This window comes from Sebastes fasciatus, chromosome 11, assembly GCF_043250625.1.
Source record: "Sebastes fasciatus isolate fSebFas1 chromosome 11, fSebFas1.pri, whole genome shotgun sequence".
NCBI classification, from domain to species: Eukaryota; Metazoa; Chordata; class Actinopteri; order Perciformes; family Sebastidae; genus Sebastes; species Sebastes fasciatus.
Window position 1 is genome coordinate 4,837,697 of NC_133805.1, and position 122,374 is coordinate 4,960,070.

The 122,374-nt window shown below is 41.7% G+C and overlaps 7 protein-coding genes across 8 annotated transcripts in view; 6 read left to right on the top strand and 1 right to left on the bottom strand.

Annotated features, from left to right (window-relative positions):
• Positions 1-23,293: 23,293 nt before the first annotated feature.
• On the top strand, positions 23,294-64,304 carry fam110b (family with sequence similarity 110 member B). 2 transcript variants are annotated; one of them, XM_074650105.1, is made up of 5 exons: positions 23,294-23,476; positions 44,964-45,079; positions 52,833-53,467; positions 54,103-54,512; positions 55,772-64,304. In XM_074650105.1, the coding sequence occupies exons 3-5, from the start codon at positions 53,345-53,347 to the stop codon at positions 56,652-56,654; spliced, it is 1,416 nt and encodes a 471-aa protein (XP_074506206.1). In that variant the 5' UTR covers positions 23,294-23,476; positions 44,964-45,079; positions 52,833-53,344; the 3' UTR covers positions 56,655-64,304. The 2 variants fall into 2 exon arrangements, with proteins under 2 accessions (XP_074506206.1, XP_074506207.1); XM_074650106.1 differs by lacking the exon at positions 23,294-23,476 and adding an exon at positions 41,904-42,739.
• A 1,561-nt stretch (positions 64,305-65,865) lies between these two features.
• On the top strand, positions 65,866-71,076 carry atg10 (ATG10 autophagy related 10 homolog (S. cerevisiae)). Its single transcript, XM_074650114.1, has 7 exons — positions 65,866-65,884; positions 67,835-67,957; positions 68,057-68,170; positions 69,042-69,225; positions 69,869-69,966; positions 70,058-70,155; positions 70,384-71,076. Exons 2-7 carry the CDS (start codon positions 67,850-67,852, stop codon positions 70,505-70,507), a joined length of 726 nt encoding a protein of 241 aa, XP_074506215.1. The 5' UTR covers positions 65,866-65,884; positions 67,835-67,849; the 3' UTR covers positions 70,508-71,076.
• Positions 71,077-72,076: 1,000 nt separating this feature from the next.
• fam151a (family with sequence similarity 151 member A) lies at positions 72,077-85,059 on the top strand. The gene is made up of 13 exons (XM_074650094.1): positions 72,077-72,240; positions 72,437-72,588; positions 75,388-75,537; positions 75,634-75,783; positions 76,115-76,277; positions 76,564-76,621; positions 77,352-77,441; positions 78,388-78,464; positions 78,713-78,849; positions 82,057-82,227; positions 82,845-82,951; positions 83,566-83,745; positions 84,585-85,059. The coding sequence occupies exons 1-13, from the start codon at positions 72,191-72,193 to the stop codon at positions 84,879-84,881; spliced, it is 1,782 nt and encodes a 593-aa protein (XP_074506195.1). The 5' UTR covers positions 72,077-72,190; the 3' UTR covers positions 84,882-85,059.
• Positions 85,060-86,455: 1,396 nt separating this feature from the next.
• On the top strand, positions 86,456-89,281 carry LOC141776446 (tripartite motif-containing protein 16-like). The gene is made up of 2 exons (XM_074650059.1): positions 86,456-88,351; positions 88,454-89,281. The coding sequence occupies exon 1, from the start codon at positions 86,561-86,563 to the stop codon at positions 88,232-88,234; it is 1,674 nt and encodes a 557-aa protein (XP_074506160.1). The 5' UTR covers positions 86,456-86,560; the 3' UTR covers positions 88,235-88,351; positions 88,454-89,281.
• Positions 89,282-98,556: 9,275 nt separating this feature from the next.
• LOC141776480 (tripartite motif-containing protein 16-like) lies at positions 98,557-101,466 on the top strand. The gene has a single exon (XM_074650095.1). It carries the CDS (start codon positions 98,718-98,720, stop codon positions 100,422-100,424), a length of 1,707 nt encoding a protein of 568 aa, XP_074506196.1. The 5' UTR covers positions 98,557-98,717; the 3' UTR covers positions 100,425-101,466.
• A 2,133-nt stretch (positions 101,467-103,599) lies between these two features.
• Positions 103,600-115,433, top strand: LOC141776447 (acyl-coenzyme A thioesterase 11-like). The gene is made up of 17 exons (XM_074650060.1): positions 103,600-103,691; positions 106,740-106,937; positions 107,079-107,148; positions 108,134-108,194; positions 109,413-109,517; positions 109,653-109,788; positions 109,884-109,975; positions 110,230-110,291; positions 110,408-110,527; positions 110,697-110,835; positions 111,594-111,649; positions 111,920-111,986; positions 113,637-113,720; positions 113,816-113,949; positions 114,113-114,280; positions 114,931-115,057; positions 115,153-115,433. Exons 2-17 carry the CDS (start codon positions 106,748-106,750, stop codon positions 115,390-115,392), a joined length of 1,851 nt encoding a protein of 616 aa, XP_074506161.1. The 5' UTR covers positions 103,600-103,691; positions 106,740-106,747; the 3' UTR covers positions 115,393-115,433.
• A 983-nt stretch (positions 115,434-116,416) lies between these two features.
• The window catches only part of mrpl37 (mitochondrial ribosomal protein L37), an 8,701-nt gene continuing 2,743 nt past the window's right edge, over positions 116,417-122,374 (bottom strand). The window contains exons 4-8 of the mRNA XM_074650061.1: positions 121,230-121,418; positions 119,383-119,537; positions 118,915-119,046; positions 117,552-117,626; positions 116,417-116,737 (exon numbers count right to left, since the gene is read on the bottom strand). Coding sequence (XP_074506162.1) covers positions 116,660-116,737; positions 117,552-117,626; positions 118,915-119,046; positions 119,383-119,537; positions 121,230-121,418 — 629 coding nt within the window. The 3' untranslated portion in view covers positions 116,417-116,659. The remainder of the gene's footprint in view (positions 116,738-117,551; positions 117,627-118,914; positions 119,047-119,382; positions 119,538-121,229; positions 121,419-122,374) is intronic.

The following is a 122,374-nucleotide window of genomic DNA, read 5'->3' on the forward strand; positions in this document are numbered from 1 at the left end:
CAACTGGAAATGTTTCTTATATACAAATCTGTGTTTTTTTTTTAACTTTTTGTTGACTCACTCTCAGTGAATGCTGTTGTGTATTGCACGGAGCTTTTTAGATTCCCATTTCAACAGTAGGTCAAAGTTTACAGTAAAAGTCAAAACTGTAGCTACACAGAAACATGATATGCACGTTTATATATAGTCAATTTATTTGTGTGGCAATGTGTCACATGTACTGGAAACACAAAATTCACTTTCGATGCCAAAATATCACCATTAACCCTGCTGCAAACATGAAAAAAAAAAACAAGTTGTACCTCCTCGTCACAGATATTCATGGAATATACACGTATGTCTGACAGATTTTGATAACTGAATGGATCATTTTATTTGCATGAGACGGCTCAGACCATGAAATAAAATTTAGAAGTTGTGAAGAGGACGACAACTTCACTGAGAATCATCTCATCAGTTTTGATCAGCAAGATGTGTGCAGGTGGTTTTTGTACTGACTCTTTAGCACATGTGCCAAAACGTGAATGAGAAATTCAAATTTGTTGTGAACAACAACAACAAAAAATAATTCTCATTCAAGAATTGAGCCAAAACGAATGAGAAAAACTGTAATTTTAATCTTTATCACAACTTGATATATGTGATCATATACATTGTTGTATTTCTCATTTGTTTAAAAATGTTTTTTAATTGTGTAAAATGCAAAGAGAGACCAAAAGCACTACACTGTTCTATTGTTTTTCTCATTTGCATTGGCTCAATTCTCGAATGAGAATTATTTTTTTTCAAAGCTATAAGTTCAAATCTCTGAACAATTAGTTTGTTGTTCACAGCAGATTTGAATTTCTCATTCATTCAAGCAAATTGCACGTGTTTTTAGCGCACATGTGTAAGTACAAACAAGTCTACAAATAACCACTTGGACATATCATTCTCAGTGAAATTTTCATCCTCTTCACAACTTCTAAACATTCCTTCATCGTTTGAGCCGTCAGTGATGTTACTGTACTGTAGTTGCGTTTCTGATGGATGTGTAAATAGGTGACTCTGTGCTAACAAATTCCCCATAACAACTTTTTTATGTGATAATATGTCAATGTTGTCTTTAAAGCTTGTTCTGCCGCCACCAAATGACCCCAAAAAAAATTAAATAATAATCAGGTAATGCAGCTTTTTAGGGGTTTTCCTGCTACAATGAGATTGGGGTGTTTAGGTTGTAAAAGTTGCCTAAGTGTTGCACCACAATAGTGAAGTTTCTTATCCAATCTATAAGAATATGAAACCACTGGTCCACACTCAAAAATAATAAAAAAAAACAAACATATAATTTAAAGGAAAGTGCAGTTTTTAAGTTGAGACAAAAACATTTTGTGGCAGTTGGGATAAAAATAATTTAGTTATGTCCTCTTAAAATAGTATATTATTGTTTTTGATGTTATTCATTTTTGATTCATCCCATTATAACATTAACAGATTAAAGACAACCCATTACATTGATTTTTGTATTTACCATACAAATTTTTAAAAACTACAAACTTTGCTGCTATAAATTGACAAATTCTGCTGCATATTTTTGAAGCGTCCCTCCGCTCTCGTTCTATGAGTCCTCTGGGACAGGAGAGCAGCCAAGGAATGTGGGACTGAAGAAAAGTGGAAACATACTAACCGGCTGTTTGCAGAGATCGCAGCTAAAGCAACGGGCATTCTGTGACTTTGTCTATTTAAGGTAATGGCATTCAGGTCAATCAGAGATCTGCAGTAAAACTCTGCGACCTGTTCGGACGGACACAGTGGTATTGAGCAACTGTGTGGGAACATTGCAGCAGTGTCAGTGTGTGCGTATGTCACCTCCTGGTACCAATTAGAAACCATGTGACTGTTCTAGTTGGACCTCTCCTCCACAGACGTACGCAGGAACTCTGAGAAACAAACTCACAGAGGCTGATTCATGTTTACTCAACCCTGTCTCCTAACAATTACACTAAAGCTGGGCGACGATTTTAGCCTGTTTCTGGCCCGAATGTTGAGCCGCACGACTCATTTTAGAGTTGGACCGAATTTTAGCTTTGTCGGGCGTCGTTTGCCGTGCGGTGTACGAAGGGGGGGGACCAAGGACCGATTAACTCCTCCCGACCGGCCGTCGGACGGTGTTTTCATCTTACCACTTTAACCTTTAATTATAACCTTTTTGGTTGCCTATAAATGTCTTATTCAGCGTTCGGTTGTACTTAGCTCCACCCCCTCGTGTCCCTTCCGGTTGCAAAAAAACAAGATGGCGACAGCCAAAATGCTGAACTCAATGCTTCAAGACAGCAGTCCACAAACCAATGGGTGGCGTCACGGTGACTACATCCACTTGTTATATACAGTCTATGGTCCAACCCAAAGTTCTGGACACATTTCATTTTTGACCTGATGATGGTGCTAGAAGACAAGTGAAGAGATCACCGAAAGTTATCCCAATCCATCCAGAGGTTGAGCTAAGTTTCATGGCAATAGTTTCACTCTGAATCAAAAAATGTCACTTCAGTGGCGCTAGGGGAAAAAGTCAGGAGATCATTAAAGTCACTAGTCCGGATCAAAGAGGAGAACTGACCGATCGGTCGATAAGCTGACTGACATTACTGCCTTTGCTGCTAGCACGGCAAAAAAAACAGAGAATAACAGTTCTCTGATACTGGCGCAGAAGCACGATCATTCAGCGATGGGTTGACCCAACCTTTGTGCATTTATTGTCCCCTTAAGTCAAAAACATACTTCATACACACCTCATGTTAATATGGAGTCAAATGAGCTATAGCTGAACTCTCACAAACATCCACTCTTTGTAAACAACTCTTCCCCAAAGCTGCACTTATTACTGAGTTTTGTTGTAAATAAGCTGAAACCACAGACAGCTGTTTTTAATCACTGAGACAAAGAACACAATGAAAGTGAACAAAGCGTCGTGGTACTGTCGGTCCAACGGCTATTGTTCTAAAACATTTTGCAGAAACAATAACAACAGCCAGCCCACTGACTCATCCACAGAGATACGGATCAGTGTACCACAGGCATTTACTTTCTTATATAAGATTAACCCTATACAGCGAGATAAGGTGCATACACTTGTACAGTAAAATGCAGTCCGATAGACCTGAGAAATGTGTTCTACCACCAGCGTACCAAGATCCAAATATATCTGCATATTTGTTGGGAAGTCAGATGACTTAGTTCACATCAGACCGGCCCATCCGGGTACTTCACAAAACGTCAGGGCCACGCCTCCTTTTGGGGGATAGAAAACCAAAGAGACTTCAATATAATTTGACGTATGTTTGGATTTTAATTTTGACAAGTTCGTATGCATTCATCTCTTCTTATACAAATGTTTGTTTTATACACATGTCTAATAATTATTTTGTGCCTGAGCCTGAACCTGAGTGTTCGCAATACCTTAATAAATTAAGGTTGATCGCCACCATGAAATTAATGAGCGACTACTGGTACTGGTTTCTGTATGAAGGGTGTGCAAATGCTCCCGCTCGTCTAGTCGGAGGGGCATAGGACAGAGGGGAGGGAAGAGCGGAGAGCTGCAGGAGGAGGGCTGTATTTCCAAATTCAGGCTTTATTTTTTCTTTTCTTGTGCTCGCTCTACATAGACATGAACAAGGCGACACACGTCAGCTAAAACCACAATATCACTCTATATTTCACCTGCTTGGCAGTAATGTTAGCTGACCAGACGAAGGACTGTGTTTTCCTGCTTCAGCCTCCCGACCGTGTTCAGAAGGAACATGGGAGACACCAGAGTTTTGGTCGGAGACAATAAAGTTTACTCGCTCCGGAGCTCCCATGTTGTTTCTTGCTGCTGAGTGAATAGATATTCACTCAGCAGCAAGAAACAACATGGGGAACCTCTGTTGGTCTGGAGGAGCTGCAGCAGTTATTTCTGCACAAATGTCCACTGTACATTCACTAGATATTCTCAGAGCTAAACTAACTCTTCTGCAGTGTGTAGTGTGTGTGCGCATGCACGTGAGAGGTGGAGCGAGAGAGCGAGTGAGAACGAGCGCGGTGTGTGAGTGAAGGCAAGCAGAGGAGCAGAGCAGCAGAGTACAGCATCAACTCCGGCCCTGGAGACCAAAGCTACGGTCTCCTCTGTGTCTTCTGACTGCGGTCGGGAGGCCGAAGCAGGAAGAGTTGACACTGTTTTGCAAGACGGGCTTCACTAGATGTAACTTTGCGGTTTGGTGCTTCCGTGTAGTTTGTGTTGGAGTCTGAGTCTGAACAGCGTAGCCACACGCGAGTACGCATGGGACACCGACCCGCAATGATTTATACGTGTAAGTTACAAACAGTACCTTTAAGAATGCTTTTACTAAACCTAACCAAGTAGTTTTGTTTGAATTTCTTAACCGAGTGTTTAAAACTGCTACGGTAGTTGAGCGTCATAGTTTGTCGCTTAGTGCTACCCAGTGGGTTTAAAAGTGACGCCACAGGGTCCTGACCAAGCGTCCGTATGTGACGAGTTGACATGAAAACGGGCTGCAGGGCTCGATCTGACCCTGAAGCAGTACACAACAAAATGTCCAGGAATCTACTCTGTGCCGTACTCAACCCAGAGTACTCCTGTGGGATCTTAGAAGTCTATCAGTCTGGCATGATACATCAGGGATGGCAGATTCCAAGAAACGAGACAGCAAGTCTGGACAAACTCAGACTCTTTATGGATAGCCAGAGCGTAATATTTCAACAGAATGTCCTCCCTATCTCGGGGTGTGGAAAACTCCACCAGTGATACGTGTAAGGAACGCCAGTTTCCTGGAAGTGTGTGGGAGAGCTCGGCATGCTGTCTCATATGCCCACTAGGATGTAATCAATGAATGAATCTGATAGCTGACCCACCCAATAGTCATGCTTCTGACTCACACATTGAATAACTGCATATGTGTCAGCTTTAGTTGGATTGCAGCAGATGTTTTTCAGTAACCGCATGCCGTTACATGAACACATTGACTTCCCATCTGTGGGATTTGGATACTGTAACCTCGTAGTCGTAAATGTCGTCAGCTGCAGCTGGAACATCTGCATCCTATCTGACTAGTTTCTATCATTAGAACAGAAGTATTGAGTAAATCTACTCATGGGATTTAAAGGAGTGTTTTGAGCAAATGTTTTACAGTTTGACATTTATAGTACTAAACCCAGATTATCGTCTGCATAGGAACCGATGTGTTTTGAATGGAGCGGCCAGAGCGAAGCGCTGACGTCATGGAAAACTGAGACCCTCCTTCCCCTGTGTCGTCTCTTTGCTCGGCTCCTGTCACTAGAGCACCAGCTGGGAGAGTTTCAACGGCCGGTTCTCATGTCCTGACAGTCAGGCCACTAAAATGAAGCACATCAGTAGTAGTGTGACGTATACACATTGTGTGTGTGAGGTAACAATCAGTGTCTCTAAAAGATAATTTACTGTTGGTTATTTAAAGCATCAGGAGGTGAGATTGGAGCAAATATGATTAAAAAAAGTTATTGTTATAAAACGGTCGCTATATCCTGACAGTAGAACATGAAACAGGTAACCTGACAAAAATCATGTCCCTCTGTGTCCTCCGGTGCTCCTAACGGCATCTGCCAGATTTCACTTACCGGAGGAAAACAAGCAGTAAGAGCTGATCTGAGTTCTGCTGTCCAGCTGCTGTCTATGAGAGCCGGCTGTCAATCACTCTGAACTCCGAACGGTCAAACTAGGCAGCGCTGATCAAATATGAATCAATATTCTGTTAATGTAATGCCTATTTCTCTCCTCAAATGTTTTCAGAATCATCTTGTAGTGTACTGTTTAGCTGTAAAATTAGAAAGTTTGTGACGCCGTCGCCATTGTGAAATCTGGTGAAGAAACGGTCACATGACCGGAGCACAGCCAATAGGAACGCTCTCTCAATGAAATGACCTGTGATTGGTCAAAGTCTACCGTCACGGGCTAGATTTTCTAAAGCCTGAAAACAGAGCCATGAGGAGGAGCAGAAGTCTAGTTTTCTCTCACAACACTTGAATTACAATATGCTGAAAGGTTATTATGGAATTTTTGCCCAATGATGCCAAAAATATACTGCCTACTGCTGCTTTAAGTAATTTAAGCCAAACCAGCAAATGTTTTTTGTTTGCATTCACAATGTTAACCACGTGTTTACTGCGACCGTAGCGGAGCGTCATAGTTTGACAAGCTGGGCTAACCAGTGCATTAGAAAACGGTAAAAGTTGTAAAACACACTAATAGCTGAATCCAGAGTTATTTCCCTTCTTCCGTTCCGCGAATGAGACCCAGACCGAGGCTGGAGCGAGGGCTGGGAGGCGGAGTTAGCAAGCCGTGACGACAGCGTGACGGCTGTGACGCCGTGACCGAGCCATGTGAACTCAGAAGTCAAGACATTTTGGCTTCATGCTCCACTGAGCAACTTTCATAGGAGTGAACGGGGCCCCGCATCCAACGCTGTATCCAGTTCTCTTAATACATCCATAGTACCTGCCTACCTTTTCCTGGCTACTTCTGTTTGGACTTTCTGCTCTGGAAGCTTCTGTATCATCACGTTACCATTATCAACATCACTGAACCGTTCCTGTGGATCCTCTTCCTTGCTGCCTCGAACACATCCCATGACCAACTGACGGATAGTAGAGGCTTTCTTTACCGGCAGTGAGCCATGGCCACAGGTTTGATCATGTTTTTCTGAACATGAATGAAAAAACCTTTTGAATCAGAAATAGTATGTTCTACTCTTTTGTACCTTTTAGCATGTTAGACTGCAACCTTTGCTTTTAATCCAAAATGGCTCTGGCTCACACACACAGAGAGAGAGAGAGAGGGAGTAATAAGAAACCATCTCATGACTGCATCAGATAAACATGACCTCAGTCAAACCTGAACTGCCCAAACACAGGGCATGTTGCTATGTTGTTGCGAAACACAGCACTTTGTGGAACTTTGCTTCTACCAAAGTGTGCACAAAGAACAAAAGAGAGATTCATAGGTTGAGTAACACCCTTTTCCCACCAAAATGAACACTTATATGCAGGTTTTTTAAACACGGAGAACCCTCTAAAAAATATAGGCGATAGACTCCTTTCCCATTGCCAGTATGCTGTGTCGTTACACTGGCCTTTCTGTTGGTTTTTTGTTTTCAAAGCTCCTGGAATTGAGATTTTTACCTGACAACATTTATCACATGTTGACTGTAAGATCTGAATCTGCAGCCTTCAGATCCACGAGGGCTTAACCCCTCGTTGTATTCAGGGTTTAAAGCCAAAAGAACCATCTCACTTCTTCAGCTGGTACAAAACGCAGCTGCTCGCCTTTTTAACAAAGATCACATCAGCCCTCTCCGCTGGTTACCGGTCAGCTTTAGAAGTGATTTTAAGATTTTACAGGTAGCACTTCATGGTTTTCCTCCCAGTTAAAGTGCTGAATTGCTGCTCCCCTATCAGCCAGAATCAGAACTAAAGGTGATTGGGCACTCTGTTATATTTAACAGGTCTTATCTGTTTTATTATTTTGATTATTTGGTGTTTTATTGTATTTTATTTTTGCATCATTTAACTTATTTTTTAAGTAATAATGTTGTGGCGCCTCAGATTTATCGTAACCCCTCAGGTTGGGAAACCACTGAATTAAAACCACCCGGCCATCTTTTAATTAAATTCATCATGAAATGCAAACTGTAAATGGAATAATGGATTTTTGACAAATTATAGATATGATGATAAATGTATAGTTTGTTCCACATCATTTTCTGCAAGTGCTCCAAATCAGTCTCACTTTACTATGTTTATAATGGCTTCACTGTTTCAGACTGTGTACATTTTGATTACTCTTGAATGAAGACATTCAGCGGGGCATACATTAGATGTTGGCTGTGATCTTCCTCTCCGTATCCAGAGGATATTCTGTCCTTTTGGAGGATGTAATAGTAACCCACTCCCAAGGCAGTCAGGATGTTATGAAAGCTCCTCTTGTCTAAACAGTGATCCAGTCCAACTTCAACATCAGACATCTGCTCCACAATATAAGAATAACACGATGTGTTGGTGAAAGATGTGTGGGAAGGCCTCTTCACATACCTTCAGATTACATTAAAGCATTCCTCACGGTCTGACTGCGCTGACTATCATGGTGTGCAGATTGCACTGGGACGTGATATGGTGGTATGCACATTATACCATTACAGTACTGTTTGGTGGAGGAGCCCATTCTGAGTCACTATCTCTGTTATCTCAACCTGATTGAGCCATCTCTACCAATGGGTTAAGGTATGCTATATGCTAAAAGAATCCACTAGATGTCACTGTGTCTTTAAATAGCATGCCTTTTCAGTCTGCCTCCTTACAGGAAGATAGCAACAAAATAAGTGACCAGACATCAGGGCTCTGTCTGGTGGAATCTAAGCATATTTTACATACACACACGTCCCTTTGACTGTATAACAACACTGTGAGGGATTTGCAGCTGTGTCATGAATCTCAAATAGATAAGTACCTCCGCCAAGGCTGAAGGAAGGAGGTTATGTTTTCACCGGCGTTGGTTTGTTGGTTTGTTGGTTTGTTGGTTTGTTGGTTTGTTGGTTGGTTTGCCCGTTTGGAGGATTACTCCAAAAGTTTGCGATGGATTTGAATGACATTTTTTGGGGGGGGGGGTTCAGTTCAGCTTGCGCCATCATCTACATGTGTTTTTGTTTATGTTGAGATCAGCTGTACGTTGCGGAGCAGCATAGCGGAGCAGCATAGCGGAGCATCGTAAAATGACCTCAGTGGAAGTGGTCAGAAACAAAATAAAACTCACCTAAAGCGTCGTCGTCACTCTTTGCAACAGTCACCAAGTGTGCCTTGGTCGAAGTTAACTGTAATGTCACCGTGTTTGATGAGGAAAGCAGGCAGAAGGAGAAAGGCTGGGTGACGTGTCATGAACGCGTCATCAGTTACACTGCGCATATCTTAAAGGCTGTGTTGTGAATGCACAGTTATTAAAAAAAACATGATCATCCGGATCGCCACCAAAATCAAATGGATCGTTCATTGTGCCACACTCCCCCCCTCCAAAAAAAATCATTCAAATCCATCACAGATTTTTGGAGTGATTCTGCTAACAGACAAACCAACAAACCAACACCGGTGAAAACATAACCTCCTTCCTAGGCCTTTGGCCTTGGCAAAGGTAAAAATACACGCAATCGTACTCGGGCAGCTTACTCTGTGTTTATAAGTGTACTCTGCGCTCTCCGAGTGCCATTCTAGTTGTTAATGTGAACACATATCTATTCAGTCATGTTGTGAAATATATACACTGTGTAGAGTCGGTTTAAAAAAACATTGATTGTTATTGTTGCCCCAAGGAAATGTTTCCCTTGCGTTTTTCTTAGTGAGGACATTAAAACAACAAAGTTGTTCAGTTAGAGCTACTTTCTCATTACATACAAATCATTTAACACAGATTAAAGAAAGACTGAAAAAGTCGACTCTTCATACTAATATTTAGAAAAACTGAATCATGAGGGTCATCTCAGAGAAACACCTTCATGACCAAAACAGGGGTTCATCTATTCTATAACACTGTACAGTATAAATATAATGTATCTTATACAAGAGGAATTCATCACATGCAGCATACAGTAGAGAGGATCTGCCATCTCTTATTAGTTGATCACATGGTCCACTGTGCCTGATGACAGCATGTCTCTGTGTTTGCTACACTCTTGTGGCTGCTCACTGAACTAGTATGTGAATCACACACTTACATTATCAGATCAATGCCCAGCGTCCCAAACCACTTAGTCATATTTTGGTTGGCTCCAATGAACACGTTGTGATCCTTTATTTTTCTGTAATCTTGTTTCATTGATCTGTATGACTGTGTGTTGTATTAAGTCACTTTCACTTGCCATTTTTAAGGGTGTGTGTTTGTGGGTCGGTGCTATAGGACAGAGCCATTGACCATGTGTCCTTGCATCCAGCAGGTTGCATGTGTTGCATCTCTGCAGGTCTGTTTGACAAGAGTTGCACCTTAGGGGTGTTTGCAGCAGTGATCAAAGCTGGCTACAGCAGCTTCAACCGCTTCACTGCTAGATGTCCACTTGTGATGCGATGTTAGGGAACTTCACTGGCTCCCCAACGGCATCTGTAGATTTCTTTGGGGGGGAAATCTTTATCTGTTTATCTGGTTGTGCTAAACCAAACTCTACAAAGGCCTCGTTGGAAGACATTGCCTGGCTTCTTTATGGACTCCCATCTCTACCTTTGTGCTGTCATACCTCAAGGAGATGACGTCACGGTTGTATGTCTCCCTCGCTGCTTGGTGCAACGTCAGTCGGGGCATCATCCGGTTCAGATATCACATCCGGCTCCAAGCTCGGAGGCATGTGGTTAGCCTGTTTGTAGACATATCTTCAAATCAAACTTGATGAAATAAGAGTTTATTTCAACCAAACCAGAGTTGGTGATTGTTGGAAAGAGTAATGACGACAGTTTTGGTGAGTTTTATTTTGTTTCTGTCAAGTTTGAATGAAGTATTTCACGATGCTCCGCCGCTAGAACAGCTGATCTCAACATAAATAAAAATACACGTGGATGATGACGAAAGTGTACTCAAGTACGGAACAACTTTACTGATGTGAAAGCTGGGTGGCGTGGGACTGGGGAGGCAATCGTACTCGGGCACAGCACGGATCAATCGTACCTTATATGAAAACGCCCTGTGAGTAACTGACTGAGTGATGAAGTTATACGATTGACACCGTTTCTCTTTAAAAAAAAAAAGGTGGGGAACAGCCCTTTATCCAGCGTGACGCATCCGGCTCAGGAAACTCGGACCAAGCTGTCAAACTAGGCGACTAGTTCTGAAATGAAACGAGTATCATCAGTGGCATCGCCTATTTCTCGCTGAAAATGTTTTCAGGTCGCCATGTCGTTTCCTGTTTGAAACAGCGAGCAGAAAACCAGGGACCAATCAGGTGCATTCATTGAGAGGGTACGTCACCGCTTGAAGGGCCGGTTGAGCGGAGCAGCGCGTCCCCTATAGTATCCTCGCCCGACCTGGTGGACATGTACCGCTGGATTTAACTGCTACATTTAGCCACAAATTCACAGACTGACCACACACAGTCCAGACATATATACTCGGTTCGGACCGAGTCTTGTTATGTTCTTAAATGCTCTGATTTAACTTTAAATATCTGTGGAATGCGGATTCTAATCTACATACCAAAATAACAAGAATTTACTAGAAATGCTTCTAAGCTTTTATAACACTCACAGGTCGGAGCTACTTAATGAGTCAAGTTACATCTCAGCTTCAATCAGGCTTACAACCTCTCTCTCAAACACACACACACACACACACACACACACACACACAGTAACCCTGTGAGCCTTCTTCATCGGGTAAGTGTGCCAGTGCCCCTCGGTTTCCATGGCTACCATTTAACCCAGTCACCACATTAATCTGGAGCTATATCCCCCGGCAACAAGAAACATTTATGGAGGAGCAGTTGAGATGTATGAGCCATGTCTGTCTCTCGGTCTCATTCACAAGCACACAGGTCCGTACTGTGAAACGGCCTCGCCCTATTTTGATTAATCTTGTCCACGCAAACCAATTTCCTGTTATATTCAAAACTCTACTGTCACAGACTACTGGGTAATATAATAATAATAACAATAATGTGATTTTATTTCAAGTTAAAGACATCACTGGCCCACCGGTGGTTGTACTGTACAGTCAAACACTGATCAAACCTACAAAACTTTATTTTGAAATTCATTCATCGGGACCACGGATGTCTGAAACGAGTTATGGCAACCCATCCGATATTTTTCAAGATATTTCAGTCTGGACCTCAGACCCTGATCAGGTAAAACTCATACATACAGACAACACATGTACCTTCTCTAACTATAAAGTGCGGTATCCCTGTCTGTCTTTCTGTGTGTCTGTCTGTGTGTCCTTCGCATATCTCAACAACCGTTCATCCGATCAACTTCACACTTGGCGGGTTTATTGCTGGGGACCCAAGGGAGCTCTTTGTCAAATTTGGTGCAATTTGGACATGCAACATATTTGTTATTGATAAACTTTGTATAAACAAGCATACACAGCGCTGAGTGGCGGGGCTTCAGGGCTCCGTGGATCAGTCCAGCATGTCGTCTGCAGCGGGCCCATACCTGCCACACATCACAACGCGCAGCACCCAAAGTCGGGCTTTGCTCGATGCAGCAAAAAGCCGTCGTGGTGTGGCGCAAACTGTTGGAAATAACGGGTTTCAGAGCGCGATGGTGTCGTTGTCGCGTTGTGTCTGAAAGGGCCATCAATGAGTGAGAGACGGAGAGAGAAATGGAGAGTAATAAGAGAAAGAAATACTCAAGCAGGGGCAAGAAATAAATGAATGAATAAAAACTGATGAATATAAAGTGCAATACTTTTTATAGTATGCAACCTCTACTGCTCCCTGTAACGACGGCTCGCCGTTACGGGAGTAATATAGTATGTGTAAACTATAAATACTATAAATATGGATTATTGAATATACTTAATGAACACACGGAGGTATTAATTAATTAAAACAGTCAATAACATGCCAAACTTACTACTTCCGGTTTCCGTCTCCCAAGGTGCGCGGGTGAAAGAGATCCCCGGGGACTTGCGCCCTATTAATAGTTCCGGGAGGGCGAAACCAGTGGGAAGTGGGTGGAGGGGAGTTCGGCGGGACTGTTTTGTGTGTATTTGTGAAGGGGTAGTGTTTATGGATGTTTATTGAGGATAGTTGGGTGTGTATGTATTTGTTAAGAGGATTTATATGTGGGGGATGGATTTATGTACATAAATGTGGATGTTTTTGTATGTTGGTGTGGTGTTGTGTTTGGGAAAATGGTATGGGCCAATTGAGGGGAGTATAAAACCCGTGAGTTTGGGTCCATTTGGGGGGAATACTACGGTGGAGGCAACATGTGTGACGGGTGTGAAAGGAAAAATAAATGCTGAAATGCTGAAATGCCATCCAGTTGTGGACTGATCCTCATTTCCTCCATGACCGCTCGGGGATTCTAACAAGTGGTGTCAGAAGAAAAGGCCGGACAACATAAAGAGGAGAGCATGATGACTAGAGGCACAAAGAAAGATCCTCATGAGGAGCCAGGCAGTGGGGAAGCAGGTACTTCAGCTGACCAGCAGGGGGCAGCGGCTGGTGGAAATCCTGATAAGCTGGAGGAGCTGACTGGCATGATGAAGTCTCTGGTCCGCTCCCAAACATCCAGAGATCAGCAGTTGGAAAAAGAGTCCATGCGCCAAGAGCAGAGATGGAGGAGCATGCAACACCAGTTCCAACGGATTCAAACACAGGTGACAGAGATGAGAGATGAATATGACAGCAGAGGGGAGCGCTATGAAAGTGTTGATGGTGCAGACGGAGAAGAACCGGAGGTGATGGCCGGCCAGTCCAGTCAGCGGGAGTGGTCGCCACCACCACAGAGGGTGCGACACATGCATAGAGACCCGAAGTTGATACCACTCACTCCGGAGGATGACATCGAACACTTTCTGACAACGTTTGAAAGAATGGCCACTGTCTGCCGTTGGCCAAAAGAGGAGTGGGCCATTCATCTTGTTCCTCTGCTCACAGGTAAGGCACGTAGTGCCTATGTTCTCATGGACATCACAGACTCTGAAGAGTATGAAAAGGTTAAAGAGGCTATTCTAGCTAAATATGAGATCACAGCCGACACCTATAGAAGGCGGTTTCGTGCACTGAACATTGATCAAGGAGAGACCCCACGTGAACTGTATGTTCGACTGAAGGACATGTTTAACAAATGGATCAAACCACAGAGCTCTACGGTGAAAGACATGGCCGAGCTGATGATTCTGGAGCAGTTTTTGAGGATGGTGGACCCGGAGTTGGAGGTCTGGATCCGTGAACGGGACCCAAAGTCTGCAGAAGATGCCGCCCGGTTTGCAGAGGTTTTCCTGTCAGCCAGAACTGGGAGCAGAAGAACCACCTTCGGCCGGGACAGCTACTTCACCGGGCGCAGTAAGTCCAATGGGGGTGAAAGGGGTGGTCAAACTCAGTTTAGGCCTCAGAACAATGCTAGGCAGTTCCCTCCCAGTAAACCTAACAGTAACAAGCCCTTTTCCAGCTCTAAGCAGGACATCCGCTGCTATCAGTGTAATGCCTTAGGTCACACTCAGTATACATGCCCCGCAACCAGACAGAGTAAGCCTTCCCTTTTGTGTACAGTACCCAGACCCGCTAACCCAGTCTCTGTGCAGGCAGAAGCGCTCACAACACCGGTGTTAGTGAATGGTCAGTGTGAGAAGGCCCTCTTAGACTCTGGCAGTTTTCAGTCTGTGGTGCTGTCCAGCATAGTTCCTAGAGAACTGTGGAGTGAGACCACTGCCAATATTAGTTGTGTACACGGTGATGAGAAAAAGTACCCCACAGCTGAGGTTTATCTTACGGTTGGTGGCCAGACTTACCTGCTGCCAGTAGCGTTAGTGCCCAGACTACCATATCCTGTTATCCTTGGCCAGGATGTCCCCACACTGTTAGATTTGATTCAGCAGGCAAAAGGTAAGAAGCAAGTTACCAGTGAGGGACATGTAGAGGGCACTGTTGAGGCACCAGTTCAGGAGGTTGAGCAGCAGTTACAGCTCCAACCGGCAGTTAAAGCATGTAACGTGGTCACAACTAGAGCACAGAAGGCAAGAAATACACTTGAGGAGTTACCATTTTACCAGGTTGAGTTGGAGGCAGGTCCAGTCAAGCAGCTGAAGTCCAGAGCTCAGAGAAGGAGGGAAAAGGTTTTGGCTACGGCCAGGGAAGAGTTTGAGGGAGTACCTAAGCCCAGCCATCCTTTAGATTTTCACATTCCCCCCGACATAGCAGCAATACAGCGAGCTGATCCAACGCTAAAATCCTGGTTTGACAAGGTGACAGAGGTCGAAGGTGAGAAACAGGGAAAGGTAGACTGTTTAGCTGATGCTAGCTATGTGGTTAAGAGGGGCATTCTCTACCAGCGTCAGGGAAAGGATGAAGCCTTAGCTTTGCCACAGAGCCTTACACAGAAAGTCATGGAACTAGGGCATTCTATCCCCTGGGCGGGTCACCTAGCATTTCAAAAAACCCTCAGCAGGATTGGCAGGAGATTCGTTTGGCCGGGCATGTACACCCGGGTTAAGAATTTTTGCGCTTCATGTGAGACGTGTCAGCTAACTTCATCTAAGGGTGTAGCCCGAGCCCAGCTTCAGTCACTGCCCATTATTGATACACCATTTGACCGAATAGGCATGGATGTAGTGGGGCCCCTTGAGAAAAGTTCTTCAGGAAATCGGTACATCTTGGTAATTTGTGATTATGCCACCCGTTACCCAGAAGTCTTTCCCCTCAGGTCTGTTAAAGCCAGGCAGGTTGCCAACTGTCTTATACAGCTATTTTCAAGGGTAGGCATACCTAGAGAGGTCCTGACAGACTGTGGGACAAACTTCCTGTCCAAACTACTGCAGCAAGTTTATCAGTTGTTAGGGGTGAAGGGTATTAAGACCACCCCATACCACCCCCAGACGGACGGCCTGGTGGAAAGATTCAATCAAACACTTAAGAACATGCTGCGAAAGTTTGTCTCCCACACAGGCTCTGATTGGGACCAATGGCTGCCATACCTGCTGTTTGCCTACCGGGAGGTGCCACAGGCTTCAACGGGATTTTCGCCCTTCGAGCTTCTCTATGGTCGCCAGGTGAGGGGGCCACTGGACCTCCTGAGAGAGCACTGGGAGAATCCAATTGCAGATCAGGAGAATGTTGTTGCCTATGTCGTGAAGATGAGAGAGAGGCTGGAACAGATGACGGCTCTAGCACAGGAGCACATGAGGACGGCGCAAGCCAACCAGAAGACCTGGTATGACAGAAAGGCCAGAGACAGGATATTTCATCCAGGGCAGCAGGTGATGCTGTTGCTCCCAACCAGTGACTGTAAGCTGTTAGCCAAATGGCAGGGGCCTTACCAAGTCACCAAGCGCCAGGGTAAGGTAACCTATGAACTACACATGCCTGACAGATTGAAGAAACATCAGTGTTTTCACGTGAACCTGTTGAAGGAGTTTCAGGTGCCTTCACTGCCGATCCAGCAACCTGCCCAGCAGCAACTCTTCATCCGTGCTCTCGATGAGGAGGAAAACAGAGAGCAGTCGTTCCCCACCAACTCTGAGCCGACTTCAGCGGATGTGTCCCATCTCCAGCCAGCCCAGCAGAGGGAGATAAAAGCCTTGCTGGATCCAGAGCTTTTCCAAGAAAAACCTGGCTTCACAACTCTGGTCCAGCACAAGGTCCATCTGAAGGGAGAGGCTGCTCCCCGCCGGAAGAGCTATAGGATCCCTGAACGTTTGGTACCAGAGTTCAAGAAGGAGATTGAACTGATGTTGCAGCTGGGAATAATTGAGACATCAACCAGTGAGTGGTGCAGTCCTGTTGTGTTGGTACCTAAAAAAGATGGCTCACTGAGGTTCTGTATTGACTTCAGGTACCTCAATGCAGTCTCAAAGTTTGAAACCTACCCAATGCCCCGCATCGATGAGTTGCTGGAAAGAGTTGGGAGGTCCACGTTCATCACCACGCTTGACCTGAGTAAGGGGTACTGGCAGCTGGCCCTGGCACCTGAGTCCAGGGAGCTGACAGCATTCAAGACGCCCTATGGCATGTTTCAGTTCAGGGTGATGCCGTTTGGTCTCCATGGGGCGCCAGCAACCTTCCAACGACTCATGGACCAAGTGTTGAGGGAGGTGCCACAGTTTGCAGCCGCCTACTTGGATGATGTTGTCATCTTCAGCCAGACATGGGAGGAACATATGGCTCACCTGCAACGGGTCCTCCACCTGATCAAGACAGCCGGGCTAACCATCAATCCAAACAAGTGTGCTTTTGCACGGGAACAGGTGGAGTACCTGGGCCATGTCGTTGGACAAGGGGTGGTCAAGCCTCGAGTGGGGAAGGTGGATGCCATTCACTCGTATCCGGTGCCCACCACCAAGAAGAAGGTGCGTGCCTTTATGGGGCTGGTGGGTTGGTACAGCAAGTTCATCCCCCACCTTTCTGAGAGGGCAGCTGTCCTTACTGACCTCACCAAGGCCTCAGCCCCAAACAGAGTGAGATGGAATGAAGAGTGTGACAGGGCCTTCAAGGATCTCAAGAGTGCCATCACAAGTGAGTCTGTTCTACACACTCCTGACTTCTCTCAGCCATTCACACTGCAGACGGATGCTTCTGGTGTCGGCCTTGGAGCAGTGCTGCTACAGGAGGCTGAGGGGGAGAGGCGTCCTGTATTGTTCCTGAGCCGCAAACTCCTGGACCGGGAGACAAGGTACTCCACAGTGGAGAAGGAGTGTTTATTTTTTATTATTATTATTATTTTTTATTTTTTTTTTGCTACTTAACTTACTGTTTTCTTAATGGAGCTTCCCAGTAAAAAGTATTTCACACGATTGTACTTGCAGTGTAGTTATTATTTTGCCATTTTTATTCTTTAAAAGTCACCAGAATGCAGAAAGCAAAGTCTCTGAAACTCAAATTGTCCTGGGGACGACCCCCAGACCTCCCTGCTTTTATTTTGAAAGAGTGTATTTCACCGGTGTCTCTGACTGTTAGTAAGCCACGACTTAGGGTGTGTTTTTTACTGAGTAACACTGTATTCCCCGGTGTCAGACTTGATTTTAACTTATAACATTAATAGCGTTATTAATTACATTAAATTACATTAAATCCATGCTCTGCTTTATAACGATGTTCACCGATGTTTCTGACCACAATTAACTGCGACTTGGGTGTGTTTTTTCAGGGTGATAAACCCACTGTAGACTACCTGCTTAGATCAGAGCATGTCTGTATGATGGAGGAAGATCCTGATCCTGAAAGTCTATAAAAGATAAACTCCGACCCCGTTGTTGTGACGTGGCCTCTAGTAGTAGCAGCAGCCGTGTGTGTATCTGGAGTGACATCCACCTGGGCCTCGCATGGCTTTCACACTCTGTTTCCAAAACAACCAACCACACGGCTTGATCTTGTGTGAGAGTCTATGATGACAAGGATGCTGTCTCTGTAGCCTGGTTTTCCACCGTTGCTAGGTAACAGTGTGGGGGTTTGCCCACATGACAACACAGAGCCTCAGAAGCTGTGTAAGGGTGTGTGTGTATGTGTGTGTGTGTGTGTGTGTGTGTGTCATGGCAGAGAAACAGCGCTGTCTTTCAGCGAAGCAGGCACACGCTTACTGACTCCCGACACGTTTCCTCCTCTCTTTCCTCCTCTCCATCTGTGGAAACCAGCCTGGCCAGTTTAGGTGTTTTAAGACTTTTACGGGAGAGTTTCTGAGCTGCTTTTTCCTGGAAGAAAAGAACGTGGAACTAAACGGCCCCAAAAATATATACTGAAGTCAAATCCTTTCTCGCTTAAAGCCCCGCTCCAGTCTATTTTGGCTTTTCTATATTTCATATTTATTTGGGTCATTTCCTGACTAGGTTGATTAGCCACACTGTTTGCCAATTTTGTGCTCAAAAAAAGAAGGTTGTTGGTAAAATGTGAATATGACGTATGACTATAGTAGAAGCTGCAGGTCAAAGGTCATCCTCCAAGCTGCAGGCGAACTCATGCTCGTTTGAGTCTGAGCAGTAAACTGATAAATCAGTTTATCTTTCAGTTTGTCTTCTAGTTAGTTAGCTAGTTAGGTGTAGTTAGCTAGCCCAACTTGTTGCATTAGCTAACTGAGGGTTTTCTTTTTCTTTTTTAGTTTCCTCCACCTTACTTTAGTGTGTTTATTTTCACAATTTCATTTGTGTGCACGGTGAACGGGTGAAATCAACGCAGTGAATCGCTCTCTTCTTTACCGTCTCCTCCTCCTGCTGGAGATAAATTAACGGAAAGTAGTCGATGCCGTTTTGGAGGTGTACACACACCTGGTATCCTCAGAGCTAAACTAACTCTCTTCTGCTCCGCTGCTAACTCGTTTCGCCGTGCACACACACTCCCACAACACTAGTTTTCGCCCAGACATCACATTCCTGCTTTTTTTGTGCTTCTGTGGAGTTTGTGTTAGAATCTGAGTTGTCAGCTGATTAGACTGTTGTCAGGCTATTAAATAGGCGTTATCAGTCGCTATAAGCCTAAACCTAAAGAAGTTGTAGTTTTGTTGCCTAAAGCCTTCAAAACGTGACGTTTCAATTAGTTTTATAACATGTTAGAATGTGTTGCTTTTAAGCTTCACTTTCACTTTTACAACGTAGTAGGCCCCTACTGACCCACATCGATGGTGCTTAGAACGACTAATAACGCCTATTTAATGGCCTGATAACAGTTGAATCAGGTGAGGTGGGAGCTGGTCGTTTGTTGGCATTAGCGGACTCCATTTCTAACCGAACGTAGCTATGGTTGCACACTGTTAGCCCTGTTAGTGGAGCTGAAAATAAAGGCACTCGCGAGCGCACGTGGCGTCACATCCGTTGGATTTTCACAGAAAAACAGGCCTGGCTTCTTCACGTTAAAAGCAGTCTACAGGCTGACAGAGGAAACCCAGAAAGTCATGAAAGGTCTCATTATTTTTAGGTTAGGTTACAACCTGTTGATTAAAACACGTGTTTAAAAACGTGCATACAGTCCCTTTAATATTTCACCTTTTCTGTACAAGGCAAAGGCAACAACATCTGAATCTTTCTTAGTGAGCTGGTCACCCGAGTCTCTTTAAATGTGCGTTATTATCAGTCGTTATAAATAGATGTAGCTTATTTGTGACATTTTTTTTCAAGACAGACATGAGGCAGACGTCACTGGAGAATCTACCAAATCTAATCTAGCAACCATTAGTCGTAACTATCACAACCACAGACATCACAAAAAGCCAGAGTGCCCACTGTTCGTTAACCTTTCCATCCCTTTATACCAGGGACTTCCTCCCCCCCTCCCACCCCTGTGTGTGTGTCTCATACAGTAATTGATTTTCACAGCCGAGTGTGAAGTCGGTTACATTTTCACTTTGCAGCGTCTAACCTCTTTGATTAGATAGAGTTCAGAAAACACACAAACCAATCCCCAAGGAGCCACATGGGATCACATTTGCTTCGGGTCCAGGCAGCTCCAGAAGCGTGCAGACAGCCGTACACACACCCACACGTGGTGATGAACTGGGACTACAGACAGAAGAGGGCAATATGATGAATGAAATCACTCGTATCAGGAGAGTTAAATAAGAAGACCTGCGTGGATAAATAATGATCTATGAAAAAAGCTTTAACTGTCAGTCAAGGCTACAGCAAGGTGTTGGTAGGTGTTGGTAGGTGTTGGTAGGTGTTGGTAGGTGTTTTTAAAAGTTAGAGCCAGGCTACCTGTTTCCCCTCTGCTTCCTGTCTTTATGCTAAACTAAACTAAGCATGAGTCCAGCTCAGTACTTTATAATGCACGTTTAATACTCATGGTTTTGAGATGTTGAGCAGTCACATCGATTTCATTTTCAGGTGTACTTTTCAGATACTTTGTTTGGGTGTTATGGAGCAAAGAAGGCTGCAGGGATGACGTATTTTTGTAGACCAACCAGGAAGTTAGCATCGCCCTGGGTTCCCTCAACAAATATCCAATGGGATTTTTCCATTGGGTTTTGGATTATTGCAGAAAATAAACTCTGTGGCAAACGTACGTTTATGATACTTACACATTTTGTTCTGCATAAGATGATCTCTGCAAATGAACACCACTTTTATGATTTTTGGAGTGTGAATGCAATCGGCAGAAGTAAAAAAACTAACGTTAGGCTATAAACAAACTACACCACGGTCGCATGAGTGCGAGTATACACGACGAGGGCGTGATGACGTTTAATAATCTCATTTAGCCACTTGTTAATAATTTCATAATTGTATTCCACTATTTCCCCAATAGCTGGTAATTTAATACATTGGTAACTATTTCATTCATTTTAATAATTTTTCAGGTTTGCAAATTTCATTGTAATTACTGCCATATTACCCCAATATTTACCTCAAGATTTTTTGAAAATTACTTTATTATAAACATTATTTAATAATTATATTCCGCTATTTCCCCAATAGCTGGTAATTTACTTAATAAAATTCCCAGGAAAAGAATACAAAGTTAATTGATATGCTTTATTTCCATGTCTGCTGATAAATAGATAATAATTAGCAAATAACTTCTTTGAAATTTCTTTCAAATAAAGACTCCCTGAATCATGACATCAGGTTATATTTGTGTAGACAATAAGTCACATAAATGGTGAGATTTGTGTCTTCTATTAGTTTTCCACCTCCAATGAAGAGACGCTTCTCAAGCCTAAGGGCCCTATTTTAACCATTATACTCTATTTTATTATTTAATTATTAAATAATGTTTATAATAAAGTAGTTTTTTGATACATTTTGGGGTAAACATTGGGGTTAATTTGGCAGTAATTCCAAAGAAATTTCAAATAAGTTACTTGCTAATTATCACTTAATTACCATGAAATTTGCAGACCTGTAAAATGAAGTGTTACCACCATGCGTTTGTGTATTAAGTGTCTTCTCAGCCAGTAATTAGAAAGGAAGGATTTTCCCTGGTTTGCTGTGATAAAGGGGAAGCTGTCAATGTGGTTCAGACGAGCTGTCAGTACTGGCCCTTTAATGACTGGACTGCTCCATTCATAGTCAAAGGGGAGAACTGGCTGTCTAACAATGAGATGTACTCAAATATAATAAAATGACAAAGAGTCAGGGGCATGTACAGAACTAAATCACATTGATAATGCAGTTGTTCAGAGTGTAAACGCTTACAGTGGATGTGAAATGCAGTAGAGAGCACAGTCAGAGCCTCTCTGCTCTCCTGCTCAGCTGCATCTAACTGTCTCATTGCAGAGACTGAGCTGCTGGCTGCTGCATCAAGCTGCACAGCACTAGTGGAGCTAAAACCGGAAATACGGGATTTTATCTTTCAAAACAAAAGCATGAGAAGGGTTACATTTATAGTACTTGGAAGGAAACTGCTACTGTGTAAAAAAAATATCAAATTTCTCTATATTTTTTATTCACTACAAACCCTAAATTCTTTCACTCTAAGACGAAGATATATTTTTATAAATATTAGATTTTTCTTTTACTTTGCATGCATTTTGGAACTTGTTTGAAGGTTAAAATTTTAAATTGTAGCGGGTAGTTTTAAAGCTAGAAGATATTGGTATCATATGAAACTATAAAAACCTAAGGAATCCAAATAAGAGAAATAAGAAAAAAAAAGTTTCCAAACAAGCTGCCATGCTGGTTCCGGTTTGAAAGCTGGGAGCAGCAGCCCAGGGAGGGAAAGCGTTCGTCCAATCAGGTGCCTTGTGTCTCATGGCAGCCAATCAAACGTCCAATACTGGGAAGCGAAGCGATCCCTCTCGATAAAGAAAACGCCCCCGTGGACCCGTACCATCACGTTGGCCGCTCCATATTTGCATAAAGTTGAGGTCTAGGCTACTTTGTGCAAATCAAGTGCGTCTGACGCGACTCGCCGTCTCTGGAAACGACTGAGAAACTTTTAAACTAATCTCGATCTGCAATAAAGACATATTCAGCAACTGCATGGCTTATTTCTCGCATAAAATATTTTCAGAAACACATTTCGGTGAACTATCTTCGTGAAATAAGAGAAAAACGAGCCACCATGCTGGTTCCGGTTTGAACGCTGGGAGCAGCAGCCCACAGAGGGAAAGCATTCGTCCAATCAGGGCCCTTGTGTCTCATGGCAGCCAATCAAACGTCCAATACTGGGAAGCAAGGTGGTCCCTTGCGATAAAAAACGCCCCATCACGTTGGCCGCTCCTCATTTGCATAAAGTTGAGGTCTAGGCTACCTTATGCAAAACATTGGTGTCCGACGCGCCTCGCCGTCGCTGGATACCACTGAGAGACTTTTAAACTAATCTCGATCTAAAATAAAGACAGATTCAGCAACCGCATGGCTTATTTCTCGCATAAAATGTTTTCAGAAACACATTTCGGTGAACTATTTTTGTGAAATAAGAGAAGAAAGTTTCCAAAACGAGCCGCCATGTTGGTACCATCACGTTGGCCGTTCCTCATTTGCATAAAGTTGAGGTCTAGGCTACTTTATGCAAAACATGGGCGTCTGACGCGACTCGCCGATCCAAAATAAAAGTTGATTCACCTAAAAAAAAAAAATAATCCGCTGAGTTACAGACGTTACAGACTGAGTTACAGAAGTCTCTTTCCCGATGTGAGTCTATGGAGGAAAAAAATCTTTTTGGGACCAATGACATCACAAATCTGCCTTTTATTGTGAAAGTTGTAACCGGAAGCGTCCGTTGTGTTGCCTGGCAGCCTGACAGAGAGCTGCTGGCTGCGAACAGGATGCTGTCAGGCCGACAGACGCATCAACCTAACGGAGAGAGACCGCAGCAGCATCCTTTGTTTTCTGGAGCTGGACATCCAGGTAAGGACGGCTACCTATCAGCAGAAGGGCTGCTGTAACTCAGCTGCCTGTCACACCTATAAAACACTCAAACTGTTACTGAAGCTGTAGACGATACGCAGGACCTGTTTTTCCCCTCCTCCTTCATTCCCAGACATGTTAGTTGTAAATATGTCTTATTGTTCGGCACTCTGCTGCAGCCAAAACACACATTTCATCCAACGTGTGTGTTTAGCTGAAGAAGCTAATGGCAGCAGTGGTCAGCTTGTTTGAGTTGTGCTGTGGTTGCAGCGCTACAGAGCTAGCAGGGACACACTCTCTCTCTCTCTGTGTGATGTGTGATGCATCCCCATGGTATGCTGGCTGGTTGGTCGGTTGGTTGGTTGGTTTGTCGGTTGGTTGGTTGGTCGGTTGCTCGGTTGGTTGTGCTGCTGCTGTGTGATGCATCCCCATGGTCGGCTGGCTGGTTGGTCGGTTGGTTGGTTGGTTTGTCGGTTGGTTGGTTGGTCGGTTGCTCGGTTGGTTGTGCTGCTGCTGTGTGATGCATCCCCATGGTCGTTTGGCCGGCTGGTCGGTTGGTTGGTAGGTTGGTTGGTTGGTCGGTCGGTTGGTCGGTTGGTTGGTTGTGCTGCTGCAGTGTGATGCATCCCCATGGCTGGTTGGTTGGTTGGTCGGTTGGTTGGTTGTGCTGCTGCTGTGTGATACATCCCCCCATGATCGGTTGGTCAGTTGGTTGGTTGGTTGGTTGGCTGGTTGGTTGGTTGTGCTGCTGCTGTGTGATACATCCCCATGGTCGGTTGGTGGTTAGTTGGTTGGTTGGGTTGGTTGGTTGGTTGTTGGTTGGTTGGTTGGTTGGTTGGTTGGCTGTGCTGCTGTTGTGTGATACATCCCCATGGTCGGTTGGTGGTTAGTTGGTTGGTTGGGTTGGTTGGTTGGTTGTTGGTTGGTTGGTTGGTTGGTTGGTTGGTTGGTTGGCTGTGCTGCTGCTGTGTGATACCTCCCCATGGTCGGTTGGTTGGTTGGTTGGTTGGTTGGTTGTGCTGCTGCTGTGTGATACATCCCCATGGTCGGTTGGTGGTTAGTTGGTTGGTTGGGTTGGTTGGTTGGTTGGTTGGTTGGCTGTGCTGCTGTTGTGTCGGTGGAGGTTCGGCATTGCATTACTCCATCATTAGCGCACGCACGCACGCACGCACGCACGCACGCAGGTATAGTGTTTGGTGTCAACTGCTAACGTGCAGCTCCTGCCACGTGCAATCTGCATTTCGCAGCTGGACACAGTCAGTGTGTGTGTGGTAACAACAGCTGCTCCTCTTGTGTAATGAAGGGATTATTACATGTGCAGAGGACATATGATCAATTATTATCATGAGGCCTCTCTCGTGCCCTTCTTTTGAGACATTCATTATTTCTATACCGTGCTTATGTGTTGAATATAACCAAAAAGTATGTGTGTTCATTGCTACACAGCAAATCTGGTTGCAGGTAGTTTTCTAGACTAGAATCACTGTGGTAAGTGTGGAAGGAGCTGGTTAATAGGGCCCCAGCGGCTCATTTTTTCCCTGGGAACCGATCCAGCCATGCTCTGTCTGTCCCCGTACAAGGTTTGGATGCACACTGTCTTCTCCATCATTTTCCCTAAGCTGTCACTGACTGGAAGGGTACGCCCTATCACGCAAATAGTTGCCATTAGTTTAATTCACTGTGATGACAACTAGGAGCTATGGGACACATGTACAAGTACAAAACAAAAACTCCACCTTGAAAACTGGCAGTTGTGCACCATGCTGGTGGGGTCCGTCCCTGGAGGTACAGCTCATATTGTTAATGTCATCAGTATAACAAAACTGGAGCTGGGAGATGCTCCAATGTCATTTACATCTATTGTTTGGGAGCATTGTGTTTTTCTCAGGAAGTTGCGGTGACATTGAACGGAGTGCCAACATTGTTCAACCGAAGTTGGTTATGTGTCTGGAAAACACTCACAACATGCAACACCCATTTGTGATGGCATCACTTGAATGCGTCCATTATACACCAACATCATCTCGTGTGCTGTTAGTCAGTCTGTTGGGACTGCATCAAGCCAAGTCCTCCAGGGTTAGTCCACTCTTTTAAAGTCACCAGAATGCAGGAAACAAGGGCTGTGGTCGAAAAGTCAAAAAATGAAGTCCTAATCTCTTTTTCCTAACCACTTTTCCTTGACCTCGGTGGAGAACGTAAATTTATTCTCATAATATTACCAGTTTTTTCTCGTAAACTTCTGACTTTATTCTCACAATACTAAGACTTTTTTTCTCGTAAACTTCTGACTTTATTCTCATAATACTACGACTTTTTTCCCGAAGGAGGACCCCCAGACCTCCTATACTTTGGTTTTGAAATCCTCCCTATTTTTAAGGTCTCAAGGTTGGCAAGTATAACTGTCACATCAAGAATAAGTAGGATGTGCACAGGATTATCAAAAGACTGGAGACAAAAGTCAACAAAGCACATAACAGAGGCCTTACCGTCCTTATCATATCAGTTAATAGTGCTGTAGTTCTGCTGTATACTTCCAAACAAATGTTCAATGAAATCAGCTCAAACCAGTTGACAGTAGGGCTGGGACGATTCACCTACCTGCTGATTCTTGGGTGCTGGTTTGATTCGATATGTATTGTGATTAGATATTACAATTTATTGCAATTTTTGTCAACTTTTTTTAACACTAAACCATGGGAAAAAGTTGAATCATACACTTCTAGGGACTTTTACTTTGGAAAATATCATAATTAAACAGTAAAGAAGTCAAATAGATCAGTCATTGTCAGGCAATATTTATTACGTTTTTTCTAGCAAAGCAAAAATCAAAGAATAAAAACATTTCCCTCACAAATTACTGGTATTTTCTTTTTTATTTATAAGGGACATGTAATGTTTTATACTTCTGCTGAATATAATCCAATCAATCTTATTTTACAGTTCCCTTTGTTAACACCTTATTTTGAAAACCGGACGTAGTCACACACGGATTATATTCAGCAGAAGTATAAAACATTACATGTCCCTTATAAATTAAAAAGAAAATACCACTAATTTGTGAGGGAAATGTCGTAGCTGGACATTTCTTTATAAATAATTCCTGACAATGACTGATATATTTGACTTAAGGACATCTCTGACTACATACATGCTGAAAATCAAACATTCTTACTGTATTAATTTAGATATTTTCCCAAAGTAAAAGTCCCTAAAAGTGTAAGATTCAACTTTTTCCCATGGTCTAGTGTTAAAAAAGTTCACAAAAGTTGTAATAAATCATAATATTGAATCACAATACTTGTAAAACCGCAACACATATCGAATCGTGAGATATATGTATCGTCCCGGCCCTATAAAGCAGCTTTTATTTAACCAGATGTTTGTTTTAAAACATGCTTTTTACACGTGTTAAACCTTGTTAAGCTGGGCTTGGTTAAGTTATTGCACAGCCCAGACCTTAACCTCACGTTGCCTCTCTTCTCTTCGCTGTTTGGCAGTCTGTAAAAAACTTAACTTGAGTCCGTCCGTGCAGTCGATAGCACAGCAGCACCATTTTCTCTCTGTTTTCCAGGTTGTGTATTCACTCAGATGGGAGTGAGGTGACCTTACATGCTGTCTGATCTGTCGAGGGTTTTGGTTATTGAGGCCCCTTCGACCTAGTTATAGAGTCGAGGAAAAGTCATGGAATTTAGCGTCAGGGCTCCAGTGAGAACCTTGCTGACAGTGCACTGCTTCTGCCTGCAGTCTTGATGAGTAATGCTGGATAATTTAGTCTGTGCAAACACCACCAGTCAGGCTTTTTCCTGGCTCTGACTGGAGCCTCGGCGTTAGGCCCAGGGCTGCAGCGTCCAGGAACACGACAGGGATTTCATCACACTTTTTGCAATATTGAGGGGTGAAATATATCAAGAGTATTATAACACTTGACTGGGTAATAAAGCACACTGTTTCCTCATGTATACAGGGCCTTTATACGGCGTGTGGGCCTTTCAGACACAACGCAACAACAGCACGCTGAATCTTTAGAAAGTTTAGCTGTGAGGTTGTCAGCTGTGTGGCTGCCCGGCGTAACGTTAGCGAGTGTCCGACAGACCGCGTGTGTGTGGCGGCGGTGAGTGTAGGGTTGTCGGTGGCGTTGTAGCTGTGAACGTAGCTCAAGCAGTGTGTGTACAGTTAATATGTTGGTGAATAAATGCTACAACTCAAGCGATTAACTATTTGAATCGATTGACAGCCCTATTAGAAGTATTATCTGGGCCAGTCTTTCTCTGCTGTTAGAAATGTAATGCTATTCCTGAATCTTATTGTAGCATTGATCAACTCTACAATCAATCATGAAGTGATTATAATCGTATGTTTGATCAGGTTCCACAGTTTACATACTGTTGTTTTCCAGGATTAAGTTAGGTCGCCAGTGTGAGTTAGAGAGGCTGTGTGTGTGTGTGTGTGTGTGTGTGGTTGGTCATGTAATGCATCATTTGAAGTGTGTGTGTCAGTGTGTTTAAACTGAGCATGAATAATGAATAGTGTGTAGGCTGAACTAGGCCCCACTTACATTACTACACTTGGTCTGACCTCACAGAGATGGAAGCTTGGTTCAGCCTGCAGAAACCAGGCTAAGGTTCGGGGACTGGAGCGCCGTTTTACTTTCACTTTGCAGATCTATAGCGTTTATTTCTGCGGATCCCAGGATACGTGGGCGTCAGTAGAGCTGCACGATTATGGCCAAAATGCTAAATAAATGCTTAAATAAACACAGAGCGCTGCTTTCACTTCCACGTTGTGCTTCATTCCAACCGTCAAAAATTAAAAATGTTATTCTTTCACTTTGTTATTGTCATCTTTGTCATTAAATATTTGCTGTGATTAAAACAAAATCTTGGCATTAGTACTTCTAATTCTATATTAGAAGCTGTTTAGAGGTAGTGTTAGGAAGTTAAACAGGTCATATTCTTCTCTATTATCTATTTTATATTGCTGTGAAAACATCTCCTTCAAACAACTATATTAATCAAGTTTCTCACCAAAAACTACTTTTACAAGATTACATTTGAACGCATCACGATAGCGTTATAATTTACCATCAGCCATCATGTGGCAGCTGCACATGCGGGCTTTATGACCTAGACTGCAGCCAGCCACCACGGAGCGATCCAGATGTTTTGGCTTCACTTTTGGGGAGCTGTCATGTCGTCCATCTTTATACTGTATACAGTCTATGGTCTAGACTAGACTAGACACAAAGGTGACGGGGCTCCTAGACTTTGAAATGACGTACCTGATGAGAGCAGGGCTGCAAACTCTGTATCTTCTTTTAAATCATTTTTAAAAAACACCTTTTCATAGTAGCTTTTTATTTATTTTTATTCTGATTTAGTTTAACTGTTGTGTGAATATGTTGTTTCAATTTGTCTCATTGTGAAGCACTTAGTTTGAAAAGTGCTATATAAATAAAGTCTACTAGTAGTTGTAGTAAGGCTGCACAATTAATCAAACATTAATCACGATCATGATTTTGGCTTCTGACAATTAAATGAACATGATCGACTATAGACATTTAAAATGTGTGCTCCGCTCATAGAAATCTCTGCTGCATATCAAATCAAGCGCTTCCTAAACTAATAGCCAGCCACCAGCCGGCGATCCAGATGTTTTAGCTTCACTTTTGGGTATAGATATAATCTATACAACCAATGTGTTTATGATTAAACGTGAGTGTAAAATTGTTTATCTAACCTCTTATTGTTGCTCTCAAAGTGCAGCAGATTGGTGCATTTAACTTTAAAATGTAGCCAGCAAAAGGGTAGGTTAAATATTCCTGTATTTTTTCATATGCAGTCAGTTTTTTCCAACATCATGGAGCTCCAATTTGTACATTAGCAGGATCGTAGCACAGCATGGAAGTGAAAGCAGTGCTCTGTTTATTTTAATGTAAAGTGCAATAAAAAGATGTTGCTGCTAAAATCAATGAATAATTGTGCTAAACAATCGGGTTCTCAATATTGATCAACAATAATCGTGATTAGCATTTTGGCCATAATCGTGCAGCCCTAAGTAGCAGTAGTAGTAGTAGATAGATAGATAGATAGATAGATAGATAGATAGATAGAAACTTTATTGATCCCGAGGGAAATTCAAGTAGTAGTAGTACTAGTAGTAGTATTATATGTACAGTTATTTTTTCACATATCCATGAAAGTAAATCCTACATGAGCAGTTGCGGTCCCATCCTTCATGAGGTCTCTGAAACCATGTTGGAGAAAACAATCGTTCAGACTGATTTCAGAGTGTCTGCATGAGACGCCCTGCCTGTCACACGTGTCAGCTGACGCTCTCAGTGTCACACAAACACAAATACACACTGTATACACACTGTATACACACTGTAGGCTTCCAAGATGCTCTCTATCCTTTGTTTTGTTTTTGTAGGGCACCTTCAGATGATGTGAGGGGAGATGGTTAGATGATCGGTCACATTAGGGTGAACGGGTGAGGACGAGTACAGGGATAGGGTGTGGGTATGTATGTGTGGAGAGGGGAGGGGGAGGTCTTCCAGATGGCTGCCCCCAATCAGATTAGAGATTTTAAACCTTTCTACTCTGCCACCCCTCAAAACAAAGGCGAGTGTTCTCAACGTCCTGTTCTTCACAGCACTGAAGTGGGGCACCAAATGGTTCCAGTAATTCTCCTTCCTTGAGATTAATTGATGAACAAATGCTGCAAATCAGTCATTGTTGGAGGGTAAGAAAGAAAAGCAACCGCCCCCCATCTCAGTCTTCAAAGCCACTGGCCTACATTACATCAGGTCAACAGCAGCTCTGCATTAACCCTTCCATTTCTATCACTTTAAAGAGGTGCTGTGTAACTTTTGACAGAACTAGACATCACAGCTAAAAAGCTGCATGCTAACTCTGTAACAGACAGGAAACGTTATCGTATTGTGGTAACGTGGCGGTCGAGCCGGCCGTCGCTCTCATCTCCGTGGTCAAATGGGCCGACGCTACGACTGTAGAGCACCCAGATACTGACATTTATGTTCTCTGCATTCAAACGGCCCCGATGGAGCTGACCATGGATGTATAAAGAGAACGGAGCTGATGGGAGAGCTAGAGACCACCTTGGAGAAGTTAGAGGAAGTAGACACGTGTGACTACGCCTGGTTTTCAAAATAAGGTGTTACCAAAGGGAACTGTATCTACAAAATACATATATGGAAATAAGATTGATTGGATTATATTCACCAGAAGTATAAAACATTACATGTCCCTTATAAATTAAAAAAGAAAATACCACTAATTTGTGAGGGAAATGTCTTTATTCTTTGATTTCGGCGTTGCTGGAAATCGTTTTTACAATTATTGCCTGACAATGACTGATACATTTGACTTCAGGACATCTCTGACTACATACAGACACAAATTCAAGCATTTTTTCTGTATAAATTTAGAGACTTTCCAAAATAAAGGTCCCTAGAAGTGTATGATTCGACTTTTCCCCCATGGTTTAGTGTTAAAACAGTTAACAAAAATTGCAATAAATCGTAAAATTGAATACTTAAAAATCATAATACATAACAAATCGGCACCCAAGTATCTTGATGGTATCGACCAGGCCTATTAGATAAAGTTTTCTGTTTCATTCCAGTCATATCCAGCTATAAGCTAACATCAACACAGCTATCATTACTACTTTGCCACTTCCTGCATGTGCTTCACAATAAATGCATTTGAATGTGAAGGCATTAGTAGATGACAACAGCTTTAGAAGCCTGCTAATAAGCTCAGAGAAGCCCTTTTTCCGCGTGGACACATGGGACAGTGAATGCAGCTCTGTGTTTTGATCCACCTAAACACGGCTGGCAAAATCCTAACCTCGGTGGAGACGGATGCTGCTGGATCATCCACGAGCTGCGACTTCCAGACAGGGATCACTGAAATGTATGAGTTCATCAGAGCGCGTTAGTGCCATTCATGTGGTGAGTTAATAACGTTACATAAGAGTGTTGTTTTTTTTGATCAGTGACATCTGCTGTACAGTGAGGGTACTGAAGCTGCACAGAACATCAGCTTTTTAGACGTCAGACTCTTCACAATATCTGTTTAAGTCGTGTTTCCAGGAGATTGGATTTCAGGAGCAATGGACTGTTGTAAAAAAACCTTCTTCTAATCAACATTGAACTGGTGCTAGTACACACTTTTAAGCTCCATGTGATGCGGTCTGAGTTGCAGGGAACTCTAGATGTGAGGACTATGATATATATGTAGCTGATTTCTGGAGGAACACAGTTGGACCAGGCTGGGTCTTCCTGCTGATTGCACAGAGGTTCTGTATTATGGGCCCGGTAACCATTAAAAGCACAAATCTTAATTTACAAAGTTACAAATCAGACTAAATAAACTAACACAATGTGCGACAGACCATACTTTCTATTAGGGCTGTGACGATACACCTATCTCCCAATTCAATACTATCACCAAACTTGGGTGGCAATTCGATATAACGATTTATTGCGATTTTTGTTCACTTTTTTAACACTAGACCACGGGGAAAAGTTGAATCATACACTTCTAGAGACTTTTACTTTGGAGAATATCTAAATTAATACAGTAAAATGTTTGATTTTCAGCATGTATGTAGTCTGAGATGTCCTGAAGTCAAATATATCATCATCATTGTCAGGAATTAGCTATTACATTTTTGTCCAGCAACACAAAAATCAAAGAATAAAGACATTCCCCTCACAAATTACTGGTATTTTCTTTTTAATTTATAAGGGACATGTAATGTTTTATAAATCTGGTAAATATAATCCAATCAATCTTATTTCCATAGATGTATTTTGTAGATACAGTTCCCTTTGTTAACACCTTATTTTGAAAACCGGACGTAGTCACACGTGTCTACTTCCTCTAACTTCTCCAAGGTGGTCTCTAGCTCTCCCGTCAGCTCCGTTGTCTTTATACATCCATGGTCAGCTCCATCGGGGCCGTTTGAATGCATTTAACATAAATGTCAGTATCTGGGTGCTCTACAGTCGTAGCGTCGGCCCATTTGACCACGGAGACGAGAGCGACGGCCGGCTCGACCACAACGTTACTGCGATACGATAACGTTTCCTGTCCGTGACAGAGTTAGCATGCAGCTTTAGCCGTGATGTCTAGCTCTGCTTTTCCTGTCAATGTGTGAAACCCAAAGTGTTTCCATCCTTTACTGGATGTGTAGTGTTTACCACGCTGGATTTAACATGTGAGGGTGCAGGTCGGATCCACGCTGACCCTCCGCCGTTATGTACTTCCTCGTTTTGGCTCGCTATGGTTTGTTTTGGTTGACGGGTACGGAACGGATATGACGTCATGTTACTCAGACTACAACAATAAAAGCGCTAACTTCCTTCTACCTCCGTATATACTCAAATGAAGCAAATATATCGATTCACGCATTAAAAAAATCTATTTCAATGATGTGTAGAAACATTCTGTCTGTCGTGGTCGAAGTATGTGTTCAGTCAGATTAGTGTCCAGTCGCTGCTACTGTATTTCCACTGATTCTGGTTGCACCCCACCCCTCTCTGTGCCTGCCTCATTAGTATTATCCGCCTCTGATGGGAGACAGTTTAATTAATGACATATTTATTGGACACTTAATTACAACACTGATTTCTTAAAGATGAGAACGAGAAGCATTTTGAAATGAGCAACAGATGGGAAGAAACATGCCTAAACTATTCTAAAATTGATGGATGTTCAAATCACTAATGTGGGACAGTGCACATTAATCAACATTTGCCTGTAAATGTGCCAGATTTGAAATGTATCTGCGGCCCCTTACCATATTGCTAGCTTTACCTGCAATGATGCCATTCAGGCCTGATGAAGGATAAAGGTTTTCTGACAAATGCTGCTGCTTTTTGTGCCACTAAAGATTTAGGATATCCCGTCCCTCCCAAATCTGTTCTTCCCTTAGTTACAGTTGATTTCAGCCACAAAATATTGACTGAACAAGGAATTTGTCCAGTCAATAGAAAGTCCTTACAAGTGTGTGTGTGTGTGTGTGTGTGTCTGTGGTTACTGGATTGAGGCCATCAAATCCACAGAGTTCAGCAGGCTCACTGTCTATCTGTGGCACTGAAAACCCGGCCTGGATTAACCTTTGTGTCGCCTCTGATCTGGTTAGCAGTGCTTCTGTCACAGTGCAGCTAGTACTACCACTGACCCTAAAGCAGACCTCAGGAGTAAACAGCAAATATGACAGGATCACATATCACATGAAAAACCATCTTGCCAGGCTTCAAGTAATGCGTTTGTGTCCGGCAAGCCAGACCACGGACCAATCGGCGTCCTTGTGAGGAGCTACTGACAGCTATGGACATGGTTTAGGTATGTTTGACGACACACTGTATGGTCTGATCGTCAGCCACGACCTGAGTGCTCACACTACTTACTAACTTTACTTAGTACTTGTTGCGCCGGGCGACACATAGGACAAAGACTAAGGATCTCCACTCATCTCTGTTGTTTACTTTCTTCTCAATGCTGTTCCAGCTGTATCCTCTCGTCTTCTTTTCTCCTTCGATGGTTCACTTCCAGGTTGTTTTGGGCCTTGCGTTTTCCCCTCTGGTGTCCAACGCAATTCCACTTTTGTCATGTCATCAGATGGTTTCCTTAATACACGTCCTAGCCATCTCCATCTTCTTCTTATCAATATCGTTTCCATGTCCAAGCACCCTGTTGTTTTGTGTAGTTCATCATGGTTTGTAATCAGCCTAGGCCAGAATATCCTCATGATCTTTCTGAGGCGGGTATTGTAAAAGCTGGAAAGCTTGCCTGTGTCTCTTTCAGTCATTCTCCAGCACTCAGCACCATATAGAAGGACAGATAGTACACGGCTGTTGTATAACTTTATCTTGGTGTTTCTAGTTATATGTGTCGACCTCCAGATGTTTCCAAGTCTTAGAAATGCTGTCCTTGCTTTTCCTAATCTGGCCATAATGTCTTGGTCAGCTCCACCATCTGATGTTACCCGGCTTCCGAGGTATGTGAAAGATGACAAAGCATGTCAGTCGTTGTCCATTTAGCTCTGTGACAGGTGTTTCTTTTATGTTGAGGGGCATGACTTCTGTTTTCTTGATCTTAATCTCAAGTCCTCACACTGCATGTGTAAAATAGAAGAAAAAAAAACACGACCGGTCGGCTCCTGAGGGCCGTTCTGGCTGTTGACAGTTGTCAATAAAGATTTGTTTGAAAGCTCCGAGGCAGGTAAAGTTAGTTAGCTAGCAGAGGTCTGTACGGGTCACAATGCTAACAAGGCAGAAACCTGCTGCCTTGATCATCTGTGACATCCTGTCTGCTGAAACGTCTAAATAAAAAAAGAGACAGCGGCATAACGTTATATGGACTCTCAGGTGGCGAGGAAGACGTAGACAGTACGGGAGAATTGGAGGTAAGCTAGTTACATTTTACTAGCTATATCTATTGTAGCCTACATTGTTATCTGGATAGCTACGCTCTGATTTCTGTAAAAAGAGGAGAAAGAAGGCGCTGGCGTTGGGGAATTGGCTCGTGGCTCTGCTTCAACCGACCAAAATTTCTGACATGACAGAAATTCATCCGACTGTCTGACGGACGGTCGGGAGGAGTTAATCGGTCCTCGGTCTCCCCTGTACGCTGTACGGCAAACGACGCCCGACGAAGCTGAAATTCGGTCCAACTCTAAAATGAGTCGTGCCGCTCAAAATTCGGGCCAGAAACAGGCTGAAATCGTACAGTGTATGCCCAACTTTAGAGATTAGACACTAGCAGGAACTCCCCATCAAGTCAATGCAAAACACTGGCTACACCAATGCATCAGATGCTTTTTAGACTGTGTAATGATGTTGTGTCGGAACATCCATCAAAGTCAGATTGTATTCAACCCCGCCTGCATGTCTGTCGTGGTACAGTATGTGTTTAATCAGATTAGTGTGCAGCTATGGACGTGGTTTAGGTCTGTGTGACGACACGGAGAGGTTGTTCTAAACAGCAATGGCGCCTCCTAAAGAGGTTAGCGTAGAAACTGCAATAGCGTCAGTTCTATCAGCACTGGAGAGTATTTCTTCATTGAAAGAAGAGCAAAGAACGGACAGAAGATAAAATGATCCTCGTTTGCTGTTTGTAGGGATTAGTCTCTGAACTGATCTTGGCTCTGCTTCCTCTGGCGTTCCAGCTAGCATCATGCAGCCCTGAAGCACACCACAAGCCTTAATACCAAGCAGGCCTACTCTTCCTCATCCTTTTTTTTTTTTTCTAGAGATGTCAGCCTCTGTCTTTCCTTGTTAAAAAGTGGAAGCAGTGCCAACGTCAGATCAGAAACTAATCCCAAACACAGTACAGACAATCTTGTCAAATGGTTTCAAAGATGTTTACTGAGCCTTTTTATTTCTAAACAGTGATTTAGTGTGACTGGGTTCCACAAGGTGTGCTCGACTACTGTGGTGATTAAGGCAGTGGGGTAAATCTGTCTGTAAGATGTGATCTGCAGCTCTGCGGTAAACTCATTAGCTCGGCCAGACGTCAGCTTCGCTCTTGCGCTTCTTAACTTGAACCCCGGGGCTTCAGGGATGCTCCTGCTTTCTGAACTTTCTCTCACATTCAGATTTCTGCAGAATATTCTTGAAATCTTCTATCAATTTCTTGCTTGCATATAGATGTTGTGCTGATACAGCATATGATGTGAACGGTGGACTTACTTTCAGCTCGTTGTGAGGCAGGGCGGACCTACTGTTGCCATGGGCAACAATGTGTACCGTGATCGTGTGCTTCTTCATTCGCCAAGTTATCAAATGCTTGATAACTGTGTGGAATTCCAGGAACTGCTCTTGTGGTGAGTCCAGCTGTGTGAATGTGGTGTGTAGAAGTGTGACGTTCTCCAAAGTTTCGTTTCTCTGTAAAGTGAAAGAATTGTCAAACTGAACTAACGTCTACCAAACACTAGGAGACTTTGAATAGACTGAAGTCTGACACCCTCTCACATCTAAAGACAGGTTTTAGTCACAGACTATGATATTTTGGAAGGACTGGGGATCTTTCAGCGTCACTGTTTACAAGATACAAGACGAAAAACTGTTGAGAAAGAAGTGGACCAAAATTGCTGCAGCCCTCGAAATCCCCGGAGAGTATCACTGTAGCTAACTAGCATGAGCCCGCAAGTAGCCCCGTTTGGGAGGCTGCAGCTGTTTTCCGTCTCCACTCTATCGTGGTACAAATGGGAAGACACGTCAAAAGAGGCGATCTTGTTCACTCCAGTTCCTCCATGTTTACTTTCTACCCTGTTTGCCGCTTCCTGTTTGGTGCTGGAGAGAGCGCACCTATTGGTTGTTGACAATGTTCGCGTCACTGAACTTACGATAATATTAAATTTGTTTGATTTTATCGGAACGTCAAGACGAGAAAGAGACTGACTTAAAACAGCTTGGACTGAGTTTTATGACCTACTTGCACTAAACCATCGAGATCACGGGAGCGTAACCGCAACTCTCATGATTTTATTCCGATATCGGAAATATGTCTGCGACAGTGAAATCGCTTGAAAAGTCGTTAGGTGTGAGGTCACATGGTCAGCGTCTGGTTCAAAAGTAGTTTGTGCAACCACAGTGACAGTTAGCAGCACCAGAGCTGAGAGCTCTTTTTACTGTGCGGCCATATGTTTCCCTTCATTCTCTTCCTCTCTCGCTCTGTTATTAAAAGGCCGACTTGCTCCACTCTGTCTCAGTGGGATTTCAGTTATATGAAAATGCAATAATAACAATGCTGATACCCCCCTTCCCCTTTCCACACACGGGCCTTTTACTCTGCATGAAGAGCTGAAAGCCTGTAATAAGATTAGAGAACGGTTGAACAAACTGGGAAAGAGAGAGAGAGAGGAATGGGCAGGTGAGAGAGGGGTCATTCATTTCCCATTCACATACAGTACAGCTGTTGGTAATGCTGCAGGCTGGGATTACAGACGCACACTATCAAACCTGCAGGTTATAGAGTTCATGTAGGTGTTTGCAGATCGACGCATTTATTGATAAAGCAGACCTACTTGGCAATATTGACACAAAACAGCAGAAAACTGTCCATGTAGGTGGTGTAGATAGTTTGTGTGTGACTCACCCTTCTCTTGCTTACACAATCCCAAAGTACCTCGTGCTGGCAGAACCGCTAACCTCAAAAGTAGCATGGGTGCTGAAGTAGCATGGGTGCTTTTAACCGATAACCGACCCTCGTTAACCGTTAACTGACAAGATTAGTGCGTCGCATGCAGCGTATGAGAACAACAGACAACGGAGTCCCCAGTTCAGGGACTGTGCTCGCTATGCCCTCTCTGCCTGTGGTTTTGTCAAGTATTTAATACTCTTATCAACAAGGGAGTGGGAAATATGCTGCTTTATGCAAATGTATATTTATTATTGGAAATCAGTTAAACCTCTTGAGACCCGCGGGTCCGGGGGGGCGACCCCGACCAACTTCACTGACTTTCAGAGGCTCTAGCAGGTTCAGTTTTAGGGCTAGAGTGAAGCTGCAGATATTATATGAAACGAGAAAACCTAAGGAATCCATTGGTATCACACATGAATACAGTTGGTCTCATTGGATCCACAAGAGTCTCAGCTTTACTGTGATACCCAATTTATGTAATTCCAAGACTGTTTAGGGACCCCAGTATGCAGAAAAAACACCATTTTTAGAATAGGAGAAAATAACACATTTATACTGCATGAAAAGAACTGCATGGTTTCTGCCCAAAACTGCATGTGATTATCATAAAGTGGGCATGTCTGTAAAGGGGAGACTCCTGGGTACCCATAGAACCCATTTTCATTCACATATCTTGAGGTCAGAGGTCAAGGGATTCCTTTGAAAATGGCCAAGCCAGTTTTTCCTCGCCAAATTTTAGCGTAAGTTTGGAAAGTTATTTAAAATGTCCGGTAAAAAAGTCTGAAAAATGTCCGGTAAAAAAAAGTCTGAAAAATGTCCTGTAAAAAAAAGTCTGAAAAATGTCCGGTAAAAAAAAGTCTGAAAAATGTCCTGTAAAAAAAAGTCTGAAAAATGTTCGATTAAAAAAAGTCTGAAAAATGTCCGGTAAAAAAAGTCTGAAAAAGTCTGAAAAATTAAAAAAAAAAAAAAAAGTCTGAAAAATGTCCGGTAAAAAAAGTCTGAAAAATGTTCGATTAAAAAAAGTCTGAAAAATGTTCGATTAAAAAAAGTCTGAAAATTTTTTTTAAAAAAAGTCTGAAAAAATGTCCGAGACCCGAGTTGGGACTTGACTTGGGACTTGGTCCCACCTCTGATAGCCTATACAATACAGTGAAATGTCACCAATATGAAAAATGTGTGATAAAAAAGTCTGAAAAATGTCCGATTAAAAAAAGTCTGAAAAATGTCCGATTAAAAAAAGTCTGAAAAATGTCCGGTAAAAAAAAGTCTGAAAAATGTCCGATTAAATAAAGTCTGCAAAATGACCGGTAAAAAAAGTCTGTAAAATGTAAAAAAAAAAAAAAAAAAAGTCTGAAAAATGTCCGATAAAAAAAGTCTGAAAAATGTCCGATAAAAAAAAGTCTGACAAAAGTCCGATAAAAAAAGTCTGAAAAATGTCCGAAAAAAAAGTCTGAAAAATGTCCGATTAAAAAAAGTCTGAAAAATGTCCGGTAAAAAAAGTCTGAAAAATGAAAAGAAAAGAAAGTCTGAAAAATGTCCGATAAAAAAGTAAAAAAAAAAAAATTAAAATCTGAAAAATGAAAAAAAAAAAAAAAAAGGGCTGAAAAATATCCGATACCATGTCAGTAAATTAAACTACTGCTTGCAATCTGAGGATATATATATACACATTACATTATATGGGATTTATTGTTTTTTGGGGGCGGTTTTTACCATGGTATCGAATTTGGTATCGAAAATCATGGAAATTCACTGGTATTGGTATCCACTACTAGATTTCTGGTATTGTGACATCCCTAGAAATTAGTGGCATTAAAACAAATTTGCGTTATGGCGTTATTATCGTGTTAACTTTGGCAGCCCTACTGCAAACAAAATCTCTGCATTTTTGTTGTCCTCAGTAAGTCCTCGCTAAGTTTATAATTAGTAGCTCTAACCTTTACTGTGCTACACCAGGTGGCCATGGCATCACACACACACACACACACACACACCCTGTCGGTCCCAGGAGTGCTGGTATATTTGTAATGCAGGGGGCTGGGTTGGACCAATTTTGGCACTTTATTCACTTTGATATGACTGTAGATTTGATTAATACAACATGGGCTGTACTGGTTGTCTCTAGTTAGGTACCTCATGCATGTTCTGCTCCAATAGAATATTTTGGGAGAAATAGCAGTATCGGTGGTGGTTTGAACCCTGTCGGCGGTGCCTTTGCTGAGGACTCCTGCTCCGGAGCAGCCTGTCCACCTCAGTGCCTGCTGGGAATGTGTGGGAGGAGAACGGGACGGGGGGGGGGAGAGATTAACAGAGGAACAGACGAAGGTGAGTTGATGGGAGGTTAAGAAGGGATAGAAAAGAGGAGGAGGAGGAGGATGGAGAGAGAAGAGGCAACGATGACTTTCCACTGTTGTCTCCGTAGAGGTCAGCATTAAGAATTCATCAGCTCTTACGCGTGTGTGTTTATTAAGGCCGTTAAAGATTAATCACCATTAAGAATTGAATTGATGGGCGAGCAATGAGTAAAGGTCACAGGTGTCTTCTTCTACGTTGAGACTGAGTACTGCGGTGGTGCCAACTCGGACAGCAGGGAACCTGGGAGTGACCCTGGATGACGAGCTGTCGTTGTCTAACGGGGAGGGATGGGAAGAGAAGGAGAGTAAAAGAAGACGTCCAAACAGAAAGAAAGAGGGTTGAATAACAGCAGCTCGTCCAGAACATTGTGTTCTATAGGACCGGCTACACACTAGTGATGTAACGTGTGTGTGTGTGTGTGTGTGTGTGTGAGAGAGTGTGTGTGTGTGTGTGTGTGTGTGTGAGAGAGAGTGTGTGTGTGTGTGTGTGTGTGTGTGTGTGTGTGTGTGTGTGTGTGTGTGTGTGTGTGTGTGTGTGTGTGTGTGTGTGTGTGTTTAATACTGCTGAGTCAGGCTGGAGGAGCTAGACTTCCATTATCACTGAGCTGGAAAGACCCCGTCACACACACACACAGACACAGACAGACAGTTCTGCTTTTCCCCATGTTTTGGTGATGTGACTGTCTTACAAGCTGAGCACGCTCACAAATGGTTTTAAACATCTGGAAGTCAGGCTGAGCTCCTTAAAGATGAAATGTGACTTTAAGCGAAATTCAGTTGCAAATACAACCAACAGTATTAAAGGGGACACATTTTTAGGTTCATACTTGTAATTCTACTAGAACATGTTTACTACAGTTGGGATGATTCACCTCCCAATTCGAAACTATCACGATACTTGGGTGCCGATCCAATATGTATCCGATTAACACTAGACCATGGGAAAAAGTGGAATCATACACTTCTAGAGACTTATATCTAAATTAATACAATAAAAATGTTTGATTTTCAGCATGTATGTAGTCAGAGATGTCATGAAGTCGAATATATCATCATCATTGTCAGGAATTATTCATTACATTTATTCCAGCAATGACATTTCCCTCACAAGTTAGTGGTATTTTCTACTTCTGCTGAATATAATCCAATCAGTCTTATTTCCATATATGTACTTTGTATATACAGTTCTCTTTGTTAACGCTTTATTTTGAAAAACCAGACGTAGTAACATGTGTATACTTCCGCTAACTTTTCCTCCAAGGTGGTCTCTAGCTCTCCCGTCAGCTCCGTTCTCTTTATCCATCCATGGTCAGCTCCATCGGGGCCGTTTGAATGCACTTAACATAAATGTCAGTATCTGGGTGCTCTACAGTCGTAGCGTCGGCCCATTTGACCACGGAGATGAGAGTGACGGCCGACATGACCGCACGTTACCGCGATACGATAACGTTTCCTGCCCGTTACAGAGTTAGCATGCAGCTTTAGCCGTGATGTCTAGCTCTGCTTTTCCTGTCAATGTGTGAAACCCAAAGTGTTTCCATCCTTTACTGGATGTGTAGTGTTTACCACGCTGGATTTAACATGTGAGGGTGCAGGTCGGATCCACGCTGACCCTCCGCTGTTTTGTACTTCCTCGTTTCGGCTCACTGCGGTTTGTTTTGGTCGTCGGATATGGAACGGATATGACGTATAATGACCCGTAACTTCGTTGTAGTGATGTCACATTTTACAGTATTTAGCAATTAACTATGCGAGTAATATGTTATCATAACTGATTGAAAGCCACGAAAGTAATATGTAAAGTGAAATAATCCATTTTATCCAGTTGACCCTTTGTGTCACTATAAAACAAGTCACCATGGTCACTCTGTGTCAAACCATCGAGCATTGACAGGGAAAGAACTACTGCTGAAATGCTAAAGAGCCGGTGGGCAACCGACTGCAGATTCAGGAAAATATCTGCTGAAGGCTAAAGAATGTGAAGCGTTGAAGTGTTGCTGACTTTGAGGGTGTGTAGTTTTACGACTGTACAGTAGCGGAAGCTGTTTGTGTGTTTCTGCTGTGTGACTGTAGTACAGCTAGCGGGTCATTTGGTGGGACTCCAGCTCCCACTGAGTGACCATCTGGACCCCTGAGCTCCTGCATACACAGGCACTGCAGTGAGTCATTAATGGAGAACCAATCAGTGCAGGGCCAAGTGATGATGTCAGCTGGTTAAAGAAATGGATTTGATGATTAGGACCAGGAAAAAGCAACACAGCTGGGAGGGAAACCAGACCGTATGTACAGTATGTAGTTAAGCCTCGGACATACTCTCCACGTTCTGCATCCGGGAAAGTGTGGTCTAGTTGTGCCTTTTGGGGGTTAGAAGTGCAGGGTGACCACATTTTTTGATAATAACAAGCTAGATTGTGCTCAATAGACTAATGTCATTAGATCCAAAAGGGCCAAACCTTTGGCACTACTTTAGTAGGGGTCAAGCAGGAGCGGCGGTATGTGAGCCATGCTTACTTTTGTCTTGTATTTCATATGTTCAGTGTTAGTATTGTGATATGGATGCTTTGCCTGTGGTGAACTGGAATTTTTTGGGGGCTTTTTGCCTTTATTTGACAGAGATAGTGGTAGCTGTGAAAGGGGGATGACACGCAGGAAAGGGCCACGGGTCGGATTTGAACCACGGGCCGCTGCAGCAAGGACTCAGCCTTTGGTACATGGGGCGCCCGCTTTACCTGGTGAGCTGCCGCGGCGCCCCGTGAACTGGACTTTTGACTTGAAGTGTTATTATGGTCCTTGTTTTACATGTCTTTAATGCCTTTTCTTATGATTTGTAAATGCGTAACGTGAAGTGATATAGTGATTCTTGTGCTAACCGTGCCAATTATTTATGTGGACACTTCCTCCAGTTGTAGTTGTTCCCTCCCTCATTTTGTATTCATGGGCTCAGATACATAGATTCCTACTTTTATATATGTTATGAGGTACATTCTAGTTAATTTGTGACGCCTCTATTCCGCTCTAGCCATATAGAGTAAGACAGCCAGTGGCTTGATGTTATTGAGAGGTACTTGCCGATATTATGAACGTGTATATGAATTTTTGTATATATTGTTGTTTACTATGTATATATGAGTTTTGTGTAATATACATGTAACATTACTTTTGATTATATATGGGATACTTGGGTCACTGGCGTTATCATGTGAATATCATGTGACCAGAGCGCTTACCCTTTAAAGATGGCGTCTCTGTACAGATTTATTAAGTCTGATGAAGAGTTTGTGCTCGAAACGTCACTTACAAAGATGTGCCAATAAATCACACTCTAAGGGAGCTACAGTGTGCGGACCTCCTTCTACGTTTTTCAATGGGTGAATGCTGACATGTAGTGTAACATGCTTGGTGAGTGGTCGGAAGACTAGAACGGCGCTATGTAAATGCAAGTCCATATACCAATTGATGGTCTGCATCGGTCTAGCATTCTGCGCATGTGCATTTCCCGATTCACTCTCCATTCCAGTTGGTAGCGGTACTACACCATAACGTTGTTTACCAGGAGTTCAACACCATTTGGCTGTATTCCTTTAAAGACCAATTATATAAATGTGGGTAACTGGATCCCCTAGCACAACCTCTCTTCAAAAGAAGCATCCACTTTGTTATCTTCTTCTTCTTCTTCTTCTTGGCAAACCAGCTAGAGGGGCATTCGCCACCAACTGGACTGGAATGTCGAATAAACCTGGAGCATGAGCAGTCGGCGCGCTTGCTATGCGTACAGTCCGCAAGGTCACAAAATTTTGGGCTGCACACGGACGTCCACAAAGGGTCTGCCCGGACCCTTGTGGATATGGGTGGTCGACGACATTCACGTCACGAGAACCAAAGCAGACCCTCGCGGACACACGGAAAGTATGAGTTGGCCTTTAGGGTTTCACCCTGACTGTAGTGGGAACTTTCACACACATAGTTTAGTCCTAGTATTAAAGTTCTTTGTGTTGACGGGGGATATGACATTTTTTCTGAGCCACTTTGAGTCATGAAACCTCATCCAAGATTGGTCAAGGTCACTCTGACCTCATAACCGTCTCATTCTTGTGATATCTCAGGAACGCCTTGATCAAATTCCTTCAAATTTGGCACAAACGTCCACTTGGACTCAGGGATGAACTGATTAGATATTGGTGGTCAAAGGTCACTGTGACCTCAGGTCTGTCCCATTTGTGTGAACGCAATATCTCAGGGACACTTGAGGGAATTTCTTCAAATTTGGTGGTGAAAGGTCGAGGTCACTGGGAGCTGTCACTGGGAGCTTTTTCAGCCATAACTCAAGAATTCGTATGCACACAATTCACACAAATGTCTAATAGTATAAACTGCAACTTGACTAGTTGGTGGAGGCGTACAACCTTTGGGTAGTAGTTCTAGTTTGCAAGTAGTCATAATGTCACCACGGTTTTAGCACCACTTATTTCAAAAGGACACAATAAAGAATCTCTGTGTCACTTTATAGTGTCACCAAGGCTCCTCTTTGACATGATTTAGGATAGCAACAGGCATCTTTAAAATATTTGACCGTATAAAAACACTTTGTGGCTGATTTGTCCTGGGATGTATTACTCCATCCGCATAAATATACTCTACCGTAAAACAACCGAAGCCCATCTCGAATCAGATTGTATATTGCATCTTCAAATAAGACTCATATTCAATCAATGACGTGTGTCAAATATCAGGGAGAGCTGTGTAATATTATTGCTCCAAGCATGGATGAGACATAAAAGTGGTTATGGAGGCTTGCTCCTACAGCCTCTGCCATCAGTGTATGAATGTGTGTGTGAACGGGTGAATGCTGACCTGTAGTGTGAAGCGCTTTGAGTGGTCTGAAGACTAGAAAAAGTCCATTTACCATTTACAATTCGCTCTTAATATTTTTGTCATTTGTGTTTCTTTTACTGACAGCTGTGACACCCACTGACAACCTGCAGCACATGGAGGAGGAGGGGGAGGAGTCCAGTTCCAGCAGCCAATAGCAAGAGCTCGGAGCGTCGAAGAGAGCCGGTGACAGCTCCAAACTGGTAACAACTTTTTTTTATATACGACAAAACTTGAGGTGCTCTCCCTGTTTCCTGTTTGTGAATTAACTACTTTAGACTTTCAGTCTAAAAGAAGAGATTAATTTGAGACATTTTAGCTTCATAACCATGACGATACCTCAGCAAATGAATTCCCCAGTAACAAAAAGGCTTTGATTAGCATATTTATACCCCCGCGACAATTTAGTCGGGGGTATATCGTTCTCCGTGTGTCCGTCCGTCCGTCCTTTCGTCTGTTTGCGTGTCACACTTTCGTTACTGGAGCAGAACTCGAAAACTATTTAATTTAGGAACTTCAAATTTGGTGTGATGGTTGACAGTGTGGTCTAGTTGTGCCTCTCGGGGGTTAGAAGTCCAGGATGCCCACAATTTTTTTAATTTTTCCAAAAGGGAAAAACCTTTGGCCCTACTTTAGCAGGGGTCAAGCAGTGAACGGGGGTATGTGAGCCATACTCACTTTTGCCTTGTTTTAACTGTTGCATACAGTGCCCTTCCAAATATGTCTTTTGTTTTATTAAATCCATTTCCATAAACTGAAAACGTACTATCGGCATACTCACAAATGTTAATAAACTGACCTTTTGACCAAGACTAAGGGGCTCCAGTTTACTAAATCACTATCTAGTGCCTCATTTCCACTGCATGGTACGGCTCTGCTCAGCTCGACTCACTTTTGGTACCAGGTCCTTTTCTTTATTTTGTTTATCCACTGCAGATAGTATCCCCTCAGTGAAGGCGGGATTCTCTTATCCGTGATAAATCGGCCTGTCTCTCAGCAGACATTTTGACTTGTCAAAGCAGAAGAACAACAGGTGTAACTAATAACATCAATAATGGCTGCATTCCATTTGAGTGAGCCACTTCCTGGTGCTCCTGGTGTTGCGTAAGCTGACTCAATGGAATGACTCACACACTAGTGCATTTTAATGAGACAGCTTCATTATTAGTAATGCCTGTGCTACGGGTCTACAACCAGAATACTGTGAATATTCATATGTAAAGACACCACATCACTCAGCTGAATGAAGTACATCAGTCTGTTGATGTGTGTCAGCGTACAGTATTCCTCAGCACCGGTCCGTTTGTGATAGTATAACAGCATCTCGTTCAGTATTTGTGCTCCACCAGGTCATTAGAAATGGAAAGCTCAACCTTTTGAAAGGGGATGCTGAACTATGATGAATACTGGTGGGAATGTGGAGAGCACTGGCTGCCGCTGCTGCTCAGAGCGTGGTTGCTTTCCCAGCAGAGCTCTGCTGCCTCTGCTCGACATGCTGCTAACACAGGAAATAGAAAGAGCTAGAGGGTCTCTGTGTGTGCATGTGTGGTTGTGTGTTTGCTATTGATTCTTGGCTGCGTGCCCAGAGGTGATACATGGGAGAGAGAGAGACCTAACACAAGAGGAAAGAGAGGAGGCGGAGAGACACTAAACACTGACATCGTACACAGTTGTAGATGCTCACTCAGTGGATAAAACCAGGTCATTTCCATATATAATCCAGACCAGTTACCATGAAGCGTACAAAGACGAGGTTTCATTCGTACACAAGGCGGTCAGTTTCACTGACAGCCACCCTCAAGTGAAGCAGAACGAAGGCTGCCGCTGGACATTGGTTAATAATATCTGACCCGGTAATACTGCGATGAATCAATGGACCAAAAGCAACACATACACTGCACTAGATTTCACCTGGACTGTCTAATTGTTCTATCAACAGAACATGCTAACATAAACACATAGAGGACACATTGGCCCAGTTCAGACCTGGCACTAACATGCGTCTTGGCTGATCCGATACTACATCTTTCATTTTTACATCGCGTCTGCTGCGGCGTCTGCTGCCTGCTTGACACCCACTACTACCATCATTATTGACACCCACTACTACCATCATTATTAGCCTTTTTATTATTAGTAGTATTAGTTATGTTTCTATTATTATTACAGCTATTAATTCGGATAGTTGTATTATCACTCTTTTACATTCACTGCTATTCATTTTTGTTATTAGTCCTACTTGTATTAGTTCTTACAGCTGCTGTGCTATTATTGTGGTTGCTGTACATCTCTCTCCGTCTCTTTTCTCTCTCTCTCTCTCTCTCTCTCTCTCTCTCTCTCTCTCTCTCTCTCTCTCTCTCTCTCTCTCTCTTTTCTCTCTCTCTCTCTCTCAAAACCCAACCGGTCGAGGCAGATGGCCGCCCCACCCAGAGCCCAGTTCTGCTCTAGGATTCTACCCGCTAAACGAGGAGTTTTTCCTGGCCACAGCGCACTCCAATGCAATGCTCTTGATGGGATCTCTTGTTGGGTCTCTAAACTATAGAGTACAGTCTAGACCTGCTCTATATAAAAAGCTTCTTGAGATAACTTCTGTTATGATTTGACGCTATATAAAAATAGATTGAATTGAATTGAATTGAATATCTTTCCATTTGCAAAGATCAAATACTAAATGCGAGTGAATTTAAGTTCCCTCTGGTAAGCAGTGATGCAGCGTATATATGTCTAGGGCTTTTATTGTGAAAGGTCAGAACTGAAAGAGTGAAGCTGTAATGCGCTGCCAACCCGGTCTCACGGGAATGTCTATAAATACCACAACATTATACGATTATTCCGCGTGTCATTTGTACGCCACGCAAACGTCCACACTTAGGTTCAGGCAAGAAAACCACTTAGTTAGGGTTAGGGTAAACGGCATGTTTGGACTTAAAATAAGTACATAAACTAAGCAAAATACGTACGGGAGAAACGTAACATAACTACAGAAAACACGTCACAAACGTCAATAAAAACATGTGACAAACGTCACATGACAAACGTCACTAACGTCACAGAAGTCAAAACACTGGTCCCGAACACAGGTCTCCTGGTTAAGAGTCCGGTGTTTGTGAGACTCATCCACCTCCACCCCTCTTTTTTAACATTAGACCATGGGGAAAAGTTGAATCATACACTTTTACTTTTACACAGACTTTTACTTTGGAAAATCGCTAAATTAATACAGTAGGAATGTTTGATTATCAGCAAGTATGTAGTCAGTGAAGTCAAATAAATCAGTCGTTGTCAGGCATTATTTATTACATTTTTTCCAGCAACCCAAAAATCAAAGAATAAAGACATTCCCCTCACAAATTAGTGGTATTTTCTTTTTCATTTATAAGGGACATGTAATGTTTTATACTTCTGGTGAATATAATCAAATCAATCTTATTTCCATAGATGTATTTTGTATATACAGTTCCCTTTGTTAACACCTTATTTGGAAACCAGACGTAGTCCCACGTGTCTACTTCCTCTAACTTCTCCAAGTCCGTCTCTAGCTCTCCCGTCAGCTCCGTTGTCTTTATACATCCATGGTCAGCTCCATCGGGGCCGTTTCAATGCAGAGAACATAAATGTCAGTATCTGGGTGCTCTACAGTTGTAGCGTCGGCCCATTTGACCACGGAGATGAGAGTGACGGCCGGCTCAACCGCCACGTTACCGCGATACGATAACGTTTCCTGTCCGTGACAGAATTAGCATGCAGCTTTAGCCGTGATGTCTAGCTCTGCTTTTCCTGTCAATGTGTGAAACCCAAAGTGTTTCCCTCATTTACTGGATGTGTAGTGTTTACCACGCTGGATTTAACATGTGTGGGTGCAGGTCGAATCCACGCAGACCGTCTGCTGTTTTGTACTTCCTCGTTTCGGCTCGCTACGGTTTGTTTTGGTTGACGGATACGGAACGGATATGACGTCACATTACTCAGACCACAACAATAGAAGCAGTAACTTCCTTCTACCTCCGCATAGACTCAAATAAAGCAAATATATTGATTCTGGCATTAAAAAAATGATTTCGAAATCGTAAAATAAATATCACGATACATAGGTGAATCTATTTTCTTTCCTGCCCCCACAAACCGTGCACTTTGGGTGCTCATCTCAGCTATCCTGCTGCCCACATCTGATTCCTGGTAAACACAATAATAAGACATTACAATCCATAAAGCCAGAAATGAACAACAGCCAAGTGTTCTCTGGGAGAGAAGAGGACTGCAGGCATCTAGGGCTGGAACCCTCTCCCTCTCTCATGACTATCATGTGTTATAGGAGAGAGAGAGAGAGGGAGTGTGTGTGTGTGTGTGTGTGTGTGTGTGTGTGTGTGTGTGTGTGTGTGTGTGTGTGTGTGTGTGTGTGTGTGTGTGTGTGTGTGTGTGCGTGTGCGTGTTAGCTGATTGTTAGCTTTAGAAAGCGAGAGAATCGTAGACTAATCACGCCGGTGTTTTTCCCGTCTGCTAGAGCACGATAAGAGTGAACTTCAGTGTGTGAAGGACCAGGTGAGAGAGAAGCCTGAAGGATATTGCAAGAAGACAAGAAATGTAGTGTTAGTCCACCGTTTCTCTGTCTGATACTGTGTTCTGCAGGAAATGAGCACAACACATGTTCCTAATCCAAATGAAATCAGTCCTTCAGTGTGTGTGTGTGTGTGTGTGTGTGTGTGTGTGTGTGTGTGTGTGTGTGTGTGTGTGTGTGTGTTTATGTGCGCTGTGCGTCCGTGGTAAACTAGAAACATATGGCCTTGTTCAGTACTGGAATCACAGAGTAATCACATAATACATCACACTCACACATCCCTAAAAGTCTACATTTATAAACTGTCAAACTGTACTTCAGTTCTTCAATGCTGCTCACCGTATAATATGCTCCAGGCCTCAAAAACAACAAGATATGATTATAGTATAGGAGTGTAGCTCATCTTCAATAAATGTTTGGGCACATTTTGGATTTAATAACTTAATCAGCTTTGTGACACCAAGGTGGAGCATTTTGTGAATACTTATTTCCATACTGATGATGATGATGATGATGTTCCCTATTATTACCATTGCAGCGGAGAGGCTGCAGACGGTCAGCGACAACATACCAGAGCCGCTTTTCATTTCATTAAATCAAAAAGCTGCATATTCTCACACACTTTTCTCTGCTTTTTTGTTGTTTGCCTGACAGTGACATGAAGAGCTGTTAGTTTAACTGCTTCAAAATGTACCTTAAAGGGAGATCAGTCAAGTATTTAATACTCTTCTCAACATGGGAGTGGGCAAATATGCTGCTTAATGCAAATGTATGTATATATTTATTATTGGAAATCATTTAACAACACAAAACAATGACAAATATTGTCCAGAAACCCTCACAGGTACTGCATTTAGCATAACACAATATGCTCAAATCACAACATGACAAACTGCAGCCCAACAGGCAACAACAGCTGTCAGTGTGTCAGTGTGCTGACTTGACTATGACTTGCCCCAAACTGCATGTGATTATCATAAAGTGGGCATGTCTGTAAAGGGGAGACTCGTGGGTACCCATAGAACCCATTTACATTCACTGATCTGGAGGTCAGAGGTCAAGGGACCCCTTTGAAAATGGCCAGTTTTTCCTCGCCAAAATTAAGCGTAAGTTTAGCGTTATTTAGCCTCCTTTGCGACAAGCTAATATGACATGGTTGGTACCAATGGATTCATTAGGTTTTCTAGTTTCATATGATCTTCACTCTAGCTTTAAAACTGAGCCTGCTACAACTTAAAAATCCCAAATTGCGTTAATATGTTAAAGAAATTAGCGTCGTTAAAACAAATTTGCTTTAACGTGTTATTATCGCGTTAGAGAATATTCACATGCATACTTGGTGTCTGCACATGTAAATATCATATCAGCAAACAAGCAAACTATTTCCGATATTCTACGTCTACTTCATGATTCAGGGCAAATTCCGCCATTGTCCGTGATATTTTGGATGCAACCACAGCCTTTGTTAATGAACTGCTGCCTCTTAGTGTATCAGCAGACAGAGCTTTAAACATTTTGAAATTATGCTAATGCTCTTTTTTCCCAGTTTGCTTCTGAGTTGGATTTATGTGTGTGTGTGTGTGTGTGTGTGTGTGTGTGTGTGTGTGTGTGTGTGTGTGTGTGTGTGTGTGTGAGCCATCTCTGCAGGGGACAGATTTGGATGGCAGATTAGAAGATTTTAATCAGCACAACACACACACTGTTTTAAGAAAATAGATAATCATAATACGCACAAGCAGCCGCTTTCATATTCATAATTAATATTCCATACAGAAATTTCAATCCAATATCAGTGGCTTCATATTGCCAGATTAAAACATACGGAGTCTCCCCTTTACAGACATGCCCTCTTTATGATCATCACATGCAGTTTTTTGCCTGCAGTCCAAATGTGTTATTTCTGCCTATTCTAAAATGGTGTATTTCTGGTGTGTTCTTTATACTATGACAGTTTTCCTAAAATTAGATTTAAAAAAAAATTCGTAGAACGTTGTAATTGACCAATCAGAATGGAATATTTAACAAAGCTTTGTAAAAATGCTATATAATGAATCGTCACCCCTGTATCATGATACGTATCGTATCGCCCCAGTGAAGGGGGTTAGCCCCGAAGTGAGCATCAACTTCGGCGTCTCCCCTGTGCTTCCTGGACACGGTCTGGAAGCTGAAGCAGGAACGATTAACAACATGTTTACAGCAAGGCTTTGAATACTTGCATATAAAAATACTTTTATCTAAGTATTTTTAGAGTGGTAGAGTCATAATCAGCTCATACAAAAAAAACTGACTGGGTTGTCTTATTTCACAGTTTGTGGGTTGGTAGGTATGGAGGACAGAACCTGCCAAAATCATAAATACATGAATAAATAAATAAATGACTCTATAAATAAATATGTCATTAAATGTATCAAAAATAATATTAAAAATGAATGTAGCCATTAATTAATTGATAGAATGTGACATACCGGGACGAGGGGGAGCGGCAGCAGGCCGATGACTCGCTGTACGGAACCGGGAATGAAGACTGGAGTGCAGCTAGCTAGCTATGCATATATGCACTCTGACCCCATGACACACGTTGAGTGACAGCCCCTGCATTTACATGATGAGGCAGAAATGTAAAAAGAAAAGAAGACAGAAATAAATAAGTTTGGGGAAATAAATTTAAAAATGCATACAAATAAATAAATAATGGTAAATTAAACAGACGAGTAAATAAATAAGGGAATTAATACAAAGATAAATAAATAAGAAGCAAATTAAAAAAGAAAATATCATTTTATTTAACATTTTTATCAATTAATTAATGTCTATGTTTATTTTTAATATTATTTTTGCTATATTTGATGACACAAGTATCAAGTCATTTATTTATTTATTTATTTACTCATTTATTTTGGCACGTTCTGTCCTCCATAGGTAGGCACTCCAGATGCCCAAATGTATGAGCACAAGCACTGAAAAAGTGACTGAGTTGGGACCAGAGAGTTGTAGGTTTGTATCTGGCCTGGTGTCCTCTCTCAACTAACCACACCACTAAAGTGCCCTTGAGCAAATCACTAAAGCCCCAACAGCTCCAGCGCTGCTTTAGTGACCACAAAGTGGTTGAGTGGGCAGTTCCAGTGGGATTTTGGGCAATGTAGTGTTCTGCACGAGTAAACGTTTCATTGAAAAGTTTGCTGCATGTTTATGTCATCAGAAATGAGTTTTATGTTCATTAACCGTCAGTCAGCTTTCTTTACACAGTGGTACCTTGCAGTGTGTGTGTGTGTGTGTGTGTGTGTGTGTGTGTGTGTCTGTGTCCTAGCTATTCCTGCTATTGTTGCTAGGTGCATGATGTCACAGTCTAACTCTACCCTCATTGGCTGTTTCTCTCTCTTTTTTTTTTTTGCCTATTCCAGATAGTGTGGCGAGCTGAAGGGAGAGCTGAGGCGAGCGTGGAGAGGCGGCTGGGCTTTCCTTTTCCAACCACCCCGTGCTTTTCCTTCGGCCCTGTGGAAGCACTCATCCACACCACTGCATGGAAACACACTCATCACTCCTCTTCCTCCTTTCCGTTCTGTCACTGTTCTCTCTCTTTCTATCTGTCTATCAGTCCATCTTGCTCAGCTGAACCTCAGCACCACAGACCAGTCGAGACCTCTCAGTGAAGACTGGTTGTTCAGGTTGTAGATCATCCTACTCAGGCAGTGCAGTAGTACATTTGAATACAGGACTTCAGCAGCCCAGAGTCTGGCTCGGTACCACAGGGTCCCACAGGCGATGAGGAGGGCCAGGGGGTTCGTCTCTTTCTAGACTTTCTCTTCTCCACCTTGTGTCTTCATGTTTTGGGGGTCCTCCAGTGCCCCCGCCCTCTGTCGACCCCCCCGCACCTGCTGCCACCACGGCCGGCCACCCCAGTCGCCTCGTTGCCATGCCGACAGAGACGCTGGCTCCAGCCCTGCCAGATAGCAAGGCCGCTGGCCCCGCGACGGCCTTCGGTTCCGCCGTACCCCTCCGCATCCTCAACAAGGGCCCAGACTACTTCAGGAGACAGGTACAAAGACTTGTCCACTGGCAAAAGACTGGTCCACTACCCAAATACTTGTCCACTATCTAAAGACTTGTGCAGAGTCCAAAGACTTGTCAACAACCCAAAGACTTGTCTACTATCTAAAGACTTGTGCACTATCTAAAGACTTGTGCAGAGTCCAAAGACTTGTCAACAACCCAAAGACTTGCCCACTGCCCAAAGACTTGTCCACTATCTAAAGACTTGTGCACAGTCCAAAGACTTGTCCACAACCCAAAGACTTGCCCACTGCCCAAAGACTTGTCCACTATCTAAAGACTTGTGCACAGTCCAAAGACTTGTCCACTGTCCAAAGACTTGTGCACAGTCCAAAGACTTGTCCACTGTCCAGAGACTTGTGCACAGTCCAAAGACTTGTCCACTGTCCAAAGACTTGTGCACAGTCCAAAGACTTGTCCACTATCCAAAGGCTTGTCCACAGTCCAAAGACTTGTCCACTATCCAAAAGCTTGTCCACTGTCCAAAGACTTGTCCACTATCCAAAGACTTGTCCACAGTCCAAAGACTTGCTTCAATGTGAGTGTCACTGGTTGGTCTGTCTACAAGTTGTAGGCTGCGTTTTGTGTTCATTAACACATTATTTTTGATCTGTGTCTCAGGTGGAACCTAACCCAAAGCGCCTAAGTGCTGTTGAGAGACTAGAAGCTGACAAGGCCAAGTATGTCAAGAGCCAGGAAGTTATCAATGCTAAGCAGGAGCCCATCAAACCACCCATGCTGGCCAAGCCTCCCGCCGGTCACACCCTCCTGTCCAAGAGAGGCTCTGGGATTGGTGGAGGAAATGGAGGCGGGATACCTTTCAAAGCATCCAATAACAACGCCAAGTCGGACTCGTGTGCAACAAGCAGCGGCGGCAGCAAGCGGGAGAACTTAAACCTGGAGATCCTTAAAAATCTGCTGAACTCGTCGTCCTCTTCGGGAGCAGGATCTGAAGGACTAGGTGGCGGAGCTAAGAGTGCTGTGTTGATGAGGTCATCGGGGGGAATGGCCAGGAGTTGGACGCCATCAGGGTAAATTACTGCTTTAACATTCAAGCAATGATTATGGGCTGTTTTTGAGTTGAAACACTGCAGTTCTACTGCAACTGGGTCACCTTGACTGAAGTTTCCTAAATGTTCCAGATACAGGGCTTATGGGGATTCACCATAGTTGGAACATAACTGCATAACAGAAGCCATTATTTGCTGTATTATATGTGTATCAGATGCCTTGTCATGGTAATATATGTAGGCCTATGTTAGATAAAACTCCAGGTGGTGATCAACAGTTACCAACTTTACCTCGAAATAATTAATAGTTTTTCTACCCAGTAAGGATTGTGGCATTATGGTTTATAAAGGTTGGCAAGTTACTGTAGATAATTAGCTGAACTACATAGCCACAGGTTAGTATAAAGGGGAGTCAAAGATGGAGCAAACTCAAGATACGATATTATGTCAATTAGGGTTGAAGGTTTTGTGGAAATTTGAGGAATTATAGATTTGGGCAGCCCAACGCAATTGCAGACTACGTTGAGAAATGTTTCTTAAAGAATACTAAATTTACATTTATATGTATAGTCACTTTTTATACTTTGATACCGATCCCAGTCTTTGCAGGAGTAGTTCTTTGCCTTTTTTCTTCTGTACCAAACACAAACATATCTCTGAAAGAAATTCCTTCTATTCCAAATATTCTACTACTATTACAGTGTTACTCATTCACATCCATAGAAATAGAATAGAACAGACATTGAACTATATTCTGTGGTCCTTTGATAAGCACAAAAGAAAATGCTGATTGTTGTTAGTTGTTATGGTGAAAACACGGGCCGTGAAGTGTGGTCGCAGCTCGCCAGGAAGAGAGCGGACGCAACTCCAGAGACGGATGGGTGGCTAGTTAGCCATGTAGTTTGTCCTTCTCCGGAGCGGCGGGGAATGAGGCGGAGGGACCGTCTCGACCCACCAGCCCGCTGTTGGGCTCATTTTCTGTAACCATCGTAGCATTAAAGCATGCCGAAATTAGCAAGCTAGCTAACTAGCCAGCTGTCTGCTAATTCCACCGTGCTTTAATGCTACGATGGTTGCAGAAAATGAGGCAAACAAAGTTATCACTCATTTGGTGATAGTGATGTGCTTTCCTACGCTGTGATAAGAGTGTGTGGATGAAGCATTGAGTTAATTTGACGAGGAAGTACAGTACTTGAATTCAGCCTACGTTTTCGTCCACACTCACTGATTCATTGTCATAAATACAGTCATTTATTTAACTTCCTGTTTTCTGCTCCTAGGATGCCGTTAACCTACCGGTCTACAATGACACTTAATGAGCAACCACCAGACTCAGCTCCCAGTCCAAGCACCTCACACTCCCTCCGATCCTTCTCCCATTCCCTGAAGGTCCCTCCGATCAACAGCGGGGGACGTCGCAGTCCACTACAGGGAGGGAACCTCAACCTTAGCAGACGCGGCGAAGGAGTCATAGATCGTTCTCGCTCCCCACTACCACCTCTACTCACCTCCCACTCTTCCTCCGACCTCCTGCGACTGTGCAACGGCAAGCCGCTTCGCACGGCCCGATCCAGCAGCTCCTCAGCTCCGCCCCTCCCTCCAAAACCAAACCCCGCCTCCCTCCCTCCCCCCGCACTTTCCTTGTCGCTGCCTCCCCCTCGCCCAACCCCGTCCCCCTCGCTCTGTGACAACACCACCCCCCAGTCGCTACTTTGTGATATCGGAGACCCTTCCAACACTTCAACCGATGCCAACCTGGAGCTCGAGCTCGGTTCATCCGTGGCTCGTCGCTCCTCGCTACACAGATCCAAATCAGACCTGTCGGACCGGTACGCCCGGGCTGGAGCTGACGTGGAACGCTTTTTTAACTACTGCGGCCTCGACCCAGAGGAGCTGGAGGCGGTCGGCCCTGAGAGCTTTGCGCGGGCCAACTCAGATATCGTCAGCCTGAACTTCCGATCAGCTTCTATGATCTCCTCCGACTGCGACCGGTCGCGGCGATCTTCCAACGACGGGCTGTCAGACGCAGACGAGGACGAGGAGGAGGAGGCCGGGGAGCGTGTTCCGTACGGCATCTCGGCTGTGGAGCGAAATGCGAGAGTCATCAAGTGGCTGTACAGCATCAAACAAGCGAGAGAGACGCAGAAAGTCTCACATGTTTAGGACAAGCACTGCAGTGGATTGGATGTACTTTAAACTACAGACAAACTGCCCCCATGTTTCAGGATGGATAGATGGACCAGAACTTCTCCAGAGACTGTGATCTGGGCTCAGAACTGAAAAATTGTCAAAATGTATAGATGGATGAATGAAGAGATGGAAGAGAAAGCCTGACAGGTCGAACAAATTTGGTAAGAAAACAGACATTTTGTTTATAAATGAATGAAGAGTTGAGGAGAAGGACTCTAATCCACTTAGGTTTAGAACAACATGAACACTATGAAAGAAAGGAATAAAACTTGGACAGTCATATGAACAAAATGTTCGGTCGGGAGAGACAAACAGACACAAGAACGTTTCTCTACGGACACTGTATAATCAGACAGACAAAGTCTGTCAATTTGCTTAAAAGCAACAAGAGGAGCAAAATGCACTGCGATTGTCCACGGACCCATAAAGTGACCGCCTCACTGCAAAGGGTTATAGGCCTTTCTCACAGAGAACATTTTGGCTAATTAAAGCATCGTCAGTGGGATTATCTTCCCACATAGCTTGCTAGCTACCTAGCGTTCTATCTGTCTTCACCATGCAGTCTCAGTAGAAGTTTACCGAGGTGACGCGCGTCACACGCGTGTGTCTCGGAGCTAGTGTGGATCGATACATGTGATAAAATGGAACAGTGTATGTTCTATGAGTCGGGCGATTGACGGACGTCAAAAACTAAAATACGATCGATCAGCGTATTTCTTTGACCGATGTTAGAGCCGTCACTTTGTCAAAAATCAACTTCAGACGATTAAGAACTAAAGCGTCATCCGTTTGAAGTCATTACAGATCAATACATATTTCCTACGGTTGGAATTAAAAAGTGACAATCCTAACTGACCTTGTGTTAACTCCTCATAGCGACTCGGACCATAGTTTCTGTGTGAACCATAGACTGTATATAAAGATGGACGACATGACGGCTCCTACTCCGGGTAGGGAATGAGTCCTTACCCCAAGTGAAGGAGTTCAAGTACCTCGGGGTCTTGTTCGCGAGTGAGGGGACTATGGAACATGAGATTGGCCGGAGAATCGGAGCAGCGGGGTGGTGGTATTGCATTCGCTTTACCGCACCGTTGTGACGAAAAGAGAGCTAAGCCGGAAGGAAAAGCTCTCCATCTACCGGTCAATCTTCGTTCCTACTCTCACCTATGGTCATGAGGGCTGGGTCATGACCGAAAGAACTAGATCGCGGGTACAAGTGGCCGAAATGGGTTTTCTCAGGAGGGTGGCTGGCGTCTCCCTTAGAGATAGGGTGAGAAGCTCAGTCATCCGTGAGAGACTCGGAGTAGAGCCGAGATACTCCTTTGCGTTGAAAGGAGCCAGCTGAGGTGGTTCGGGCATCTAGTAAGGATGCCCTCTAGGGAGGTGTTCCAGGCACGACTAGCTGGGATTAGACCACGGGGAAGACCCAGGACTAGGTGGAGAGATTATATCTCCACACTGGCCTGGGAACGCCTCAGGATAGTTCTTATCACACTGATGTATGATCAAGTGTTCTGATAAGTTTGGTTTTAATTAGTTATTTGATGCTATAAAAAGGGGGGTGAGACGTCATGCTTGACAGCTGTGAGTTTCTCTCGCTAACAGGCTTGCGGCCGTGCTCGACTCTGGCTCCAGATGACGTCAAAACCTCGAGATGGCAGCTCCCGTATCCAGGATATTTTGGCTTCACTTCTGCACAGGGAGGAGGAAGTGGAGACGCGTCGTCCATCTTTATATACAGTCTGTGGTGTAAACTGAAACTGGTTTGTCAGGGCCACCGTTAACATTATTAGTCCCACCGCTGCCTTTTCTGCAATGACAAAGTCAAATGTCTACTTTGAGAAAGGCCTATGTCTCAGTGTCTCAGTGTCGATGTCTCCGTTTAAACCGACTTTGAAACGGGTCCTGACAGATGCCGAACTCTATCTGTCAAAAATTAGAAATCACTTTGGAAAGTCAGCGATGCTGGAACACTGTGTGACCGTGATGAAGTTGATATTCGTTATAAGTGACTGTTAAAGGAACATTTGATCAATTCAACTTCACAAAGTCACACAGATTAGGTTATTCACGAGTCGAGTAACTATGATGCTGCAAAATGTTGAGAAACTCATGAAACACGAATGCTGGTGAGCTAGCTCTGGCTAAGCGTTAGCTCTTGTTAAGCTACATATTGGTGATTTGCTGAATGAAGGCCTTGAAGTGTGATGATGATGATGATGACTGAGTGATGAAGGAAACAGAGGACACACACAATATAAAATATAATCTCTCACGCATATATATCCGTACAGCGTTAAGGTTATTAACAGATTTATCATCAACCTGTCCATGTCAACCAACAACAACATTTCACTGGAGAGTTTTAGTGTCCTGTGATGGGAGATGGTTATTCAGAGGCTGACATCTTCAATTCAAAGGATGAATACATGTGATTTGGGGGATTTTTTTTTCTCACAAAAATTTGGTCAAATGGTTAAATGTACTAAATATTGTAGAAGGCTTAATGGATCACTAATGGTGCTGCATTAGGGTGCCTTTACACCTGACCTTTTTGGTTCAGTTCAGATGACCTCTGGTGCATTTGCCCGTTTAATTTGGTATGTTTGGGCTTGCGTGAGCGTTGTAGGGCCTCGACCAAAGAAATTCTTATTTTGTCGACTAATCGATGAGTTGATTTAATCGTCAATCCTTCAGTGTGTTCCAATCCGTGTACTTCTGTACTTACACTTACTATTTTGAGTGCATAAGTGCGTTCACACTGGGAAGTATGGCAAAATACAGTGCACTCAAAGTACCCGGATGTTGTACTCTAACGGTCAGATCGTTGAGTGTGGAACGCTGGACACTTTCCACACTCAACTGTCGCCATCTTGGCTACGTAGCGGAAGGGGCGGAGCCACGACCACTATTCAAACATACGTAGATAACAGAATAAAACAATACAATACGTAAACATACCGGTGCATTTTCAGCCAACAGGAGGAAACATCGTAGGAGTAGGCGACGACGTTGAAAACGTAATTTCCACTCTGCTTTCATTTTTTTCAGAAGATATTTTGGCGGGTAGCGAGCCGCGGTCAAATGTTGCAATCGTCATTTCCGGTCAGTGCGCCGCAGAGTATTCGATTTGAGACGACCCTACCCCGCTGAAATTTACGCACTACTCAAGTGAGTACAGAGTGCACACAGTGCACTACATTGAAGTGTACTTCTGGAAGTACGTGGATTAGAACACACTCCTTGTGTTTACCAAAGATGTGCTCATAAGTTTCTTGGAAATAAATCATTCAGCATGAAAAAAAAGCATTAAAAAAGGACTAATCGACTAAAGAAATCTTAGTCGATTAAGACCAAAACAAACGATTAGTCGACTAATCGACTAAGAGGAGGCGGCCCTAGAACTTTGGCATTCAAACTGGGACCAACTGCAGACCAAAGAACTGCCACCAGACTGCTAAGGTGGTCTCGGTCAGCTTCCAAACAAACTCTTGTGTCTTTGTTTGCGGTGCAGACTCAAACCAGACCGACCACAGGATTTTGCGATAGTAAATATGTGTTTTTAGCATGAATTCAAAAGAATCTACTAAGTCTACCAAGTGATTTGAGATGTCTGTCACGTTACACATTCAACAATTGGGAAGACCCATCATGCTGTTCACTAGGAAAGGGGGAGCTAGCTTACGGTGACCAGATGTCCCGGTTTACGAAGTTGACGTGTCCTGAGTCCCGACACATACAGTATCTGTAAAACACTCAAATTGTCCCGGTTTTCACCACAATTAAAATAATAACAATATTATACTTACATACACGTTTATCATGTTGCACAATTAATTTGTGCGCACAAGATAAGTATATAGAGAGCCAGCACAGCGCACCCCGCTGTAGTTCTCTGATTAGAGTGATGTTGAGCGCCGTCAAAGCCACAATTACGCACGGACACGGCAGATCCGCTGGTGACATTTTGTGCCATTTTGAACCACGGAACCCTCCGTGCTTATGTGCACATCAAACGTGTTGTTTTGATTCATTATTCCACACAGTTCCTTCTGCGCATCAACAGGCATTTCGCTCCGCTTATAACTCCATCAGGACCGTCCGTTCCTGTCCAGTCTTTCACCCGGACGGTGTGTCCATCCTAGACACAATGTGGTCTGGAACTTCACATTTTAATTATAATAGCCTGAGGATGATGTGATAGAAATTGTTCGGGCTCAAAACTAAAGTTGAAAAATAATTTCCGTAGAACCAGACAACAATATGTTTCCTCTGAAGGAAACTCTCTACAGGACTCCCAAACTGTCAGTGCGTCATGACGGGGGATAGTCCTGTGATTAAAGGGGGTGAAAGTAGTGAATGTGATGAGTCATGATTGTCGCAGCCTCTGATGCACCCCGCTATAATAATGCCTTTTTAATAATGCAGAGTAACATTTCTTTACTAATAAAAGTGCTAAAAAATACATCCATATAATGTTGCTTAAATACAAGGTGCAAATTCTTAATAGCGATGCAATCAATTATTTACTTTGCAAATTGATTTTAGATGGATATACAGTACGTCCCCCGGGAAGGACAACTTGTCGAGTACCTATCGATGTAGTTGGATGTAGATGAGTCGTTACGCCTCTAACAACTATGCATCTTTTTATTTTTATCTTCGGTGCGAACCAGATGAACCAAACTACAATCAAACCTTTACTTATATACTACATGTGCCATCACTTCTGGCTGAACTATCTCACATACATCCACACGCAAATCTGTGGGATGATTCAAAAGCCGAAGAACCAGAGTCCGTCACGCGAGTCACGAGTTTTAAAAGTATAAAAGTCGCCTTCAGCAGAGATGGCTGTTCTGCGATCAGATGAACGGCGCCTCAAGCATTTCCCAGCAGTCATATTGCAGGACACCAAAACTCTCCTCTCAAAAGCAATGTTAGTAAAAACCTGTGATTACGTAGACCACCAGGCACTACACGTACACTGAAAGCAATACTAATGAAGCTGTCTGTTCACTATTACAGTCCAGTCTAGCAGAGGAAGGAGGAAGGGGAGGTTGTGGTTGTTTTATATGTCAGCGTTCTCTTCAGATTTCGGGTGTTTGTAGTTGCTTATACTGTAGATGACATCCTACGACCACGCACAGAGAAGGAGCTCCAGCAGCGCTGCGTTTCACGATGAGCGCCGCGTCGACGCACCTCAGCTCTGCTCTGTCTCTCTATCTGTCTCCGAGTCCTCGCAGCCAGCCACGGGAGGAAACCCGTTGCTGCACCCTTGTGTGTGTTCCCCGATGATGAAGGGGGGTGGGTGGTGGACTACCTAGCTCACCTCCACCCTCACCCTTTATCGTCTGTCTGCATGTCGCTGACACGTCTCAAGGCCTGAAGCCATATCGGTGTGAATGCAGCGCCTCAGTCAGCGCCTCAGTCAGCGCCTCAGTCAGCGTCTACCAACTGTCAGTGTGTCTGTCCGCCTCGCCACCTCCCTTCACCTCACCTTCAATCTGTGGGGCAGGTCTGCTTCAGTCTGTCAACGGCAACAACCCCCGCTGGGCTCACTTCACTTCCCTGCATAATACGCTGTATCCAACGTTGGTGGTATCGGAAGCATCAACATCTGAGGCAACTTGTCCTCTCTTTCATTCTGACGAGATTTGGTGACACTATTTTATAGGGGAGAGCGGGGTAAGAGGATTTTAGTGAACACATTGCCAGATTTGCTTTTGTCTAACACCCCAGTTACACTTGGTTTCTGTTCAGACCTGGTATTAACAAGCGTCCTCTGGGATCGGATCACAAGAGGGCAGCTTTAAGTACGTCTGTTCACATCTGGCATTAGAATGCGTCTCCACTTGTGATCCGATCTCCTTTCCCCGCTCTCTATCCAAATAAACACGTAGTAAACACACGGCTAATAAAACAGACGTTGTGACTTAATATTACAGGAATGTCAGTAGTAATATTCTGCATATTCCTGAATTCGGGTACATTTTATTAACATTTTTTATAACATCAAAATATAAGGTTGTTGTACCGCCTCACCACCGACACCGACACCGCTGCCTTTGACAGACAACAGCGGGGTACAGAGCTTCAGAGAGCCGGGGAGGAGAGAGAGCGGTCGGTCGGGTGTCAGCTCCGCGCAAAGCAGCGGAACAAAAACACCGACACATCTCTGACAGTATAATAATAATAATGCACTTCCTGTGCCTAGTCTGTAGATATGTAGCCTATAGATGAGATATATTTTAATAAAATACAGTTGTACCGACAGAATACAGTAGAGCACAGAAGTCGTTTCTATGCCGCGAGGCAGACAAGCGCTCACGTCTGCACAGTGAGACCCCAAAGATCCCAGCGGGACGTCAGTTGAGTACGCGGTCCTTAATGTGGTCCAGGACACATTCACTACTAAAAGAATGACCATATGTGGCCCAGACCACCTCTGGATGTGGTCTGAAAGATCTGATCTCAATGCGTCCTCAATGCGTCTTAGGTACGTTCACACCTGTACTACTTAGAGCCGTCCACTTGTGATCCGATCACTAAGGACGCATGTTAATACCAGGTCTAAACAGGGCCTGGTATAAATATGGTCCATATATAAACATCATTGTTTTCTTGTTGATGACATGATGAGGAGCTCAAACTCTCCAGGACTGTAATAAAAACCTATTTAACTGAGAATATGGACAGAAAGATTTGTTAAAGAAAGCCGTCTACTCACCTATCAACTATCAACTAGCTAAACTTTGCCAGGAACAATACTTTTTAAGCACAAGTATGCACATATCCCAATGAAAGACTTGATGAAATCAGTCATAATTATACTCCTGAAAAAGTCTCAGCGTGTCTTAAATCAAGTCTTGGAACAAGATGGCTCGTCTAAAATGAGAGAAAATCTAACGTGTTTGAGCAAAACAGCATTGTGGGAAACATTTTTGATGCGTCCCTTCTTCCTAAATAGACTGAAGTGGAAGTGAAGTGACCCCAGCTCCCCTCCATCACCTCGCTCTGAGCTCAGGGTTGTGCTAGCATGTTCCTGTCCTGTACCCTGATCCGTCATCCCGTGTGTCTCCCTCGTTCCTCCGGAGCCCAGGACACCCTGCTGCTTCTCACTGTCGGCGCTAATAAAGACAATGTTGTGCTGTTCTGGCAGCATCGTCATGCTTCAGTTTCACTTCTCTCTCTCTCTCTCTCTCTCTACATGCTGTGTTTTTTTTTTGTTTTTATCTTTGGATTGACAGATAGAGTTCTTCTGTGGTACTTTGCTTTGTTTTATTTTATTTTTTTCCTCTGTATGTGTAAATGCTGTAAGAACAAATGTATATATTTGATTTATAAAGCCATGTGTTGGATTTCAGTTTTTTCTCTGTCTGAAGGTTTACGTGTTACAAAAGATTCCGAACAAAAAACTGCTGTTTAGCTCTTTGCCCTCGGTACAGAACTGCCTGATCCAGACCGGGCGGGAGTGTTTCAGAGACGTAGTGTTGACTGTGTTTTTCGACGTGGAAACTGTTACATTTTGCTTGATTGAGAAAAAAAAAAAAAAAAAGTGTTCATGTTTAGTTTCTTTTGATTATTTCAATAAATGGCTTCTTTTGCCATCTCGCTCACTGATGCTTTCTTCAAGTGTTCACTGACTGCTACTGTATTTATTTATTTTTTAAATTTGCCACTTTTGAAATCTCTCTGCTAAATGAAGGATTAACATTTTAGATCTGATGTTTGATATATTTTAAACAAAAAACATTATATGGTAAAGCTTCCAAGGGAGCCCTATTTTTCGGGGGTAGGAGGGTTCTGTGTTATTGTCATCTATAGTGATTATTTGCATAAAAACACAATTCAAACGATTAGGAAATAAATTATTGCAATATTATTTAAATATTTGCTTTGATTAAAAAAAATCTGGACATCAGTAGTTTTAATGATGTATTATAAGCTGCTTAAAAGCTAGTGTTAGGAAGTTAAACAGGTCACAGTTCCCTCTGTAATATCTATTTTATATTACTGTGATAACATTACAAACAACTGGATTCAGTTTTAGTTTTCGCCGAATATTTAATTCTACGAGATTACATTTGAACACATCATGATAACATTATAATTTATCTTCACCCATTAGTCATATTCTACTCACTGAAGAGAAAAAAAAAATTACAATACATATATATATATATATAAATATATTTTAAAAAATAAATAAATCTGTTTTATATATATATATACTGTATTTAAATATATATATAAAATATATAAAAATAAATAAATGTTTTTATAAAGTTATATTTATATATATAAATATATATTTATATATATATATAATTATTTACTTTTGAGTTTACAAAAATATATATATTTATATATATATATATATTTTTTTTTAAATATATTTATACATATATAAAAATAGAAATATATAAAAAACATATTTATTTTTTATATATTTATATGTACATATATTAAAAAGCATATATATATATACATATATTAAAAACATATATATATATATATATAATATAATATAGTACTGTGCAATACTGATTTAACAGTGCAATAATTCAGCTGTGCAATAATCTGGTTTACTCCAGCATTAACACTGCATTTATTCATATAGAACATTTAAACTAATATTCTTATTTTACATTATTCTAAATGCATAGAATAAATGCATGCATTTATATTATTTGCACATATCCTATTTTTCAGCATTATAATTTGCACTGTTGTTATATATATATATTCTTATTTATATTTTCTTATGATTTCTCTATTTTATTTGTAATTATTTATATTCATACTCTAGAATAAAATAAAGTATTTCTGAATCTGGTATTTATTTATCTGATATATTACCTAGCAGTACTCTGTTGTTGTACTCAGTAGCCTCCACAGCTGCAGCTCTGATGTGGTATTTGCTGCCATCTAGCGGTTGTAAAGACAAACTACACGACCAGCGCCAGCTCAAAGACTGGCGAAGGACACAAGCCATATTTTAATTAAATCTATATTAGGATATATATGTAATAGGCTTCTTTGCATTTGGAAAATTTTGCCTATTTCAGTATGAACTTATTGTTCTTCAGATAGATGTACTATCACTTTAAATGATGACGTCAGTAGTCACGTGATCCCACAACCCGGAAGATAAACATTGGTTCTGCAGCAGCAGCAGCAGCTGTTCCTCCAGTCCAGCAGTAAGTACTATATACTATATACTGTAATATAGAGAAGACCAACTCAATGTCTGCTGTTCTCTGTTGTGTGTCTAAAGACCTTTGTTTTGCTGTTATGCTTTTATAACTACATGTAAGGTTTTATGAGTACATTCATACATTCTCCCATCAGTACAAAGCACTAATGGTTATGTGTATTTACTGCAAAAGCACTATTCTACTATTAGGTCTAGTATGTACTGTAGTCGAATTGGTACACAGCTACAGGCTGTAGCTATACTGCATATACTACATATACTGCATATACTGCATATACTACATATACTACATATACTACATATACTGCATATACTACATATACTACATATACTGCATATACTGCATATACTGCATATACTGCATATACTACATATACTACATATACTGCATATACTGCATATACTACATATACTACATATACTACATATACTGCATATACTACATATACTACATATACTGCATATACTACATATACTGCATATACTGCATATACTGCATATACTGCATATACTACATATACTGCATATACTGCATATACTGCATATACTACATATACTACATATACTACATATACTGCATATACTACATATACTGCATATACTGCATATACTACATATACTGCATATACTACATATACTGCATATACTGCATATACTGCATATACTGCATATACTGCATATACTACATATACTGCATATACTGCATATACTGCATATACTGCATATACTGCATATACTGCATATACTACATATACTACATATACTGCATATACTGCATATACTGCATATACTGCATATACTGCATATACTGCATATACTGCATTCTGAGGTACTTGTACTGGAGTATTTCAGTCATACTACTTCATACTTCACCAGAGTCCAGAGGGTCACATTGTACCTTCTACTGCACTACATTCATCTGACCAGTTGGAGTCACTGGTTACTTTTCAGATAAACATTGTACATAGAAAACATGATTAGTTCATAAAATATAAATGATCAATTAAAGGGGAACTCTTTAAAGGGACTGTTTGTAAGAATCAGAAATGTCTTGTTAACAGCGACACCTGTAGCCGTTAAGTCAACGAAAGTCAGCGTCCTGTTGCTCGCGCTTATGCTCGCTCTACATAGACATGAACGAGCATCGCTCAACACAGTGAGGCGACACACGTCAGCTAAAAGCACAATATCACTCTATATTTCAGCTGCTTAGCAGTAATGTTAGCTGACCAGACGAAGGTCTCTCCATGAATCAATGCTGATCCTAGTGTTGGCTTTTCCTGCTTCAGCCTCCCGACCGCGGCCGGAGGGAACAGGGGAGACACCGGAGTTTTGGTCGGAGACGATAACGTTTCTCGCTGCGGAGCCCCGTCACTTCACAAGACACGGGAAACCTCTGTTGGTCTGGAGGAGCTGCAGCAGTTATTTCTGCACAAACGTCCACTGTACATTCACTAGATATTCTCAGAGTTACGAACTCTTCTGCAGTGTGGAGTGTGCACGCATGCACGTGAGGTGGAGCGAGAGAGCGAGAGAGCGAGTGAGAACGAGCGCGGTGTGTGAGTGAAGGCAAGCAGAGGAGCAGAGTACAGCAGAGACTCCGGTCCTGGAGACCAAAGCTACGGTCTCCCCCGCGTCCTCCGACCGCGGCCAACACTGTTTAACAGACGGGCTTCACTAGATACAACCAAGAGGTTTTGGTGCTTCCATGTAGTTTGTGTTGGAGTCTGAGTCTGAACAGCGTAGCCACACGCGAGCGCGCATGGGACACCGACTTTACACTACATGTCAGCATTCACACACACATTCATACACTGATGGCAGAGGCTGCCATACAAGATGCCAGATCAGAATCTAATCTAAATACTCATTCACACACCGATAGCTACAGCCGATTTAAAAAAAAAGTTGTAATCTATCAAACCCTCCACAGCGTTGCCTGGCAGAGATGAGCTCGTGCGTCGCGCTGGATGAGGAGGACTTCCGTCGCTGCTGTCAGATCCTCCTGCAGCAGTCAGAGCAGCTGAGAGACGGCTGGAGCTGGGAAGCAGTCCAGGTGAGGCTTCTCACACTTTGTCTTCACTGTAGACAGAGCCTGAAAGCCTGTTGTGGTCCATGAATGTGGTAGTAATGGTAGTTTCTGATCCGGGCTCAGGGTTCAGAGGAGGGCTACCTGAGGAAGACTGCTCTCAGGTCGGTCGTCATTGACTCCAGCCCAGTGTGGTACCAGGAAGGATCCGGTTCAGACTCAGAGCCACACAAGGAACAGGTGAAAGAATATTCAACGTTCATCTTGTATCGTGGGATTTTTCTCCATCTGTGCCTTTATTATAATATTACTGGATGTCAGGAATTAGTCAGTACTACTAGAATTGTTTTTTTTAAAAAAACGATTATTAACCGTAAACCGACAAGATTAGTGCGCCGCATGCAGCGGTGCGCCAGCTGCAGTGTATGAGCACAACAGACAATGGAGTCCCCAGTTCACCCATCCAGGAGCGTTAACTTAGCAGCCACGATGCTGCGAGTATTGTCGAGGACCTTGTGTTTGTGGCGGCGGTGAGTGTGGGGTTATAGCTGTGAACGTAGCTGTAGCTGTGTGAACAGTTTATTTGTCGGTGAATAAATGCTACAACAATGGATGTATAAAGAGAACTGGGTACAGCGTTGGAGGCGGAGCCCCGTTCATTCCTATGAAAGTTGCTCAGCAGTGCATGAAGACAAAATGGTTCGACTTCCGACTGGAAAAGTACCCGGATCTTCCGGCGATCTTCTGCATTATTGGGCCCATGGATCAGGCGGAGAAGCGTCCACTCGGTCACATGGCTCGGTCACATGGCTCGGTCACGGGGTCACAGAGCTGCTCCTCTGAGTTTTGCTCAGCTTTTTAATTAATTTTATACATTTCTTTTCTTAACGTCGGTTAAACGGTTAATTATTAACATCCCTAGTCAGTACTTCTCATTTTCAGTAAAATTAACCTTTAATTAAAATATTGAGCTAATAATCTTCACACACCTTTAATAATGAATTAATTAATAATTCCAGGCTTCAGATTTGAAGCAGCCACAGACAACACTAAGAAACAGAGCTGATAGTGAACTCTGTTCCATTCACTGCTGTCTCTCTTCTATCCACAGTCTGTCCTGGTTGCCTCAGTTGATACTGACAGCATCCAAGGTGACATAGATGATGAAGCTGGTGAAGATGATGGGGTCTGTACGGTGTCTGAAGGCAGCAGCCAGGTGCTTCAGTACGAGTATCACATCCTGCACTCCTGCAGCTACAGTACTCCCGTACTCTATTTCAGAGCCGTCACTCAGGGTCAGTTACATGTGAGACACACACTGTTATGATTCAAGTTCATGTATCCTTTGTGAGCGGTTTGACTGTGTTTTACTTGCTGCAGGGATGGAAAGAGTGCTAGAATATTGTACTCAAGTACTGTTAGTTTAAAGACAACTACAAGTACAATTACTCGGGTAAAAATGTACTTAAATAAAAGCAAAAAGTAGGTCAGTTAAAATGTGCGTTACTGAGTTACAGTCCCTTTAACCAGAAAAGAGACAAAACTCAGACAGTTAAACAAAAATATCTGACAATAATAACACAGAGATGTATATACAAGTTAAACTCCACAGCGGCTACAACCACAAACACACACATGAGCTGCACAGTTTTTGCACTTACTGTATATGGCGCACACACACAACACTGCATTGCCTCCTAAAGTTTGAGCAATATTTGGAAGGAAAACCGATTCATCACACCTCACATCTCTAGACTATGAAAGTGTTTTTATGAGACTCAAATATCAGACAACGGTTCTCATTGGTTTCTTCTAAAAAGTACATTGTTGCAGTAGGAAAAGGTCCGTACACGTTTGTATATCTGTCAGTATTTTGTGAGGATGCCCTCAGTGATATTTCTGCTGCGTCTTCTTCTTCCTCGTGTGTCACCGTGTCAGAGGGGAGGAGCCTGTCGTTAGAGGAGGTGTGGAGCTCTGTTCATCCCAACTTCAGGCATCGACTTCAGAACAGCCCTCTGAATACAATCACCCTGCAGGTAAAAAACAGGAAAAGATGTCGCCTTCAGCTTTATTATCGTCACCTTGCTCCTTGAAGCTGAGATCTCCTCTGTGTGTCTGGTGTGTTAGGAGCATCCCCTGCTGGGTCAGCCTTTCTTCATGCTCCACCCCTGTAGAACAGAGGAGTTCATGAGGCCTGTGATGCAGGCGGCTCAGGACCAACACAGGTAGGATCACTGCCTTCAGTGTGAACAATAGCAGGCCCATCAACTCATTTAAAGTTACATGCAACTTATAGCTTTTCCGTTAAGCTGAAGCTAGATGTAGAACTAGGCCCGTGCAACAGCTACAGTATAATCAGGAAACAATGTTGTTCTTCACTCAGCTCATACAGTATTGCTAGATATCGGTCATGTTCATAGTACTAACTGTGTGTGTGCTGTGTGTCTCTGCAGGACAGTGAACTACGTGTTGTCGTGGCTCAGTGTTGTTGGTCCTGTGGTGGGTCTGGACGTCCCTCTGAAGTATTCCACCCAGCTCAATCCTGCAGCCTCTCTGAGCAGCACCAAGCCAGACTGAGGTTGCACCTGCTCTGCTCTGCTCTCTGTCGGCATCACTGCGGAGTCTCTCTGCACGGAGGCCGGATTATCAACTGGGACCCGGAGCCCCAGAGGCACTGAAGGCACTGAAGGCACTGAAGGCACAAGGTGGACTTTGTTTTGGGGCGATATACTGAAATGCAACAAAAACCTGAAATAGTAATAAGGGCCTTTTGTTATCTTCTGCATTTTTACCTGATCTTGAGTCTGCGTTTTGCAGAAGGCCCCTTTGTCAAAATCAAGTTTTAATACTTTCGGTAATTTCTTTAGATATCGAGAGCAGCGGTGGTCGAGCAAGTTCTGGAGTGAATGAAGAGAGGGAGCGGCGTTAGTGAGAACAAAGCAGTGAATCGGAGAAATAAAACATTATTTTCTGATTGTTTCAGGGCGGTTACTTTCTAAAGCATAAATAAACATGACCACAACTCTGCATTAGAGATGTGCATTCCAAGCAAAAATACTATTCGAAAATCACTGGGAATTAGTCGATTATTATTCAAATAATCGCCACATACCCCACACCCCTAGCAGCTGCTCTTCGGGGAGAGACAGACATGTAGCGTCGGCACATTTTCCCATCCAACGCTATGGATTAAGAGTTTTTTTTCAACCATATTGTTGGAACAGTGGAAGAGGCCGGTGGAAAGACAAACTGAGACGGTTTTGGTGAGTTTTATTTTGTTTCTGTCGGGTTTGAATGACAATATGTTCCGCTGGTGGAACAGCTGATCTACCTGCTGAAACCTGAAACCTACCTGCTTTTTATCTGACGGAGCTAAAGGGGGACTTGTGCCTCGGTATCAGACATCGAGGGGCGTGACAAAGCGGTGGTATTTGACCTGGGAATGAGAACGGGCTGTGCACCCTGCTTATTGGCTGCAAGTTACACCCCCACGGGGGGCACAAAGCCAATTTGCAGACGTCCAGAAGAGTCCCGAGCACAGCTAAATAATAAGAAAAGAGACAATACAAGCAGAGGGCTGCAGGGTCTGTGTAGAAACAGACACCACCAGAGACTTCTTGAGATTGAGAGGGATTACATTAGTATCAGTCTATACATTGTTTTTTTAAGAAAACGTTGCATGTCATACCTTTTTAAACAAATTATCACTGGCGATCAACTTTTGTCTGTATTTATTGTTTTGCTTTCCTCGTGTTGTCCCTTTAATGTTCCTGTCTTTTGTCTTGCAATAAAGAAACTCTTAATATTCACATCAATTCAACGTAAAATTAGCATCTTCTTTATTGAGCTGTTAATCATCTTAATCATCTTAATCATGTGAGCATTAGTGAACCTGGGAAAGGGAAGGGTAAACTGCCTTTGTATTGTGATTGATTGCGTTCATATTGTATAAGTTATGTTTTATTGAAGGGACATTCGAGGCAAAAGGAAACGCTCTGCCCTGCTACCTTATGTGTTTCATACCTGCTTTATTCTTGACCTCAGAGCTCAGAGGTCTCACGGGATCCGTCAGCACCGATAGAGTAGTACGGACACCGTAGAGTGCATGTGCACCTTATCAGTGAAAGCACTGTGATCTCTGCTCTGGAGATAAGGCTCATATAAATGATTTGCCATCTGTCGTTGTGTTGTTCCGCAGCTCTTTACAAAGACGACATTTATTAATTCTGAGGACAGTAGAAAGAACGGCAGCGGGAGAGGATGGGAGAGCGAGAGGCCAATCAGAGAGAAAACATAGGCATGGCAGAAAGGTCAGTGACGGACACATTGATTCAACCTTATCTATCGAGCTGTATGTAAAAACTCATTTATTTTCCAAAAGGCGTGGTGTGAGTTTTGTAGGATATCACCAAATATTTCTTCTTAAATGTTAAATGTTGTTCACGTGATTACATAGAAAGATGTGTGATCGCTTCTTCTATGTTTTTTTTTGCCGTGTTCCTCCAGGGCGAGGCCGCAGTCTAACCGCCAAGGACAAAAGACAGACCTTTATCTGGGCTTTTTAACAAAACAACAACTGATAATCATATCTGTGGCTGTTGGACTCGTCGTCCTGGTGATTATCATCACGGTCGCAGCCGTGCTCGGCACAAAGTCAGGTACATACGAGATCTTTGCCATAAAATGGTTCATTGAAGTGGCCGTTTAGTCAGGATAAAACATCAGACACATGTTCATCAACGTTAATACAAGCCTAATTAAGACAATGTACATATCTAGTAGCAGATTCAGAGACGTAATCATGTGTAGAAGTAAAGTAATGTTGTCTGTCTGACTCAGAGGAACGCTTGTTTGGCTCCAAAATCATCTCATTCATCTCACACTTAATATTCTACCACTGAAGGTAATACTGATCTCATTTAAATGTTTGTAGTGGAGTAATGCCAAACCATCCTCACCGAAAAAAACGGCCGTATAGGTCGTCTGTGCAAGCAGCTTATTACGACATATTTATGTTCTTGTTAGCATAGACCAGGGGTCAGCAACCTTTACTATCAAAAGAGCCATTTTAGGCAAAATAAAGTCATAATTTAACGAGAAAAAAAAGTTGTAATATTACGAGAATAAAGTCATAACTTTACGAGAAAAAAAGTCGTAATATTACGAGAATAAAGTCATAACTTTACGAGAAAGAAAAGTTGTAATATTGCGAGAATAAAGTCATAACTTAGCGATAAAAAAAAGTCGTAATATTACGAGAATAAAGTCATAACTTAACGAGAAAAAAAGTCGTAATATTACGAGAATAAAGTCAGAACTTTACGAGAAAAAAAGTCGTAATATTACGAGAATAAAGTCATAACTTTACGAGAAAGAAAAGTCGTAATATTGCGAGAATAAAGTCATAACTTTACGAGAAAAAGAAGTCGTAATATTACGAGAATAAAGTCATAACTTTACGAGAAAAAAAAGTCGTAATATTACGAGAATAAAGTCATAACTTTACGAGAAAAAAAAGTCGTAATATTACGAGATTAAAGTCATAACTTGACGAGAAAAAGTCGTAATATTACGAGAATAAAGTCATAACTTTACGAGAAAGAAAAGTCGTAATATTACGAGAATAAAGTCATAACTTTACGAGAAAAAGAAGTCGTAATATTACGAGAATAAAGTCATAGTTTTACGAGAAAAAAAGTCGTAATATTACGAGAATAAAGTCATAACTTGACAAGAAAAAGTCGTAATATTACGAGAATTAAGTCATAACTTTACGAGAAAAAAAGTCGTAATATTACGAGAATAAAGTCATAACTTGACAAGAAAAAGTCGCCACTGGAGAGGAGCTAAAGAGCTGCAGGTTGCTGACCCCTGACATAGACTGTACAGTATATAAGAAGTGTGTCATTGTGAAATTTAAATGTACGTTTTGCGTCCAGCCAGATGCCAAGGTATTTATACTCCGAGACCCTGTCAATACTAAGTCCATTCACAATGTCCACAGTATCCCTGGCTCTAGAGAATAACATATATTTAGTCTTCTTTGCATTCAGAACTAATTTTTCAGATTTAAAAAGCGTATTTTGCAATTTGTCAAAGGCTTGTTTAAGGATGTCAGTGGCTGAGTGTGCAGTATCAGCAAAGCAAAACACTTTGTCATCCACATAAAGATAATATTAAAACTTTATAATGCCATTATCCAAAGTTTTATTTGATTAGGATGGTCAAAGTTCTTTTGATAACACATGCTGTTAATTTTAATGGGATAATGGCCCATGTGTATCACTAGGCAACAGTTCCTGTTGGATCCCTCTTCCAGGATGGACAGACGTGCAATAGATGTCGTGTGTACAAAGTACAACATAATGAAAATACAACGTAGACAATCCATATGACAAAAATGAATACATATAATGTGAACATAGGGAAATAAACAGCGGTCTCCTGGATGTTTGTTGTTCGAACCATCCATCCACCCCGGCCTCCTCCCTACACAGACTTTGTAGTTCTTTACATTATGTTTCACTTGTTCAAAAATCATAAGCCCTTCCCAGGATTATTAATATTTTCTTTGGACCCTCCCCTTGACTAAGAGAAAAACTGCAACACCCTCCCAACAACATCTCAAATGAATATATCACTGTTGAATTGCCGTTATTCATTTAAGTGCACAAATCATTTAAGATAGTGTGCTCCAGTTTAATCATTTTCACATTATTTCATTTTCACAATCACATCTGTTCAAAATGTACCTTAAAGGGAGATTTGTCAAGTATTTAATACTCTTAACAACATGGGAGTGGACAAATATGCTGCTTTATGCAAATGTATGTATATATTTATTATTGGAAATCAATTAACAACACAAAACAATGACAGATATTGTCCAGAAACCCTCACAGGTACTGCATTTAGCATAAAACAATATGCTAAAATCATAACATGGTGAACTGCAGCCCAACAGGCAACAACAGCTGTCAGTGTGTCAGTGTGCTGACTTGACTATGACTTGCCCCAAACTGCATGTGATTATCATAAAGTGGGCATGTCTGTAAAGGGGAGACTCGTGGGTACCCATAGAACCCATTTACATTCACATATCTTGAGGTCAGAGGTCAAGGGACCCCTTTAGAAATAGCCATGCCCGTTTTTCCTCGCCAAAATTTAGTGTAAGTTTAGAGTGTTATTTAGCCTCCTTTGCAACAAGCTAGTTTGACATGGTCAGCACCAAAGGATTCATTAGGTTTTTCTAGTTTCATATGATGCCAGTGTCTTTAAAACTGAGCCTACTACAACCTAGTGGCGTTAAAACAAATTTGCGTTAACGCTTTATTATCGCGTTAACTTCGACAATCCTAAACAAAAAAAACTCCTGCTTTCCTCTTTTGGTCTGAATGATGTTTTTACAGTCCTACACTTGCATATACGTACCTGCTTTTGTCTTGCCATCCAATCAGGTTCCTCGGCTCCTCGGCCCTCGTTTTCTACCGACGGAGACATGCTGGACTTCCTGGTTCAGTCGGGTGACATCAGCGAACCCGACGGTCTGTTGGCTACCTGGTTTCACAGAGCTAACAGCAAGGAGGAAATGAACACGGCTCTCGCGAGTAAACTCACTGATCTGATGGCGCAATAGCAACATTACACCTCCATTATATACAGGATTTGTCAAAACCTGTACCCCCTTTCTCTCCTCCTCTCAGGTGGTGTTATGATCCTGGAGGCTGATATCACTCTGGAGGGTTATGGAACACCCAGTGAGAAGCCAATCCCTATCATGGCCCACCCTCCTGCCATCTACAGTAACAACACTCTGGACCAGTGGTTGGATGCTGTGCTGGCCTCTAGAAAAGGTACCGTAGAGTAGAACAGGTGTGCCTTTCTGTTTCTTCATCTGTCATACTTGCCAACCTTGAAACCTTAAGAATAGGGATGATTTCAAAACCAAAGCTGGGGGGGTCCTTGCCCAAAAAAGGTGAGTTTCGGAGACTTCGTTTCCTGCAGTCTCGCGACTTTTAACTTTTGATTTTACCTTTAATTCTCAGGAAAGAAAACTGAATAATTTGCCCCTCTTTTACAGGCACAGAAAACTATAAAACACAAAAAAAGGGAAAGGGGAAAAGCATAATAGATTCTTTTAAGAAGGAAAGCACCAGTTGTAATGCTCTGTGTCTCTCTCTGCAGGCATGAAGTTGGATTTTAAGTCTCTGAGATCGGTGGGTTTGTCATTGGACCTGCTTACTCAAAAGAACAGTAGCAGAGGAATAAACAGGCCTGTGTGGGTTAATGCTGACATCCTCCTAGGTCCCAACACACCAGCCTTCCTGCCTCTAATCAACGGAACCAGGTGAAAAAGACAGATTTTCATGCATTTTGTCCATCAGTTCTTTGCGATTCATAGGCTTGTATGGTACATGTATTATTGCCATCCCCATCCCCTCAGCAAAGATGGATTTAGATCAGATTTAGGTTGGGAGAGACATTGATAATCCACCCTGTGAGATAATAATAGGATGCAAGAAAAGGTAGAACAGAATTGATAGACTGGATGTTAGTGAATTGCGTAGATAACACAAACTGAGTTTCACATTTCCATTAACTCACTGCCCCGTCATCCTTCCTTCCTTTTCCAGATTTCTGCAGTTGATTCAGGAGAAGTTTCCAGATGTGACTTTGTCTCCTGGATGGAAGGTATCACATGATCACAACCTTTGTAGCTTTATAGGCTTTAGAGACAAGCCGGTAATAGAGCGCTGCAGGAATGAGTCCTAAAACCCGTAAATGAGTTTTAGCACTTTTAGCACTTCCTGTTCCCTCGTCTGGACGTCAATGAGTTATTAGTTAGATGCCTGAAATAAGGTCTGTGGTTAACACAAGCTGAAGAGATTTTAACGTTTTGTTCTACGACATAAAATACTTCCGTGAATTTTGAAGATTTCACGTCTTCAAAAAGACGGTTGCTAACAAGAGGCCGGATGAGACTTCTAAATATCTTCACGTTGTGTAAACGTGCGTCCATGTGACCGTGGTGTAGTTTGTTTATAGCCTAACTTTTTTACTTCTGCCAATTGCACTCACGCTTCAAAAATCATAAAAGTGGTGTTCATTTGTGGAGATGATCTTGATGAACAAAACGTGCTGGTATCATAAATGTTTGCTACAGTACTCATAGTAAGAAGCTGACAAAGAAAATATGTGTGTTTTCAGGGCCTTTAATGCTCTCCAGAGGATAAACCGGTTTGATGTAGTTAACGACATCGTCCTTCCATTCGCGTAACGCAAAGCATTACATTCTTGAAGGATAGCAAGGATGTCGCTCCATTTTTCAAGGAGGAATCCAACAATTGTTAAAACCTCACGGGACTGCTAGCTACGCTGTAGACCTTTAGTCCAGCAGCTGACATTGCATTGTTTCTGACAGGTAGCCTACGCTCCTCCACTCTTCGTTAAAACCTACACCAGGGCCATGGTGGAAGACATGTACGATATGATCAAAGATGTCCCCCAAAAGGTAAGCTTTAAAAGACACGCAAAAATAACGTCATGTTCCTTAAGTTTTCATGTTATACCTGCACCTTCAGTCTAGCTCCGGGGTCAGCAACCGTTACAATCAAAAGAGACATTGTAGGCAACAAAAAAAAAATCTGTCTGGAGCCGCAAAACATTTGAGCATTGTGAGTATAGAGTATATAAGTCTAATGTAGTGAGGGCCAAAGTGCAAATGTACAACAAAGTGTTAGGGCCACATAGAGGGGGAAAAATCGTAGATTTCCAGAATAAAGTCATAATATTACGAGAAAAAAAAGTCTTAATGTTACGAGAATAAAGTCATAAATTCGACTTGACTTGACTTGAACTTTACGAGAAAAAAAAGTAATAACTTTCCGAGAAAAAAATAATATAACAAATAAAATGAATACTTTATAATATTACGATTTTTTTTTCTCGTTAATTTATGACTTTATTCTCGTAATATTATGACTTTACTCTCAAAATCTCAGATTTTTTTTTTCCTCAATGTGGCCTTAATACTCCGTCGTACCATAGACCTACAACAATGATAAATAAGAATTAAAATGTAAACAAAAAACAGTTATTCATTTCCATTTTCAGGTTGCTGACCCCTGGTCTAGCTTTAAAACTGAACCTGCTACAGCCTCTGAAAGACAGTAAAGTCGGGTGTCAGGGGGTTAATGTCCAACGAGAAGATCTCAATAGTATCTAACAGGAGTGTTCGTAACACTGAAAGAAGAACTCTGTTGCTTCCCTCCTCACATTTCTTTGTACAGTTTTTTTTTTAAATTGTAGATGTTAAAATGTGTTCAACATTAGTTGGGAGGTAGGGAGGGAGGGAGGACAGGTAACATCGTCACCACGGTTTCATTTGTTCACAGTCATTACATCACAGTGAGTTTTAAAATCTGCAATGAATCATTAAGAGTAATTTGTGTCTTCAGGTGACGTTCCCGGTCCATGTCATGTTGGTTCGCAGTGGCTGGCAGCACATCAGCTGGCTCCTCAGCCAGTCGTCACGGTAACGCAGACGACTTCCATCTGTATCACGGCGATGAGGGAAAACCAATCATTTATTTATTAATAAGAATAACTGAAGCCAAACATTTTCACACACAGAATGATTCACTGTTTGCATTTCCTCTCTCATCTCTGCTTGACTTTTCTTTTTTTTTTGAACACATATCAGTTCATGGAAGCTTTCACACTTTAATGTTTATTTCCTCTGTGACACTGAGACTGTTTCGGGGCTGTGATTTGGTTTCCCAGGTTCAGTCTGACATTGTGGCAAGGTTCGATTCACCCAAACATCAGTGACCTGCTGTTCGTTCGTGAGAACAGCCACCCCGCCAGGGTCTACTACGATATCTATGAGCCAACGCTGTCTGCATTCAAAGAGGCTTCAAGTAAGGACTTCCAGAAGCAGTGACCACATTTACAGTCAGTCGTTTGATGCAAATATGAATCAATAATTCTGGCAAAATGTTGGGTGCAAAACGTGGTAAAAGAATTTTCAATTTAGCATTTGTATTGCTGAATACCTGCTGCAAAAAGATTTTTTTTAAATATTAAAACTACATTAAAGCTTCGGTAGGCAGAATGTTTTTGGCATCATTGGGCAAAAATTCAATAATAACCTTTCCCATATTGTAATTCAAGTATTCTGAGACTTCTGCTCCTCCTCATGGCTCTGTTTTCAGACTTTAAAGGTCACCTATTATGCAAAATGCACTTTTCCATGTCTTTTAAACATCAATATCTGTCCCCAGTGTGTCTACAGGCCACCATAGTATCATAAAAGACCATCCTCTCTCTTTTTCTCCTCCTCCGTTTGTCCGGAAATGGGTGCAGAAAAAAAATTCGCTTTTTTCCTAGTCTTCTGACGTCATTAGGCAGAAATGCAAGCCATGTAAGGGTTTCCTGGTCGAACCAGAGAGAACCTTCAGTAGCTGACCCCGCCCCACAGCGCGTCACTGTCTCTCCTCCTCAACCTAACTTGAGCAAAGTCTGCAAGAACCAGCAGAACAGGCTTCATGTACTCCCATCATCTAAATATAACATGTTCTTTCACAAAGGCTTTATGTAATTACACTGTTTAAACAGATGATATTTATATATTATATATATTTGATGTCATGCATGTAGCAGAGTACAGGTAGTAAATAGTGACTTGTAAGCAACACAACACATTTCTGTTTCACAGTCAAACTTTATTTGAGTAGACAGATGACAATATTAATTATTCACAGCATTTGTAATCATCCCACCTGTTAGTTAGTTATGTTAACATGGTACAGGAGAAAGTCTTCAGCTCTGGTAAACTATGGTAAGCTAAGCTCCGGTGGTCTGTAGTCATGGTAACACAGAGACAGCTACTACTGTAAATAATATACCATTACTCTGATCTTCCATACATTTATCTTTTAGCAGAAATAATGAACTGACTACTGTTTCACATCTTCTATTTTCCACCCTGATGGTCGCTGTGTTTACACACCGTGTCATAGCGGTAGCATGTAGCTAACCGTTAGCATGTAGCTACATGCTAACGGGTTAGCTCTGTATCTCCCATCTGCTCTCAGCTGTCTGCTCTCAGCTATCTGCTCTCCTCTGGGATGATTCTGTCGGTCATTTCTCACAGATGGATCTGTAAAGTCAAACGTAAAACAGAGTGTATGTTTACGGTTTACAGAGTTGATGCATGAGGTAAACACTGAGCTAACTAACAGAGCTATAAATAGTATTATTTACCTGAGAGAAACCGTCAGGAAAACCTGGAATCTGGACCGCAGATGTTCATCATGTGTCGCCGATTTCTGATCAGATTCCTCCGGTAACGTGCGCTGGGTGAAGTTTCTGGTTTATAAACTTTAAAGTGGTTTATAAACTTTAAAGTGGTTTATAAGCTCTATTCTAGCTGCTATCTCTCCACTCCTCTCTCCAGAGCTTCTCCGGGAGGGAGGGAGAGGGTGACGCTGTTGTTGTTGAGGAAGTTTGCTCTGATTGGTCAGCGTTTTCTGTCAATCAGAGTGGGAGGAGACAGGCTGTGAATCAGTGGTTTTCAGACAGAGGCTGAATTAGGCTCTGAGGCAGGCAGACTCAGGCTGCAGTATGAGAAGAATAAAGGGTTTTTTGAACATTGCAGCATGTAAACATGTTCTAGTGCAACATTAAAATACATCTATGAACCTGGAAATGAGCATAATATGTGACCTTTAAGAAATGTATCCCGTGATGGGAGACTTTGGCCAATCACAGGTCATTTCAGAGAGAGAGCATTCCTATTGGCTGTGCTCCGGCTGGTGGGCGTTGTATGGGATTGGAGCAAATATGATTTTTAAAAAAAGTTATTTTTATAAAACGATCACTATATCCTGACAAACATTGAGTGCCGGTGCTCCTAATGACATCCGCAAGATTTCACAAACCAGGAGGAAAACAACCAATCAGAGCCAAGCTAGAGCCTTTCCGTCTCTGAGCAGCTGTCAATCACTCGCAAATTCCAATCCAGCGGTCAAACTAGGCAGCGCTAATCAAATATGAATCAATATTCTGTTACTGTAATGACTATTTCTCTCCTCAAATGTTTTCAGAAACATCTTGTAGTGTACTGTTTAGCTGTAAAATGAGAAAGTTTGTGACCCGGCAGCCATGTTGAGATCAGCTGAGGAAATACCAAGCACCGCCGAGCAGCCGGAGCACAAACTTTCTCATTTTACAGCTAAACAGTACACTATGATGATGATTCTGAAAACATTTGAGGTGAGAAATAGGCATTACAGTAACAGTAGTTTGATCGTTCGATCGGAGTTCGCGAGTGATTGACAGCTGCCTCCGTTGAATGAACAGCCAATAGGAACGCTCTCTCTCTCTGAAATGACCTGTGATTGGCTCCCATCACGGGATAGATTTCTTAAAGCCTGAAAACAGAGCCATGAGGAGGTGCAGAAGTTCAGTTTTCTCTCAGAACACTCTAATTAGAATATGCTGAAAGGTTATTATGGAATTTTTTTCCCAATGATGCCAAAAACATTCTGCCTACTGCTGCTTTAATCATTTAAAAAAAATGTTGGCGGTTCCAAAATTAATGTTTTATCTCTGTGGAAGTGTTTGGTTCCCACTCCTAACAAGGCTTGTGAGCCAATAGTATTACGACTACGTTGGTATCACTTGATATCTCTGGGTCATCAGTTAGTGTGGAATAAACAGATAAACGGCTGAGATTGACGGTAAGTGCCTGGCAACGACTTGTTGTGAAGTGAATGCAATGTGGGGGAGGGAGAATGCCCCATCTGAATGTTATCAATGCTATCAATAGCACCTTTAATTAAAATCCAAAAATAACCAGTAGGTTTTTGAATATTAGACACTTGTTACTACATTTCATTGCTCATAAAGATAATTCATAAGATATACACTCACCGGCCACTTTATTAGGTACACCTTGTACCTATCAAAGTGGCCGGTGAGTGTATATCAGTTGTAGAACATTATCATCTGTTGCCATGTCTGTGATACATGAGTCAAAAGTGAAAATCTATTTTTATCAGATGATGGGATAAGGTTAGGAATGACTTTCCGTTTACTTATTGCTGTATTCATTGTGTTTACAGGGCAGCAGGGCCTTCTGAGGAGATTCTATCCTGGAGGAGACCTGATGGACTTCCTCTATCCAGATCACAACTCAGACACCGACTTCCTGTCCACAGCCACACAACGCAACAGCCTGGCAGTCCGTTGGTTTAGAGTCACTGATCAGACCTCCCTGTTGGCTCAGCTCTCAGGTACAAACAGACGGACATTCACTTTCATCATTATCTGTTTTCACTCAATGAATAATTGATGTACTGATAGTCGGCTGTCTGGCTTTCATGGCGTTATCAGTGGTTATCAGCCCCATAGATATGGGTTAGAAGGGGCTTGCGACACTTACTAGTAAGTTCAGAAGGCCGTTATCAACAATTCACATTAGTAATAGAAATACACAAAGACAACGCCGACCTCTAGTGGCTGTAGTAATTATGATGGGAGCAAACAAGGAAGTCAGGTGACGTAGCATAAAGAGTAGACGCAGTTTGCCCCGCCTGAAGCATTAGAATGGTAGTGATAACAATTAATAACAGCCATTTAATGGGCTGATAACATTCTTCACTCTGAGTCATTAGTATCGTCAGTCATGTGAGTCGATAGTGTCGTCAGTTCCGTGAGTCATGTGAGTCGTTAGTCACAGGAGTCGTTAGTAACGTGAGTCGTTAGTATCGTCAGTCCTGTGAGTCGTGTGAAAACGACCAGTGTGTAAACCTGTTGACACTGTTTTACTTATGAATCCTAAAGCCAATGTGATGAAGCATTAATCCTGTTCACCTTTACTGTCCTGTTTATAACCCCTGTGTGTGTCCAGGTGGTGATGGTGGCATGCTGGTGGTTCAGGTGGCCTCTGACAGTAACAGACCTGGAGTCCCTCTGGTTGAAGGTTCTGGAAAGAGCTCAGCGGCTCTCACACTGCAGGTATATGAATGAAAAACAGGCCAGTTAGTGGCACAGGAAACCCTTTTCTCTTTCTTATTGTTTTTCTTTTTTAATGAGATTGATGTATTTTAGTTGGGCAATACAAGAAATGGCTGCAGTTGAAAGTCCTAATGGAGTGAAATGACCCGGAAGTATCTCAGTAGCAGCCGTGATAAGAGCTGTTTGAATCCTCTAAATGTTAAGGAAAGGTGTTTCAATGCTTCCTTTCTTATCTCCTTTAACAGAGGATACACTGGACCATCCTTTACCAAAAGGAAAGGAGATAATGCCGTCCCACAAATCCTTGCGGCCGCAACTTTTAAAGCGACGCACCATTCTACCGTTCATGAAAACAAACGATATGTTTATCGATATGTTAACAAAAAGTAAAAAACATACGATGATTCGTCCACCGTGTCTCGTTGAGCTCAACCGTCTCACACTGGATGTTCTTCCAGATTAGACTCTCACAGCAGAAGCTGATCTGGTGTCTGCCTTTGCATTTCTTTGGTCTTATTAGTCGTTTTGTGCAGCTCTTTATTATATTTCTATGAACAACAGAAATGTGCAATATGGACGAATAAGGCCTTATGTGTGTGTATGTGTGTTTGCAGGACGTCCTGCAGCTGCTCGGGCAGAGAGCTGGTGCACCCTGGGGTGTTCACCTGCGGATCTCCACTCAGCAGCTTCTGGAAGCTTCTCTCAAGCTGCTGCACTCGGCCTACAGCGGAGAGAGGCTCTACAGGCCTGTGTGGATCAGCATGGAGGGTTTACAGAGCACTGATAACACCAAGGTACGTAGCCTCCTGCCTGAGCCAACATGGGTTTCTGCTACACAAAGAACTGGACTTCAATTTCTACTGATTTCATCCCAGAAATCAGTAGTTTATTCCTGCTAGATAAAGAGTGTTGAAGCAGTGTTAGCAACGTCTCAAAGAATTACATTTATTAAAATGATGATGGTTTTATTAGTTTTCTAATTTATTACATTGTTCTATTTGGTAACACTTTATTATAACCATCATTTATAAATGGTACATTGATAGTTAATTAAGCTTAGTTAATAGTTATTTTACTGGTCGCCATGGCAGCGACCTGTCAATCACAAGGTACGGTAGCCACGCCCTAAAGCATCCCCTGCTTTATGGTCTATTTGACTCTAAATGGGATCATAATTTACTAAATGAACATCATGCTGTATTGAAGAAGACTTGAAACTAGCGATTGAGACCATAAACTCATGTTTACAATGTTTACTGAGGTAATAAATCAAGTGAGAAGTAGGCTCATTTTCTCATAGACTTCTATACAATCTGACTTCTTTTTGCAACCAGAGGAGTCGCCCCCTGCTGGCTGTTAGAAAGAATGCAGGTTTAAGGCTCTTCAGCATTGGCTTCACTTTTTGGTCGCCCCTTGGCAAAAACACTGTAGGAATTTCCAAAGGTCAATATCAGGCCAATATATATCAAAACTAATATGCCATACGTAATCGAGGGAAGTAAGTGTCACAGTGTCGTCATTCAGGTATTATAGTTAAATGCATTTTGGAGGTGCTTGTCTTTGTGCTTCCGCTCCGCCACATGCAGCACCGTAGTGCCCATCCTCCGCTGTGACGTCCTCCTCTCTCTTTCAGGAGTTTGTAGCCACAGTAGAGAGGCTGTTCCCGTACGTCACCGTCGTCCTGGCAGAGCAGAACTGGCCTCCTCTGATCCCAGGCTTGTCTCAGAGGGTGGCTCTACATCTCAACGCAGCGTCACTGCCGGCAGGACAGGAGGCGATTAACTCTCTGATGGGAATGATGGATAGATATGACCTGTTAGTGGAGGAGGACACACAAAGCAGCGCTGGAGCTTTCGCTGTCTTCAAAGGACTCATGACCCAGCGAAGGAGAGCTAACACAAACCTGTATGTGATATCTGGTCAATCCTAACTGAGGATGGATATGACCAACACATTGTTAATCATAGCCTGACTGGCTCATTACTGATCTATCCGTGTATACGCAGGCTAATGTGGGGGGGAATTATTGTACATAATGCTGCCATAAAGTGTCCTTGAGTTGTCTTGTCTTGCACTGAAATAAAATCAAATGTAGGATGCCACTTGTACACGTAGAGTGACATCTTTCATACCTCTTAATTTGCAAAAAAAAATCTGTTGTTGTTGGCAATCCATCAAATAAGGAATAATGTACAGCTAGCGGTTCATTGTTGTGAGAGAATCCCCAACAGGGCGATGCTGCAGGGTCTCTCGTCGCCCTGAAGGGGATTCTTTCACAACAATGACCCGCTAGCTCAGGGGTCAGCAACCTGCGTCTCTTTAGCCCCTCTCCAGTGGCTCCCTGGGGATTTTTAAAAATGGAAATGAATAACTGTTTTTTGTTTACATTTTCATTTTTATTTATTATTGTTGTAGGGTTCTGTGGTACGACGGTACGACGGAGTATTAGGGCCATATTGAGGAAAAAAAATAATCTGAGATTTCGAGAAAAAAGACGTAATATTATATATTAATAGTAATTTTACGTGTTATTTTCTTTTCTTTTTTCTCGCAAAGTTATGACTTTATTCTGTAATTCTCAGATGTTTTTCCCTCAATGTGGCCCTAATACTCTGTAGTACATTGTCTCTTTGGCCCTCACTGCATTAGACTTATATACTATATACTTAGACTATAAACTGTGTTACCTTCATCACAATGCTCAAATGTTTTGCAGCTCCAGACACATTTTTTTGCCTAAAATGGCTCTTTTGATAGTAAAGGTTGCTGACCCCTGCGCTAGCTGCACATTATCCCGCTTATTACACGGCTACTTACTTAAGAAATCAATATTTTGACACAATAACAGTCCGCCAGGGTCCGACATCAGAGATGCGCCCATAGCAACGGTCTGAAAACTGAACAGAGTTTGAGGAAGAGTTTATGAGAAATGTGGAGCCATCACCAAAGCCTGAGGAGCCAAGAAATATTTTACAACTGAACACTGAAATGTTTTCAAATGTGGAGCAGGTTTGAACCGAGGCTCCGTTTGTAAATGAGGAAACATCCTGTGCGTTCCAATACTCATACTACCATACTACTTAGTATGCCAGAAAAAAAGATTTCTCATGTCCCAATACATAGTATGTCAAATGCATTATGCCAAAGCTACCAGGATGTCCTACTACATCTGGTCACATTTTACAGAATGAAAGCCAGCATGCTTTTCTGGCTGTTCTGATCCACAATCCTCTGCACAGCAGATATATTGTATGTATACTGCATGCAACAGTACGTACTTTGTAAGGGCAGCTGCAGTGTACTAAAAATAAAAATAAAAAGTATGTGATTTGGGACGTAGTCAGTCGTGCTGCTCCTCTTCCTGGAATGAATCATAACTTGATAACTCCTCCCTCCTCTTCCTGCTCTCAAACACAGACAGCTACACAGTCTATTTACTTCCTTGTTCCCTCCCCTTCAGATCTACAGTTTGAAGGAGGGTGTAACCAACATGGTGAGAGCTGACAGGCTCCATTCACCTCACAGACACATGCTGTTTAGATCAGAGCTCAAACTAGTGTCGGTTCACAGGAAGTGAAACTCAGACAGTCGTTGCTACTGAGAGGTGAAATGGCGCAGAAAGGAGTTCAGCTGGACCAGGAAGAAGTCTCTTGTTCGATCTGTCTGGATCTACTGAAGGATCCGGTGACTACTTCCTGTGGACACAGCTACTGCATGAACTGTATTAAAGGCTTCTGGGATGGAGAAGAAGAGAAGAAGATCTACAGCTGCCCTCAGTGTAGGCAGACCTTCACACCGAGGCCTGTCCTGATGAAAAGCACCATGTTAGCAGTTTTAGTGGAGAAACTGAAGAAGACTGGACTCCAAGCTGCTCCTGCTGATCACTGCTATGCTGGACCTGAAGATGTGGCCTGTGATGTCTGTACTGGGAGGAAACTGAAAGCCTTCAAGTCCTGTCTGGTGTGTCTGGCCTCTTACTGTGAGAAACACCTCCAGCCTCATTATGACTCAGCTCCATTAAAGAAACACAAGCTGGTGGAGCCCTCCAAGAAGCTCCAGGAGAACATCTGCTCTCGTCACGATGAGGTGATGAAGATGTTCTGTCGTACTGATCAGCAGTGTATCTGTTATCTCTGCTCTGTGGATGAACATAAAGGCCACGACACCGTCACAGCTGCAGCAGAAAGGACCGAGAGGCAGAGAGAGCTGGAGGTGAGTCGACTCAACATCCAGCAGAGGATCCAGGACAGAGAGAAAGATGTGAAGCTGCTCCAACAGGAGTTGGAGGCTGTCAATCGCTCTGCTGATAAAGCAGTGGAGGACAGTGAGAAGATCTTCACCAAGCTGATCCGTCTCATGGAGAAAAGAAGCTGTGATGTGAAGCAGCAGGTCAGATCCCAGCAGAAAAGTGAAGTGAGTCGAGTCAAAGAGCTTCAGGAGAAGGTGGAGCAGGAGATCACTGAGCTGAAGAGGAGAGACGCTGAGCTGAAGCTGCTGTCACACACAGAGGATCACGACCAGTTTCTACTCGACTACCCCTCACTGTCACCTCTCAGTGAATCTACACACTCATCCAGCATCAATATCCGTCCTCTGAGCTACTTTGAGGACGTGACGGCGGCTGTGTCAGAAGTCAGAGATAAACTACAGGACGTTCTGAGAGAGAAATGGACAAACGTCTCACAGACAGTGACTGAAGTGGATGTTTTACTGCCACAACCAGAGCCCAAGACCAGAGCTGGATTCTTACAATATTCACGAGAAATCACACTGGATCCAAACACAGCACACACAGAGCTGTTATTATCTGACGGGAACAGAAAAGCAACATTAATGAGAGAACAACAGTCTTATTCTAGTCACCCAGACAGATTCACTGCAAGGCGTCAGGTCCTGAGTAGAGAGAGTCTGACTGGACGTTGTTACTGGGAGGTGGAGAGGAGAGGGGGAGGAGTTCATGTAGCAGTCGCATACAAGAGTATCAGGAGAGCAGGGGGGTGGAATGAATGTGTGTTTGGACGGAATGACAAATCTTGGGCGTTACGTTGTGACGATGACAGTTATATATTTTGGTACAACAAAGGCCAAACCCCCGTCTCAGGTCCTCAGTCCTCCAGAGTAGGAGTGTACCTGGATCACAGTGCAGGTATTCTGTCCTTCTACAGCGTCTCTGAAACCATGACTCTCCTCCACAGAGTCCAGACCACATTCACTGAGCCTCTCTATGCTGGACTTTGGCTTCTTTATTGTGATACCACTGCTGAGTTGTGTAAACTGAAATAGACAGAAGTCATTTAAGGGTTCAATTCTGTGTTTTAACTCTTAAACTTATCTGGTGTCCATCATTGTTGCTGCAGAGCTGATTTTTCTTTTCATGTCTTCACTGCACAGAGATCAGCTGTCAATCAAACATTACGGGCTCTACTTTGACCAAAGAACGTTTATTACCAAGAAGTGAAAGTCAATTGTTTATTCCATTGTAACGTCAGCGCCCAGCAGCAGAGCTACGCTTCCGCCATTTTGGACTGAAAGTGACTACCGGACGCCAGTAAAACGTCCGCCTACAAAGTGACGTACAAAAGTAAAACTACATTATTTCTATTCTATTGTCACATTCTACCAAAACGGCCGGTGTTGAACCATAAAATATTATGAATATAAGAAGCGTTTTCAGTCCAAAATGGTGGCGGCGGCTGTCGTCATAAAAGCAGCAGAGTTGCGTCTCTTTGCTTCTACACTCTTTGCTTTGACATCTTCTCATGAGTTGTTCTGTAAATGTGTGAGTGTCTTCAGGTGGCGCTCCTTCCTGTGTCTGTTTCACTGCTCATGATGATCTTTGTTCACCTGAACTGATATTTCTCTGCATGAAAATGTAAACTTCTCTGTGCTCTAAATGTTTGATGAATATTTGTATATATATATATGTGTGTGTGTGTGTGTGTGTGTGTGTTGTTGTTTCTCTTCCACTGCACGGGTCTTAAAGGAAGGTCTAGTGATTTATTTCTTATCATAGATATTCTGTTCTCACCACTTTTTGTAAAGATATCTAGAATCACATTTATTTGTTGGGCAGACTAAATGTTGTCGTCCAGATCGACGTACAAACGAGATACTGAGATGTTTAATGAAACTGTAATTATCATGATCATAATCAATAAGGAAATCATTATTCTCTGTTACATCGCTGAGATTCTGCTCAAACAAACTGATTGTGTGGATGAAAATGAATCTGTACGTGAAATCATTGTAACAAGAGTCATTTAACAGACTTTACTGATGGGATGTGTGAACAAACTGAAGGTTTCTATAATCAATAAACAAGAATGAACTAAGTCTTCTCTTCCTGTCTTTTTTCCAGGGTATCATACAAAGCTCCAGGCTGCTTTGGATCAGGATGACGTCCTGAAATTGAACCGTTTTGTCACAAATGCTTCAAAGTAGATCGTTAAATATGTGAAAAAAATGATTATAAAGCCATTTAAATATTTCAGGACAGTTTAGTTTGATAACTCCCTGTTGTCAGTCAGCTGTTTGTAACCAGTCAAAGAACAGAGTTTGTCGTGAAATCACACTGGATCCAAACTTATTTGGTGTTCATGGTACTTAACCTCCAAATCACTATTCCAATGCTTTGTTTATTTATTATATATAAGTATGTAATAATTATGAATGAATCCCAAATATATCCCATTAAATAAGGAATAATCCCACAACATTATTCATATTTAACATTAATTATTATTAGTTATTCTCAGATGGATTTCGCTGTTTGTTGTGTGTAGAGGAGGCTTTACTTTACTGTTTAATTTCTGGACTACTCCACACTGTCTTCTGTCTGAGTGTCCTGAATAGTGTATATAGAGTAGTCTTTGTCCAAATGAACCCGTAAAAATTCACAAGTGCATGTTTTTCTCTCAGTTTGGGGCTCCGTTCTCACTAGGCCGTCGTTTTCCTCACCCTAACAGAGCTCTTGGTGATAGAGCGGCCCAGTGAGGGCTGTGTGGCAGTAAGAAAAGCTGTTGTTGCCTCCTGTGATCACTCATTTTAAATGTCAGCGTAGCCCATCACACAGTACGGCTGCTGTCATTAAACAGTATCACATGATATTGTGATTGAGTAATGCTCAGCAGAGCAGCAGCTTGGGAATGACTGCTGGTCAGCAGGTGGTACTATCTACGAAAATAATGTGAAATACTTCTCCTGTGATCGTTTCTTGTGTTTGAAAGTGCTTCTGTCTCCGTATATTGACTGCTGAACACGTGGAGGTTCTCTCAGAAAGCGCCAACTTCGACCACAAGAGGTCAGGAGTGCTCAGTTTTAAAGTCATCTGAGGATGTTAATCCACCAATCTGACAGCCTGAACTCATTCAGTCAAAGTCCAAGCCAAGCTTTCACATCTAGCTGTTAGTCTGAAGGACATGAATGTCATCAGGACACTGATCCATATCACAGTCAGATGCTGAACTAGCAGTCCTGAACCTCGTCATCGCTGTCATTACTGTGACTGCTCATTTTGATCCAGAGATTTCTGTAGAAAATGAGACCGATGGACAGTAGTTCAGACACTGCAGTGAGCTTAATGGAGATCGTCTGACCTCTTGACCTCTTGTAGAAGACATTGGATGGTTTGAAGGACAGTGAACGGCCGTATTGTTGCTATGTGATTGAACGTGCATCATTAATTAAATTTGGCACAGATGTAGGTTTATATGTTACGAAAAGATGTAGATATCGGGGCGCTGCCAATATGGCCACTTTCCAAAATGTTGCAGAAAACTGATTTTATGACTCTTGATGATTTCCAAGGTGCGTTCAAGCTGATTAGATCAGATGTCAGAAGATCTCAGGCATGATTTTATTTACCTCTTTTTTTTTAAGGGTACTTTTTAAAAGCTTTTAACCTGAGAAAAACGTGAAAATCAAATAAAAGGAGCGTGATCACTTCAGGGTCAAACTTCACCCCCATGCCTTCATGATAGAATGACAACCTTTAAAACAGCAAGATCGTCAGCTTTCCATCGGTGTATTTATCTTTTCATTAGCAGTAAAACTGACAGAGATAACGCTGGATACATGTCTTAGTCACCAGTAACCTTTAATCACAGTTAAAGCGATACTGAACTTAGGTAGATCTTTGGGTTGTATTGCTCACTAGACGTGATATCGGCCCAACTAAAGGAGAAAATCATCATCAATTGCTTCCGCTGCTTCTTTTCTCTCTCCATTCAGTCCTGTTGCTAGTGAAACAGTTCGCTAAGGTTGCTTTCACTCATAACCCGTTTGGTTACCTGAAAAGGTGTGTCTCGGTCCGCCTCCAAGCCGACTCTGGTGCGGTTTGTTTATGTAATTTTAGCATGATTTCAAAAGCTAAACTACTAATAAATCCATCTGCTGATTGTGAAATCTGTTCAGGAAGTGATCTTATTGATCTGTATTTAAGGCCATGTATAGAAGCATGCCAGCGAGGAGGTTTTCCCTGATTAACAGGTCAAAAGCAGTTAAACCCACCAATCGTAAGGTCGGTGGTTCGATCCCCGGCACATGTCAATGTGTCCTTGAGCAAGACACTTAATCCCAAATTAGCCATCGTTGTGTGAACGAGTATTTAGATTAGATCCTAGTTGGCACCTTGCATGGCAGCCTCTGCCATCAGTGTGTGAATGCTGACATGTAGTGTAAAGCGCTTTGAGTGGTCGGAAGACTAGAAAAGTGCTATATAAACGCAAGTCCATTTACCATTAACTTTACATAAAAAAAGTGTGTTACAGTGATCTCACAGTAATACACCCCGTGCACGTGCCCGTGTGCTCCCCGACGTTTTTAATATGCATTCACACCAATCATCTGAAAGCGTGTAAAGGGGCTTTGGTACAGTCCTGTCTCTACTATTATTCATCATAACGTGGCTGATTTGCAGTCTGATAATACTAATAATCAGTTATTAATCAAAGAACACAACTATACACTTCAGAAGCATTAAAGTGCTGCATATAGACTTCTGTCAGTCACCAGAATTTCATTTCCCAACGTGGGTCCTGATGATGCAGGATGACAATCAGAGAGTTACCTGTCAGTCTGTAGAACTTCATATTTACTCCTCTGGTTGGTTTGTAAAGAGTCAGTGTGAACAGGACCAGAACTAAAATGCAACTATGCATCATTTTTTTTTCACTTGGACCAAATGAACCCAGCTACTGGTGTGAAAACACCCTGAATCACACTTTTAGCACATAAACAAACGTGAACAAAGGGGATTCTGCTAACATGTAAAATAATGAGTTGTGTAGGGCCCTGTGATATCTGCGATGAGGAAAACATGGAAGGAATCGCGGAATTTGAGAATAAAAATGGAATCAACTGTAAAATGGGGAATATCGTGGAATTTGCCTAAATGTGGATACAATTGATAAAACTCTGGGTTTTCCTGCAGCCGTTATAAGCATTGTTTTCACAGCGCCTGAGCCACATGAACAGAACAAACTATGCTGCTTTGTTTTGGTGTCATTAACGGGCACGCTGCTTCTGTCCTCTGCTCTCTGTGTTGGTGTTTCATCGAGAGCGAGGCTCAGCTCCTCGTCCACACACGGACACACTGCACTCTAAGAAAAGTCCGTAAAAATACAGGCCAATGTACCGTGTTAATATGAAGGAATTTTCTCTATCGATTTTTCACAGAAGTTTTACCCGTATTGTTAAATACACATTGCATCGTGGGAACAAGAACCTCCGCTAGAGCAAAAGTTCGAAGGGGCAGACACCATCACACACACGGCAAAGTTTAGTTCAAATTTAGAATTTGGAGAAACCTTTCTCACACTTCTGTGGTAAAAAAATCAAGAATTAATGTCTCACCAAAATGATTTATGTTCAGGACTTAACGTTAGCTCAGTATCGTTTTAACTGGAAAGCTGTTTTGTTGTTTAGTTCAGCTGTTAATGTCGACCGTTAATGTTACCGGATACGCCAGGAATATTTTTGCCGACTCATTTTGAGACTAACGCAAGTTTGGTATTGTAGTTTACATTTTACCAACGCTCATATTTAAGACTTCAAGTCAGGTAGAGTTAGCCGGGGTTATGTAGATGGAGCGGGCCCATAGGATGTACACAAAATCCTCAGGTGACAACAAGCCTAGACCAGTTATATTCAGGCTACTTCGTTACACCGACAGGAAGGCCATACTGGATGCTTGCCGAGCTGCTGGCTCATCTATCGCCCATGGGAAAAATAAGCTGCTGCTGTTTGCTGATTATTCCCCATTTACCTCAAGACGCAGAGTGGCTTTTGCTCCTATCATGAAAGATCTACGAGGAAAAGGAGTACAGAACTTTCTCATGTATCCTGCCAAGTTGAAGGTCTCCCATAATAAAGAGACCCTCCTGTTTGATTCTCCTGATGAAGCTCGGAAATTCATGGAGGGGTTATTCTGATCCTCATCCTGAAAGCCCCCCCCCCCCCCCCCCCCCTTCAACCATCTTCCTCCACAAGATACTGTATGTATATACACGCTTTTTTTTGTGCTGTAGGCTGCATTTGTTAGAGCCCAGTCTTCTGCATTGTGCTACCTCACCCCTTTTACATCTGGCTTGTGGAATTTGAATTTATTGTATACTACTAGAAACATCTTCCGTTCTCTTTGATAGAATTGCGAAATGGTCTTGTATTTTATTTTTTTATCCCTATTTAAAGGGAATATTTTTTTCTGCATTGATGATTTTTGTTCTTAGTTTTATTCTCATAAATTGGGATTGGATGTTTTGTTATCGTAAAATGTTTCTCTTAGACGCTATTTAAAAGGGAGAAAAATATGACAATGGGAAATATATTAGCAGAGGATGGAGGAAACAGGAAATAAGTGAAGGTGGGAAGTTGGGTTGGTAGGTGTGTCCAGGAATGGGCAATGAGAAGAGGGGAGAGGGGAATATCTTAGTGTAGCAAAGCAAATTGCATTATTTGAACCACCTTCAATTAAGACAATCAGACTTAAGGTGCCCCATTTATAATCAAGCAAGGCGAGCTCAGGCTGAGCATCCCAATCTTATGCCAGTTTACTCGAGGGATCCAAATATGATCCTGTGTTATATGCTTCTGTTTTCTGTATTCTATTTTTTAAATTTACTTTATTATATTACCTTAGTTGTTTTGCCTTTTGTATGTTTTCTTTTTGTTCAGCCCATTCCCGTTGTTTTGGTGTCACTATTATTATTTCCTTCCTTTTTTTTCAAGAATCACGAAAGTATAGAATCCACTGAAGATCAAATATGTCCAAGTTAGTAATATCAAGCTTCAACTGTAACGGTTTAGCTGATAGGAAGAAAAGGGGACACTTTATTAGTTGGCTTACGGATAAAAACTATGATATATTTAGTTTAAAAGAGACTCACTCTACCCAACTGGATGAGATTAAATGGAAAACAGAGTGGAGGGGATAACATATACTTTTCACATGGATGCTCAAATTCTAAAGGTGTAATGATAATGTATAAAAAGGAAGAAGATATTGTGGTCAAAGATACAATAATACATCAAGCAGGTAGATATATTATACAAGATATATTAGTGGATAGCCTAGAATTTGTATTAGTAAATCTGTACGCACCTCATTCTGATGATCCACTCTTCTTTCAAGATATATTCAACATGTTGCAAGAAAAAAAAAAAACATGATAAAAATGTGATAATGACAGGAGACTACAACACTGTGTTGGATGTAGATCTGGATCGAAAAGGCATACAAACTAAGAATTACCATTCTAGAGCATATAATGCTATTTCTGGCATCATGACCTCACTAGATTTAATTGACATATGGAGATTGCAAAATCCAAAGCAAACAAGATATACATGGAGACGAGGAAATCAGGCTAGCAGAATAGATTATTTCTTAACATCATTTTCATTGACTCCAAAAATTAATAAAGTGAAAGAGAGTTAGAAAGACTAAATGCAGAGAAAGCCAACGTATCATATTTGAGAAATAGAATAGAATGGATAGAAAATCAGGAGAGATCAACCAAATATTTTTTAAATCTCCAGTATAAAAACACTGTAAAGAAAAATGTTTTGAAGCTTGTAGTAGGAAATAAAATCATTGAAAAACCAATGGAAATTTTGCTGGAACAACATAATTATTTTTCAAAATTGTACTCCTTTCAGAGCCCACCAGAGGATTTATTGCATCAAAATACTAGCCCCAATTCTCAAGACGATAATACCGTAAAGTTAACAGAGAAAGAAAACAAATCTTGTGAGGGACTTATTACGCTGGAGGAATTACATCAAGCCATTAACTCCTTTGAAAAAGGTAAAAGTCCAGGAGCCGATGGCATACCTGTAGACTTTTATCAAACCTTCTATGAGTCTGTTAAAACACCTTTGCTGAACACCTTCAACTGGTCATACAGCAAAAAACAACTTACAGAAACTCAACAGGAAGGTTTAATCTCACTATTATTGAAACAAGATTCAGGTGGAAGGTATAAAGATCCAACTACTCTAAAGAATTGGAGGCCAATCACACTACAATGTAACGATGCTAAAACAGATTAAAACTAGTACTGCCCAATATTATTCATCCAGATCAGTGTGGCTTCTTACAGGATCGATCTATCAGTGACAGTATTAGACAAATAATCGAAATAATGGAATATTATGACTCAACAAAAACCCCTACTTTAATTTTTTTTGCTGACTTTGAGAAAGCTTTCAATAAAGTACGTTTGGATTTTATTTATAAATGTTTAGAATATTTTAACTTTGGAGACTCTTTAATTAGTTGGATAAAAGTAATGTATAGTAGTCCAAAGTGTAAAATAATAAACAATGGTTTTTTTTCTGAAACAATTAAGCAATATAGAGGATTGAAACAAGGATGTCCGCTGTCTGCGTATCTATTTATTATAGCTATAGAAATCTTAGCCCAAAAAGTAAGAATGAATAACAACATAGAAGGCTTGAGAATAAATAGTTTGGAATCAAAAATCTAAATGTATGCGGACGATGTAAGCTTTCAAATTCAACCAAATGTCGCATCCTTTACTGCATTAGTTAAAGAGTTGAATAACTTCTCAGTAATTTCCGGACTAAAACCTAACTATGATAAATGTACTGTGCTGCGAATTGGATCTCTGAAAGGTAAAAATTTTAATATCTATAGTAATCTGCCACTAAAATGGTCAGATGGCCCAATAGATGTCCTTGGTATACATATCCCTAAAGACATGGACCTTATCATGAAGGAAAACTTTTATAGAAAGCTACATACAGTCGACAGAAAATTAAAAGTTTGGGGAATGACTAACTTAACTTTATATGGAAAAATAACAGTGATAAATTCCTTAGTGATTCCTCAGTTTATCTATATCCTCATGTCATTACCTACCCCAGGAGAGGAGCTGTTTAAAAAATATGAGCAAAATGTGTTCAACTTTCTATGGGGTGGGAAGCCTGACAAAATTAAAAGAGCTTATCTATATAATGATTACAAACACTGTGGACTTAAATTGTTAAACCTTAAGGCACTCAACTTTGCACTAAAAGCATCCCTTATACCAAAATTTATCTTAAATCTGCAGTGGTTTCCAGCAAAATTATTGAGGTCTGCTCATCTTCTGTTCCACAAAGAACTCTATCCTTACCTCCAGTTAACTGCTTTTCAGTTCACTATATTAAAGAGAAAGTCATTTCCATACTTATCCGGCTTTTTGGTAGAGGCCATAGTCAGTTGGTTTCAATACCAATATCATCAACCAGAGTTAAGTTATGAAATCCAGAGCCAAGTGTTGTGGTATAATAGAAATATTTTGATTAATGATCACCGTATCTTTATTGAATCAATGTTTGAAAAAGGAATATTATTTATAAATGACCTCTTGAATAGTGCGGGCGAAATCAAGTCTTATGATGAATTTAAAATAGTATACGGTAATGTTTGTGACCTTTTTACATATAATCAACTCTGTGCAGCTATACCTCAGATCTGGAAAAGGAAGCTATTATTATGTACAAAACAAATGACATGTTGCCCCTACATTAAGGACACAACATGGATGTATAAGAGAAAAATAAACAAGAAAATATATCAGTTATACATGCAACTTAAACACATTTCTGCTGCACCAGTAGCTATCCAGTCAAAATGGGAGGATTTGTTAGACAAATGTATCCCATGGAGGAAAGTATATGCATGTATTTAAACTTCTTTTGATGTCTCCATTAGAATGTTACAACTAAAATTAATCTACAAATTCTTGCCTACTAAGAGAATGCAAAAAAAATGGGGCATCCAACTATGTGACTTATGAAAATTCTGTGAGGAGGAAGAGGAGTCAGACATTCATTTATTTTGGTATTGTAAGGAAGTTGCATTATTTTGGATTAAAGTTGAAAAGTGGATCTCAGTCTACAAATCAAATTTCTATAGTTGTCCTTTATCTATAATGTTTGGTGATTTAAGGGATGATGAAAAAGGAAAATACCTGAACAACATCATCATTATGATGATGGGGAAAGCATTTATATTTAAAGCTATAAAAAGACAGCAGTTAAACACTGAACGTTTCAAAATGTTTTTGAAACATCAGTGGGTTCTTGAGAGTGATGTTAATAGAAATAAAGAACAGAATATAATTTTTGAGCGTGGGTGGGATACTTTGAGTCAGGGTGAGGATTGGAGTTAAACAAAATTTATAAATAAATAATGTCGATAAAAGGTCAACTAAAGGGATGTAAATATGTCCCTTTTTTTGTCTGTAAAATAGAATAGATAACTGTGAAAGCAAATGTGTCTAAGTGGATATCTATATGTACGCGCGTGTGGATATAGACATATGTATATACTGTATGTGTATATATATCTATATATGAGGTTGGATGTATGTATATAAACATGAATATGTATGTATATGAATATTAACTTATCTCTTGACACTGCACTATTACAACGGGTAGTACTTTTATTTATTATTTTTCTTTTTATGTTTTCTTTTTTTGTTTTATATATGTTGTTGTTGCTGTCTGTATGTGACTTTTACAAGTATGTGTATGTATTCCTTTAACATTAAATTAAAAAAAAAAGAAGAAGTTCTCATGTCACCTGTGACTAGAAGTTAACGGCAATCTCTGAACTTTACCCAGCGTTATCTCTGTCAGTGTTACTGCTTTATTGGTTGTCATTCTACCATGAAGGCATGGGGGTGAAGTTTGATCCTGAAGTGACCACGCTCCTTTATTTGGTTTTCACGTTTTTCTCAGGTTAAAAGCTTTTAAAAAGTACCCTTAAAAAATGAAGAGGTAAAAAAAAACTGTTGCGTTCCAATACCCATACTACCATACTACTTAGTATGCAAGAAAACAAATGTCTTATGTCCCAATACATAGTATGTCAAATGCAGTATGCCAAAAATACCAGGATGTCCTGCTACATCTGGTCACATTTTATAGTATGAAAGCCAGCATGCTTTTCTGGCTGTTTTGACCTACAATCCTCTGCAAAGCAGATATATTGTATGTATACTGCATGTAACAGTACGTACTTTGTAAGGGCAGCTGCTGTGTACTAAAAGTAAAAGGGCAAAGTATGTGATTTGGGACGTGGTCAGTCGTGCTGCTCCATGTCCTGGAATGAATCAGCTTAATAACTCCTCCCTCCTCTTCCTGCTCTCAAACACAGACAGTTCCACTCGGTCCATTTATGTCCTTGTTCCTTCCCCTTTAGATCAACAGTTTGAAGGTGGGTGTAACTAAGATAAGTGTTGGTTCTCAGGAAATGAAACTCAGACAGTCGTTGCTACTACTGAGAGGTGAAATGGCGCAGAAAGGAGTTCAGGTGGAGAAGGAAACCTTCTCTTGTTCGATCTGTCTGGATCTACTGAGGGATCCGGTGACTACTTCCTGTGGACACAGCTACTGCATGAACTGTATTAAAAGCTACTGGGATGGAGATGATGAGAAGAAGATCTACAGCTGCCCTCAGTGTAGGCAGACCTTCACACCGAGGCCTGTCATGATGAAAAACACCATGTTAGCAGATTTAGTGGAGGAATTGAAGAAGACTGGACTCCAAGCTGCTCCTGCTGATCACTGCTACGCTGGACCTGAAGATGTGGCCTGTGATGTCTGCACTGGGAGGAAACTGAAAGCCTTCAAGTCCTGTCTGGTGTGTCTGGTCTCTTACTGTGAGAAACACCTCCAGCCTCATTATGATGTGGCTCCATTAAAGAAACACAAGCTGGTGGAGCCCTCCAAGAAGCTCCAGGAGAACATCTGCTCTCGTCACGATGAGGTGATGAAGATTTTCTGTCGTACTGATCAGCAGTGTATCTGTTATCTCTGCTTAATGGATGAACATAAAGGCCACGACACCGTCTCAGCTGCAGCAGAAAGGACCGAGAGGCAGAGAGAGCTGGAGGTGAGTCGACTCAACATCCAGCAGAGGATCCAGGACAGAGAGAAAGATGTGAAGCTGCTCCAACAGGAGGTGAAGGCTGTCAATCGCTCTGCTGATAAAGCAGTGGAGGACAGTGAGAAGATCTTCACCGAGCTGATCCGTCTCATGGAGAAAGGAAGCTGTGATGTGAAGCAGCAGGTCAGATCCCAGCAGAAAAGTGAAGTGAGTCGAGTCAAAGAGCTTCAGGAGAAGCTGGAGCAGGAGATCACTGAGCTGAAGAGGAGAGACGCTGAGCTGAAGCTGCTGTCACACACAGAGGATCACAACCAGTTTCTACTCAACTACCCCTCACTGTCACCACTCAGTGAATCTACACACTCATCCAGCATCAATATCCGTCCTCTGAGCTACTTTGAGGACGTGACGGCGGCTGTGTCAGAAGTCAGAGATAAACTACAGGATGTTCTGAGAGAGAAATGGACAAACGTCTCACAACCAGTGACTGAAGTGGATGTTTTACTGCCACAACCAGAGCCCAAGACCAGAGCTGGATTCTTAAAATATTCACGAGAAATCACACTGGATCCAAACACAGCATACACAAATCTGCTATTATCTGAGGGGAACAGAAAAGCAATATTAATGCCACAACAACAGTCTTATTTTAGTCACCCAGACAGATTCACTGGATGTTTTCAGGTCCTGAGTAGAGAGAGTCTGACTGGACGTTGTTACTGGGAGGTGAAGAGGAGAGGGAGAGGAGTTAATGTAGCAGTCGCATACAAGAGTATAAGGAGAGCAGGGGGGTGGTATGAATGTGGGTTTGGATTCAATGACAAATCTTGGGCGTTAGATTGTAACCAAAATATATTTTTGTACAACAATATCAAAACCCCCGTCTCAGGTCCTCTGTCCTCCAGAGTAGGAGTGTACCTGGATCACAGTGCAGGTATTCTGTCCTTCTACAGCGTCTCTGAAACCATGACTCTCCTCAGCAGGGTCCAGACCACATTCACTGAGCCTCTCTATGCTGGACTTTGTCTGCCTTATTATGATGTCACTGCAGAGTTGTGTAAACTGAAATAGACAGAAGTCATTTAAGGGTTCAATTCTGTGTTTTAACTCTTAAACTTATCTGGTGTCCATCATTGTTGCTGCAGAGCTGATTTTTCTTTTCATGTCATCACTGCACAGAGATCAGCTGTCAATCAAACATTACGGGCTCTACTTTGACCAAAGAATGTTTATTACCAAGAAGTGAAGGTTAATTGTTTGTTCCATTGTAACGTCAGCGCCCAGCAGCAGAGCTACGCTTCCGCCATTTTGAACTGAAAGCGACTACCGGAAGCCAGTAAAACGTCCACCTACAAAGTGACGTACATAAGTAAAACTACATTATTTCTATTCTATTGTCACATTCTACCAAAACGGCCGGAGTTGAACAATAAAATATTATGAATATAAGAAGCGTTTTCAGTCCAAAATGGCGGCATTTAATAGTGTTGTCAAAAAAGCAGCAGAGTTGCGTCTCTTTGCTTCTACACTCTTTGCTTTGACATCTTCTCATGAGTTGTTCTGTAAATGTGTGAGTGTCTTCAGGTGGCGCTCCTTCCTGTGTCTGTTTCACTGCTCATGATGATCTTTGTTCACCTGAACTGATATTTCTCTGCATGAAAATGTAAACTTCTCTGTGCTCTAAATGTTTGATGAATATGTATATATATATATGTGTGTGTGTGTGTGTGTTGTTGTTTCTCTTCCACTGCACGGGTCTTAAAGGAAGGTCTAGTGATTTATTTCTTATCATAGATATTCTGTTCTCACCACTTTTTGTAAAGATATCTAGAATCACATTTATTTGTTGGGCAGACTAAATGTTGTCGTCCAGATCGACGTACAAACGAGATACTGAGATGTTTAATGAAACTGTAATTATCATGATCATAATCAATAAGGAAATCATTATTCTCTGTTACATCGCTGAGATTCTGCTCAAACAAACTGATTGTGTGGATGAAAATGAATCTGTACGTGAAATCATTGTAACAAGAGTCATTTAACAGACTTTACTGATGGGATGTGTGAACAAACTGAAGGTTTCTATAATCAATAAACAAGAATGAACTAAGTCTTTTCTTCCTGTCTTTTTTCCAGGGTATCATACAAAGCTCCAGGCTGCTTTGGATCAGGATGACGTCCTGAAATTAAACCGTTTTGTCACAAATGCTTCAAAGTAGATCGTTAAATATGTGAAAAAAATGATTATAAAGCCATTTAAATATTTCAGGACAGTTTAGTTTGATAACTCCCTGTTGTCAGTCAGCTGTTTGTAACCAGTCAAAGAACAGAGTTTGTCGTGAAATCACACTGGATCCAAACTTATTTGGTGTTCATGGTATTTAACCTCCAAATCACTATTCCAATGCTTTGTTTATTTATTATATATAAGTATGTAATAATTATGTATGAATCCAAAAATATCCCATTAAATAAGGAATAATCCCACAACATTATTCATATTTAACATTAATTATTATTAGTTATTCTCAGATGGATTTCGCTGTTTGTTGTGTGTAGAGGAGGCTTTACTTTACTGGTTAAGTTCTAGACTACTCCACACTGTCTTCTGTCTGAGTGTCCTGAATAGTGTATATAGAGTAGTCTTTGTCCAAATGAACCCGTAAAAATTCACAAGTGCATATTTTTCTCTCAGTTTGGGGCTCCGTCCTCACTAGGCCGTCGTTTTCCTCACCCTAACAGAGCTCTTGGTGATAGAGCGGCCCAGTGAGGGCTGTGTGGCAGTAAGAAAAGCTGTTGTTGCCTCCTGGGATCACTCATTTTAAATGTCAGCGTAGCCCATCACACAGTACGGCTGCTGTCATTAAACAGTATCACATGATATTGTGATTGAGTAATGCTCAGCAGAGCAGCAGCTTGGGAATGACTGCTGGTCAGCAGGTGGTACTATCTACGAAAATAATATGAAATACTTCTCCTGTGATCGTTTCTTGTGTTTGAAAGTGCTTCTGTCTCCGTATATTGACTGCTGAACACGTGGAGATTCTCTCAGAAAGCTCCGACTTGGACCACAAGAGGTCAGGAGTGCTCAGTTTTAAAGTGGTCTGAGGATGTTAATCCACCAATCTGACAGCCTGAACTCATTCAGTCAAAATCCAAGCCAAACTTTCACATCTAGCTGTTAGTCTGAAGGACATGAATGTCATCAGGACACTGATCCATATCACAGTCAGATGCTGAACTAGCAGTCCTGAACCTCGTCATCGCTGTCATTACTGTGAATGCTCATTTTGATCCAGAGATTTCTGTAGAAAATGTGAGCGATGGACAGTAGTTCAGACACTGCAGTGAACTTAATGGAGATTGTCTGACCTCTTGACCTCTTGTAGAAGACATTGCATGGTTTGAAGGACAGCGAACGGCCGTATTGTTGGCATGTGAATAAACATGCGTCATTAATGAAGCTTGGTATTTCCTCAACTTGATCTCAACATGGCTGCAGGGTCACAAACTTTCTCATTTTACAGCTAAACAGTACAAGATGTTTCTGAAAACAGTGATTGACAGCACCGGAGGACACTACTGCACTATTGTCAGGATATAGTTTTATAAAAAATAAAAAATGTTTTAATCATATTTGCTCTAATTCTACCCACTGCTGTTCTAATAGCTAAAAAAAAACTTTAACTGTTTGAAAAGTTAAAGGACCCATTATTATAAAAAAGTGAGATTTCATGTTTTTTATTATAAAGTAGGCTTAAGTCCTATATAAATACTGTAAAAGTATCGAAACGCTCAATCCACAGGGAAATACACACAGCCCGTATTCAGAAACTCTGCATTTGAAACAAGCTGTCAGGATTTTTGCCCATTCGTGATGTCAGAAATATACAATATTTAGACCCTTTACACAGATTTAAACATAAACATATTAATAGTGTCCCAGTTTATTTCCTGGTTGCAGTGCATGTGAATGTCATCAGCTGACAGGAAGTAAACATGGACCCAAGCTGTTACCTAGCAACGCAATTCTGTTGTAATTTCGTCAAAATGCGCTAAAACGGAGCGTTTCAGACAGAGAGTGAATACAGGCATATTCAGGCAGACAGTATGAGGAAAATAAAGTTTGCTTTTTTAACATTACAGCATGTAAACATGTTCTAGTAGAAACACAAAATACAAGTATGAACCTGAAAATGAGCATGATATGGGACCTTTAATAACGTTTTTTTTTTGTTTTATTTTGAAAGGTATTACCGGAACACCCTCTGCTGGTCTTGTTATAATAAACATGACATCAAAGTTTAGCTTGACACTTCCACAGGTCGCTTTCAGGTTGGTACCTCCTCATTAAATCAGCTTACAAACATGTCAAAGCTCAACTGTTCAACTTTGGTATCAGTTATTTCATGTCTTAACTGTCTAAAGTAACGTTAATTACCTGTTTGTCGAGTTTGTGTGTAAAGTTATATTGTTTTCTCTGCGTGTCATGTCATGCAACAGTCTGGTTGTGTATCCAGCCATCTAGTTGGACTCTTCTGAACAGGTCAGTCTGCAGGTTTTTAGACTGCTTACTCACTATAATGTAGTGATGGCGAGCTGAAGCTTCAGGAAGCTTTCCAGCAAAATGGTTCAGAAAAGGCTTCATTTCTTCTTCTGCTTCATGTGCACAACAAAACCACCTGTTGGCCAAAGAGTGTAAAACAGGCAGATATGATCTTAACCATGTGATAAGATAAGATATCCTTTATTAGTCCCACAGGGGGGACATGTGCAGTGTACAGCAGCAAAGGAGATAAAACAAGATGCATCAGCTAACACAGCTAAACAAAGTGTAACAAAATATGAACCCTTTAAATAGAAGGAAGTATAAAAATAGGAGCAGTATATACAGTATGGACAATAAAGAGACTAATAACAAAATTGCACAAGTGGAAAATGATTTTGCAAAATGATATTTCACTACAATACTTACTTTTTGAAATAATTCATTCTCTTTAAAACATGATTTACAATGAGTCATATCATTTTTAAACTCCTATAAACACATTTTATTCCTTACTTTTGGAACAGTACTGTCAGGTTTTGCTGTTATATATGAAGTAGAATCTGTAGAAATATTTTATTTCTATATAAGATCAGATATTCCTTTATTAGTCCTGCAGTGGGGACATTTGCAGTGTACAGCAGCAAAGGGGATAGTGCACAAAAAAAAGAGCTAAACAAAGTGTAACAAAATATTATATATAATATTGACAGACTATTAACAAAATTGCACAAGTGGAAAATGATATTGCACAGTGAGAATGAAATTAAACTCCACCTGAAAATATCAGGTTATTGTCAGTTTTTGGTGTGTATGTGTAAGTGGTCTACTGGGACCACAGATCTGAGATATACTGTATTTTGTGCCAGTGAAGGCTGTTATATATAATATAATGGCTATTTTCTAGTAAGTATATTATGAGTATATAACATACATGTATAATAAACTGTAATTGTTTTGTGACTAATGCACCTTATGTGTGTAAACCAATCCTTTGGTCAATAATTGTATTGTAGTGTAATATAATATAATAATGGTAGGAGGGGTAATATTAGTGTTCTGTGTCACTTCTTAAAAGTGGTATTGGTTTAACCAGTGAAATCTGAACCACTTCCTGAACCAGTCACATGGTATGGCCGGGCAGCGAGGCTTTGGACGTCATCAATGACGTCATTGGTCTAAAACGATACAAACCTCGATACGCGCATCGCGGAAAACTTCCTGGATTACTCAACACACGCTCCGAAGCCTCGGCACAGCACGTAACATCACTAACTTCATTGAGATGAGGGTTTCTGGTGCATTTGTGCTTCACCTTGCAGCATTTAATGTCATGTTCAAACCACCAGTCTAGTAGGCCTTGGCCCCCGTCTAATGCCTGGACTATGTGGCTTTCTGGGGGGGGGGTCTGAGAAACAGACTGTGACAGAAAATAGAAAATGCATTCAGTTGAAAATGCATCATTGTTTACAGGAAGCTGTTGCAGGTTATCTATGTCGCAATCATTGGCTGCAAGACTGCAACCCTCATGTTTACACTTAAAGCCCCCCCCCCCCCCTCCAGTGTATTTTCTATGATATTTTTTATATTTATTGAGTCATTTCTTGACTCCTGACATTTTTTGATTTATAATTTTGTGTTCAAAGTTAAAAAAAAAAAAAAAGAAGGTTGTTGGTAAAATGGGAATCTGACATATGACTATAGTAGAAGCTGCAGGTCGAAGGTCATCCTCCAAGCTGCAGGCGCACCCAAGCTTTTTTGCGTTTGAGCCGCAAACCTGTTTGTCTTTCTAGTTAGTTAGGTGTAGTTAGCTAGACCAACTTATTGCATTAGCTACTAATTTTATTACCTCCGCCAGGGCCGAAGGGCTAGGAAGGAGGTTATGTTTTCACCGGCGTTTGTTGGTTTGTCCGTTTGCAGGATTCCTCCAAAAGTCCAAGATGGATTTGAATGAAATGTTTTGGAGGGCTGGGGTGTGGCACAATGAACAATACATTCAATTTTGATGGCGATCCAGATCATGATCCGGCTTCTGGAATTTTTTTTAATAACTCCGCTCAGTTTGTGCATTAACGCCACAGGCTTTAGGACAATGCGCAGTGTAACTGATGACGCGTCACCCAGCCTCTTTCCTTCTGCCTGCAGAGAGAGGGACAGAGAGAGTGCGGGAAATGGAGGGGAGGGGGGGGGGGGTGGACACCTGTAGATTCTGAGTTTTTTCACATTAAACTCGGTGAAATTACAGTTGAGTTTGACCAAAGCACACTTGGTGATTGTTGGAAAGAGTAACGACGACGGTTTAGGTGAGTTTTACTTTGTTTCTGTCCAGTTTGAATGAAGTGTTTTACGATGCTCCGCTACGTACAGCTGATCTCAACATAAACACAAATACACGTGGATGATGGCGCATGCAGCTTGGCGGAGGTCTGCGCTCTCTGAGTGTAATGGCATTTGTGTGTGCGGTGAACGGGTGAAATCAACGCAGTGGATTACACAAAGTCCCACCACCATCACAATTAGCAAAACACATAAATAATAGATAAAAAGACCAGGAGTTGCTGGATAAAACACATCAGGTAAGATAACGTTTCATTTGTGCGTGGTCATAGCAACTTTAGGTTTAAGCTCCAGAATCTGCCCAGAGTTGGTAAAAAAAACAAAACTGAACAGTACATGTTGAAGAGTTATTATCAAAAGGTGTAAAAATGGAGCATGGACGCACCGGTGATGAAAGAGATGCATATTGATGATCACTTTTTAAATCTTCTTAAAGCTGACTGAGAAAACTAACGTGAAACTGAAATCCATCTCAACCTGAGAAACTCTTCTCCCCTCAGCTTTGAAGATGAGTTCCAGAGTGTCAGGTGATCCGGAGGAAGAGGATGAAGAAGAAGAAGACGAAGAAGAAGAAGGGAGCGTCAACCCGACAGAGGTGAAAATGAGTCAGATGGTGATGCCCTGTCACAGCAACCATCGACAGGAGCTGAGCGTGGGACAGCTGCTCAAGTGGATGGACTCCAGTGCCTGCCTCTCTGGTGAGATCTGTGTGTGAGTGTGTGATTCAGTAGTCATGTGGTGTGTGTTGAAATGATTTCACTTGTGAGTTTCCACAGTCTGTTGTAATCACTGAGTAGCCAGACAGGACATGCTGACATGTGTCTGTTTCATATGGGCAGCTGAGAGGCATGCTGGGTGTCCCTGCGTCACTGCCTCCATGGACGACATCCACTTTGAACACACCATCAGGTAACAGGAAGTGTGTGCACAGAGGCGTGGGTCCTGCTGAATTGATAGTGTGTGTGTGTGTGTGTGTGTGTGTGTATAATAAGACCTGGATACAGCCATGGATGTATGAAGAGAACTGGATACAGCGTTGGAGGCGGGACCCCGTTCATTCCTATGAAAGTTACTCAGCGGCGCATGAAGACAAAATGGCTTGAAAAGTACCCGGATCTTGTGCACATGGAACATACGCTGTAGCGTCCGCTCGGTCACATGACTCGGTCACGGGGTCACAACGTCACTAAATAACTCTGGATTCGGCTATTAGTGCGTTTTACAACTTTTGAAACCTAATGATTTAAATAAGGACTATTAGAGTGTTCGTACTGGGGAGTTTATTTACCTAAAAAACAGCGTCTCTTTCCCAATGTAAGTCTGTGAAAAAGTCTTTTTGGGCCCTATGGCATCACGTGACGGACACAGAAGTTGCAGTACTGCCATTTGACCACTACGAAAGTCGGGATCAACATCCGGCGCTTGCGGTATTGCAGTGAAAAATCCCCCTGCTTCCCAAAAAGCATTTTCCCCATAGACCATTATTGTGAAAGAGAGGTCTGTAAACTGTTAACAGGACACCTCCACCTGCAAACAAGGTTGATTATGACTCTTTCTAGTATGAAGTTTTGATCCATGGAGGTTTTACATTTGCAAAACTTTCCTCAATCTGAGAAAAGTGATTTAAACATCTGTGACGTCATCACGATGTAAAGTCTGTGGTAACTTGGGAGAGTTCAGAGCGGGAGAAACACTACTGCGCGTATTCAGTGTGCCGCATACCCCGGGAGTAAACCTGGAAGCTACAAAACCTTTTTTTGACGTATGCGCCAGGCGAGCAATTCTCATTGGACTGAATGGGCGCCATCTAGTAGGTCTGGTATCCAGTTCTTATTATACATCCATGTTTTATATACAGTATGTACTCATTCTTCATTTCTGTCTCTCTGTTCAGCGTTGGTCAGGTGGTGAACATCAAGGCAAAGGTCAACAGAGCCTTTAACACCAGCATGGAGGTCAGATTTACGTTGTGTTCTCACTTATGTTTTACACTCCAGCATTTATACAAAGACACCAACTCATTCTTTGTGTCTTTACATTCATACTAGGGCTGTCAATTGATTACAATATTTTAATTAATCTCATGATAGTTAACCGTTTATTAATCACACATTTTTTTATCTGTTCAAAATGAACCTTAAAAGGAGATTTGTCAAGTATTTAATACTCTTATCAACATGGGAGTGGACAAATATACTGCTTTATGCAAATGTATGTATATATTTATTACTGGAAATCGATTAACAACACAAAACAATGACAGATATTGTCCAGAAACCCTCACAGGTACTGCATTTAGCATAAAACAATATGCTTAAACTGCAGCCCAACAGACAACAACAGCTGTCAGTGTGTCAGTGTGCTGACTTGACTATGACTTGCCCCAAACTGCATGTGATTATCATAAAGTGGGCATGTCTGTAAAGGGGAGACTCGTGGGTACCCATAGAACCCATTTACATTCACACATCTGGAGGTCAGAGGTCAAGGGACCCCTTTGAAAATGGCCATGACAGTTTTTCCTCGCTAAAATTTAGCCAACTTTGGAGCGCTATTAAGCCTCCTTCACGACATGGTAGCATGACATGGTTGGTACCGTTGGATTCTTCAGGTTTTTCTAGTTTGATATGATACCAGTATCTTCACTATAGCTTTAAAACTGAGCCCACTACAACCTCCGAAAGATCGATTGCGTTATTGCGTTAAAGAAATTAGTGCCGTTAAAACAAATTTGTGTTAACGCGTTATTATCGCGTACCACTATACCCTGCTCAGGATTTGGTGGAGACCAAAAACGGAGCTAAAAGAGGGTGAATGTTGGACTTAAAACAACTCCAAATCGCTCCGTAACAGTTGGATGTGTAAATAAACAACTTTAATTAACAAGTTGGCCATATCAACTAAACTGGGAATGATACTCCAGTGTTCATAATCTGTTTCCGCTGCCCACAAGTGGTAAAAAAAAAAATCAGTTATTGTGTTTTTTAGAGTTTGAAGACCTCAGTGAGCTTTTGAGCCAAAGTTACCAGCAGCGTGCCGTGAAGTCAAATCACTGCTGGCAGCTTTAAATCTTGTTATTTATTGTTGTTTGCTGAATACATCATATCATATATAGTCTATAGTCAAAGCATAAGAGTTTGACCGTAGATTGTCCCTGATATATTCCATCCCAGGTGGGCATACAGGTGAGATGTGAGGACCTGTTCTCTGATCGCCACTGGAGGGTTTGTCACGCCTACGCCACCTTTGTTACCCAGCGCACCAGCACAGGAAAAAAGGTAAGGGGTGTGTTGATTTTTTTTTTGCTATTGAACAGTCTGCTTTTGTGTGTGTACGTACTGTATGTGTGTGTGTAGGTATTGTTAAAGGCTTCCTGACACTAAGTAGACACACTTACTGACGTTTACTCACAGGTGACCCTGAAGCCTGTTGTACCTCACACTGAGAAAGAGCAGGTTGAATACAGCGTGGCCGCTGAGAGACGGAGGGTCAGGATGTTACACGATGACATCATCAAAGACCTGCTCTCTCATGGGTCCATCCTGCAGGGTAGGTGTGATGCACGCTGCTGCAAATGTATAGATAACACCAACCAGATCCTTTAAAACCAAGCATTAACTTTCTAATTTGTGTGTGTGTGTCAGCTGACAACTCAGCAGTAAGCAGAGCGGTGGCAGCAGAGAAGACCAAGGTGGAGAGTGTTGAACTGGTTCTACCACCACATGCTAACCATCAGGTTATTTATTTATGTATCTATAAACTTGCCTGTTTATCTCCAGTTATGTTCTGATTTGAGAGTATATGGTGGTTAGTGTCATTTTTGTACTGCTATACAATTTTGGTATGGCAACATACATGTATATAAAAAGCCATCACAAACTCAGGTTTTAATGAATTCAAAGGCTTTTCGTTCATTCCGTCAGTGTTGTGCTGTCGTAGTCTTTAGGGGTGAGATGACTGGATCATCATTTCCGTTTATCTAAATACCAGGTGAATACATTTGGAGGACAGATCATGGCCTGGATGGTGAATGTAGCTACTATTGCTGCCAGGTACAGTCACACACACACACACACACACACACACACACACACATTTGAAGTGCTTTATTTGAATGCACCAGGGTTACAGGTGTAATGTTCTCTTGTTGTATAATCTCTCTACTCAGTCGTCTGTGTCAGGCCCACCCGACTCTGCGAACCATCGACATGTTCACCTTCAGAGGACCTTCTCAGGTTGGAGACAGACTGCTGCTGAAGGCCATAGTCAACAACGCCTTCAAAAACAGGTATCAGTGTGTCCAGAATCACACATAGAGATACAGAAGACAAGATCAGATGAGATCTGACTGATTTTGTGTGGAGAAAACGGGTCACGATAACGGCTCGGTGTTAAAAAAAAAAAGTAAGAATAGGTACGTACATAGGACTTGAAGAGTGATTCTGTGTGTGCTGCAGCATGGAGGTGGGGGTGCGAGCTGAAGCCTACCATGAGGAAGGGCCTAACCGACACATAAACTCTGCCTTCATGACCTTCGAGGTGCTCGACGACCACAGGAAGCTGTGCACGTTACCATGGATACGACCCGAACCCCTGGTGAGTCAACCAACAGAATGAACTACTCATGAAGAACGCATTAACCCTCTGAAAAATATAATATAATATAATATAATATAATATAAAATAAAATAAAATAAAATAATATAATATAATATAATATAATATAATATAAAATAAAATAAAATAAAATAATATAATATAATATAATATAATATAATATAATATAAAATAAAATAAAATAAAATAAAATAAAATAATATAATATAATATAAAATAAAGTAAAATAAAATAATATAATATAATATAATATAATAATATTTGTATATAATATAAAATAAATAAAAAAACACTCATATTTTTCCAATCATATTAATTTGTCTAAGATACTGAAATAGTAATCTATAACACTCATTTAGTGAGTTCTTTTGTAGAATATCTATTAACTCTCTGAGACCGACAATAGACCAGTTTTTGGCTTTTTTAGGGGGGTCCAGGGGGTCTTTAGGGGGAGATAGCAGGTCACTAGTTCTAGGTCGCTAGTTTGTGGCTGTAAAGTTTCATGAGGCTGTGAATATCCTAGAGGTCACCACAGGTCATTTTACAGAGTGAGGTCAAATTTCAATCATTTCTTTGGTTTTCTTTATCTCTTGTGAGTCCCCCAACTTCCGACCACTGTCCCTAAACGGGACAAGAGGAAGTAGAAGATGGGTAGCTGAATTGAGGTGTTTAATTGGATTGAATTTCTCTCTGTCTGTGTCTTCGTCTGTCTCTCTCTGTGTGTCTTTCACTTCCAGGAAGGGGGGAGGAGGTTTCAAGAGGCCATAGCCAGGAAGAAGATCAGATTGGACAGGTAACGGTCTACTCCTGTGAAGAGCACGTACTTTCTTAGCTTTCAAATCCACGTTCTGTGTGTCAGAAGTGATACGGTTTGTATGATATTTTCAGTTAACTCACTGTAAACATGGTCTACGGGGCCACTAGAGGTCAAAACCGCCAGAGGATACCTCAGTATCAAACTCTGAGCCCATGGTAAACAGTGTTTCAGTAGTTTAAATAAACAGATGCATCACCCAGTCATTGTCGAAATGCTTCTAACTGCGCTCCCTTTTTGTTGTTTCAGAAAGTACATCATTTCCCACAAGCAGGGCGAAGTCCCTCTGTCTGTACCCTGGGACCCCAGGAACCAGGTGAGGAGTCACTCAGGACTAGTAACGATGACATGTGCTGTGATCAAGAACACATTACTATATACTCCACATGGAGAGGAATGGATGCACAGAGAGAGCACGCATACGGTTACTGGCTGAACTTATAGATCTTTGGCACAGCTTTGATTATTGACTTGCACGACTACACAAACTGGTCAACAATGTCACTCATGTTGGGTCACTACTATGGCACTAGTCATTTGATGGATTTCAATTCATTTACAGTCTAAAACTAAGCTTGAAGGCACATTTATGGAGATCATTTATCTAAGTGAACATTGCTTTTTCCGCTTTTCCAAGCAATGGTATCGTTTCATTTCATGTATGTTGCAATACTATCAGACTTATTGGAAAAATCTGCTCTTCGTTATACTTTGGCAGCACTAAAACCAGACATTATGTTGACTGTGATGGATGAACTATTCAGAAAGGTTTTTTCATGCTGTACTGAAATTAATGAAACTGAGGAACAGAATCTAAAAAAATATGTCAAAGTTTGGAAAATGAAATAGCAGTAATATATTTAATTGGTGAAACAAAGATACATATTCATTCGCTACCAAGTAGGGCTGCATCGAAAGTCTTTTTCTTTACATTTGAAGCTTCTATTGGGGTTTTCGAATGAAGCTTATTATGTCTGTTGTCATATTTTACGACGTCATCACACTAAAAAATAAATTCTTTGAACAAAGTCCAAGGTGATGTCTTTAAATCTTGTCTCTGCAATGGTAACAGAAAAAATAGCTGCACAGCATTCAAATGTTGATTTAGATTTTGAGTGTCAAAGTTGTAAATGAGGCTAACTATTTGGTGCAGCCCTACTAAGCTAATATGTCAAATTGGGGTGATGCTTTTTGTAGGATGTAATAGGAGAATTTTATGATTTTTACGAGGCGGTTGTCAGAACTATGGAGGACGGAACCTGCCAAAATCCTAAATAAATGAATAAATAAATGACTCAATAAATAAATAAATATGTCATTAAATGTAGCCATTAACTAATTGATAAAATGTGACATTTGATATTTCTATTTTAAGTTGCTTCTTTATTTGTTTATCTTTGTATTAATTCGGTTTTTTATTTACTCTTCTGTTTAATTTCCCCTTTTATTTATTTGTATTTTAATTTTTTATCAATTTTTTGTATTTATTTTTTAGGAATTAATTTATTTTTTATTTATATATTATATTATTTAAAAATAAATGAATAAATAAAAAATAAATGCAAAAATAAATAAATACATTAAAAATAAAATAAACAGAAGAGTAAATTAATAAGGGAATTAATACAAAGATAAAGAAATAAAGAAGCAAATTAAAACAGAAATATCAATTTATGTCACGTTTGATCAATCAATTAATGGCTACATTTATTTTTAATATTATTTTTGCTACATTTTATGACATTTATTTTTTTATTGAGTCATTTATTTATTATTTTATTTTATTATTTATTTATTTATATATTCATTCATTTGGGATTTAAGCAGGTTCCCTCCTCCATACAGAACAGGAGGAGTAGCATCAGGGCCCAGTATTGACATAGTACCTTCTGCTCCGTGTGCATGCTTACGTGTTTGTTTGCTAATGCAGTATGTATGTTGTGTGTGTGTGTGTTTGTGTTTCCAGGTGTATCTGAGCTATAACAATGTTTCAGCTCTGAAGATGTTGGCTGCTAGAAACAACTGGAGCCTCAGCTCTGAGAAAGACAAGGTACTGTATCTGCTGGGAGTTTTTGTGTTTTATGTATGAGAGTATTTTTATCCCCATGAAGGAGCTAGATGTTTCATGTGATTATTTGTTCCCAGGTGCGTCTGTACACCCTGGAGCAGAAGTCCATGTTGAGTATTCGGGTGGAGTCGGAGGTGGATGTTCCCGCTCTCAGAGCCTTTTGTCTGCTGGCTGAGCTGAGCAACAGGGCGAGCTGGGACACACATTATCAGTAATACTTTACTTTTAGGAAAGAAATTCAATAAATCTTTTCCCAAAATGTGATACTCTTCCTTTAACAATATAGTCAATACTATTTCACTTTATTTCAAATAAGCTATATTTCTATCAACATCCTCATCAGTGGTATCTCTCTGTGTCCTCTCCTAAATCAGGGAATGTGAGCTGATTCACCAGGTGGACGATGATGACTTCCTGTATCGAGTGGTGACCCCAGCAGTGGGTCAAGGTGGAGTAGGTTCCTCAACGTCAGCCCAGCAGTGTGAAGGGATTCTCCAGGACTTCATCTTGTTGGCTTCCAATAGGAAGCCATGTGGCAGCGGGTCAGTAACGATGGTGTCTAGATGGTAACCCACAAGTTGCGAAAAACTCTCGCGAATCCTGTTGCTCGACGACCTATCCTAACCTCAACCATTGGAGGTCAATGCCTAACCTTAACCATTGGAGGTCAATGCCTAACCTCAACCACTGGAGGTCAATGCATAACCTTAACCATTGGAGGTCAATGCCTAACCTCAACCACTGGAGGTCAATGCCTAACCTTAACCATTGGAGGTCAATGCCTAACCTCAACCACTGGAGGTCAATGCATAACCTTAACCATTGGAGGTCAATGCCTAACCTCCACCATTGGAGGTCAATGCCTAACCTTAACCATTGGAGGTCAATGCATAACCTTAACCATTGGAGGTCAATGCCTAACCTCCACCATTGGAAGGCAATGCCTAAGCTTAACCATTGGAGGTCAATGCCTAACTTAAACCATTCCAGGATTGGAGGTCAATGCCTAACTCTAACCATTGGAGGTCAATGCCTAACCTTAACCATCTCGCAGGAGATTCACAACTTGTGGGTTACCTTCAAAACACGGCCGTCAGTAGAATGACTGTCTGGAAGGTCTAAATGACAGGTCAAAGGTCATACACCTCTATCCTCCAGGATTTACTGGTCGGTTCCTGTTTTTTCTCCTCAGAGATCCGTACATCATCGCACTGCGCTCAGTGTCCCTGCCCACTCACCCTCCCACCGAGGGATACAACAGAGGAGAGGTTCTGTGTGCTGGATTTACCATACTGGAGACCAAAAACAACACATCCGTGGTGAGACAATATTTTAGCTGATTAAACTGCTGTATATTTACATATAGTCTTAACAAACTTCTCTATTATTATTATTATTTGGATCTTTTTTTCAGATCAGTTACTATAACCAGGCGTCTCCAGAGGTTCTTCCCTACATCTCCACAGATATCGCCGGCCTCTCCTCCACTTTCTACCACAACTTCTGCTCCTTAAGCAAATACCTGACCAGGAAAAGACTGCAGTCCACCTCTGAGGTGCAAACCAGCCAATATCAGGCCACGAACACAGACAGCCCCACCTGTGATACTGAAGGTGATAATCTGTCAGTGGCCCTCCACAGCACACAGCTGTAGACAGTCAGTGGTACTTTACAGGCCAGTTTACATCCAAAGTGTAGAGTGAGATCAAGCTTTTGGTTTTTTTTACAATATGGTACTATTAACACTGTCACAGTGAACAAAAAGTTATATTTACATGAAAAGTAAACGTTGCTGTTGTTTTTTTAAACAAAGATATAATAGAAACTCAAAAGGTTACAATACAAGTGAGTAAAGAACAAATGTTGCCTTAGATACTTGAATGCTCACTCTAATATTCAACCAGAGTCTGATGTAAAACATAGACCTGATTTCAAAATAAAGGCTCATTCGATATTAATTATTGTGTTTTGACAAAAATGAAACATTGTAATCAGTGTCACCGATGGTCAGATAAATGTTTTTATGTTTACAAATCTAAGGCAAGTGTTCATTGAATTGTAAATCTAACCAGGTGTGGGGTTTATAGGAAAATGCAGTGATTTTTGTGAAACACTAACAGTAGTATTAAGTGGTGATGGAATTGTCTCCTTTTACTGACTACTAGCACAAGGTAACACTGATGTTTAATAAATTCTTTTGTAGGACTTTTAATAAAGATGTTTTAACAGAATACATTTGCTGTGTCCTTCCAATCAGAACGCAACAGTAAAATACACTGTATTATAATTAAATGACTGCGTTATGCCACTTAATCAGTCAGTTTGATGGTAACATTATCTTCTAACAAGTTTGCATGATTTACTTAAGTTAAAACTATATAAAAAAAAAGTCATATACTATGTCGAAATATTTTATGAAAAAAAGTCATAGTACATGATTGATGGAAAACTGATGAACTGATTTTTGTACCAGCACAGATTACTTTCTTTACAGCATATTATTCCATCCCGTTCTCATTCCCGAGGCTTAAAAGTCATATTATAGTATGTCGAAAAAAATGGTGTGTTATAATAGCATCAGCTTTGAGGATGAAAATGTGTGAAAGAAAGAAAGAACTGTTAAGTAAACAAACCCTCATTATCAATGTACACTAGTAAAGCACAAAAACTCAATGAAGTACATTTTCAGAATCAGTATTTTTATTGAGTTTTGTGGTTTCAGTCTGTTGAATTTATCCAGACAATGTAACATGTTGAGAACCGGGGCACTGACTGTTTGAAAGGAGGATTATCTGTTGGTTTGGTTTAAATCCAAAACACACACACATACAAACATACTTGACTGATGAGTCATTGTTCACACACGCACGCCCTCAGACACACACACACACACACACACACAGGAGGTACTGCATGTAGTCCTACACCGCCCCGTGCAGGTACAAGGCCAGGAACTTGCTGAATGCTTCAGGCTTGTATCCTGCCAGACCAGCTGGTACCTGCAGGGAGACACACAGCAACCAATCAGAATCACTCAACCTTCCCTTCATTTTCTCTGTCTTCCTGTCTCAGTTATTAAAACATACACATTCAGATTACTCATGGACATGCGATACACTGAATGAAAGATCTCACAGTATAGTATGTATAAAAAATGCCTTAGTATAGTATGTCGAAAAAAAGTGATAGTATAATATGTCAAAGAATAAGTCATGGTATAGAATAGTATAGTATAGTCAAAGTATAGTAGTCGAAAAAAAATCTGGATAGTATGTCAAAAAATAAGTCACAGTATAGAATGTCTAAAAGAAAAAAAAGAAAAAGTCATAGTATGTAATGTCTAAAAAAAAAAGAAAAAGAAAGTCATAGTAAAGTATGTCTAAAAAAAAAAGTCATAGTATAGTGTGTCGAAAGATAAGTCCTAGTCTATTACAGTGGTTCTCAACCAAGGGTCCACTATCGAAGTGAGGCCAATCTGATAAACAGTCATAAGAGTGATCGTGGGTTATCTCCTGAACTGCAGCTGGAAACTGTAGATTTCTCCTCTTAATCATCTCTAACAACCAAAATCTTTTCAGATGCAGTTCCCTGAAGTGAAATCTTACCAAATGGGGGTCTGTGACATAATGTGCCTGCCAAGCTTCCTCGCTCTACTGCCTGTTCTATAATCATACAAGAGGGTGACAGATTGCACACCACCCACTAAATGACTAGTAATGTTTGAGTTAAGGTTCTGATTTCCAACAGTCTTGATGACAGAACATGGCTCTAAGTCACAGATCCCAACAGACAGGATGATTATGGTCATCATACCTTCACTTGCTTCTTCTTGATGAGTGGTCGGACTTTTGCAAAATCATAGAGCTCGACATCTTCATCCAGCCACACCTGCATGGAGCAGACAGCATTTCAGAAAGCCAGCAGACTTCTTTTACTTTGAAAGTGAATTCAGATTTTTGTACCAGCACAGATTTTGTTTCATTACTTTCTTTACAGCATATTATTCCATCCCGTTCTCATTCCCGAGGCTTTGTCGCGGCATAAGGCACCCTTTAGCGCCGCTATGAAACGCACCGGGTGTTCCATTAACTATAATGTAAACTCGTCCGTGGCAACAGTAAACGCTCAGAGAAAGTGCGCTGGGGGTGTGGTGACGTAGTTTAAAGAGCGAAAAGAGACACACCGGGCGGGCAGGAGGGGAGGTGGATTAGTCCAACAACCACAAGACTTTCATCCAGGATACCGCTGTTGTTCGTGTCCCCGTGTTCGCAACGTTCAGTGTCGTTATCACTGTACAAACGTAGTAGTTTTAAGCCCAACCATGTAGTTCTTTCCTAAACCTAACTATAGTGGGTTTGATGCCGAAAAGGGCGTGACAAAGCGTCTTGATTATACGGTCCTGAATAAAGACCTGATCTCTGTGTAACCAGACTGAATACTTATTTAAATATGAGAGGTATTTCATGTTGAACATATATACTCCACTGAAAAGCTTGTGAATTGTCACCACAGTCACCACCTGTAAACTTAAGGCCCTGAACACCCCCGACCAATGTCAGGGCTGCCGTTCAGCCAATATCGGGGCCACCGTTCGGTTGATGTCGGGGCCGCCAGTCGGCCAAAGTCGGGGCCGCTGGTCGGCCAATGTCGGGGGCCGCCTGTGAGTGTCTGTGGCCCTAGTTGGTACCAGTCTGAGGTTTTTCAGACGATCCAGCATGTTGTGTCTGCGGCGGAGCCCGTTGGTGAGAGAAATCACTCTGACTGGCTGTTCAGCTTAAACGAATCAGTCCACGAGAAGAGAAACGGACGTGAGGAAAGCGAGCCGACGAGTAAAGTCAAGAGGAAAAACACAGAAGGCTCTCCTCCTTTTTCATCTCCATCTATTCTGATCCTTCGAATACTGTAATGAAGCTAAGTGGTGAGTGAGAGTGGTGTGAAAATGGTCGCCGCTTTGTTTCATGTACGTATCATAACGACGGCTTTTATATCCCGCCGTCCTCGGTCTTCTGGTTTCCCTTTTTGAATGACGAATACGGACTACCGTCGCCTGCTGGTGTGGAGAGTTATTTCCTCTCACGCAGGAGCAGAACGTACGTGCTAACTGGCCGTCGGCTGTCGTCTTTGCGGTGTGTTCGAATGCAACTTTTTGGCTATCGGTAGGACAGAAATGACGCACCTGGTTCTTGATGCCGTCGTCTCCTCGGAGATCTGTTGTGTTGAGCTGGAAAACCATAAACTGGAAGATCCTCCCGTTGGTCCCCACTGCCTGCACTGTTATGGGACGCTCTAATAGATGCTGAGGCTGCGTCTGACACACACACACACACACACACACACACACACACACACACACACACACACACACACACACACACACACACACACACACACACACACACACACACACACACACACACACACACACACACACACACACACACACACACACACACACACACACACACACACACACACACACACACACACACACACACACACACACACACAGTGTAAGAGGTAGAAAGAGAGAGACAGAGAGAAGGATAATTGTGGATCAGCAACTAATACAGTATGTCCACCGACTACTTTCACAGATCAGCTGTGTACGGTGACTCCCTGTTAAAGGTGATGTGTATATCCTCACCCCATACAGTCTGTGTGCACGGACCAGAGCGTTTCCAAAGGTGAACATGAACATCTTGGCTCTGAACTGCTCTGGCCGGAGCTTACAGACGACATCGGCTCCCTCCAGGAAGTGAAGTGTGTGGGCATGAGGATAAGGGTAGTCGTCCCGGAAACCTGATTGGATAACAGAGACGTCACTTAATTTAATAAGGCCTGAGCACTAGGGATGAGTATCGATACTCTTTGATACTCTTATCGGTTCTTTTTCATTACTGAATAATTGCTTTCTGATATATTATGTAAAAATAATATTTTTAAATAGGGCTGTCAAACAATTCAAATAGTTGATCGAGATTAATCGCAAACTAATCACACATTTTTTATCTGTTCAAAATGTACCTAAAAGGAGATCTGTCAAGTATTTAATACTCTTATCGATATCGGAGTGGGCAAATATGATGCTTTATGCAAATGTATGTATATATTTATTATTGGAAATCAGTTAACAACACAAAACAATGACAGATATTGTCCAGAAACCCTCACAGGTACTGCATTTAGCATAAAACAATATGCTCAGATCATAACATGGCAAACTGCAGCCCAACAGGCAACAACAGCTGTCAGTGTGTCAGAGTGCTGACTTGACTATGACTTGCCCCAAACTGCATGTGATTATCATAAAGTGGGCATGTCTGTAAAGGGGAGACTCGTGGGTACCCATAGAACCCATTTACATTCACATATCTGGAGGTCAGAGGTCAAGGGACCCCTTTGAAAATGGCCATGACAGTTTTTCCTCGCCAAAATTTGGCGCAAGTTTGGAGCGTTATTTAACAAGCTAGCATGACATGGTTGGTACCGATGGATTCATCAGGTTTTCTAGCTTTGTACGATGTAATATCGTCACTTTAGCTTTAAAACTGAGTCCTACAACCTCTGAAAGATTGATTGAATTAATGCGTTAAAGAAATTAGTGACGTTAAAACAAATTTGCGTTGACGCGTTCAATTTCACATTCCTCATTTTAAATATAACTAAATGTTTCTAGAGCAGCAACCGTAATGTTTACAACAGCAAATCACTATATTAACTCTATATAAATAATATCTTACTGGAAGATAATCTAGAATGTCAATAAAGTAAATAATATTCCTGAGTGACAACCTGGTCAAATACAACAGCGAGCACGTTGAAACCCATCAAGTCTCTCTTCAAGAAGACCTGTTCGTTTCCATTATTGCAATATCATAAGTTAAGTATAACATTTTAAACATTGACCGTTTCTAAACTTTCACAGATGTTTGTCTTGTTTTTAAAGTTCTAAATGGGCTCTAAACTGCTTTTCTGTGTGCCGTCTTGTGGACTGTCCTGTGAGATGTTCTGTGATTGTAAAGTTTGTTTTTGTAAGTACCTGCCTCAGGACTTACGGATGAAATTTAGCTACTGTGCTAATTCCGGCATATTTACATTGATGTGTATTGCTGATATGTTGATTAATGTGCACTGTACTAATTCAATAAAAAAAATAAAAAAACTTCTTACAGTGACAAATATAATTGTTGTAGTTCTCTTCACTTCACCTGGTTTATTTCACTTTCTCCGCCGCCGCCGATCAGATATCGGTGACAATGAGGCCGATCTATTAAATTCAGTTCTATGTTTTTATACTATATACATTAAGTAATGGCATTTTAATTCTTGTTTAGGTTTTGAGCAATTTATTGCTGCATTAAAAAGTTCCCACACCTGAATTGTAATTCCTGTTAATTTTGAAGATTTGTTTTAACAAGTTGCTGGTGAACGATTTATTGTTTTATATATGTTTTACTATCAGACCATGGCTGTGACTGGGAGTCTTCTCACCTGAGCAGTTCACCTCCTCCTTGTACACGTGGACTTTCTGCATGTCGATGGTGGGCGAGACAGGATAGAAGCTTTCCAGGGCATGATCTGCTGTGTCGCCTACTTCTTGTCTCCCAGAAACCTCTGGGAGAGGATCCATGCAGTTTTGCAGTAAACCATTCTGACCCCTAATCTGGAACAGGTCCTCACCTGGTATTCAAATATAAAATGAGAATAGAGTACATTAGAATTACAGAAGCCCTGAGAGGCAAGTGAGGAAAAACAAGTGTGATCTAAATTGTTTTCTCTCCTGCGTTTATGACTAAAAAAAAGTTTTGCCAGGATGATCTTTTACAGTTCCTTAAAAAAAATCAGCTGTGAAACTAGTGGAGAAAAATAGTTTTGCCAGGTGAAAAAAAAAGTTTTAACAAGTGAAAAAAAAAAATTTTTGGCAGGTGAAAAAAAAAATTTTTGGCAGGTGAAAAAAAAAAGTTTTGCCAGGTGAAAAAAAAAAGTTTTAAACAAGTGAAAAAAAAAAAAGTTTTAACAAGTGAAAAAAAAAAAAGTTTTGCCAGGTGAAAAAAAAAAGTTTTAAACAAGTGAAAAAAAAAAGTTTTGCCAGGTGAAAAAAAAAAGTTTTGTCTGTCTGGTGAAAAAACAAGTTTTGGCAGGTGAAAAATTTTTTTTTGCCTGGATCATTTTTCTAAGATACCTTTTTTTCTCATCTGTGAAAACAAGTGTTTGTGTGGAGTGCACCACTACCCCGTGCTCTAAATAGGACTAAAAGCATTCATGTTTTCTTCCAGGTGAGTTTTAATTTCTCCATTCACTCTAAATACATGTATATATTGTGTGGTAACAAGTTATGTAAATTAAAACTCACCTGGAAGAAAACATGAATGCTTTTAGTTCTATTTAGAACACGGGGTAGTGGAGTACTTCAGCCTCTTGTGGCCGAAATGAGTACTACACCAACAAAGACTTCTCAACTTCAAATCTCAACAACTATTGGATGGATTACCATAAACGTTTGTACAGACATTCATGGTCCCCAGAGATCCCAATGACTTTGGTGCTCTGGAGCAGGTTATGTTCCAGATAAGAGATCAACTCGTATAAAAGCACCTCCTACTGACCAATCAGAGCTCTGTGCGGGGATCGTATGA

Bases quoted from the DNA above. Each gene is read 5' to 3' on its own strand.
- fam110b (XM_074650105.1), top strand. From the start codon at position 53,345: ATGCCGACAGAGACGCTGGCTCCAGCCCTGCCAGATAGCAAGGCCGCT. The intron at 53,468-54,102 runs GTACAAAGACTT...TCTGTGTCTCAG, and splicing joins CAGACTACTTCAGGAGACAG to GTGGAACCTAACCCAAAGCG. The intron at 54,513-55,771 runs GTAAATTACTGC...TTCTGCTCCTAG, and splicing joins AGGAGTTGGACGCCATCAGG to GATGCCGTTAACCTACCGGT.
- atg10 (XM_074650114.1), top strand. From the start codon at position 67,850: ATGAGCTCGTGCGTCGCGCTGGATGAGGAGGACTTCCGTCGCTGCTGT. The intron at 69,967-70,057 runs GTAAAAAACAGG...CTGGTGTGTTAG, and splicing joins TGAATACAATCACCCTGCAG to GAGCATCCCCTGCTGGGTCA. The intron at 70,156-70,383 runs GTAGGATCACTG...GTGTCTCTGCAG, and splicing joins GCGGCTCAGGACCAACACAG to GACAGTGAACTACGTGTTGT.
- fam151a (XM_074650094.1), top strand. From the start codon at position 72,191: ATGGGAGAGCGAGAGGCCAATCAGAGAGAAAACATAGGCATGGCAGAA. The intron at 75,538-75,633 runs GTAAACTCACTG...TCCTCCTCTCAG, and splicing joins AATGAACACGGCTCTCGCGA to GTGGTGTTATGATCCTGGAG. The intron at 78,850-82,056 runs GTAAGGACTTCC...TTGTGTTTACAG, and splicing joins TGCATTCAAAGAGGCTTCAA to GGCAGCAGGGCCTTCTGAGG.
- LOC141776446 (XM_074650059.1), top strand. From the start codon at position 86,561: ATGGCGCAGAAAGGAGTTCAGCTGGACCAGGAAGAAGTCTCTTGTTCG.
- LOC141776480 (XM_074650095.1), top strand. From the start codon at position 98,718: ATGAAACTCAGACAGTCGTTGCTACTACTGAGAGGTGAAATGGCGCAG.
- LOC141776447 (XM_074650060.1), top strand. From the start codon at position 106,748: ATGAGTTCCAGAGTGTCAGGTGATCCGGAGGAAGAGGATGAAGAAGAA. The intron at 107,149-108,133 runs GTAACAGGAAGT...CTCTCTGTTCAG, and splicing joins CACTTTGAACACACCATCAG to CGTTGGTCAGGTGGTGAACA. The intron at 113,950-114,112 runs GTAATACTTTAC...CTCCTAAATCAG, and splicing joins AGCTGGGACACACATTATCA to GGAATGTGAGCTGATTCACC.